Source organism: Syzygium oleosum, unplaced genomic scaffold (assembly GCF_021117445.2).
Source record: "Syzygium oleosum isolate NSW1041296 unplaced genomic scaffold, Sole_v2.1 Sole_v2.21, whole genome shotgun sequence".
Lineage (NCBI taxonomy): Eukaryota > Viridiplantae > Streptophyta > Magnoliopsida > Myrtales > Myrtaceae > Syzygium > Syzygium oleosum.
In genome coordinates this window covers 5,454,531-5,588,602 of record NW_026607505.1, presented here as the reverse complement: position 1 = coordinate 5,588,602, position 134,072 = coordinate 5,454,531, and the positions used below count along the sequence as shown (strand labels likewise).

General features: G+C 40.8%; 14 protein-coding genes across 17 annotated transcripts; 5 read left to right on the top strand and 9 right to left on the bottom strand.

The window, feature by feature from the left end:
• Window positions 1–1,369: 1,369 nt before the first annotated feature.
• On the bottom strand, window positions 1,370–3,049 carry LOC115671153 (anthocyanidin 3-O-glucosyltransferase 7-like). The gene has a single exon (XM_030592623.2). It carries the CDS (start codon window positions 2,962–2,964, stop codon window positions 1,570–1,572), a length of 1,395 nt encoding a protein of 464 aa, XP_030448483.1. The 5' UTR covers window positions 2,965–3,049; the 3' UTR covers window positions 1,370–1,569.
• An 11,345-nt stretch (window positions 3,050–14,394) lies between these two features.
• On the bottom strand, window positions 14,395–17,124 carry LOC115671157 (40S ribosomal protein S3-2-like). The gene is made up of 6 exons (XM_030592626.2): window positions 16,964–17,124; window positions 16,709–16,856; window positions 16,410–16,581; window positions 15,207–15,261; window positions 14,979–15,110; window positions 14,395–14,770 (listed from the first exon to the last, which is right to left on the bottom strand). Exons 1-6 carry the CDS (start codon window positions 16,997–16,999, stop codon window positions 14,597–14,599), a joined length of 717 nt encoding a protein of 238 aa, XP_030448486.1. The 5' UTR covers window positions 17,000–17,124; the 3' UTR covers window positions 14,395–14,596.
• Window positions 17,125–22,940: 5,816 nt separating this feature from the next.
• Window positions 22,941–25,199, bottom strand: LOC115671160 (protein ELF4-LIKE 3-like). The gene is made up of 2 exons (XM_030592630.2): window positions 25,058–25,199; window positions 22,941–23,733 (listed from the first exon to the last, which is right to left on the bottom strand). The coding sequence occupies exon 2, from the start codon at window positions 23,653–23,655 to the stop codon at window positions 23,299–23,301; it is 357 nt and encodes a 118-aa protein (XP_030448490.1). The 5' UTR covers window positions 23,656–23,733; window positions 25,058–25,199; the 3' UTR covers window positions 22,941–23,298.
• Window positions 25,200–32,985: 7,786 nt separating this feature from the next.
• Window positions 32,986–33,837, top strand: LOC115671216 (acyl-CoA-binding protein-like). The gene is made up of 4 exons (XM_030592716.2): window positions 32,986–33,161; window positions 33,259–33,376; window positions 33,463–33,525; window positions 33,637–33,837. The coding sequence occupies exons 1-4, from the start codon at window positions 33,150–33,152 to the stop codon at window positions 33,708–33,710; spliced, it is 267 nt and encodes an 88-aa protein (XP_030448576.1). The 5' UTR covers window positions 32,986–33,149; the 3' UTR covers window positions 33,711–33,837.
• On the bottom strand, window positions 33,794–35,468 carry LOC115671215 (uncharacterized). Its single transcript, XM_030592714.2, has 3 exons — window positions 35,318–35,468; window positions 34,876–35,037; window positions 33,794–34,263 (listed from the first exon to the last, which is right to left on the bottom strand). Exons 2-3 carry the CDS (start codon window positions 34,986–34,988, stop codon window positions 34,041–34,043), a joined length of 336 nt encoding a protein of 111 aa, XP_030448574.1. The 5' UTR covers window positions 34,989–35,037; window positions 35,318–35,468; the 3' UTR covers window positions 33,794–34,040.
• An 18,735-nt stretch (window positions 35,469–54,203) lies between these two features.
• LOC115671214 (transcription factor MYB123-like) lies at window positions 54,204–55,699 on the top strand. Its single transcript, XM_030592709.2, has 3 exons — window positions 54,204–54,394; window positions 54,563–54,692; window positions 54,802–55,699. The coding sequence occupies exons 1-3, from the start codon at window positions 54,262–54,264 to the stop codon at window positions 55,511–55,513; spliced, it is 975 nt and encodes a 324-aa protein (XP_030448569.1). The 5' UTR covers window positions 54,204–54,261; the 3' UTR covers window positions 55,514–55,699.
• Window positions 55,700–64,771: 9,072 nt separating this feature from the next.
• Window positions 64,772–68,239, bottom strand: LOC115671046 (mediator of RNA polymerase II transcription subunit 20a-like). Its single transcript, XM_030592498.2, has 5 exons — window positions 68,103–68,239; window positions 67,850–67,992; window positions 67,535–67,713; window positions 67,262–67,351; window positions 64,772–65,152 (listed from the first exon to the last, which is right to left on the bottom strand). Exons 1-5 carry the CDS (start codon window positions 68,114–68,116, stop codon window positions 64,910–64,912), a joined length of 669 nt encoding a protein of 222 aa, XP_030448358.1. The 5' UTR covers window positions 68,117–68,239; the 3' UTR covers window positions 64,772–64,909.
• A 2,426-nt stretch (window positions 68,240–70,665) lies between these two features.
• Window positions 70,666–82,234, top strand: LOC115671045 (protein CTR9 homolog). 2 transcript variants are annotated; one of them, XM_056320872.1, is made up of 24 exons: window positions 70,666–71,057; window positions 71,267–71,333; window positions 71,515–71,709; window positions 71,922–72,022; window positions 72,223–72,276; window positions 72,461–72,581; window positions 72,687–72,746; window positions 72,857–73,071; window positions 73,256–73,340; window positions 73,679–73,779; window positions 73,887–73,979; window positions 75,030–75,098; window positions 76,043–76,135; window positions 76,338–76,604; window positions 77,051–77,131; window positions 77,227–77,385; window positions 78,049–78,144; window positions 79,277–79,378; window positions 79,454–79,561; window positions 79,676–79,900; window positions 80,331–80,597; window positions 80,715–80,786; window positions 81,195–81,503; window positions 81,734–82,234. In XM_056320872.1, exons 1-24 carry the CDS (start codon window positions 70,917–70,919, stop codon window positions 81,917–81,919), a joined length of 3,267 nt encoding a protein of 1,088 aa, XP_056176847.1. In that variant the 5' UTR covers window positions 70,666–70,916; the 3' UTR covers window positions 81,920–82,234. The 2 variants fall into 2 exon arrangements, with proteins under 2 accessions (XP_056176847.1, XP_030448357.1); XM_030592497.2 differs by having other exon boundaries at window positions 70,667–71,057; window positions 72,461–72,577; window positions 72,683–72,746.
• Window positions 82,235–84,025: 1,791 nt separating this feature from the next.
• LOC115671010 (growth-regulating factor 1-like) lies at window positions 84,026–86,335 on the bottom strand. The gene is made up of 4 exons (XM_030592441.2): window positions 85,842–86,335; window positions 85,178–85,646; window positions 84,596–85,068; window positions 84,026–84,374 (listed from the first exon to the last, which is right to left on the bottom strand). Exons 1-4 carry the CDS (start codon window positions 86,041–86,043, stop codon window positions 84,367–84,369), a joined length of 1,152 nt encoding a protein of 383 aa, XP_030448301.1. The 5' UTR covers window positions 86,044–86,335; the 3' UTR covers window positions 84,026–84,366.
• Window positions 86,336–91,166: 4,831 nt separating this feature from the next.
• LOC115671009 (uncharacterized) lies at window positions 91,167–102,064 on the bottom strand. Of its 3 annotated transcripts, none has more exons than XM_056320844.1 (20): window positions 101,762–101,844; window positions 101,367–101,421; window positions 100,374–100,693; window positions 99,908–100,093; window positions 99,728–99,811; window positions 99,070–99,129; window positions 98,658–98,702; window positions 97,330–97,526; window positions 96,363–96,836; window positions 95,900–96,026; window positions 95,606–95,803; window positions 95,363–95,452; window positions 94,521–94,583; window positions 94,098–94,172; window positions 93,950–94,000; window positions 93,531–93,608; window positions 92,846–92,980; window positions 92,059–92,166; window positions 91,714–91,779; window positions 91,167–91,535 (listed from the first exon to the last, which is right to left on the bottom strand). In XM_056320844.1, the coding sequence occupies exons 3-20, from the start codon at window positions 100,677–100,679 to the stop codon at window positions 91,467–91,469; spliced, it is 2,412 nt and encodes an 803-aa protein (XP_056176819.1). In that variant the 5' UTR covers window positions 100,680–100,693; window positions 101,367–101,421; window positions 101,762–101,844; the 3' UTR covers window positions 91,167–91,466. The 3 variants fall into 3 exon arrangements, with proteins under 3 accessions (XP_056176819.1, XP_056176820.1, XP_030448297.1); XM_056320845.1 differs by having other exon boundaries at window positions 100,374–100,657; window positions 101,762–101,779; XM_030592437.2 differs by lacking the exon at window positions 101,367–101,421 and having other exon boundaries at window positions 101,762–102,064.
• A 9,618-nt stretch (window positions 102,065–111,682) lies between these two features.
• On the top strand, window positions 111,683–115,550 carry LOC115670927 (12-oxophytodienoate reductase 3). Its single transcript, XM_030592333.2, has 5 exons — window positions 111,683–111,842; window positions 111,971–112,111; window positions 113,646–113,776; window positions 114,063–114,245; window positions 114,842–115,550. Exons 1-5 carry the CDS (start codon window positions 111,784–111,786, stop codon window positions 115,495–115,497), a joined length of 1,170 nt encoding a protein of 389 aa, XP_030448193.1. The 5' UTR covers window positions 111,683–111,783; the 3' UTR covers window positions 115,498–115,550.
• Window positions 115,551–115,938: 388 nt separating this feature from the next.
• LOC115670928 (glucan endo-1,3-beta-glucosidase-like) lies at window positions 115,939–116,958 on the bottom strand. Its single transcript, XM_030592334.2, has one exon. The coding sequence runs from the start codon at window positions 116,956–116,958 to the stop codon at window positions 115,939–115,941; it is 1,020 nt and encodes a 339-aa protein (XP_030448194.2).
• Window positions 116,959–120,467: 3,509 nt separating this feature from the next.
• On the top strand, window positions 120,468–123,359 carry LOC115670930 (MOB kinase activator-like 1A). The gene is made up of 7 exons (XM_030592335.2): window positions 120,468–120,583; window positions 121,568–121,616; window positions 121,722–121,830; window positions 121,973–122,066; window positions 122,392–122,525; window positions 122,657–122,820; window positions 123,089–123,359. Exons 1-7 carry the CDS (start codon window positions 120,558–120,560, stop codon window positions 123,158–123,160), a joined length of 648 nt encoding a protein of 215 aa, XP_030448195.1. The 5' UTR covers window positions 120,468–120,557; the 3' UTR covers window positions 123,161–123,359.
• Window positions 123,360–124,034: 675 nt separating this feature from the next.
• On the bottom strand, window positions 124,035–129,230 carry LOC115670926 (O-fucosyltransferase 35). Its single transcript, XM_030592332.2, has 9 exons — window positions 128,508–129,230; window positions 127,484–127,630; window positions 127,243–127,315; window positions 127,070–127,140; window positions 126,896–126,984; window positions 126,252–126,384; window positions 125,730–125,962; window positions 124,806–125,282; window positions 124,035–124,666 (listed from the first exon to the last, which is right to left on the bottom strand). Exons 1-9 carry the CDS (start codon window positions 129,009–129,011, stop codon window positions 124,462–124,464), a joined length of 1,932 nt encoding a protein of 643 aa, XP_030448192.1. The 5' UTR covers window positions 129,012–129,230; the 3' UTR covers window positions 124,035–124,461.
• Between the last annotated feature and the right edge of the window lie 4,842 nt (window positions 129,231–134,072).

Sequence of the window (134,072 nt, the reverse complement as noted above, 5' to 3'; positions counted from 1 at the left end):
GGGAACAAAAGAGAAGGTACGGACGGAAAAACGGATTTACAGCAGAACGCTACGAGTGTACCACACCGAAGCTATCCAGCCAACTGGAGGGAGTTCAAGCAGACGCTTTTCTTCACCCGAAACAGCAGCGTATAGGCTTAGTCTAAGTAAAATCGAATAAGAGGACTTGCGTGATCAATGGTTTTGATTTATGTCGGTTTGCATAGACCGAGCCTACAAAAAAAACCAGATATGTCCATGGAAGAAGAGGATCTTGACAATCATCCAATCAAGAACCCGACCTTAGAGGAGCTGAGGATATAGATGGCAGCCAATGATGTTTCTGTCTACAATCACAATCTCAATCGAAAGGGTGAAGATCGTTTCGTACTGACATGAACTATGGATCCTCGTACCAGTTGCCCAGAAGAAAGTATTTGCTGAAGGCACAAGAAACCCATCTCCCTAAGTTATCCAGCTGTTAAGGCTGCGCATGATAACGATTCTGTGCCCGGGAACAGATTCTGTTCAGAAATGATTTTTTTTTATTCTGTGCCCGGAATTGATTCTGAGCATTTTAAGGTGTTTGTTAACGGCCCAAAATTCCGTCCCTGGAATAGAAAAGAACAGAAATGCGTTTGGTAACGCAACAAAATTTCTTTTTATTAATAATATTTTTAAATATTTTAATATTTCTTTCTTTTTTATTTTCCTTCCTTCTTGGCCATGGCACTTTTCAGCCATGGCCTAAAATATTTTTGTATTAATAATATTTTTATAAAAAGTATTTTTTCTTTTTTTTGGCCATGGCCTGGTCGTCGGCTATGACCGGTAAAATATTTTTTTTATTAATAATATTTTTATTAAAAATATACATTTTTATTTTTTTTGCTATGGCTGGTAAAATAGTTTTTTATTAAAAACATTTTTTATTAAAATATTTTTATTAAAAATATATATTTTTTCTTTTTTTGCCATGGCCTGGTCACCGGCCATGGCATGTAAAATAATTTTTTTATTAATAATTTTTTATTAAAAATATATTTTTTCTTTTTTTTTGCCATGACCAATAAAATATTTTATTTTAATAATATTTTTTATTAAAATATTTATTCTCGTCAGATCCGGCGAGGGCGGTCCTCGGGCCGGACATTAGAAGTTACATTAAAAATCAAGAAAAGGAAGAAGAAAAAAAAATTGAGTCTCAAAATTGTTCCCAGAATCAAGAAGCTACTTTTTTTTTTATTCTTGAAAACTGATTCTGGGAACAATTTTTGATAAAATTGTGCCTAGAATCAAAAAATTAAACAAACGCATTTCTGTTCCCAAACTGATTCTGGGAACAAAAGAACAGAATCAAATACTGTTTGGCAAGTTGTCATGCGCAGCCTAAAAGGAACTTCAAAAGACGTCAACTTGCCTATCTTATCATACAACCAAAGATCAATGATATAAATCTTCCGCAAAACATGATTAGGCATTCTGTAACCCGTTCGGTGTCTCCAGCAAAAGATCTCATCTCCACATGGCATCCAAAGCCAAACTAGACATGAAACATATCAACAAGCTTTGACAGAAAAACAGAACATATCAAGAAGCAGAAATCAAGTCCACAAGGGCCTTGAAATCAGCTTCAACACTCCCGCCAGGCCCAGCAGCCTCCGCCAACCTCGCTCTGAGCTCGCCGACCTTCTTCCTCATCTCCTTCCCTTCCTCGCCCCTCAGCACCACCTCCAATGCCTTCACCATCCCACTCTTCGTGATCATATCTCCCTCCACTCCCACCCCGATCCCCCACCCTTCCTTCACCATTCTCGCGTTCATCATGTTGTCTGTCCAGAACGGCTTGCATATCATCGGCACGCCCCCCGCCACGCTCTCGAACACTGAGTTGTACCCGCAGTGCGTCACGTACACCCCGCACGCCGGGTGGCTCAGCACCCGGCTCTGTGGGGCCCAAGGCACGATCTTTCCCCCCGCCCCCGTCCGCTCCAGGAACCCTTCGGGCAAGTGGACCATCATGTGCTCCTTTAGCGACCACAGGAACGGGGTCATGGTGGATTCCAGGGCCTCGGCAAGAGCCAAGACCTCAGCGGGTGACGGCATTGCCATCGTGCCGAAGCATATGTACGCGACAGTCCGAGGGTCTCTGGCATCTAGCCACATCAAGCAACCAGTATGATCTGAGGCGCAGCTCGGCGGCAGTGAGGGTGGAGGGAATTGCATGGTGAGGCAACCCATGTGGAGCAGAATCTTGAACTTGGACTTCAAGTCCGCCACAAGGGGCGCGGGGTTGGCTTCCTCAAACGAGTTCATGACGACGGCCGTGGCGCGCGGCAGCACGTGCCCCATCTGGGGGACCAGGTTCGGCACCATCCTCGTGTTCTGGTCTTGTAGTATTTCGTCTGGGAAATCGGACATGCGAAAGAATGATAGCCCTGGAACCATATCCAGGGCCTTGTCATCGGCCTCTGCCACCGCCGTGCCGCCGCGGGAGGTTCCATGGCGGAGCTGACCGAGGACCTCGACGTGGACGCAAGCGGACAAAAAGCACGGAGACGGGACCCAGAACGTCACCCAAGGGACGCGCATTTGCTCTGCGATCTCGCAAGCCAGCACCAAGACAGCATCACTCAGCAGACAACTCACCTTCTTCCTCGCATCCCGCTCCGCAGCATCGATGGCGGCTCGGAAACTCTCCGGAGCTTGCTTGAGGAACATATCCCGTAGCTCTCGCGAGTACAGATTCGCTGCCCCGTGACGACCGGCCGGCAGGCCGTCGTCGATGTCATAGATGCCGACGTTGGGCAGCAACTCGGTCCTCGACGAAGGCGGGAAGAGGTCGCCGTTGGACTTGGCCGTGCTCAAGAAAGAGAAGCGGACGTCCGGGGCGGCTCCGGCCAGCTTGCGGAGGAGGTTGGCGAGCGGCGGGGGGTGGCCGGTGAATGGGAACGCGAGGACGGCCACGTGCTTCTCCGAGGTCATTGTGATCCCGACCCGATGAAAAGAACCAGGTGGAGCTCAAAGGTGGACGGTGATCCTTTAATAAAATAGGGAGCGAGATCGAAGAAGGAAGACGAGCGTTCGTTCGGGGGATTATGGTCCAGGAGAAAATAAAGTGGCGCACAATTAAAGTCAAGTCAAGTGCCAGCCACTAGATGTCTTAGCGTCCCCGCAACATTCAATATCGTGATCTGATTGATTTAAATCTGATCTTCTCATCTTCAGGGTCCCTATCGTCCTAAGGGCAGTTGGCTGATAAATTTCATTTATAAGTGTGCTAAATGATTGAGCCCAACATCTCGGCCTCCACAGCCATATAGCTCGAGCTCGCGGTTGCGAGCATGTTCGAGCTTCAAGCTCGTGGCCTTGGCCCCGTCCCCGACCTCTTGGGATGTTTTCGCTTTGGCATTTTTTTCTGTTCAACGGACGAAAATCCGCGGACAATCGGATTCGAGGCAGCCCGGGAGGGCGTCGACCGGAGTCAGATTTCGCCGACCCAGATGCGGAACCGGAGCTCGACGGTTATGGCCATGGCCGTCGAGCCTCCGCTTGACCAGTCGAGATCGAGCCTCGCCCAGATCTGGCGAGGCCATGGCCGACCGCGCCCACGACGGCAAGGGCTTGTCCTCGCCAGCGGCCGGCGGCACCGAGCTTGAGGTTATGGCAGTTAAACCCAGAGTCTCGTGGCCACGGAAGCTTGATTTGAAAACTTGCAGCGGCCATGGACGTGGAGCTCGAACTTGAGCTATCGCCACAGCCGAGAAGAAACCGCAGTGAAGAGAGAGAGGAGAGAGAAGGAGAGAGAGAGGGGAGAGAAAGCAGAGTGAGATTTTTCTGACAGGTGGGCCCAAGAGACACGTGGCGCACAATAAATGGACTGATTTTTTTGCTAACTTGGCACCACAAGTGGTACCCAACATTTTCTCCCAATCCACAAGGGTCGGTTTGAATGTTGAGTAAATGCATGGAGTAGTGGTGGCCACGGGCCGGTTTCGGCCCGGAACCGGCCCGGAACCGGATCGGTCAAATCCAGGCCCAAACCGTTGATCGGGCCCGCGGTTTGGAACCGGAACCGGCCCGTGCCCTACGGGCCCGGTTCCAGTTCCAGAAATTATGGAACCGGCGGTTCTGGGCCCGGTTCCGAAAAAAAAAAAAAAAAATAAAAACTAAAAACTGCTGCTGCACTGCAGAGTCAGCAGAGTCGCAGACTGCACTCTGCAGTGCAGTGACCCGTTGGCCCAACGGCCCCAACGGGCAAAGTTTTTTTTTTAAAAAAAAAACCCCCCCGGGCCCCCCCCCCACTCCCCCAGGCGCCCGCAGCAGGGCCTGCACTGCAGGCCCTGCTGCGGGCAAAATAAAAAAAAAAATAAAAATCCCCGCAGCAGGGCCTGCACGTCTGCAGGCCCTGCTGCGGGCTTGCGGCCCGTTGCCAACGCCCGTTGGCAACGGGCAAAAAACTATTAAAAAAAAAAAAAAGATAACCGTTGCAAAATTGCAACGGTTATCTTTTCTTTTTTTTTTAATTATAAATTTTCTTCTCATTTTTTTCTTATAAATTCTCTCAAATTCTCTCAATACTCACAATTCTCTCAATAGTCGAAATTCTCTCAAATTCTCTTAAATTCTCTCAATTTTCTCAATACACGCAATTCTTTCTTAATTCTCCCAATTAATTCGCTCAATTCTCTCAATCCACTCGAAAAATGGCAAGTGGAAGTCGAGTGCCAACTAGCAAAGGTAAGAATATCGCGACGGAATCCCATCATTCTTTTGATCCTCGTAAATATGCAGATTTTCAAGATAATGAAATCAACATTTTTCCCAATGTAGAGCGCGTCCCTACGCAAGAAAGTTTTCATCCTCCTGCCGAAATATCTACAACAAAGGAAGTAGAACGGGAATTTACATCTGACATTTGGAATCATTTCACGAAAATGGAAAGGTTTGATATTGGTCAAAAAAGGTATGATATAATTTGTAAATATTGTGGGAAAATATATAAATATACAGGTGGACAAGGATATGGAACATTTAAACGACATCTTACGAGCAAACATCCAACCGAAACGGGAATCGATATCGGGCAACAACAAATTTCCGAGTACGTCAATCCTAACACTTCCTCTTTATTTTCGTTTTAATGAAAAAACTTATAAGGAAGAATTAAGCAAATTTATTTCCGTTGAACATTTAGCATTTAATTTTGGAGAAAGATTTGGTTTTAATGAATTTGTACAAAAAGCATGTGCTCCACAAGCAAAACGTGTTCCTAGAAATTCAATTAAACGAGTAATTAAAGATCTTTACAAAAATGGAAGAAAAGATTTACAAAACTTTTTTATGCAATTTAATGGATGCGTGCATATAGATAGTGATATTTGGAGTGATCATTGGCAAAATCATTCTTACATGGGCATAACATGTCATTGGATAGATGACGAGTGGAGTATTCAAAAAAGAGTTATTGCATTTAGAGTTTTCGATGATAAGCATACGGCAAATAATATTTATAGAATAATTAGGCAAATTTTAGAAGAATATTATTTGCTTAACAAAATTTTTTCAATTGGTTTTGATAATGCTGCGGCAAATACCGCTTCAATTGCCGATTTAGAAAATATTTGTAAACCCGCTTTTGGCGGAAAATTTTTTCACATTAGATGTGCTTGTCATGTTTTAAATTTATGTGTACAAGATGGTTTGAAAACTCTTGATATTTTTCTTCAACCAATAAAAACGGCGATTCAATTTTTATGGAAACATCGCCAGAAAATGAAAGAATGGGGTAGATTTTGTAGAGAAAATGGCAAAAGGCCAAAAAGATTTCCAAAAGATGTTCCAACTCGTTGGAATTCTACTTTTCACTTGCTTAATGAATCTTTAGCATATAAAGATTTATTATGTGTATTTATTTCTAATAATATACCTGAGATTAATTTATACCCACAAGAGTGGGATATTTGCCAAAAAATTTTAGATGTTTTAAAGGTTTTTAATGATGCAACTTATACTTTGTCCGGTGTTTATTATCCTACTACACATTTATTTTTAGTAGAGTGTACTAATATTGTCGAAATTTTTTATGAATATGAAAATGATGTTGAATTGCAACATACTATAGTTGCAATGAAAATGAAGTGGCTACATTATTATAGGGAAATTCCCATTATTTATTTAGTTGCTTGTGTTTTTTATCCGCGTTGCAAATTGAATGGCTTAAATGATTTTTTGCGTACGTATTATCAATGTTTACATTATGATGCGATAAATGTTACAACCATAATACGTGAGATTAAAAATGTAGTAATAGAATTATATAATGAATTTTACGCTAAATATAATTTAGGTGATATTGGATCTTCTCGATCTACGGAGATACAAAATGACAGTACAGGTAAAATTAGTAGAGGGTACCAACTTTTATTACATAGACAAAAAAAAATAAAATGGAGTAATAGGAAATATTTCTGAATTAGAGATTTATCTAACCGTTTCATTTGAGTTTACTGAATCCGAAGATGGTACAGATTTTTTAATTTTGGATTGGTGGAAGAGGCACGCAAGCTAATATCCAATCCTTTCTCTTATTGCAAAACAGATTTTTTCAACCCCTTGTTCCACAGTTGCAGTCGAACAAGCATTCAGTGCCGGAGGTAATATTTTGGACGAACATCGTTCAAGATTATCTCCAAAATCAGTGGAGATTCAAGCTTGTGTTGCTGATTGGACGAAGGCTCAATACCGGCAACAAGAGATAGATCGGAATAATGAATCCGAATTCTTTAACGACGGAGATACTACCGATACCTGTCTTGGAGCGGGTAGTGACGATTGAGGAGTAAAAGAACTATTGGAGTTGGCAAATATTTCGGGAACCCTTGTTTCTCATACTGGGTACGCCCACGTGAGCTTAGGGAAACCGAAATATAATCCGACGACATGTGACCTTTGGTCCCCTGCGCATGGAATGCTTATGTTTTGGGGTCATTTTAGGGCATATATATTGTGCTCCTTTTTTTTATAAATCGTTGTAACGAATTATAATGTGCTAAATGATAATTTATTAAGTTCAAGCCCTCTCTTTCTCTCTTGTCTTTTTGTCCCCAAATTTGATTACAATTTACATTTTAATTACAGTTTATATTGAATAATGTTCCGTCACCGGAACATTAACTTTTTAATTTTTTTTATTATTTTCTTTTCCTTTTTTTATTTTCCTTTTCCTTTTCTTTTTTTTTTTTTTTCTTTTCTTCCTCCGCCGGCCATAGCCGGGCCGGCGGAGGTCGCCGACCTCGGCGAGGCCGCCCTCGCCGGCGTCGGGCGAGGCCGGCCTCGCCCGGATCGAGCGAGGGCTCGACCTCGCCGGCGTCGGGCGAGGCCGGCCTCGCCGATCGAGCGAGGGCTCGACCTCGCCGGCGTCGGGCGAGGCCGACCTTGCCTCGCAACGGCGAGGCCGGCTCGGCCGCGAGCCTCGCCGAGATCTGCGAGGCTCGAGCTCGCGCGGCAGGGGCGAGGCCGAGCTCGCCCTGCAACCGGGCGAGGCCGGCCTCGGCCGGCGCCGGCGAGGTCGAGCCTCGCCCGATCTCCGGCGAGGCCGGCCTCGCCCGGCCCGGTGCGAGGGCGGCCTCGCCCGACGCCGGCGAGGCCGGCCTCGCCCGAGGCCGCAACCTCACGCCGCCCCGGCTATGGCCGGCGGAGGAAGAAAAGAAAAAAAAAAAAGAACCGGCCCGGAACCTGTTCCGAACCGACCAGTTCCGAACCTGAACCGGAACCAAAACCGGCCCGGAACCGGACGGTTCCGGTTCATGCTTGGCCACGAACCGGAACCGGTCGGTTCCGAACCGTGGCCATGACTAGCATGGAGGATGGGGAATTGTATAACCCAAAACATAATATAATAGCAAACCTTTGTAGGTCCCACGTTTTTGGCATCCTTAGGTTACTTGATCAAATGTGGGTGCCCACCTTTTATTTGGTTTTTTTCTTTCTTTGAGGATCCTAGTACTTAGGGTAAGCATGGTTCGGATTGGGCTAGTCCAACACCTAACCCAATAATCAATCTACATAGTATTAGTTCCAAATTTTTGAGACCGAGGACCAACCCTATTGTGTCTGGGACCGAGGATCGGACCGAACCGACCCTATAAGGTCAACCCGGGATCAATCGATTATTTTTTTTATTTTATTTTTTATATTCCTTGAAAAGATAAACATATTATTTCAAAGGGTTAATACCACGAAAAACCCTAAACTGGTACACTTGTGACACATTTACCCCAAATTATTTTTTTGACCATAAAAAACCCCAAACTGGTACACCTGTGACAATTTTACCCCGAACATACCACAAAAAACCCCAAACTGGTACACATGTGACAATTTTACCCCGAACTAATTTTTAATATTATTTTTTTTTATTTTTTTATTTTTTCTTTTCTTTTCTTTTCCTTCACCTTCAACCTCTGGCCAGTCGCCGGTCCAGGTTGAAAATGAAAAAAAAAAAAAGAAAAGAAAAAAGAAAAAAATATTAAAATTTTAATTCAGGGTAAAATTATCACATATGTACCAGTTTGGGGTTTTTTGTGATAAGTTGAGGGTAAAATTGTCACAGGTGTACCAGTTTGAGGTTTTTGGTGGTCAAAAAAATAGTTCAGGATAAAATTGTCACAGGTGTACCAGTTTGGGGTTTTTTATGGTAAAAAAAATAGTTTGGGGTAAATGTGTCACAAGTGTACCAGTTTAGGATTTTTCGTGGTATTAACCCTATTTCAAATTACATATCCATCAACAATATGACATTAAGCAACCAAACTATAAACACCAATACAAAGTAAGGTAACAACATAAAATTGACACCCGCTAAAAGCAACAAATCAAGAAAACGAACATGTGAAATACAATTAAACTATACAAAGTTCAAAATACGTAATATAAACCATGAATTATACACTTCATATCTTGTTCATTCTTAAATGATTGCTTCAAATTCTGAACACTTAAAAATAAAATAAACAATACACATAATTGATACTTAACAAAGTATATTTGTTCGGCCGAGCTTTGCTCGTGAGGCGAGCAAGGTGAGTGGCGAGGTGAGTCAACTGATGCAGAATCTATTAGTGATGCGTTTTTTGACTGGTTGAATAGGCAGAAGTCCAAACGAAAGGCGAAACAGTGATGCGACTAAAACTGGCGGAGCCGGTTGACGACATCGAATCGGGCTCAAATTCAGTCGTTTGAAGCGAAACGGCGTTCTGAACAAAACTTACTGCCTTTGGCCGTGACTAACGATGGATTTTAGCGATTCGAGATCGTTTACATGGGTTTTTCTATTATTTTAATATTTTTTATGGGTTTTAATTTTAAGGGCAGTTTTGTAATTTTGATATTTTATGTTTTATAATCCTAATAGGGTTTGGTTTAGGGATATATAAGCTTGTTTTAGGGTTCTTTTTAAAGAATAGAACATTATCATCAATATTGAATTTCAAGATTTCTTTTTCTAAGCAAGGTTTTGCTTGAATTATTCGTTGAACGCTGCGTCATCAATAGAGGTGAGCGGCAAGGCGAGTGGCAAGGCGAGCAAGGCAAGCAAAGAGAGGCGAGCGAACATAGGCAAGCCAGCTGAGGCGAGAGGCCGAGGCGAGCGAGCGAGGCAAAGTCGACCAAAGAGGGTTTTTATTTTTTTTTTTGGTTGAAGTAGGGCTGGGTTTATTTATATTTTCTATTCACACGGCAAACTGAACTTCATAAGAAAAAAGAGAATAGAGGAGGAGGCGCTAGGATTTAGAGTAAACAAAATCATATAATAATAATATAGTTGGTTTGGGTTAGACCAACTCTAAATTCCTAGGACCGAAGACCAGTCCGTTCCGGGGATCCCAAAATCAAGGATCGACCTAGACCCCTAGGGAACCAGACCAGGACCGACTGGATTGGGCTGATCCAGGGTTGGTCTGATGCTCATCCCTAGAGGATCCCGCTCATCCCTAGAGGATCCCACTCCTCAATAATTATGGTTAAAAGAAAATTTCCACTTCCTCCTTTAATCCTGCCCCTCTCACTATAATTGGACAGAGAAAATGTTGCACTTATGTATTGAACACCAATCACAAATTGACACGTGTCAATGACGTAAAAATAAATAAATAAAATCTAAAATCTTGGATTTAGATTCACATTTAGGAACACAATAATCATATGCAGGAAAAGTTTAAATTCAAGGTCAAATAAGTTCATAAATTATATTAAATAAATTAAAAGTTCGAAGACGACATCATTAATTATTTTTGTCATTTTTTCGTGGCATAAAAAATAGAGAAGTGAGACCGAAGAAGAACGGAGAAAGAGAAGGAAAAGAGTAGTTTGTCGTGGAGGTGACTTCATGCGAGAAGTAGGTGACTCTCTATGCCCGAAGTTTCTCGATATTAACCGATGGACTAAAAAAAGAAGTTGATAACCTACGGATTCATTTAAAATTGTTAAAATATATTATTAACCTTCATAACCCTACTGGGCCTACAACGATGGAAGCAGCAGTTACGGGCAAAGTAAATCCTCTGGAACGTTTGTGAACAGCTCTGATGATGATTCCGGGGTACAAAAGGATGATAGTGGTGCTGCTACAGAAGATGGCAACAATGATGGGAGCAGCAGTTATGGTCAAAGTAAATCCTCTGGAACGCATGTGAGCAGCTCTGATGATGATTCCAGGGCACAAAAAAGATGAGAGCGGTGCTGCTATGGGAGATGGCCACAACGATGGAAGCAGCAGTTACAGGCAAAGTAAATCCTCTGGAACGCATGTGAGCAGCTCTGATGATGATTCCGGGGACAGAGTGTGCTTTCGAATGTGTTAGCTTGTAAAATCTACTTATAGGTCCACTGATTGCAATTGCTTGAGGGCTAGAGAAGCTGGAGATATTGGACAAGAACATCGTTCTTCCAGTTGAAAAGTATAAGGGAGATTCATAACTAGGCCAATCAAATCGAGGAACCACGGACGGTCTTTCTGGTGGCTACTACTTTCCCCTTTTTTTTTTTCTTTTGAACAATCTACTTGGAGATTGTGCTATATCATTGCTTCCAGGTAGAGCATATCATTGCTCACAAATTAAGCGAACAAGCATTCATAGTGATACGACCAGTGAATTGTTTCAACTGATGTTGCTAGATTTAGGATAGTTAAAAGCCTTGAAATCTCGCTCTGTCCCAAACATGCTTTTTTTGAGAACGTGTTAGTGCAAGGTCTCTATTGAAGGTTGCCTCCTCTAAGGTTTTGCTATTGTCTCCATTAAAATTTTTCAGCCGCGGGTAGTTGTTTTAACAGGATGAGACCCATCAGAATGCTCTACTCACCCTGTACACATTCGGTCAAATACTACAACAGACGAAATCCCTAGGCACATTCTAATATGCACACCACGCCGGATAACATATTTAACAGCCACACAGATTCCCAAAGGAACGGTCATTGAATGTTAAGAGAGTCAACTGGTCGTTTAAATGGCCAAACAACACCTTCACTACTGCTCATCTTCTCTCCTTCACTACCCATTTGATATTTTAGTGCTGCAACTGGGAGCTCTCCATATCTGCAACTGCAATTTTGTGCTTATTAGTCTACTTTACTTCCTCATCCGCCACTTCACCTGAGCATGCCTTCCTCTTCCGCGTCTCTTCGTCTAAAAATCCGCTTGAAGATTGTGATTAACATACGTTGTCGCTTGCAAATTTCCAGAGGTAAATGCCAGTGCAGCTGGGCAAATGATGCATCTATTGACTCTGTTACACTTACTTCTTCTGTATGTAGCCTTCACCGAATATCATGAAGCTAGAACATTCCCAGCTGGAGTAAATTGGTAGGTAAAAGGACATAGTTACACAGGTCACATCTGCTTTAGGAATAAAAAGAGAGGGCTACACGCTGGTGTGTTCACATGTAAAATGAGGGTCTACCTAGTAGTAATAATGACTATATAGGACTAAGTTCATTATCATTTCCTTCTAGCTATGGACCTCCCTAAAGTCAACTAAAACTCTATGATGTGAAATATAGAGCGTGCAAGCGGATTTAGAGTCGTACCTTAGAATGTTAAATCTTTTCTTGCTTTGGAAATTATTAGCTGAAAAGTTCCGTACGGGATAAGTAGCTAGCTAGAGCCCATTCCGGGATAAGTTTATGCTAAATATGATGTCATAGCTTGAGTTAACCCCGACCTTAAGCTGGTGGTGCATATGCATGTTAGTAAAACAGAGTCTTGTATTCGATAAAATCGATCTAGTATAGAGCAATCAATATATCTACTTAGCTAATAACTCGGGCTTAATACGTTAACGAGATTAGCTTTGAACTTTCTATGGGTGATCTCCTATAGATGTTGTATTGGAGTTCTCTTGCGCTTATTTGCAATCGTATAGATTTATATAATTGGAATCTATGTATTTAGTATAGTATGAAGAAGTTTACATCTTTAGTTGACACACAATTCAATAGCTAAAACTCATAATTAGGTGCTCAAACTTTTGGGAACATTTATTGAACTCAGCAAAACGAATGAACCCACATTTTACGAGCACTATATTGGCCTCTCTAATGGGCAAAAAGACGCCAACTTACTCATAATTTTCATGTGGTTCTCACTTTAACGTCATAACTTTTAAAGCAATCACTTAAGTACCATAACTTTTAAAGAACATTCACTTGAGTGACGTTTACTTGAGAATTCTACGCGGCATTGATTTAATATAAAATCGTCCGACATGACTAGCCAGGAATATAATGTCATTAAAAGTACTGGCCTAGTTAACTGATAAGAAAATTTTCAGTATTATTATGTTTTAAAAATGATATTTGAAGTGTTATGATAAGGTCGTAAACACAGGAACAAACCAAATAAAAGAAATAGTAAGTTATAAAATTGGATGAACAAACAATCATCGATAATTTTAAGGAAAAATACCAACAAAAATTTTAAATTATGCCACTTGTGACACATTTATCCTGAACTTTTTTTTATGACGCGAAAAACCCCAAACTATGCCACTTGTGACAAATTTACCCTGAACTTTTGTTTATGACACGAAAAACCCCAAACTATGTTACTTGTGACACATTTACCCCATAATACTTTAACCCATGGGCATTTTCGTCTTTTTCCTTTTTCTTTTTTTTCCTTTCTTCTCCGGCGGAGGGAAGCCGGCGAGGGCGGCCCTCGCCCGACGCCGGTGAGGGTCGCCCTCGCCAGCCCAAGCGTGGGCAACCCTCGCCTGAGTCTGGTGAGGGCGACCCTCGACGAGGGCAGCCCTCGCCCAACCCACCGCCGGCGAGGACTGCCCTCGCCGGCTTCCCTCCACTAGAGAAGAAAGGAAAAAAAAGAAAAAAGACGAAAATGCTCATGGGTCAAAGTATTGTGAGGTAAATGTGTCATAAGTGACATAGTTTGGGGTTTTTCGTGTCATAAAAAAAAGTTTAGGGTAAATTTATCACAAGTGGCATAGTTTGGAATTTTTCGTGTCACAAAAAAAAGTTCAGGATAAATGTGTCACAAGTGACATAGTTTGGGATTTTTGATGGCATTTTCCCTAATTTTAATAACAGAAAAGAGGAGGCAATGTTGTGTGCGCCAGCAGCACACGTTCTTCTCGTCTTTAGGAAATGAAGCGTTCAAGAGTGGAGAAAGGGACTTCGAATTTTATTCTCTGATTGAACAATTTCATGTGCATATCATTGCCATAACCGTGGCAAAGCCATGGACTAACAAGCGTGTCCATCTTTCGCATTTAAAATTTAGGTTCGAGTCGCTATGCCCTAAAATTTAGGGCAAATCTCCCGCATTAATTCGGTGAGTGCTATGGCGGACCGTCATTGTCACACCAACCCCCACGGGTGACGAAAGGCTCGGCATCCAGTTTTTGCTAGCATCATGAAGACCATGCTAATTCCACACCTATGATGCTGAAAACACAGCTTATTTTCTTCACGGAAAAAATATATAGATGAACACGTATGAACCATGAACTCAAATTCTCAATGACAGAAACCTTTCTCTGTGAGAATCTCCGCAGGAACTGAAAACTTGAATAGCAATTGTAGAATTGAAACTCCCTCAATTCAAGCTTCGATCTAACTATGCGTTACCGTTATATCCATTACCAGTCTGTCTGCCCTTCCTTTAGGAGCATTACATTGTCCATTAACTTGTGCTTTTCAAAAACCCCAAGACAAATGAAAGGGAGAAAATGATCCCGTACGATACACCATAAGAGAATAGTCCTAATGCTGCATAATTGCAGATTCTTGATTCAACTTCTTTGATGGCAACCTACCATCAGTGCAAAAACCTAATTGCACGCATCTTTTGATGGTATAAACCCTAAAAAAAACAGCATTTAGACAACAGGAGAGCAAAATGCACGATGAACTCAAAATTTTTGAATTAAAGTCTTGCGGAATCAAGATATCTGTGACAAGATTCTGACAGAAGGAAAAAAACCGAAAACTATCAAAAGATCATAGCAAGTCCTTCATGTTCTAAAAACTGCTCTTCAAGCTCTTAAAGAGAATCATGGTGAATTTCATAATTATGACCAATCCCTGAAAATAGGCGGAGCATTAAGCAACTGGAACAGCTAGGTCAATATCAGTAGTCATCACTGCAGCTGGCCTGTACTCCTCTTCTTCCTTGGGAGGATGGATGGTAACAAGATCAGGCAGTGGTGTTGTAGGCCCTTGTTTGCCCTTGGGGTCCCAGTCGAGCATAATCTTGACCTTGATTCCAAGCACACCCTAGACAGTGAATAAACATATGTTAGGCGAGAAATTTCAAAGCAGAAAGAGCGGCGTGATAAGATAAAATGAAGGTGCATAAATAGCTTAAATTCTTAGTCTGTTGCATCTTAACAAGCAATAGAAGGTATTTGAGGATGCAGCGATTTGGGTAGGGCATTTTTGTCTAGTGTGAAAAAAGATAAGGTATTTGAGAAGGGGAAGCAACCTGTCTCAAAAGAACATGTCTCACAGCCGAGTCAATATACTCATTAACTGGCTGACCGGAAGAAATCATGTAACCATCCTTGAACTTCATAGACTTGGCACGTTGAGCCCTGAGTTTCCCACTAACAATAACCTGTAAAATGTTGATGACATTCACTATTAAATTTGCTGCACATGTCAAGAATGCAAACCCAATAAGACAGTAGATAAAAGGTTTGATGAGACAAACCTCACAACCCTTTGCTCCACTTTCCATGACAAACCTCAAGACACCATAACAAGCCCTGACATCAAGACCGACGTCAGCAAAAATTCAGCATCTAACGTCCATCGAGTCCAAACAAATATATAGAATCAAGATCCAAGAAACGCCAAAGAAAAGGACAGCGTAAAGTAGACACAAGATCCAGAGAGATATGGCAAAAAAACTTTGAAATGATGGCAGGAAAACAGTAACATAGTGTGGCATTATTAGCACAATGTTTGACCTTGACATACAATAGGTAATGACATGAACATAACGATAAAGAACAACTCTCGGTATTAAAGTATGCACACAAACAGCAAACAAGTTCATACTAGAACTAGCCAATTATATGGCTATGTATCCTCTTCCAGGTTACTGCACGAAAATAAAGAGATTTCATGAGGAAGATGGCATGGAGGATAGAGTGTATATGATTTAGTCATCTTCCGACACAAAATGGTAAAGGGAACAACCACTCTGCTTTGTAGATAACAAAGGGACAGAGTACATCGGCCAAAGAACAGACAACCACGATCAGAGATCAGACATGCCATTGGTAAGTACGTGACATAACGATCATATAGAAAGGATAAAGAAAAACCTCAGCGTTGCAGTATGCACACAAACAGCAAAAGAGGTCATCATACAAGAACTAGCTAATTCTAAAGTTATGTATCCTCCTCCAGGTTACTGCATGAAAATCTAGGTATTTCACAAGGATGATGGCATCGAGGACAAATGCATTCAATGTAGTCATCTTCCGACACAAAAATGGTAAAGGGTACAACCACTTTGCTTTGTAGATGACGCAGGAACAGGGTACAACGACCAAAGAATTGAGAAAAGACGCCTAATCTGATCAAAAAATAAGTAAAAACACATCATAGATGCCCATAAAGAAAGTGGAGCCATTTCACTTATGGTTTTCTATCGACTAGAAATTCTAATTCAACTGCACAGCCATTCAGATTAAAACCGAAAGGACGAATTATCACATATCCCATATCCATATTCTTTAACTTGTTCCAGCATGCACTATTTCTATAAATGGCCAACTCTCAGTTACCAAGTGTCGCTAATGAACAGCCAGCTTCAGCAGGACAACCGAACAATGGACCATAAAATGAAAGCAGGCTCACAAAGACACAACATTTGAAAGAACTGAGGATTGCACAAAGTCTCCACCTGCGTACGGCGAGGCCGCCGAGAAGCTTGTAGCGGAGCGACTCGGCCTGCGCGATGGCGCAGAGCCCTCTGTTGTTGACCTTCTCCGCATACAGCTCCACGCCGTTCTCCGGAAACTTAAACCTCTTCTGCACAACAGAGGTCAGCTCTCTGATCCTCCTCCCTTTCTCCCCTACACCACGCAGAATCCCCCCCCCCCCCAAAAAAAGAAGAATCAATACAATTCACAACGCCTACAAACCTCGATATCGCGACGAAAGAAGGAAAAATCAAGGGAAAACGAAAATCTGCCACCAGACCGAGAACGTTTTGAGTGCGGGTGGCCCGGATGATGATCTCGGTGCGCATGGGCGTAACCCTAACCTCGACGCCGGAGTATCCATCCTCGGCGAGCTCCCTGGTCAGCACCTCGTTGAGCTCGGCGAAGAAGACGCCGTCGGCCACGAACTGCACAACAACCACCAAGCAAAGCCAGAAAACCAAAGATCAGCGAAACCGACGTCTCATCGCCACGCGAAAACGTTCATCTGCCGGAAGGCCGCCAGGGCACCGACCTTTCGCTTCTTGCTGATCTGAGTAGTCGCCGCCATGTTTCGCTATCACGCTGAAGCTGGGCGGAGCCGCCGGGGAAGGGGACGCGATCTGAGCTGAACGAAGACGGCGGAAGCTGCTGCTGCTGCTGCTGCTCTGCAAACCCTAGCGCTCACACTTTGGGGGGCTTTTGGGGAGGTTCGAGGGGCGGCTTATATACGTGAGGCGGAGATGGCGGGTTCAGATGAATCGGACGGTGCGGGTGAGAGCTAGGGTTTTTGGTTCGACGTGGGACGCGATTGGGGAAGTTGGGCCCAAAGAGGGCCGGGCCCACTAGGCCCATTTAGGACAATGAAACTTGGGCCCTTGTTGTGGATGTTGAAGCATTGGATTACACAGAATTTGGGCCTACGTTGATGGCCGAGGCCCACTTTAATCTATCTACCGTCGTAAATCGAACAAGCAAAAGTCAAGACCGGGTTGATTTCAGAAATTGACTTCAGAGTAGTGAACTCTGGGCCCAAAAAACTCCTTATTAATCACACGAGATGGCTAATGCGACCGGACGACCGCGCAAGTTCGGGCACGGACGGCCGGCCGGCCCCGAAATGAGAATGCTTGCGGCCCACCAAGCCTGCGGCCGTGCATGGGGCGACCGACTTCAAAGCCTACCTCCCTTACGCGGAACCTAGAGTCCAAGGAGAGCCCCGAGTTTTCAAACATTCGAACTGGTTTCCATGGTATGCTTACCTATTGGAACGGTCATGCACGCTCCCGAAATCTCCAAGCCGGCAGTAGTATCCGGAAAAAAAGCGTGCTTGAAAATGGGTACGATCCTGGCGATGACCTTGGGTTATATGGACAAGGGTTCCGGGAGCGTATTGAAGCCCAAGGATGCTCAAAGAGAGGACGATTGGGTTATCATAGAGGTCGTGGAGGCCGAGGGCAGCCGCCGAGGACGTTTTGGTAGAGGAAGGGGTTCTGAAAGCTTATTCATTCCCTCCTTAATCATGTGCGTGCGTACCTATCCTATCCACACGCATCTGCTCTTTAATCATCAAAGCATCTTTTGCCCGCTTCGACAAGGCGAGTCGTAAAAACCGATCCGAAGTACGCCTCCTCCGTCCATATCTAGACAGGATCAAACATCTCTTTTAGGTACTCATAAAAAAAAATTGGACGTGAATAGGTTAGATATATTAAACAACGTGTACCTCAAAATGTCGTGTTGAAATCGGTTGAGGCTTTGCCAAGTTGATCTCCTTAGGACAAAGTACATTTCATCCGGAACGGCTACGACATTCGCGGCTTGCTTTGATTTCGATAGAGATACCTATTTTATGAATGCAACGGGGCAAGAGGATTGATATCGATGCTTCGAAAAAAGGAAGATTATGTATACTTTGTAGGGCTTGACGCCTCAACTCCATTCATCGAAATGAATCTACGCAATAATTTCAATCTCTCACACATTATTTCTCCACGTGGAATGCTTGACGGTACTCGTCACTCTCTTCGCACTTGTGATTATCATTCCAATAATATCACGAACACGACATAAGAAATGGGTTGATTATCCAAAAAATCCCCAACCCATTCCACAGCGACCAATTCGATTTTAAATTTTCAATTTTCTCAATTTAGTTTTAAAAACTCTGACGATTTATCGATATAGTCTCTCCGATCAATTTTGGCCAAAAATCGCTGACGTGACAGTCCAATCAGCGCCGGCCATCTTATATGGCTAGGCCGATGCTGAAGCGAACGATTATTGCAATTTATTTTAAGTTTTATGTGTTTGTTCTTATTTTCCTCTATTCTTTTTCTTTTCCTTCCTGGCCAACGGGATTCCCGACCGTACAATAAGTTGGACTTTTTAAAACAATTTTTCGCCATAAAATATAGCCGCACACTTGTAAACTAACGACAACAACCCGCCTAATTGTTCGCATGTACTTTGTTTCGTCTTCACTGCTGCATTTCTATCCATAGGCATCACAATATCCAACAAAAAAAACGAAAGAGAGAAGAGAATTGGATAATGAGGTTGGTTATGCTCATGCATCAAACACCCCGTGGTTCACCTAACCCCGAGAGAGAAAGTCAACAGTCAATCGGGCAAAAGGCCTAACAACACAAGAAGAGCTAGTGGATCTTTGCTGAACCCAATAGCAAATTGCTGTCAAAATTAGGGTCATTAAGAAAGTGATTAAGGGGAGATAAACCGTGGGCAGAGGCATAAATTAATGAGACGCCTGCTTAAATTAGCTGGGCCAACTAATGATGGTGGAGATGCCCATAAGACCCAGAATTAATTTTTTAATTTTTTTTAATAATCTGTTGGCTAAAGTTGCAAGAGGCCAAGACATGGGGGGGTAGGTCCCTTTCCAACCAATTTTTGCTCCTAATTCCAGGAACAAAAGTGAATGGAAGACTAAAGTTTCGAGATCAAATTAAATAGAATAGATAGAAATGAATAGATTAATAAAGTTAGATTCCCACTTCACATGTGGTGGTGCTTGCAACATGCTTGGTTTTGTCTTGGCTTGGCATGGGGCCAACCCCATCTATCTCGTCCTTCTTCTGCTATGCTCCTGTTCATTTCCTTAAAAGAATTTAAAAAAAAAAAAAGGAATCTTTACGGATAAGGCTCCGTTTGTTTCACGGAAAATATATGGTTTTGAAAATATTTTTTCTAAAATTATCATTTGTATCACTTGAAATGATTAGTCGATGAAAAATGTTTTCATTGGCAACAACAATTTATACTGCAAATTTATCACAAGTGTACCGGTTTAGCCTTTTTTGTGATCAGAAAATTAGCTTGGAGTAACTTTGTCGCAAGTGTACCAGTTTAAGGTTTTTTGTGGTATCAACCCTATTTCTCTTAAATCATTTAAACAAAATCAGTCTTGTTAACCTCAAGAGCAAAAAATTCCTCGAAGCAAGGAACTTCTCATAGAAATAAAGTATTAATGGCATTAAAGAGGTCCACTGATGTAGATTTATTAGTTTGGATAATTATTGAATGTTGAGGAAAACATATTAAATACAACTCAAAAAACTATGATGTGGCATTCTTTCCTTTCCATAGTTGGCATAATTTCGATTGGCTTCTCTCTAGTTACCTTGCTTTATATATATATATATATATAAATAGACGAAGCGGTCGAAATCCTTTTAATTTAGGATAAATAGCAACAACAATCAATTTCCGTTCTTTCTAATTTTATCCTTATCTTTTTAGGTTATCAGAATAAATCATCGCCTTTGGACTTTATATAAAATCTTTCTCGACACTATACTTCCTACCAAAACCATATTTTAATTATCCATTTGCCCCGAAAAGGTCGCGATTTATTTTGTCGATTAGCCTTCATTTAATCGGTTGAATGACGATATGGTAGACATTATCAATTGTTTAGACACCATAGGCAGATTCACATGAGTATAAGTCATCCCATTAATAGAAAAATTATTGGGTTTAGGAAAAATGTATCGGTTACAAAATAAAAATAAAAATAATTAGGTGCATAGAACGATTGAAAGTTAAGTTTAGTGATTTTATTATAAAACACACTAAAATTCAGTGACCAACAGTGAAGTTTAGCCCATCATGTACATGAATATAAATTTATCACATCATATATATGAATCCAACTTAAGGCATGCGTGTGGTAGCTCTAGAGCAAATGACCCTCAAGAAAATATGCTCCCACATGCATCAGAAACACAATATTAATTTGACACTTCCAATTTTTTGGTTGCTGGTGTCATTGATGACCCAGAAAGAAGAAAAAACAACATCGACATCTCCCTATTCAAGTGAAGAGCAGCTAACTTAGTGCTGCCTTCAATGACTATATCTGCTATGGTACTACTACTCTCTACTCTGTACTCTCTATTATAATTGCAACTGCTAAATTTGAAATTGATGGATCACGCACCCCAGAAGAAGACCTGCGCCAATCAAGATCTCACAGCAGGACACCCCCGAGACATGCCCTGAGGTCAGAGACTATGACATCACACTTCACGGTGAAAATGAAGCACATGGAGTAGATCCAGTTCAAATGAGTGCATTAAAAAGCAAATAAATAAATAGATTTTTGAATGCGTGCATATGGACATTACTGTACATGGAGTGACAGCAATCTCCCCCCACCAATGTTCTTTTCTCTTATAGAGAATAAAAAAAATCTAGTGCAGGACAAAAGACACTTCCAGGAATCACTCATGTGGTGGGTCTTTCTTTCTCTTCCTCCTAAGATCAGAAAACTGGGTTGCTCTGCATTTATGGGTCCACCATCAGGAACACCTGCTCGATGCCACAAGAAGAAGACACGAAATGGTGGAGAAAAGTTGGAATAGGACGAGTCTTGGGGCTATCTGTCTTTGCATCGATCGGAAACGCAATGAAAAATTAACACGACTTTTTGCTCCACAAACCCGACACCGACATCGGAGTAAATGAAAGAAGGTCCATTGCGATTTTGCATGAAATACAATCAAAGAAAACAGGAGGGGAAAGAGAGAGAGAAGAAAGCATGCTCAAAAGGGGGAGAACAAAACCTTGGTGATAGGGAAGAGATAAGCATGTGTTGGAACCCTAGTTCCATCCCAAAAAAGAATGTGAACTGTTGGGTCCCTTGTCATGTCATTCGGGGTCAGGTCACGGTTCATACCCCATCCATCTATCTGTCCAGTTCCTGGGACTGTAGTGCTTTCAGTTTTTCTAATCACCAATTATTTATTCATATTTTTTTCTCCTCTCTTTCGATACTTCCTAGTGAATTCTTTATGAATTTCTCTCTCTCCTGTCATCACCATCCAATAGATTGTCTTGGGTGAGCCGTAGGAACAAAAGAAATATATATATAAAAAACAAAGGGGGTCAAAAGAGCTCATCATCTCTTATCTGAGATTCTGATCTTGTGGTGGTGGAGTGTGATGGGAGCCAAAAAGATCATCAAAAAGCTGCTTTCTCACTCAACCTGTTTCAGAGCATCTCAGAAACACTTCGCTCAGAATTTTTGTTTGAATTCCCATAATCGTGCTCAGTTCTCCACAAAGGAGCACAAAAGGTTGAAAGGATCATGAGAACAGCGAGAATAGCTGTTTTATAAGCAACCAAAAAGGGGCGGAAGACAGACCATCTATGATCTCATGGGGAGTTCAGAAGAACTTATAAAGGGACCGATCATCCGGCAAACATCAAGCCCTCGCTCTTTAGAATCGATCATCGACTCATCATCATCTCATGGACCGGCGAGACTCTAAAGTAGGGAAAAAGAAAAATAAGAATCTACGTTATAAGAAATTAAGGTTACGAGGACGAAATTTTCTGACCATGAAAATCATATTTTAATTCCCAATTATATCCTTGAGGTGTGTTTTGATTGAGTGAAAGAATTCGCGATTTAGTTTTCCGAACTTTTGTGCTTTTGGTATATTAAAAATAATCAGTCAATGAACATTCATTTATAGTCAAAGAAAATATGCATATTTAAAATAAGGAAAATGAAATCCTTTACCTGAAAATGAAAAATGTTTTCCAAATGATTTTCCAAAAAAAAAAATTTCCTTTATCTTTGAAGAACACCCTAGAGTTCTGTTTGTTTAACGGAAATGAATGATTTGAAAAATATATTTTTTAAAATAATCGTTTATAATTCTTACAAAAATAAACGAACGAAAAATATTTTCATTGATCAATATTTTCATTGATCACGAAACTGTTTAAATAATGAAAATAAATTTTATAAAAAAATATTATAAAAATTATTTCAAATGATATAAATGATAAAAAAAATTTTAAAAAAATTTAAATTATTTGTTTTTCGCGAAATTAGTGGAGCTTTAATCTGCTTTTATGGTTCTTTATGACCTTTTCACACTGTCAAGTGTCATTCAATTTGCTGCGGAACACAGAAAACTGAGAACTTTCTTTGTCAAGAGAACTGGAAACACATGCTAAATGACAAAGTACGGACACACACATACACCAGACCGAACAAAGCGTGATTGATTCCCAATTAGATCCACAGTTACAATGGAGTTACAGACACAGAGAGGGGAATTTTCACTCTTTGGAACAATTATTCTCCTCCTAGTGAAGAAGTACGGATGAACCAGGGGGTGAAGAAAGAACCACAAGAGACGCAGTTCAGAGCCACACTTCAGTGACTTCCCTGAGTCATGATGGACGAAGCACTTAAAAATCAGATTCTACCACCACCCACCAAGAACCCCCACTTTCTTCTTCTTCTTTCTTCATCTCACTTCATCCCATCAAAGCTACAGAGAGAACAAGCAAAAGGGTACAATTTGTTTTGCTTTCTTGATCCCGGAATCGTTACTATGCAGGCCTATTTCTCTTGAGCCCGGCCTTGGCGTCTGATCTCAGGGCGCCGCCGCTCGAGTCGCCCTCGGAAGAAGCTTCCATGGACTTGGTGAAGTTGCTCGACAGATCGGCGTAGAGATTGACCACCGTCCGGATGTTGTTGTTGAGCTCGCGGATCAGCCCCACGTTCCGGCTCAGGCTATCGGGGACTCTGGACTCTTGGTTCTGGTTTATCTCGTTGATCAGGAGCCGGTTCTGGTCCAGTATGTTCTGCACCTGCACGAAGCTCTTTTGGAAGGTCTGCAATATCTTGGTGTCTATCTGGTGGTGGTGAGCCCCACTGCCGAACCCCGAGAACGCATCGCCCTCCATTTACACTTCGTCGAGTCCCTTTTGACCGCCCCGAGAGAGATGGAAAAATCCTATCTTTGTTCAGAATCTGAATCTGCCCTGTTCAAGAGGAAGAAGGAGAATAAAGGACAGCAAGTGAAATACTGTTCTTATTGATAGGCCCATAACAAGAAAAGATGAGGCGTGAATTTCCAGCAGCAGCAGCAGTACTACACACACACTCTCTCTCTCTCTCTCTCTCTTTGTGTTTTGTGTGCTTTGACATTTCACGTCAGCCCCACTACGGAACAAGTAGATCAAATGGTATAGTTTATTATTCTTTTCGGGCTTAAAAAATTTTAAGCTGTTGGAGATGTGATATTACATTAATATAACAAGCACCCATAATCCAAATATTCATTCTTTAAACAGTGGATGCCTACCCCAAACAGAACCCCAAAAGGAGAGTTTAAAAAGGAAGGAAACGCAATGTTGGGATTTGTTTAAGGCATTCGGCATAAAAGACAGGGTCTGATGGGTGAAATCATGACCTCAAAGGGTACTTTGTTTTCTCACGGAGAGAGAGGGATCGGATTACAAAAAAAAAATTTCGATGATGATGATGATGATTATCGATATTAATATTATGAGTCTATTATTGCTGCTATCGATGTTCACAAGATGTGGAAAAAAGCAGATCCCGTTTCTATAAAAAGGAACCCCTTTTCATTGTACTGAGAAAAATGCCCACCTAAAAGCTCAGTGTCCCAAAAGAAGAATCTCATGGAAAAGAAAAGGTCAAAATGATGCAGGGCAAAAGATCAGGGGCCATAACACGAAGCGGGTACCACTGTTGGAAACAGCATTTGTACACATTGTTTTGATCCTTGATAGGCGCAGACAGCAACAGCAGGAAATTCAAACCACCGTAGGACAGCAAATTCAACAAAACTCCGAAGAGAATCAACGAGGGGGAACAGTAGTGTCAGTGGACAGGATGAAAATATCAGAGCTTTCGATTTGGCGGAGCATGTAAAGCTCCGGAAATGCCGAGACAACCGAAGCAACAGCTCGAAAACAAATCTGGGTATTGACCAAAATCTGATTTCGAAAAAACCCGTAGGCACGCAGAGGAGGAGATTCACATGTTCGCATGCAAAGATTCGCGATTCATCACAAAACCGGACAATTTTCGAAACTGCGAAAAGCCCCCCCCAGATGAAAAAAAAACAGAAGAAGAGAAGAAGCTGAGGAAAAATCAGACACTCGGTGGTGCCGAGAGAATTCAACGATCTAGATAGTACAGACACTCCACTTTTCTCCCCACCGTTTACGAGACCAAGAATCACCAAAGAAAAGACGGGCGTTCTTCTTGTCCCATGACACGGAATCTTCACTTTCAGGCAGGGGTACAGAAAACGACGGAACAAATCGAACCACGTACCTCGGAAACCCGGAACATCGTGAGAATTCGCGAAAAGAAGGGGGGGGGGAGAGTTCGAAGCAGTCGCGACAATCCCTTCGAAGACGAAGCAGGAGGAGGTGAGGGAGAAGAGGAGAGGACGAGGGCGCCCTTTCTTTTTCTCCTATGAATTCAGAGCTGATTTTCTAGAGAGAGAGAGAAAGAGAGAGAGAGAATGAGTAGATTTTGAGAGTCACGCTTGGTCCCCCTCTCGGTGTCTCAATCTTATAGCTCTATCTATCTAAGTCTGTATAATATCCAGCTATAATAATTGTTTTTCCTTTTTCTCTCCTTCTCCCTCTTTAGACCCGCGGTGCCACGTGGCTTCCTGCCCGGTGATTACCCCAGAAATTGATCCAAGGTTTTGCGAGAGATCCAAATAGGAGAGTGTGATCGGTTGCCGGGCGGTCCGATTCCAACCCAAGAATCGGGGGAATCGGACCAATTGGTCTTGCTTCCGGATAGGCCGATGGAGCCGATAGAATAGTCAAATTTTTTTTTTATTTGTCGTTAGAATATATTCTTGATAATCAAGACGTTTCTACAATCGGTGAGTTTCGTGTAACATTATAGGCTTCACGGAGATTTTCTCAATTTGTGGAAAAATTCGGTTGGAATGAACCACTATTTGTTGTTTTTTGATTTGTTCTCGTCATCTTACTTACGTGCATGAGTAAATCTGTCCGATCCGGGTGGGCAGTTTCGCACCTGGGACTGGTGTGGAACTGCGAACCGAACCGAAATTCACTGGTCCCAACCCAATTTTATTGAACCGGGAGCCAGACCGGTGCCTCCGGGAATCATCCAGAACTAGCCTATCCGGTCTAGGCAGTTCATTTTGCTCACTCTTGTTCATTTTGCTCACCTTAGATCCAAATGCATAAATTTACAATCGATTTCAACATTTTGATGGTTTGTCGACTGAATTTTGGTTTGGTTAATTAGGCCCTTACGGTCAAATCTTAGACTCATTATCGACGTTGGAAACCCTACACGTTTCCGACCTAACCCTTTTTTAAGGCAATATGCCCATAGTAGAGAGATTCACGAGAATTTTTTTATGTCTCGGAAATCTATTAACGGCAAACTAAGGGCATGACTGATTGCGTGTGTTTTAAAACGTAAAGAGTTTTGACTAGAGTAAAATGTTAAGAATTCAATTGACCAACGGTTAAAACGTTACGAACAGATTTGAACTCTATTTATTTCATGCCAATCCTATTCAATTGAGTGCATAATCATTTTATCTCCTCCAAAATCTTAAAGTTGTCGAGGGACGGTGCATGATTTACTACGCATCTCTAACACTTCCTCTCACTCGAAAGCCAATTAGACAATGAGGACTTGAGGTGCGCCGATTCAATGTGCGTTAGTATGACTAGTATAATAATAAGTTTGTTTCACCGAAAAGTTCGCGATAAAGGAAAGTATTTTCCATGGACGGAAAAATGTTAATTTAATTTGTATGGTGGTTTAGGAAATGTGCTTTCCTTCTTATCAGAATGGAAAGTTGTTTTATCTCAATCTAAGCTTGTTGTTTTGAGTTTATGGAATTAGTTTTTTTGTCAATTAATTAGTTTTCCGTCATCCAAACACGGAAAGCCGGAAAATAATTTTCTTTTAAACAAACGGACATTGAGCTTGATTAGCTTCGAATTAATATATAGGAACGGGGGAGAAAGAAAAACAAGGACAAAAAATAATCTTGGATTTTTTTCTTTTTTTGAAGAACACCAAAAAAAAAAGGGAAAAAAGAATTATGACGCAATGGCATGGTGAGCTGTCCACCAGCTAGCGGATCTTCGTTTTGGCCGAACGGAGGCTGGACTTTAATATACAAATAAAAAAAATAAACACCATTTTTTTTTTGGTCGAATAAATAATCACCATTAAAAAATGTGTCTTTTCAAATACAATCTTGCACCAATAAATACACGACACGTGCTTACTATTTTAGTCCCTCGTCTTCAATGCGCAACATATTTTCAGTGTGTCGAATTTTAAAAAAAAATTTACCAAATTTGGAGTTCCAAATTTGATAAAATAAAATCAAAACGCGACAATTCGCAGAATTTAAATTAAGAAAAAAAAACAAACAAACATGTTTACCATGGTTTGTACCATGCATAAGTTTGATGATTGCAATTAGGGATTAGCGCTGCTACAGTCCAACCCAATAACCCCGATTCCTAAAATTTGAAACAAATGATAATCGGTCATATTCCCGGTTCTATGGTGCAAACTGAATTGCCCGGACCGAACTTGACAGATATATTTTTTACTTTTTAACAATTCCCCAAAGATGATTGGGGATAAATGTGTTTATTGAGCACCCAGACAAAACCAATGTTCATTCGGATATCCATGAGTTTTATAGGAAATGAACTCGAGACCCTGCTATGCTTGCGCAACTAATTCCCTTTTTAAGGCTTACTTCCATCATATGGTATGTTTTAACAATCGTTTTGCCGAAATTTACTTCCAAACAAGTGTGAAACATGATGATTGCATAGACATGATAACTACTCCGAGGATGACAACTTGCATAGAGCAAGATACGCTTGCAGCCTTAAAATATTATATGTCGGTTCTTGTACCCACCGCAGGACCTAGTGGGCCGGTTTCTGATTTCACAAACTTGGAACCAACCATCCTAGTATGGTTTCAGGTTCTAGAGTCAGAACCAGCCTATCCCGAAATCGATTATCCCTAATTGAGCCAAGTGGGCCGGTTCCCGACTTCACAAATTTGGAACTAACCTTGCTGGTCTAGTTTTAGATTCTAGGGTCAGAACCGATCCATTCTGAAATCGATTATCCCTAATTGAGCTAAGTGGGTCTGTTCTCGATTTCACAAACTTAGAACCAATACTACTGGTCTGGTTTCAGGTTCCAGGGTTGGAACCGACCCATTCCGAAATCCATTATCCCTAATTGGGCCAAGTGGGCAGGTTCCCGATTGGGTCAAAACCTATCCATTTTGAAATCGATGATCCCTAATTCGGCCAAGTGGGCCGGTTCCCGATTTCACCATCTTGGAACCAACCTTGTTGGTTGGTTTCAGGTTCCAGGGTCGGAACCTACCCATTCTAAAATCGATTATCCTTAATTGGACCAACTGGGCCGGTTCCCGATTTCACGAATCAAGAATAAATCCTACCTAATATGATTTCAGGTTTCAGCGTGAAAACCGACCTATCTTGAAATCGATCATCCTTAACTGCAATGACCTTGAGCGCCCATACTTCACAAACGTAAGTAATTGCATGAGTTTTCTCTTTGAGCCCGACTTTATAGTACTAAAATTTTCGGGACATTTTCATGAGTTTCCTTGTCGGTTCGTGGAGTGACCTCCCTCGTTGCGACGACGATGTTCCTCTCATAGCAAAGCGGCCTTACCACGAGGGTCGGAGACAATGTATACGAGAAAACTGACTTGGATTTTCCTCAAGGAAGAAGACGAAATGGAGGGTCTGGTCTAGATTCTACGCTAGCCAAAAATAAAAAATATATAAAAAAACCTTTTCTTTCGTTGTTAATAGAAGAAGAGTCGCCGAAAAATGCGGTGCTGGGTAATATTTTCGTTCATGGTTAGAAAGTCCGATCACGTGCATATAAGAGCATATAGATTAAAAATGATGTGGAATTTGATGAACCGGGTGAACGCACACGCGAAATAAACTAGGGTAGGATTTGGGTCCGATACCAAGGTAGAAAGCACGGCACAAAAGTTTAAACAGATAAATGAGGGGAAATTACGTGTATATAAAAGAGCAGATAAATCCCATAGCCAGGTGATATGGGATATTTAGACACTTTTCATGTTCTTTTTGGTATAAGAAAAATTGGCAGATCTGACTAAGATATGCTCGAGTTTCGAATTGATGGTTTGCCACACAATTAGCGCATATCTTCAATTAGATGTTGCATTATGGGTTTCAACATGTTAACCTAGCAAATATGCGCACGCATTGCGCGCACATTAGAAAGCGACATTTGAAGGATCAAGCAAAACTGCCCTATTAAGAATACGCGACCAAAAGATAACGACGGAAACACGCTTTGCAAAGAAATCGATGAAAGTACAAAGCACACAAAAAAAAAATATTTTACACGTATATACATTGAAATAGAAAATTATTTCAAGATTTGAGCTATTTGTACGATGGACTAGATTTAAGATTTTAAAATTAAAGTAGGCAAGAGATAGTGAAAAACTATACATTTTTCCATGGATATTACCATCTGTCAAATAATAATGGGGACCATGTATGGAGCACGTAATATATTGAAATCCCATGAAATTAAGGGTGCGAATGAAAACTATTTTTTTCCTCAACCCAATTTTTGACAAGAAATAGGGTTTTCTATTTCTATTTCCTGGACGAGTTTCATAGCAGGAAATAGCGTTTGATAATGACACAAAATTTCTGTTCCCGGAATAAAAATTCGTTTAATAAGTTATTCTTAAATTTCTGTTCCCGGCAGGCGGTGGTCGGTGGCCGCGGAAAATGCGGGGACGAGTGATAAGAAGAGTTGTTATCTCTGTTTCCGTTCCAGAAATAGAATAGTAAAAAAAATATCTACTTCTCATTTCTATTCTAAAGTTATTTTCAGGCTAAAAAATTTATCTCGGAAATAAAAAGAAATGAAGTTGTATTGCCAAACGGATTTCTGTTCCAAATATATTCCTGAGAACAGGAAATAGAAAAATAAAGAAATAATATAGTTATTATTCGCGCCCTAAGAGTTTTTTTTTTTTTTTTGCTTTATATGGCAGTGTGGACTTATAATTTTATGACGCAATTAACTAAGAAATTTATCAGAAACACCGGAATAGTATCCAATCAAACGCAGCCATTTGGCTTTCTAGAACCGCTTCGAAGTTCAAACCCTCCAGGTAGCTCGGCCAACGTACACGCACGTGCATGTCACGCGCGGTATGGCGAGTCCCATGATTTTCGGAGATACCGTAGACGGCGAAATTATTCTAGACATTCATCCGTTCGTAAGAGGAGAAAAGAGGGTTTGAAAAGTCAAAGAGATTCGCCTCTTGTCCCATCGTTTTTCGTCGATCGGATCCACCCAAGTGTTCGATTTCTATGGTACAAAACATTGCCATAGAAAACTACGGGTGCAGGAACTTTGATTTATCGTGTAATATCGTTCTTAAATTTTTAATATGTTCAGTATGGCCTTCGAACTATTAGTGAATGTTTGATTTAGTCCTTAAAGTGTATTTGTTTTGGTGAAAGTATTTTCCGGACTTTCATCCATTTGGTGTCTCTGAAAATGATTTGGTCAACGGAAAAAACTTTCCGATCGACACAAATATCATGTTTAATTTTAAGAAAGTGAATTCCCTAATCTAAGAAGGTGAAAATACTTTCGGGAATTGCTCATCTTGAATTTGTTGATATATTTTCTTTTCTTTTCTTTTTCTTTTCTTTCTAAGAAGGAAAACATTCATGCATTTTCTTTTCTTAATAAAAATAATTTAAAAAAATACAAAATTTTTTGATAATTTTCACCATCAGATTTTTCTCATCAAATAACTGAAAAACTTTCCAAATCTTTTTTAGGTTTTAGCCAAACACCGAAAAATGAACTCATTTTCCTAGAAAATGATTTCCTGGAAAGTATTTTCTAGAAATTGTACATTTTCCGCAAAACAAACGCAACCTTAGACTATATGAAAATGTCTAATATCGTGATATAATAATCCATGTCATCAAATAGTAATGATAGACATTTCTCAAGTAGATGGATAAAAATGGACATATCGACTCATCATTTTTAATAAGAATATAGCTTAGACATATAATATGGTCCACGTCGTCAAATAAAAGTTTAGGGACGACATTGTGCACAGTACCAAAGTGAGAGACTGATTAGGAATGATGCGTGAAATCTGATGAACGGGGTGGTGCAACACGTGCCAAATAAACCGGGCAGAATCCACATCTGATTACATAATAGAAAGTCAAGTCCTACCCACAAAAAAACTTAAACTGATAAGCGGAAAGAGATCACATATATATAAAACGATGTAAAATATTTCAACACATGAGTCCTAAACCTTTTCACGTTTTGTCAATTGAGCCCATTCGGAATTCGCTAACGTGGAAGTCGACCGTCCTACATGGCGCGATCAGACGGCCGGCGTTGATGTGGGCAATTTTTAAATTGGAAAAACGTAAAAAAATTTAGGGCTAAATTAGTAAAATCGAAAAGTTGAAGCTTGAATTACTTAAAATGCAATAAATTTAAAGCTTTTTGAATAATTTTCTCGTTATTCTGCTCTTCGAGGTAATTAAGAGCGCAGATATTTGTAGCGTTAATTTTTATTGGCGAAGTAGTCATGAGGGGTCACGTCGATGTGGGACATTCGAGTGCACTAAGGTAACGTATTCCTCGTGGACATCGAACACGTCCAGACAAATCTCGCGACTCGTGGAAAGTAGGTGGACGGCGATTGATGGCCACCTGGTTTTGCCATTTCCTCCTCTCTCTTTTTTTGGGCTTTTGATTAACGTTGGAAATCCACGGGACTGATAAGGACGAGTCATTAAGCTTAATCTAGTTCTCTCGCAATAATTAAGGAGCAATTAAGTCGTCGTTATTGACACCGGACGATGCTTAGGGCCAATGGGACAGCCCGAGATCTTGCCCTTAATCAAAGAGAGTCAGTGGGAAAAGGTGTTATCCAACTAGTATTCCAAATTTGACAAATTGGGGAGGGGTGTTTGGGGAGGAGTTTGATTAGTTCAATGTCGTTATGATTACATCTGCCTCGCCGCTCTGTTTCCAGATCTAGGATCAGCTCATGATGCACTATGGTTGCACTGTCGATCCCGAGATCGAATTTGGAATCGTCATATGCCGAAAACATATTTTCATATAACCACCCAGTCCGACGAGGATGGAAAATAATTTATGGGGCTAGAGGGTTTGAATAAGGAGCGGCTCCCGATAGACTTATATGACGGCAAAAGGAGCAAGAACGAACCGAACTGTACACCGAACACCCGATAGACTTCTATGACGGCAAAAGGAGCAAGAACGAACCGAACTGTACACCGAACATGAGAGATCGATTCTGGAATGTATATGTGAAAATTTAAATTAACTTAAAGAGGCACCTTTTGACGTAACGACAATGCTCTTGGGGTGGATGACCTCTTGAGAAGGTGCTTACCTATGTGCCAAAGGATAAAACAGTGAGGCTCGGCATGTGACGGGCCAAAACGGACAACACTTCGAGTGAATTAATCAAGAGATGTCACATTTGATGTTATCTACACCGGTTGGTTTGATGCTTAAACCCTGCGCGCTCGCGTGCATATGCATAAATGAGTAAAGATTAGGCACGTAATAGCACGGTTTCGGTTTCCTATCTCTTCGAATGCAACCGATCCAATTTTTCGACACCCATCGGGACTTGGGCGTGCCAAGATCTGTACGAGCCATTTGGTTTGCGGCCGATGGCAACTATCATGGCGGGATGGATGGCCGGTCGGATTGCTCGAGTCGCGGCGCGACGTGCCCGCTTGATAACGAGCGAGAACACCGAGTCGTGGGCTCGTGAGATCCAAGTCTCGTGGGAAGGAGAGAATGCCAAGGGGATCCGAAGGACATCCACCCTTGAAGGTCGTTGCGCTAGTACTCCTTTTGAGGCCCGAGCCTCCGTGAGCTTCGGGTCGAGTCCCGGCACACGTTGTGGTCCATTTCTTGACAGATCAAATAAAAGGTACGTCTAAAATGGTGTTGGATGAATTTAAGGTAACCGATCACGGCATATTCTCCTCGCCAAGCAAACCCTCCGTCGCACGTTTGAAACAAGAGGAAGAACATTCCACCAAAAGAGAAAAAAAAAGGGGGGCAAAAGAAGGTAGAAAAGCTACAAAGTAGGCCGAAGTTGGCTCAACTATCGGACGTACTACACAAGAAAGATCTCTCTTGTTCACATCGCCATGAGAGGCCAATGCGAGCTCGCTTTTTAAACAAGAGGAGAGAGATCCATTGCATCTTTCGCCACTTACAAGCCTGCTTCGTAGGCCCAGCCTGCTGAAAAGATGGCTTTGGAGGTTCTCGCATTGCCCTTATCTTCTATGCTTGTGTTCTTGCATTGCGTTCTTGTTTTTTTGCACTTTTCCCTTCTCCTGATTTCATGTTTCGTGGCAGGATGAGTTCAAGGAACATGCAGAAAAGGCCAAGTCGTTGCCTGCGAGTACAAAAGATGCGGACAAGCTGGTGCTCTATGGGCTGTACAAGCAATCCACCATAGGAGCTGTCAATACCGGTAAAAAAAGAGAAATTTTGAGACCGATGTTTTCTCTGAAGTTATTCACAGTCGGTGCACCGATCAACCTCTCTTTGTAATGCTAGGTCGACCCGGGTTCTTCAGCCCCACGGAGAGGGCGAAATGGGATGCTTGGAAAGCAGTTGAAGGTCTGAGCTACAATCAAACCAAGCCATTCATCTGAAGCTTACAAGTTTGTGGAGTTTCTTTTAACCTGAAAAGTAATCGCCCGGTTTCGTCTTTCATGGGTTATATTTCAGGGAAGAGCAAGGAAGAAGCAATGGCTGATTATATCACCAAGGTGAAGCAGCTGCAGGAAGTGCCCTCCAGATGAACTGAATTCCAATCCTTTTCTATTTGGACTTTAGCGACTTTGAAACTTAGTCGAGCTGTGTTCTATTCACAATATGCAACAAGTCCGTGAATTTGATTCTGTCTTCCATTAACAATTGTTTCTGCAAGTGTTCATCTCTATTAGTACAAGGCAGAGAAACTGTCCAGCCCCTACAGGAGGATCCATCTTTTGGGTCTTTATGCTATGACAAATCCAAACAAATACCGGTCTATGTTACAAATAAGGGGAGGTGTGCGAGCCAAACGATCAATTTGCGCGGCCCCTAAACAATTTTGTCCTCTTAAAGGTGAAGGAAAAGCCGGACTTCAATTACCGTGATTTTGAGCAATTCGGGCAACGAAAATGACCTTTAGCTCGACACTTCGTGCATGGTGTGGTTTTCACACCCGGTTCGTCGCCACCAAGCAATTGATATAAATCGTCCACGAAACTGAATCTGATAAGCCCGCCTTCCTTGACCGAACCAACTCCACGACATGTTGAGCAAGCTATTATCTTCAGATCGCCGCATTTCCTGCACATACCGAGCGAGCTGCACACAAAAAGACATAGGCAGGTTTTTATCAGAATGCTTAGATGAAGCATCCTTGCGTAAGAAAAGGGATTGTGCTCTAGAAACAGAATTGACGTGCCATTGTAATTCCATCATTTCTGGTCCAAACTTCAGTCTTTATAGGTGAGTGTTTGCAAGGGATTTCTCTACACCTAATCAGCAGATTGCAGCTGAACTGACTAAAGTTCAACCCATAACAGAGAGAGAGAGAGAGAGAGAGAGAGAGAGAGAGAGAGAGAGAGAGAGAGATGTCTTCATTAGAACGAAAACTCAGCGTTTCAAACATCTCTAATCCTGGTGAGTGACAAATAATTTTAGGAATGAACCTTTGCCGATTACGGTCAGATCATCCAAACATCAAGAACATGAAGAAAGCCGACAAAAATAATTCATGAGAAAACCCAAATCCCATACTATGCAAAAAGAAACTCTACATGCTCGACAAATTCCTCTTTGAACAAGAAACTCTTTCTAGTTACTCTCTAACAATCTAGTCCAAAACCCGTGAAACCAATTCATAACAGAAGCATAACGATACAACAAATGAAAGCATCTCAAGGAAACTAAGAAAGGGCAAGGACAAGCTGAGACCTCCTCTGGGAAGCAGAAATGAAAGAGTCAACTCTTGGAGCAGCAATTGTGGCACACAGAAGCAGAGTGCCTACCCCAAAACCTGCAATCTCACTTGCTGTTATGTTTTCCATCTCTCTCTCTCTCTCTCTCGCCCAATTCACTACACCACCAGTCTGCAGTCTGCACCATCAGCCACAGATGTATGAATTAATCACGACAGTGAAGAAAACTACTTATAAATTGAGTTAAAAATTGAATCTTTCAAAGCAAGTATAGAGCAGCATATGCTCTGCATATTTGTATCGTCCTCAGAGACAAGCTAATTAGCAGAACCATCTGAGGTGAAAGAGATAACAGCAAGATATGTTAACTGTAAATGCACACCATTCTCACTGGGTTAATGTAGTAGAAAAATTATATCGGAAACGTTAATGCTGATCAAGCAGGAGAGAGAACTGACCTTTCAAGATTTCTGAAGAGACCGAAGAGACAAGCTTGCGGATGCAGAGAGTCGTGGACAGCAAGAGGATATAGCTGAAGATTATCCTTTTCTTTCTCAACTTCTTTTTGGGGTGATTGGGCCTTTCTTGTGTGGATTTTGACACTTTGGGCCTTGAGAGGCCACGTTTGAGCAAGATTTTGAGTTCATAAGAAGCCTATTTCATGAGGCCAATCCCAAATCTCAGCCACCCAACTATAGCTTTGAGATCGTATAAATTGAGTGCATGCCGGGTTACTCAAAAAATTCAGATTATTAAGCTATGAATATGTGTTGGAAGCGCGCAACAGAAGTGCCATACCTTCACCCGGGAATCGCCAAGCTAAAATCCGAGTCCGTCAATATAGTTGGACCCACATTCACTTAAAAACTTAAACCAATGAATTATGAACCAACTTCGCTATGTTAACTGCTTCACATCATATCAATTCTTCGATATTAGACTTTCAAACACAACTTACATGTGCATCATAACAATCTTCCTCTCACGTGTGATCTCAGTGTTAGGTCTGCTCCCCCTTAATCCAAGTATCCTTCTGCATCATGATATTTTATCTTGAATCTCCATTAACACGCAACTTCATCCTTGATCTCTTTTTCTAGACTGAACCATGAAGTATGTCGTCGAGCCCGCATTGCTACACCAAACACTAGAATAGATTAGGGTGGAGCACCAATCAACCATCGACTCTAATACCACATGTTGGGAGTGTATAACAGAAGCCCGATACCTTCACTCGAGAAGATCACCAAAAGGGAATCCAAGTCCAAGCCCATCAACATATTCAGTTGAACCCACATTTACTCAAAAGCTTAAGTTAATGATTTACAGGCTAACTTGGATATATTAATTATTTAACACTAAATCAATTCTTCGATTTGGGATTTTCTAACACAATTCACAAATGCATTTTAACAATATGTACTCATAAAAAAAAATATCTTCCTCTTCCTATGTTGACTTAGTCGTTAAGGAGCGAACATACATGGAGACATCAGTCATAACACCCGTGTTCCATTCTCCACGTCGTCGAAAGAGAGTTTCCTTGTCATAAAAGTTTGATAGTTTATCATTTATTCGACGCAAAACGTAATCTTTACAAGACTTACCCAAAAAAAAAAAAAAACGTATTCTTTACAAATGGCATAATCGATACGAATTCATATTCCTGCCGGCCGTCGCTTTGGACAATCGATGCTTGGACTTTATCCGACTTGCACATCAATGCTGTCAAATCCTAAGAGAAGAAACATTCAACCTCGAAGACATTTCACCTCTTGAAACATACAAATTCAAATCGATCACTCTAGCTATTTCAACTGAGATTGAGCCCCAAGCTAAGTACACCGCGGTTGAAATTTGGGGCACAAAACAAGCTATGCTACGTGGAAGGCAAGTCAATCATTCAATAAAATTGAAGTTGTGTCCATTATTGCCTCCTAAAGGTCAAAAGCTCAACTAAGTCCTCACTACAGCCCTTTCGCACTAGACAGTTTCTTGGTAAGTTCCTAATCGATTTACCTACCTACCCACATAGAAATTGAGTTGCAACACATGCACAATAGTTTCAAGATCATCTCTGTTAGGGTCAAACGTGTGGACCTACAGCTTGTGGAATTTGAGGTCTTGGGACTTGATCATAACAAAGAAAATGGCACAAATGATCCATCAACTTTGATCCCGTATGTAACGTGGTCTCTAAACTTTTAATTGGTTCATACATTCTTCTGAACAATTGGTAAATGATCAATTTAGTTCCCATACTTTATGAATATAGTCAATGCCGTCCTTACGGTGGTTCGAGTCCACGAAATCTGCTGATGTGACTTCTGATCCGTTAAGTTTGAATGTTGGACAAAAAAAGTTAAACGTGGATTATCAAATCAGGACATGATAATCCTTGTCACCAAATAACGATGGACACGTTAAAATAAATATTTATGTCACAATGTCTATAGTTTAGGATTTTTTGTAGTATTAATCTGTAATAATTTTTGTTAGGCGTTTCAAATTATTATTGTTTGACGTGTACCATAGGCAATGGAGGGTCCAAGCTGGACCATGCCTCGATTGATACGTGATTGGATAGCTTAGAGTAGTCAATTGCAATTTTCCATTGGAGACCTTCCTTTCTTATCTCTTCCCTTTCTATTTAAGCACGGCAAGCACAGTTGTAAAGTCCATCTATACCATATGACCTCATTCCATTTCTACCCGCTCCACTCTAATACTTTGCCGACACCAAATTATTTCCGATGAACAAAATACTTTTTTGGTAATTGAGGCCTTTTTATTAGAATTAATTACAAAAACTAATGCTCTAGTATACATTTATAATTACGATTGTCTTTTTTTAACTATATATTTCAAATAACTTGAAGATGACCAATATCCTATCGTTGCGGATATAGTTTTTGATATTAGCGGTGTGAGTGAATATGTAATGCAATTATCGTCGACCGTCTCTTGTATGGTTTTGTGTTTTCGGTTACCGGTGTCGCGCCCGGCTTTTGCAAGGGTATATTAGATACACCTTTTCACTCCAAATAGGACTCGTGATCCATGAAGGATTGAAAATATGCGCCTCGTATATGTGAGCCCAGCACATGCGAACCGCACGATCATGCGGGCCCCGCACGGGGCGCCGCTGAATCTAGCGGCTCACATGTGTTGGGTTCACATGAATCGGGAGCTTACGCGGATGTTTCCGAAGGAATTGGTTTCTCACGTGCTATGTCACGTTTCGATGCTGACCGGCCGGCGGGGCCGGCCACAATTCGTTGTCACGTCCCTCCCTCGCGTGCACACACAAAGTGGAGGGCCAGCCACGAACGCTTCACATGTCTTTGGCAAAAGCATGTCGGCGGGCTGCATAATGAAACACTCTACTTCCTTTGGGCAACTCTTTCTGATAATTAACTGATCAACTTGTACGCGGAGATCTAAATACCTACCCACGATCGATAAAAGCAAACGAATCTGTTAGGCACCCAAAATTGTCTCGGTCCTTGACCGTTGGCTCGGACCGGATAAGACCGAACAAGACATGGTTCCTTTTTGTTGAAAATACGTCTCGAGTTTAAGCACGTGAACGAAACCCGACCCGTGATGAATTAGTATTTGCGGACGTCCAAATATAAGCCATGGAAATCCAGAGTTTTCTTTTCGGTGTAAAAGTTTCGCTGGATAAGGATTCCAAACAAAACAAGAAAGGAAAGTCTAGGTGAGAAGAGGAAATAAAATAAAACAAGAAGGGCACACAAATTATATGTTCCTGTTAGTGTAATCGGCCAAAGGGAAAGATAAAATAGGAAAGTCCAAAATTTGGTTTTGGTTGACCGTGTATTACTTGGACTTTGTTTCCTATTTGATGTGGCAATCTTCACGATGGAAATTTTCACTTCCCTCTGGCGTTGGGTTTAATATAAATATTTCTCAAGATTTCTTTATAGAGGTCAGAGAGAAAGACAAGAAGCGTCGTTCCAACCGGACGCTTGTAGTGGGTCTTTCTTGGCTGAGTTATAACCATGAAGTCTTGAAGCGCCGCTTGCTTGTGAGTGCTTGGCATTGGGTTCGAGCTTTTGTTCGTGGAATTACACCAAAAGTTCAAGTGTTCGTAGCGATTAAATCTTGTGTTAAGATTTGTGTATAATTCCTTTATGAGATTGAGAGATTATTTCGTGAGGAATTGTGGGCTTTAAACATTGCGTGAGTTATTGGGTGTAATTGGGGGGCTTGGAAACACTTAGAGTGTTTGAGTGACTCGAGTGTGGTTGTAATCTCCGTTGTATCGCTTGATCTATAGTGGAATTTCGTGCTGCTCTCCCCGTGGACGTAGGTCACTATGACCGAACCACGTAAATCTGGTGTCCGATTTATCTTCTTGTTCTGTCAATTTTATTGTTCGATCGCTTGGCTTCCGCAACACTTTTAGTTGATAACTATAGGTAATCGACGAAGGCAACGAGGAGTTGCCGACGTGCGATAAAAGAAAAAAAAATACCTGAGTGCCAAGCAACGAGTGTCGGTGAATGAGATTTGGCTCAGCCAATAAGAGAACCGAAGCCGAAGGGAAGATCTACGGATCAAGAACAAGATAAGCATTCGAGTCACGAAGCCAACAATTTTGGCTGCAATCATAACAACCCATTCGATCGTAAAGCCAGCGCGATCCCCAATTTGTGGAGCCATAAATCCCGAAAGCCGCAAATGATAATGGCCAAGAAGCGTGGGCTATTATGATCGCCAGGAGAAAGGATTGCAAATTGCAGAAGAAAGCGGCGATGTGGGGCAAGTGATGTGGCCATGATCGTCTAGTAGTGGATTTTTGAATAACCATTTGTAAATACATGTTGCTAAGTTCAAAAAGTCACGTATGGTGTGATTTGCTTTCTTTATAACTGTCTTCGTCCCGTTAATATTCTCGTCAATCTGCGTTTCCCGTCCAAGAATTGACAAAGGACCCCTCATATTCTTCGTCGATTTCCATATCCATTAACATTTTTAAAGGTGTTTTGTCGATACTTTCTGACGGAACGGAACATATCCAATATTTAAAGCGTCTTGCGTTAACTCAAAGTCCATAAGGCCTTGCCAAACTTACCTTTTGGACTAGAGAAAACTTTCAATGTTTAATACAAAAGTTATGGCACTCGATGATGAAACCCTAGTTAACATATTTCTGGTCATTACCTCCTCGGAATCTATACTACCAAGTGCTCCAACAGCTCCGGGAGCCTTGTAAACAAAAGTGAAGAAGGACAAAAATCACATGGGAGTTGGCACGGTTAGGCTTCATCGACCAGCTGTTCGTCGTCAGGTTTCCCATGTCTAGGAGGCTGGAAATCGTCCGTACGTTATGGTCCTAGGGTTTCGATTTTGGCAGTGGACCCAACCATTCAAGTATCGTTTACCTCTGGATTTCGTGGCGTTGTAAGGTACACACCGACGCAGTCGTGTCAATTGTCAATACACCACACAGAGCTTTGGACGGCGTGTACCATTTCTTCATCTTATAAGTAGGGAAAATTATCTAAAAAGTCCTAAATTTATTGCACTTTTACCAATTCAATTCTAAACCTTTTAAGTTTGTCAATTTAATCCTAAACATTTTCACTTCTTGCCAATTTAATCATAAATCTTTTCACTTCTTGCCAATTAAGTCCATCCGGCCAACGCTGACGTGGCAAATTTTAAATATTTTTTTTAAATTTTTAATCTTTTTTTTCTGCCCTTCTTTCTTCTGGTCGGTCCGGCGACTGGTGAGGTCGACCTCTGGTGAAGCTCGCCCCCTCTGGCCACTGGCGAGGGCGAGCCTCGCCGACTGCTGCTAGGACGACCTCGCCGTTGCTGGGTTTCACCTCGCCCAGCGACGGCGAGGCCGGCCAATGCCATCGTAGGTCAGCCTCGCCTAGGCTGGGTGAGGTTGGCTTGGCGGCAGTGGGCGAGGCTCGCCCTCGCCAGTGGCCGGTAGGGGCGAGCTTTGCTAGAGGCCGATCCAGCAACCGGCGATTGACTAGAGGCACCTCGCCAGCCCGTGCCTCTGGTCAGTTGCCGGTTGCCGAACCGGTCAGAGGGAAGAAGGCAGAAAAAAAAATTAAAAATTTTGAAAAAAAATTTCAAAATGCCATATCAGCGTTGGCCAGCACCGGCCGATGGCCACGTTAGCGCCGGTCGGCCAAAATTGGCCGGATGGACTTAATTGGAAAGAAGTAAAAAGGTTTAGGACTAAATTGGCAAACTTAAAAGGTTTATGACTAAATTGGCAAAAGAGTAATAGGTTTAGGATTTTTTGGACAATTTTGCCCTTATAAGTACATACAGATCCACTTGCCGAGCCAAAAAAGACAACGAAAACGTGAGTGGATACGGAAAGAAATTATCAAGTCGATAGAGCGTAGCATATGTAGTAAATTGAATTTGGACCGTCGTGAATGGCGAGTCCCGCCATCGCCAAGTCTAATAGTCCGTATTTGTTCTGTCCCGGGTACAAGGTTCATCAAATGCGAGGCATGACCATTCACTAAATACGACACATGACCACTTTCATCTTATGCATGCACAGGAGCCGAGCCAAAAAAAAAAAAGGTTTGAGAGAAGGAGAACGGTGAGAACCACATGCTTATGCACGGAAGAGGTTGGTCCTGAAATTTGAGACCATCATCAACTTATCTATTACGAGTTCAAAGCTTCCACAGAAAGGGATAGTTTAATCCTTAGGCTGATGTTCTTAATGGTCGGTTCATAAGGCAGAAAGCCATAGTGGAATAGCACGAATCATGTTAAAGACAATATGCTTTTTTATTATATATATTCAGGGGCACAGACGGACGAGAAGACCTTGCTACTCGGAGGCCATGAAATATTCTGCAAATTCTGTGATCCGGTAAGACCGGGGGCCTTTGACCTATTCAAGTTGCCCTAATTTAGAACAATTTGTACATACTTAGTAGATTTGAACAAGTGACCTTTTGCTCCTTAATTGAAAATCCACCGAGGCATCAATCCCTGTTCACTTCCTCCCATTACCAACTTGAGGTAGGAAAAAATGAAGTCAAACTCGTATCCATGCATAACAACCAATTTAAGGAGCCGGCCGCCGTAAAATAGATTTAAAGACGAAGAACCATAAAATTCGTGTTCTTTAATGAATGAAATCATGAGAATATGAGTTTCCTCACCTCTAGAATAACACCCCAACACAAGAATCCACAAGCAAGATACAAAATTCCCAAGTCTCAAACCGCCAAACATGCGGAACCATTCTTGCAAAGACAGAAATACAAACTTTTATTGAAGCCGACACATCTCTGTCGAGCCGATCTTATAACTTAAGCGTTCTATATATATTTTGGTAACCGAGGCGTGTCTCAACTACATGCGCGCACCTCAACTATTCCTCTGTAGACTAAGACAAAGAACTCCACCGCTATGACCCCCACTTAAATCACAAGTGCTCAGCTGAGGAATTGAATCTGAGACCAGTGCGCCTAACCACACAATTCCAAGTAGACATGGCCACGGTTTAGGAACCGGCGATTCCGGTCCGGTTCCGGTTCCGGTTCCGGCCAGTTCCTGTTCGAGGGGGGAGGAGGAGAAAAGGGGAGGAGGCGCAGGGTAGCGAGGGGGGAGGAGGAGGGGGCGTCGGCGTCGGTGGCTCACGGCCATGGGCGGGGGCGACGGCGGCGAGGGTCAGATCTGGGAAGAAGGGAGGCGGGCGGAGGAGAAAAGGGGAGGACCGGAGGAGGCGCAGGGGAGAGGGGGGAAGGAGGGATTTGGAGGACGAGGACTGGAGGAGGTGGTCGTGGGTGGGGGTGGGAACGCTCCCCGGCCTGGAAGGAGAGGCGCTGGTGGTTCATGGCCTGGGTGTAGAGCTGGGAGAGGGAGTTGGCAGCGCTGCAGAAGGAGGAGTAGAGGCTCCGGTCCACCTCGTCGAGGCTGGACGTGACGGACTTCCTCTTCTTCGCCATGGGCGGATCACCGGAGGGGGGAAAAGGGGGGAAGGTAGGGTTTTCCTCTCCGATCGAATTCGAACCGCGAAGAGAGAGAGAGAGAGAGAAGACGAGAGAGAAGATGGCGGAGGGGGGAAGCTTGTAGGGAAAAAGGCAAAAAAGTTTGGGGGGATGCTGCAGCCTGCAATAACAATTTTTTTTTTTTTGGAACCGGGCCCAGAACCGCCGGTTCCGGGCCGGTTCCAAAATTATTGGAACCGGAACTGGACCCGTAGGCCACGGGCCGGTTCCGGTTCCGAACCGCGGGCCCGATCAACGGGCCAGTTCCGGGCCAAAATCGGCCCGTGGCCATGTCTAATCCCAAGTACGCCCTAACCGCTTAAGCGTTCTATATTTGGTTAATGATTATATCAAAAACAGTTTTATGGGTATGCATGTATATGTATGAACATAAGTACGTATGTCTCTTAATAGAAAAATGAAAAACCTACTGAGGGTTTCAATTAGTAGAGACGGCGATTGTGACAAACAAGCTCCTTCAAACCCTCCAAGATAAGCTCTAGAAAATGGAATTAAGAGCTTTGCTTAGTAGGGAATTTACCAATAAAGTCCTAAACTTATTCACTTGTGCCAATTCAATTTTAAATCTTTTAATTTGACCAATCGAGCCTTAAACATTTTGATGATTTGTCAATGCAGTCCATTTGATCAATTTTGGCCGGAAATCGCCAACACGGACATCGGCCGTCCTATGTAACATGGCTAGTGTTGATGTGAATAGTTTTTTTAATAATTTTTTTCTTTTTCCTTTCTTTTTTTTCCCTTTTTCTTTTCACCAGTGGCCGGTCATTGGCCGCCGACCACAAGCGATGGCCGATGAGGGGTGACGAGGCCCCCCTCGCCAGATCTGGAGAGGTCGACCTCGCCCAGGCCAGGGTGGTATTGCCGAGCTTCGCCCTCGCCGGGCATCGCCTATGGTTGGCGACCGGTCACTAGCAAAAAAGAAAAGGAAAGTTAAAAACGAAAGGAAAAAAAATAAATTTTTTTTAGAAAAGTTTAAAAATTTTCCAAAATTATCCGCATCAAGTCGAGTCTTGTAGGACAGCCGGCGTTCACGTCAGCGATGTTCAGTCAATGAACTGCATTGGTTAATCGTCAAAAGATTCAAAACTAAATTGGTCAAATTAAAAAGTTTCTGACTAAATTGGCACAAGTACAATATGTTTAGAAATTTCTCGATAATTTCCCCCTTTTATCTTGATGACCAAACCGCTGAAATCGAGAAGCTCAATAAACAAATGAGTTTTACTAACTTAATAGTTTTTTGGTCAATGTGAGAGTAATATATTGAGAGCCACAAATTTTTAAGGAGTAGACTCCATAATAATTTATGATTATTTATCATTTCATTTTTGTGGCCCAAAACATAATGTTGTTTTTCACAATGAATTAAGAACAGTCGCCTAAGCATTTCCCTAAGTCTGTTCAAGAGAGAGGCAGCTTCCCCGAATCTCTTCCTTTGATTCACCATTTGTGCTCCCTCTTCAAGTCTGTAGCACTTGGAATATCTCGTCACAATTATTAGTTGAACGAGATTCTCTGTACTCGATACTCATTAAAAAACTCCAGATATCCTTCAATCAGAGAATAAAAAATACACACAACGTGCATGTTACCAATTCATCTCTATCTAAAGAGCAATTTGGCCATTGAAAATCTGGCATGCGTCGCCTCAACATGACCAGTAAGACGTACCCTTTTGCTTAAATTATGCAACCTTTTCATTGTAAGAACGTATTCAAGGGGGAAGACTCCAAGATCCAGCTGACTATATGACGCACTCTGACGGCACGAAATCTCGCGACCATTGGACAATATTATCGTGGCAATGTCAGACTTATTTCACTACAACATGCATGGTGGTAGCCAATTAGAAACATTAAGCCTAAGTAGAGATTAATTAGTTAACTAAGTTGATCGTTCTTTGTGGTCCAGCTATCCGCCGGCGCTGCCAGACTATTTCAATATGATATAGATAAAAAAGTATAGTGATAATAATTCGCATCTTCATTTTCTTGTTAAATTATTGCATCCGATCACAATTATGAGTTTTTTTTTTTTTTGGTCTAACAATTATGAGTTTAGTATCGCGTATATAATATTGTGCGAGCTGTCTAGTTTTCAGGGCCAGAGGTAGTCTAAGCACCGTTTAGGATAATTAATTGGTTTAGGATATGTTTTTCTAAGCGGTCTTGATTTTGTTTTAGGTGAAAAGTTAAGAGAAGGGTCATGCGTCTGCCTAACAAAAGTCCAAAAATGCAACCGGTCCCGGACTTCCCTTTAGGGCGGCGGTGTTATTATTTGGTTTCAAGATTCTTGTGCATAATTTGATTATGGATTAATAAAACAAGATCACATAAGCGATTAAATTAATCGGAAGAAAAGTTCCGTCTCTATTTGTTCGTATCGTACACGTCGTAGCTTAATTAGTTTAATCTAACGAAATCCGTTTTGCAGATCTCATAGATCGACTCAGTAAAATCGGTTTTAGACTATTCGGAGTTATTCTTCCGTGGATAATATAGATTTACAATGATATGTACTGAAAAAGAGTATAACACTTCTGATAGGATGTTATGTCGTAAGCACGAGGTAACACTGATATCGAAGTAAGATGATATTAATTATGATGTGACCAACCAAAAATCATGGTTGTGCCAGTATTTCATGTTGTCTCTTCACGATCTTTAATGAACTTATTTAGTTTGATAAGTGTGTACATTGAAGGATCTTGTAGTAAACAATTTTTCGGATGTGAAAGTAAATGTATTTGAGTAAACCATGAGTCTCCCTATCGTGCACGTCAACTTAGGGTGCAGGAGATCCACGAGTACGTCCTTGATATAGCATCATTCGCATAAAAGACAATAACCTTTGGAGGTCAGTCTAATATTATATTTGTGCTCAAATCACACCAATTAAAAGTCCTACTTTAATGTAAAATTGCTCCCGTACGAGGGAGGGTCACGACATTGACATATACCTACCCACTAAAAGTTGAAATGGATTTAGAGTCGGTCGTGTGTCTATTTAGACTCGACTACTGATGTGATAATGAGAATATAACGCATTTCTTTTTCGCACCATTCAAATACTGCCTAGAGATAACCTCTAGAGATAACCTCAAAATAAAGACTGCCATGTGCATTTATTTATATTTAATTCATCGAGAGATTAGGAAATTTTTCGCAACCAAATGCTAATTAATTGATTATAGCATGACGTGAACTAGGGATTCATGTGTTGTACGTCCCGAAATAATGTTCGACATGACCGTCAATATTTTCTAAATTAAGCGTGGGTCTATAAAGCTTATATCATGCTCCACATGACTGTCCAAATTAGGGGTGGGTCTATAGAGCTTACGTCATGCCATATAAATGTTCATTAGGAATCATTTATGCACGGTTTTTTCTTATAAGTAAATCCATTTCATTGGACAACAAAAGGTGAGGGAGAAGAACTCCCTTTACATTTACAAGCTCGAGTCAAGGAAGAACGCTAATACTGTACTGCGAATCTGTACAATGAATGGAAAAGAATCGTCCCTTGTACAAGAATAGTAAAATGATTCACGTTAGAAACAGCTACTGAATGTCGCCACCAGAGACAACATCGACCCTGCATCTCCTACATGTCTCCCTCAACTCATGTGAAGTTTGTCGTCTGCGCAGGCTGAAGGAAGCAAAGATCGCAGGACGAGAAACACAGCAGCTGCAATAACTGCGTCAACTTCGGGAGACGTATTCTAATGTAATCACCCAATTGGTCTTCTAACTCTCAAGTCTTCATAGCCTGCAAAGCCCAACTCAAACTCTCCATCCCATTCGCCGATGAACCCGTCGGAGTTCGACAGACCCGGACTCGGAGAAGGAGCATAGCACTCAATGATCACTGGATCCCTCGTGGTGTTTACAGGGGACTCATGGGCTCTCAATATCACACCATTTTCTCATTCTACTAAACGTTCTGTAGTCTATCGAGAATAGCTAACCACACTGTAAAGCGAAATAAGTTGAACCAGGAGACTGTAGCACCGGGATCTCTGACTAGCTTCTGTTCGAAACAAATGCGGAAAAACAAATACAGAACACAAGGATTTACGTGGTTCGATCATAAGGTGATCTACGTCTACGGGTGAGGCAAAACAAGATTCCACTATAATCAAAGAGAGTATAGTTTTCAGAAGTCGAAAAAATGACTTAACAAAACCTCACGGCTCAAAAATCTCTCCCAAAACGAAAATGTTTCTTAATCAATGAAAAAACCTAGCCGCGGTATAAATAGGGCTCTCCAAAAATTTCCTCGCCCCAAATCACTCGAGACATTTGTTCGTTTGCTTCCACTGCAGGCGGACACATAGATTTGTTCGTTGCTCCGGGTTGGGCCTATCGGCCCAATCCTCCGCGTCACGAACTAAATCTCAATTTTTTCTCCACTTTTGGGTCGCACAAAAAATATGTCGGGTCGGGTGATGAATCATCAGACCGAGTACATAAAATTCAAGACATATTTAACAGCTTCCATGCCTCCTTACTAGAAAAAGTTGCACCTGTAGGGTCAGTATATACAACCTTGTCAGCTGAAGCATTAGGATACGAGGAGTCGCAAACTGCTACTTGTATATCCATGGAGTCTTCCGACCTGGCAGGCGGCCATTCCCACTCGTAGAATGACAGTCGGCAGAGTTGAAGGAAAGATGTTGGAAAGAAGTGGAAACAATCCGAGCTGCCTTTGGTTTCTTGAACCCTATTTTCAAGCAAGCAAAAGCATTGAACGTCATGCTTTCTACTGTCTTCAAAACTTGTTTATCCTTTAGGATCTTATAAAATCCCCTAACATTCCAAGAAATGATCTTCGTGACTGCAAGATCGAGCTACTCGACTTACGGGATAGCTCATTCAGATCATTCAACATATACTGCTACTTGAACAATGTGCTTCAACGTCTCACCAGCTGTTGTTGCAGCAGCAGTTCGAGGCTTCCGGGGAGAAACAACACGGTTTAATCGGTTTACAAGGAATCTATGTATTTCCATCTTTCTTTCTTAAAAATCCGAGTATCGTATTACATCTTTCGAATTTCCAGGACTATATAAAAGATGAAAACAAAGCCTTTCGAGATAACACAAATGAGTTCAACTGTGTGATTCTTTCGTTGCAATCACCATTCACTGCAACCACTCGATCATCTCAGTCTTTATCGAACTTGGCCGCATCAAGATGCCCATCCTATAGATGCACGGCCACGTCAAGACAAATATTCGAAAAAGCTTTTCTTTTCCTCCGGCGACGGTCTTAACAATGGCTCCGCCACGTGCGGGTTCCTTCCTCCAGTCGGAGGGGCCGACGCGTAATTTCCTACATTCGACACGTGATGTGAATGCGACCACCATAATTCTGCCCCGCGAAACTACAATCGCCCGGGCGTTGCTCACCGAAACAATAATGTCGCACAGCTTGAGAGCACGATTTGCGCACTCCATGTCAAATGTGCACAGAGCATATCTTGGCAAGTTGCTCCTCCTCCCCCCTCCCTTTTTGATGATTTCGAAACTTTTCTTCATACGTTGTCACGATCACGCCTGCGATGGTGCGTCTCCTTTAATGGTCAAATGTCTGGAGGGGACGGTTGATCGCCACGCTATCTATACCAAAGCGAATATCCTCTGCACCATTTGATTTATGAGCAATTTTTTTTACTGGCCGTTTTTTATATAATATACATAGATCTTTGTCTCACAGCCAAATAAATTTTCGATTTTTACCGCTCGAATCTCAATAATCATCACATTGTATCACCTGTCCACTGGCAATATATCGTCTCACCGTTCTTTTTTGTTTGTTTAGTATTCGGCTGTCACTATTTCAGAACAGTTAATAACGAGTGATCTGTTAAAATGCTGCTTGAGTTACTCGGTCGATTAGATCCCCTAATCGAAAAAGTAATTAAGAGTTGGCCCTGTGATTTAAACATTCAATTGACCTATTGTTGGGAGCGCATAGTAGAAGTCTGATACTTTTCGCCTGAGGAAATTGCCAAGAGGAAGCTCAAGTCCAATCCTGTTAACATATCTAGTTGGACCACATTCACTCAAAAAGTTAAACCAATGAGTTATGGCCAACTAGGATATACTTTAATTGATCTACACTACATCAATTCTCCGATCCGTAATTTTCCTAACACAATTCACATATGCATCCTAACAATACGCCCCTCACGTGTGAGCTTAGTTGTTAGGTCTGCTCCCCCTTAATCCAAGTATTCTTCTGCATCAAGATATGAAGTCTACTACCGGGCCTACATTGTTACACCACAATGCCCACCGGCCGGAAATCACGCTCAACTTCATCTACCATCAGCTCTGATAACAATTTGTTGGAAGCGCGCAGCAGAAATCCGATACCTATCTCCTAGGAAAATCACCAAGAGGAAATCCAAATTTGAGCCTGTTTACATATCTTATTGGACCTATTTTTACTCAAAACGCTTAAGCCAATGAGTTATGGACCAACTAAGATATATTAAGTGCTCTACACCACGCCAATTCTCCGACGTGAAATTTCTCTAATACGACTCACACGTGCATGCTAACACCTTTTTTTTTTAGATTTCTTTTTTGGCCCCCTGTGGGTACATTACTTCCTAAATCATAATATTTATATGGAGGAGAGGAGAGGAGAGGAGAGAGAGAGAGAGAGAGAGAGAGAGAGAGAGAGAGAGTCGTGAGGAGATGAATTTTATCATTAAGGGGAATAACTTCTATGAATTGAATAAACCCTTAAATGCTATTCTGATGTGACATCAAGGGTCTTCAACAAAAGATCTAGAGGGGTTTCGAGGGGATGGACCGTAGATTTTCCACACCCCTATATCAAATTTTCTCAAGAGTAGCCATGAAAATACCAATTTTGTCAAAAGTGAAAAGGATTGTGCTATTGTGGAGTTGACAATGGGGGAAATTATGGGCATTTTAGGAGGGAAAGTGTAGATTGTAAAATTAGGTTATTGGAAAGCAAAAGAAGACTACGGTTCCTTACCAAAAAAAAAAAAGAAGAAGACTACGGCTTTCCGATGAGCCGAATGAAAGCAGTGATTTTGGCCAAAAAAAAGTATTTATAAGACTAGGGCTTTGGATTTGGTAGCTTTCCAACTAATAAATTTATTGCTTCAATTGTCCAATGCCAGCATGAGTAGATAGAAAACACACATCGTAGCTTTCTTTCTTGTCTCACTTGAAAATTTGGAAATACTAGGCGTTTAATCTTGTGCAAGAAGCACCGATATAGCTCAATTTTCAGACATGCAATTTCGAGACTCGATTTCACCCTAGAGTTCAAATTTCAAATTTGGTTGCTTGTTACATGTGTAGTAAAGGAGGGGACAATCTTCGATAACATCGTACTACTCCATTCACAAAAGCCACCATGCTACTCTTTAGATAAAGATATGCATCGAAATTTATTGCACACCAGAAAATTGAAACGAAATTATGGACTTGCTTCATGCCGAATGGATCCTCATCAACGTAATTTAGTAGGTTGCCTCATGTGGGACTCAGATGATCAGAGGCTAATGAGTGCTTTAGATGCGCTCCATCCCAAAGTGTATGATATATATCCTCCAAATCGCAAGATTATTAGTATTACCAATATAATTGATGAGTTAAGAAAACAAAAACAGAGAAGAAGTAGAGATCTCAATCCCATGGTAAGAACCCTTTTTTCTTTGTATTTTATTAACTTGAATGTCTAAATTGTTTCATACAGGTTATATTATTATATTGGCATAAGGTGAGGGCGTCATAGTACGAAATTTCTAGAAGAATGTTGTGGAAAAGGGGTCATTGCGTATTACTATGTGATAACAAGATAGTCAAATATATATATGGATCCTAGGATAGGATGTACGTGGGACTTGTGTAGCCTTCTTTGGAAAAATTGTCCAAAAAGTACTAACCCTATGCACTTTGCTAATTTGGTTCTAAACATTTCAATTTTACCAATTGAGTTATAAACCTTCACATTTTTACTAATTGAGTCTGTCCGGCTAATTTTGGTCAAAATTCGCTGATGTGGATGCTGGCCGTCTTATGTGGCACAGCTAGTGCCGACGTGGACAAATTTTTATAATTTTTTAATAATTTTTTCAAAAATTTATTATTTATATTATTATTTTACTTTTTTTCTTTGCTTTTTTTCTAGGTTTTTTCTCTACCGGTGAGGATCGCCGGCCGCGGGCAAGGGCCTTTGCACCCTCACCAAGGCCTCTGCGGCCGCGACAGCCGCAACCAAGGCTGCACAGCCGACGAGGGTAACTGGTGACCCTCACCAGCTGAGAAAAAAAGTAAAGAAAAAAAGAAAATAAAAAAATTCAAAAAATATTATTTAAAATTGTCAACGTCAGCGATTTCCGGTCAAAATTGGCCGCATAGACTCAATTGGCAAAATTTAAAAGTGTATGATTCAATTGGCAAAAGTATAATAGATTTTGAACTTTTTGGATAATTTTCCCTGCCTTATCAACTTTCTTTGACTCTTAAAAGAAGTAATTGATGGAGGAAATCTTTCTGACAATTATTGAACTTTAGACTTCATAATTTACTTAATTTGATTCGACTTAGGGATATTATTTATCCACGAAACCAAAAATAAATGCATTGAAGCATGTACCCAAAATCCTAGTCAGTTGCGAGATGAAATTGGGGGGTGTATACAGCAGAAAAATATTACAATATAAAGCCTCATATATTCTATAGACTAATGAGATAACTTCAATAAGATAATTCGTTGAGATAATTATCAAAAGAGTCCTAAACTTATTTCATCTGTGCCACTTCAATCGTAAACCTTTCAATTTGATCAATTTAGTCCTGAACTCTTTAATAATTTTTCAAGGTAGTCTATCCAGCCTATTTTGACCGGAAATCACTGATGTTGACATTAGCCATCCTATTTTTAATATTTTTTTCCAAAATCTGTATTTATTTCTTTTCTTTTCTTCTCTTTTCCTTTTTTTTTTTTTTGTTTTTTTCACAATGGCTGGCGAGGTTCGCCGGAGCTCGCGGGCCACTGGGTGAGGGCTGCGACCACAATGAAAAAAGAAAAGAAAAGAAAAGAAAAAGAAAAAAATCAATAAAAAAATCTGAAAATATATTTAAAAATTAAAAAAAATTATCCACGTCAGGACCGGTTGTACAACGTAGGATGGTCTGCGTCCACGTCAGCTTCCGGTCAAAATTGGAAAGATTGAGGACTAAATTGATCAAATTAACCACCGCCCTCAGCGGCTGCGCTGGCTTCGGGCTCCCCTCCCCCCACGAAGGGTAGGAGTTCGAATCCCAGCGCTGGCGTTAGGGATTCTTAAGCGTGACGTCGTGGTGATGGGTCCTGCGCTAGCGTCACCTGGGTTTACCTCCTCGGCTGTTGGCCGTGCGGGGGGTTCCCGGGTTACCAAAAAAAAAAAAAAAATTGATCAAATTAAAAGGTTAGAATTAAATTGACACAAGCACAATAAGGGTGTGTTTGTTTTGATGAAAGTTTTTTCTCGAAAAGTGTTTTTCGGACTTTTATCCGTTTGGTTCTCCAAAAATGATTTGGTCAACGGAAAATACTTTCCGATCAACGCAAATATCATGTTTACTTTTAGGAAAGTGAATTTCCTTATCTAAAAAGGTGAAAATTCTTTTCAAAATTGCTCATCTTGAATTTGTTAATATTTTTTCTTTTATTTTCTTTCTTTCCCTTTCTTATCCTTTCTTTTCTTTCTAAGAAGGAAAACATTCATGTATTTTCTTTTCTTAATAAAAATAATTTTAAAATAACAAATAATTTTAAAAATACAAAAAATTTTGATAATTTTCACCATCAAATTTTCCTCACCAAACAACTCAAAATACTTTCTTAGTTTTTTTTAGGTTTTAGCCAAATATCGAAAAATGAATTCATTTTCCTGGAAAGTATTTTTAAGGAATTGTACATTTTTCGCAAAATAAATACACCCTAAGTTTAAGAGTTTTTGAGGAACTTCGCTCCCAACAATTGCCTCTTCCCTACCAACAAACAGATGATGGAGACATGGACGGTCCAAAACGAGATCGGGCCATGAAACTGCGATGCCATATGTTGTCAGTGACAATATTACTTTTATGGCCTTGCTGGTGCGACGTACCTCTCACCCCACCCCCCTCTTGACTCTCTCTCTGTATTCTTTTGTAGAGAGAGAGAGAGAGAGAGAGAGAGGCGGCCGAGTCCAACCAACTTTCAAGACAGAGCGCGAGAAAGTTAGCTCGCGACGAGGACGTGAAACTGGAGAGCGATAATTGGGAGAGATAAGAAAAAAGAAGAAGAAGAAGAACAGATTCAAAAGTTTTACAGACCTACAGCGCTGCCAGACAATGATCACGTTGCTGGTCTACAGCACTGAAGACCATAGTAAATAATGGCACTCCACGTATGAGCTGCCTGTCAGACCCTTTTTTTTTTCTTTATGTTTTTCTCTCATGGAACGTGCATGCCCACAAATTGTGTTCCTTCTTGTTTTCTAAGTATCGTCTGAAATTCTTTGGCTCAATGGAATCTCCTGTATACGTGCTTTTTAACACCTAGGGTTTAGCTGCTCTGTAGAATATTTTCGTTCGCAGTCGTATGTACGAGGAACAGTGTGTACATGTATCGATAATGCATTTGTTTATTTAAATAACGTACGCTCGTTCTTATATCATTGGATCGTGCACGTTTGTTTAAGATATCATGTAGACCAATATGTCATCTGTGCTGAATTTTTCTTTTCTTTTTTGTTGTGCTGTCATTTGATGCATGTGTGAAGTCTGAGACTTCGGGAGAGTCTTGATATGTGTTTTCTCTTTACAAGGCATCTCGAAACTCCAAGCTAACACGGAAACATCGATCTTGAACTTAGAGTTTTCTTGATTTTGGGTTCATAGTTCTGATGGTAACGGTATTAATTCGAAAAGATCCACGCATATTCACCGTATGTATGTATGTATGTATAGGAAACGTTTCGAAATAGTGAATGAAAACGCTAGTCCCCCGAAAGGGCACATGCAACCAAAAGTCTCGAAATATTTATTGAGAAATATTCGGAAAAAGCATCAGTGATGAGAGGGGGAATAATATTTTGTAATTCAGTCACGTTGGTTTTATAATTTCCGAAGGGACCGCGTATGTTGCTTCTCTTCCTCACGGAAAATGAAATAGACAAACGGACAAATGAGCGGAGGGATGTGCGTATATGCATGTGGTGATACGACAAAACGACGGTCGCTATATAAGCACCCTAGTCTCCTAGACCAGAGGAAAGGTATTGCAGAACACCCAGAAAGTAAACTGAGAAGAACCACAGCCAGAGAGAGAGAGAGAGAAGTTGCAGAGATGGGTAGAAGCCCTTGCTGCTCCAAGGAGGGCTTGAACAGAGGTGCGTGGACGGCTCAAGAAGACAAGATCCTCACTGACTACATCACAGCTCACGGTGAGGGCAGATGGAGGAACCTCCCCAAGAAAGCAGGTCCTTAATTTTGCCAGTAATTCTTCTTTTCTATTTGCTTTAAGTGAGCTTGTGAAGATAGTGGGAGAGATCAAGATTCATCTGGGTCAGTCTGATTCTCGAGAGATAGTTACCATTATTCACTAGGAAATGAGGTTTCGTCTGAAAAAAGATGGAAAAAATTTGCAGGGTTGAAGAGATGCGGCAAGAGTTGCAGGCTGAGATGGTTGAATTACCTGAGGCCTGACATCAAAAGAGGCAACATATCACCTGACGAGGAAGAGCTCATCGTCAGGCTTCACAAGCTTTTGGGGAACAGGTAAACCTTTTTATTCTTTATTTTTTCGTCTCATCTCACTCTATGTAAGTACTGGTTTGGTAAGTCATCTAACTGTGTATAAATGAACTCGCCGGAACTTTTTGTTTAGATGGTCTCTCATAGCCGGGAGAATTCCAGGGCGAACAGACAATGAAATAAAGAACTACTGGAACACCAACTTAGGCAGGAAGGTCCAGAGCAATAATCAAACCAACTCCCAATCTCGTGATGGTCATGTCGATCAATTATCCCCAAATCATCATGACGATGACGATCCACCCAATAAAATAAAGACCCTGAAATATTCCGAGACATCGAAAATGTCTACTGATGATAATAGCGCATCCAAGTCACCATCAAGTAAGCCCAATCCTCGTTTGGTCAAGACCAAGGCATTCAAGTGCTCCAAGATCCTCATCAACCCACCACCAGAACAAGAACTTCACCAAAATGAAGATCCTATCAACACAGACTTGGCGGCGGTGGCGGTGGACCTGGCTCCCACTGGGGTCTTGCCGCCATTCACAGGGGATATTCCGGCGGATCTTTTGATGGATGACTTTGAGATTGGGGAGATCTGCTTGTCAGAGCTCCTGAATTTCGACTTATCAGGCATCAATAATCAAGATCAATTCAACAACAACAATAGCAACACGAGCAGTGACGATCTGTTCGCTGATCAGAGCCAAGTGCAAGGTCTGGGTTGGGCAGCGATGAGTAGTGACTGTGTTCATAATAATCATCAAGCAAATGCTGGCTCCAACTTCCATCAGGCTTTTGCTTCCCTTCTTGACTATAATGGTGGAGATCAGTGGCTATGACTATGACATGAGCATTATATGTCACCGTCGCCGAGCCATTGTTCATAGAAGAAGTTGCATATAGTGACACACTAGGCTGCTCTGCTGTTCATGATTCCTTTTTTTCTTTTTGGGTTTTTGCCAATCACTCTGTTTATTCACTCGTGGATTAATTGTACGGGTCTCTAACTAAAAATCATTGCATAAGATGATGTTGGCCCAACCTGTCAGATAAATAATCCCAAGATTAGCTGTACAGCCTGTACTTAGCTCCGAGGGAGAGAGGAAGAGAGAGAGAGAGAGAGTGCGAGAGGGGCTCTGTAAAGGATGTCTTTTTCAAATTCCTGCTTTAACTTTCTTGGTTCTGTGCAAGTCACTTGCTTTTTTCACTCGGTCCCTATTCAGGGCGTACGATGGATCGATCATCCCTGAGATTCCGAGATTGTTGCAAGCCAAAGCGAATTTGTCGTGTAAGTTTCGTCGTTTGAAAATTTGTTTTCTTCTTGGCAGCATATATAAAATAGTTTTTCCATCTTTAGATGGTTCGCGACGAGGTTGTCTAGCTAATTCCACGCAGACGTTTTTGCGCTCTGGTCACTGCAGCAGCAAATGACATCGGCATTATTCTTATCAAACAATCAGTCAGGATAATCGCCGGATACCCATATGCAAAGTCATCTCATACAAGGAAGCACGACCATATAAAGCTTCTTGGCTTTATACGTAAAAATCAGTCTCAATATGCAAAAGTTCAATCTACATGGGGCATATCGACGTTGACCTCAAGGACCCGGGCATGGCTTTTTCTCTGCAACATCCTGTGAAAGAATAAAATAACAAGATGGCTTAAACTCCGCAACAATGTGTATCATCTTCTGAGTTCAAGCTCTCTCTTTTGGCCCCCTTTTGGCTGCCATGATAGTTTCTTGTTCAAATAACAAGAAAAATGGGATCCTGATAGCGATGGTAACAGCAAATCTCCAATGTAGAAAACTTCAGCTATAATTGATTTCCTTTATAAGAGAGACAATCAAGAGAATCAGTTTCACAAGAAACGCGCGTCGACAGATATATGGTTTTTGGTTTTGTGGCCCCAGCCTCATTAATTACTTTATGGACATCACAAATATATAGTTTTTGGTTTTGTGGCCCCAGCCTCATTAATTACTTGATCTAAATAAAATCTTCGGTGTAATATCATGATAGAGGGAAATATCTGTCAATTCTTAGTAAGATCAACTAGAGAGAGTTCTAAATTTATGATAAACAGTGAACTGCTCCTGCTCATGTTAAATAGGAGGGCAAAACAGTTGCTGTGATGAAAGCTCAAGATCTTAGGGTTTAATGCCCCCTCTCCTCATAGACGGTTAGTAAAATAACAAAATCATTGACCACTGCTAATGTTAAGTCCCCCTTTTCGTTCCCTATATCGCCGACGTCTCTACACAGAGAGGAGAGTGTTAAAAAAATAATGATTGCAGTACACTGACATGAAAAAGAGGCGATGCATGACCATGCAATCGACTTGGTTCGTGGAGGCATACGTGATTATATTAACTAGGAGGAGAGTCATCCACGACATAGACGACAGCAATGTTTCACATTTGTCGACTTGTAATTTGCCGATGGTTCATTTTCGACTAGTTACTGTCAATTGCTGTCTGACTTGACCTTCAAAGGCATGTGATGCACAAGCACTAAACCGTGATTTGTAATTTGGTGATTAAATGTAAGAGCCGTGTTTTTTTTCTCATTAATTTTACGATGCACGTGGAGTTCAGCAATTTTTCTTCTCATATAATGCTTAGTTACTATGTGTTTTCATCTTCTGCATCTTGTTTGGCATCGACTTATCGATGTGGCCAGCATGTCAAACAATCTATTTGAATATTTGCAATAGTCGTTAGACAACGAGAGATAAATCATCTACCGTGGGCTTTTTTTTTTTTTTTTTTTTTTTGCAACTGAGGATCCGCCACCATTCTCCGGGGACGAGCCCGTACAGGTAATCGGGGTGCCTATACCTCGGGGGAGACTAGCCCAGTAACCCACCGCCAGGGCCCCCCATTTAAATTACGGAACCGAGCGGGGATTCGAACCCAGAACCTCTTTAAGGGAAGGAAAGCGCCAACAAACTCGGCCATGCGCAGGTGGGTTACCGTGGCCATTTTCACGACTCTTCCACCCTAAAAAATTTATTACCTTCTGTTTTCCTGTAAAATTTTACTACAAACATGCAGTTGAGACCAAATAACTAATCTTCTCAATTTAAATATAACACCACTTCTCAATTTGCAGATAAACAACATCCAAGACATGCAAATTTCTACCTAGAACTCCTTCAGTTTGATTGCAGTTGATCAGTGTACAATGGCATCATCATTCAATGAATTCATGATAGCATAAAGTGGAATTAGTTTACCTAACCTTCTCAATCTGAGGTAATTAAGACATTTGCGGAGCCTAATAAATCAAGAAATGATCTTACTGGTTTCCCTTTTCTTGGGTCTACGAATTGACATTTTGTCTTCCCTCAGACAGTGAAGTTTGTGAACGAGGCTTAAACTATACAAAAAACTTCGATGAATGGCCTCGTCACGATGCATCGACGACGACAAAACGGCATGGTAATTGTTTAGGGTTTCGTTGTCATTATAGTATTGCACGCGCCCTAACTGAACTAGTGAGGTCCTCACGTTAGCATCGTTCTTAGTCTTCCCTCCAGACAGGACGATATTTCTTGTATCCTTCAACTTCTTTCAACCATCGACTGAGCAAGAAGGACTTCTTCCCACAACCTGTAGCAGTCGAGAAACTGCAAACAGAAAAAATATGGAGACAAATCGGGTTCTTGACGATAATTACTGCACAAAATCCTCTCGACAGATCTTCCAAGGCTTCATTTTCAGCAGAATTCAGATGTTAATTACATGACAAAGGTCATAGATACCGAAGGATCGGATCTATCCGACAGCTTAAACTTGTAAAATAAGTCGGTAAATGTTTGGTAAATATTTCTAACCGCTAATAGAGCATAAAGGTTTTGGGTTCAACCATATTCCTAGGCACTCACTTGGGGATAATTGCCAAAAAAGTTCTAAACCTATTGTACGGAAGCCAATTCAGTCATTAACCTTTCAATCATATCAATTTAGTGCTAAACCTTTTGACGATTTGCCAATTTAGTCCTAAACCTTTCAATTGTGTCAATTTAGTTATAATTTTTTTCAAAATTTGCCGATTTAGTCCTAAACCTATTATTTGAAGATTTGACCTGAGTGGCTATATTGGCAAATTCTCAAAATGTTTAGGATTAAATCGGCAAATCGTCTAGAGATTTATGACTAAATTGGTACAATTGAAAGATTTAAGACAAAATCGGCCTCTGTGACAATAGGTTTAGGACTTGCGGGACAATTTTAACCTTTACCTCTCCATCTCAATCTTAGTCTTAAGCTAAAGGTTAATTTATGCTTTGGAGGCGACTCCAACTACCGAAGTAAATTTATTCACTTGTCATCTCCTCTCTCTTTTTTCAATCTCGATTTGAAACCGGGTGATGTTTTTGCGAGAGCTTACGTGTTCTTTTGATTTTGATAAATGAGCGGAGTCAAATTGCATGGTCCTGATGTCTCGTTGGAGTTAGCTGACATCACATGATTTTATGCATTTCCTAACTTTGTAATAAAAAACAATTTCGACCGTGGACCTACAGAAGATTGTTATTTGGAGAAAATGATTTTTTGGGACCCTAAATGACATCCCGTTCGGGGTTTGCGTTTACTAGTCTCTGGAAAATGATTTAAAATAGAGTGATCACGAGATTCATTATTTAAATTTTTTTTAGGAAACTCTAGAAGGGGCAATCGCTTTTCCACTTGTTACATGGCTTGAATTCTCCCACGGCAAGTTATGAGAGGGACCGAGAAAACATAAATATTTGTCATCGTCCATGATTGACTACACGAAAGGTATTTTCTCCTCGATTGACATTTTCCAATTTCCATAGGGCCGCGCTTTTTCCGCTCCTCATATGATTTAGACACTCCCATTTTTTGTGTTTTGACCAGATTATCCTTTATGGGGCCCATCATTTCTAGTACAACTCCACAAAAGTGATCTTTTTTTATTATTTGGATATCATTTCTTCTTTTTTTCCTTTGCGAGTCTCACTTTCCTTCTTCTTCTTTTTTTCATGCCTTTGACGTCTTAATTCTTCACTCTTGCGAATCGCCTTTGGCCTCCATTGTTGTCAAAGAAAATAGATTACCTCAATTCTCCTAAGATCAAACAACCATATTAAACATATCATGTATCATTATTTCCAACAAGTCAATTAATGAGAAGCAGCAACAGCACCACAAAACTGATGATGAAAAACTTATGGAAACGATAGTGAGAAATTGAACCCAGAGGAAGAAAAAGTTTATAAGACGTAAGTATGCTACAGACTACAAAGAAATTGTGCAACTGATTCACAAACACTGTTTTGATGCACACTATACTCTAAACGTAGAATTGAATCACAAAATCAAGAATTTCTATGACCCAAAAGTCAAATTCACTTTTATGAAAAGATATCAAGAAATACTCAATAGAGATCGGGAAGAGCATGATTCGAGAACAAGAAAACTAAAAAGAAAAAAAAAACTTTTGCCAAAACCATTCCTCCGATAGCAAATGAGGAGTGTGCCGATTGCTAAAGTAAGCAATGTTTGGGGGATTGCAAATGTTTGATAGATTTACTGGAGAAGAAGGAGGAGTGCGAGGCCTAAGAGAATGACTTGTCAGAGAGAAAATATAGAGACGATTTGCAAAAGCGAAGAATTGAGATGTCAGAGACATGGAAAGAAAGAAAAAAAAGGAAAGTGGGACCCGCAAAGAAAAAGAAGAAGGATCGAATAATTAAAAAAAAATCACTCTTCTAGACATATACCAGAAATGGTGGGCTCCACAAGGGATGATATGGTCAAAATACAAAGAAAAGGAGTGTCTAAGCTAAAGGAGGAGTGGAAAAAGCACAACCCTTTCCATATTATGTACTATTTCTTAATTATAATTCGGAGGGTCAAAAAGCACCGACTCTCAACACCCAGCATGCGTAAACACGTGCACGCTTCTTTTAAGGAAAATTGCAAAAAAGTAAAGTTGGGCTCTTACTCTTTTTCTCGACATTTGAACTTGGCGAAATCCTTTTTCGGGCCAGATTATAAAGTGATATGATCAAAAGTGGTTTTTATTTTATGGTTCATGGAAAAGGAGAACTTTGTGAGGGGGAGTAAAATAGGGAAAATGAAAAAGAAAAAGGTGGAAAAAATTTAAAAATAAAAAATAAAAAGAGAGGAAAAGAGTTAATCATAAATCAAAAGTCAAAATTGGGGTCCAGTACCATAGGATTTGCACCCTCGCTGCGCATGAAATCGACATATACCATCAGAGGGGACTCACGTGCAATGTCTCCGATTTAGGGCTCTTGTTCCAACTTGAAGGGTGGGCCTCCCAGTCCCAATGAAGGGGCATGACATGACACCACTCACTCCCATCCAATCGGAGCAACCAAAAACAGGGGCAAATTATCTCCCCGTCCGCACGGGTCCCGAAAAAACATTATCGCGACATAACGTGACGCTGCATGCCACCGACACAGATCGGAGCTCCGACGACATCGAACGTCACGGGTCGTCTAGCTGATCCGACGATTCACCGGTCCGAACGCCTCCTCGCCGTTCGGAGGAAAGTGCGAGGGGTATGCAGATGCGGATGCGGGGTAGTTGTTGTAATGTGGACATCATGTAATTAAGACAGGCCATTGAAATGTAAATATCACCGGCAACTCGGTATCTTGACCTAAATCTTTGGGTGATGTGGCCAGGAGGGAGCCATCTGCTTCTGCGCCGTGAGTTCACTTACTTGATGGCGACATTTCGCTCTAAAGTAGTCTCAAAATGGATTAGGTGAATAATCAGAGGCTACGCTAGGAACCCCACTCAAAATCAGGAAGTTCGAAGAGTCTAGAGGGGGGTTCGCATAGCTCGTTCCCAAGTTCTAGCTTAGTAGCTTTTGCTTCTTTCCTTTTCTTCACCTGGAGCTCGTAGCTGGCCGCACGCGATTCAAAACGAGCCTCGAAAGGCGGCCTCTAAACGAGAGTGAAAGGTGTCAGTTTCGTAGAAGTAGTTGGAGATGTATGGAAATACGTGGCCTAGTCTCGTGCAGTCGGCGACAGCTCTGAAGAAAACCTGGTCTTCCATGTGCTTTAACCTTCTTGTATCAGCCAAGCTGTTCACATCCAAAGTACATGACTTGTCTAAGAAGATACAGAGAGCGAGAGAGACCCTAAAAGCGGAAAAAGTGCAAAGATTTGATTTACTGCTCTCGGTGAGAAATCTACTTTTCTCACTTCACATGCCTAGAAAAGCAATTTATACAAAACACTGATGGTTCAGCACTCCTGTGCATTAAGTAACATTAACGACTAAAAGCCAGAACCTCAGTCCACATCCCTGGAAGAGAAAGGAAGGAAAAAGCAAAGGTTGAATATGTGAGGCTTTAGTCGAAAGTTAGGCGAAGAATGGTCGCCAACTCTGTGCTCGAATTTACAAAAACAGCCTCTTGCATGAGACTGTCATCACATTAGGACAAAGGTGCACAACATCTTGTTCTTTCCGTTTTTGAGAAACTGCGATTCCGTGGCTTGTTTCTCTTTTCTAGTGTCTCTGTTTACATCTTCTAGAATGGTTGAGAAACTGAATGACAAAGAAGAAAAAAGATACCCAGAGAGCTACATTGGTGTCTTCTTAGGCAGACTAAAATTGGGTAGACAATATAAAAAACGTGTCGACCCGAGTGAAGTTGAAATACGACGGGCTCGGTGTCATCTTCTGCCTACTAAAAGCATGCGTTGATACAAGTTAGATGCCCTCTGACAGTGACTTCAAGAAGAAATCTTTCAGTGCAGTTAAATGTCCCCATCACAACAACTTACAAGCTTTTTTATGAGGTTCATCAAGACCAACTAAAATTTTGAATGACATGTAGTGTAGCCAGTTGGATCAAACTCTGTTATTTGTTTTTCGAATTTAGATTAGTTATCTGAAAAATCAGGTTTACTCAATTTCTCAGCATGACGTAGTTTGTCACACATTTCAGCTCCAAGTAACGGAAGAACGGGATAACTACCGATCATTATGCTTCAGCTCCCAAAAGCTGATGCACATCGTTATACGCAGGATAACTACAAGTTATACTAGAATAATTCAATCACAAGACAATAACTAGGCAATAATCTGCATGTTGATCTGAGATTTGTTTCCCAACATGAACTATTACCACATACATCACTTCAACAGGAAGTACTCACAAGCAGAGGCGTCACTTTACTTCAACAGTGTCCTTCCTCTATTCTGCCACAAAATTATATCTTTTTTTCTTAAGGTATTAGTTCCATATTTACGTGAATCATATTTACCACCAGTACTAGACCCAAATTAGATTACACACACGATGGTCAACTTGTCCTAGTTATCTTGATATGGATCGTATGTATACTTGATGCTGTGACTGCAGAGAATCAAATCTATGGAATTTACAATTCCATTGATGCATATGCCAAAGCTAACCATGTACACAGCCCATTAATGGATTTGACCTGCATTACGCTTTTAATGAACAACAATAAGTCATGCCTAAACTAACATTTGTTGTCTTATTAAAGTATCTCATTGTATGGAAATTTAAACTATGACATTTAGTAGATAGTAATCTACCGATTCTACTTACATATCTCGGAAGAGAAGTGTATGCAAATGCAATAGCATCATTGTTTCTGTAACATTCATGTCCATCAATCGGCTGATAAACTAAGCCCAAGTTCCTATGACTTCAAGGAGGACATATACTAAGTCCACCCATACAATCAAAAGCATGCTCAATTTCACTTGGATGGGCAGCGGGCTACTAATTCATGATCATTCACAATGTGTATCCAACTTGACCGAACTAACGTCAACAGGAAAAAACACAAGAAGAAACACAAAAAAGTAAAATTCAATAAAATGGCAGTCATTCAGCAAGGTACATACTCTAAAGCCAATATTAGCGAATGCGTCTGTCTGGTCGAGAAATTTATTGAGATCAAAATAGCATAGAGCTAAAAGTCTTGAACTTAGCTCATGTCTCCTTTGATAATAATGGTTAGTAGAATCATTGATTGCAAACAACTATATTAATCTAAAAGTCATGCAACTAAGTGGCTGAGCATGGGGAGACTGTCCGAAAATTATAACTGAAATAAAAGGAGAGGCAAATCTACCAAAATCCGCCAGAGAAGCTTTTTATGATAGCAGATGGTAATAGGACAGGACTTCTTTTAAAATCGTATCAATGAATCGCCAAAGTAAAGGCATTGTATCACTTTTCAGGTTGCATCTAGATAGGAAATGATGTTTTTAAAGCCTAGATTTGGAAGTGAGCAAGTAAGAGGACCTGTTTGAGGGCTTTGTTGAACAGTGGTTTTCTCTAACGCAACGATCAGAAATGCCAGAGTTTATGCTAAATTCAAACATACTATGACACGGAAAGATTGAATATGTTCAAACTCTAATTTTGAGGAGTAAGATGTCAATCATCTTCAATAAACAGTCATAAGTTTACAAAATCCTAAGGATGCTCCTGGTAAGAGTATACAACCTTTCCCAAAGATAAATGACTGACAGTAGACTTTTGTCCTCGGAAGCACGCATAACAGGAAATAATTTCAAAAGTTTTCTACGAATCATACATCCATAAATGTTCATCTGGACTCTCCTAAATATTAAATCACAAAAGATAGTTTGGTAAAAGTAACTTTTGACTGCAATGTTTCAACACAAAATGAAATTCAAGAAAATGGCACCAGAACAGTGCCACCATGGACCAATTTCAAGACTCCAACAGAGAAGTCTCTTCCACTGCATGAAACATATTAGTTTACTATCAGCAGACCAAGACAAAACGTGGAAGTGCTCCTTCGCTTTGAGTGTGAGGAAATCTATATTGCCCAAAATCAGGCCAACTGAACACTGAACAGATTTAGGTGTTGAAAAATCTGGGATCATATGATCCTTGGCTAACTTCCAAGGATCAGCCATTAACATAAATAAAGTAAATCCCCCATATTAGATGTCTTACATTCACTACACAGCTATTTTTTCTAATTTGTGGTAACATAGGGAAAGAGTCCTATCTTTTCACAAACCAATCAACTTACTTAAGTTTGCCTGTGATGTTGTACTTCTTTGGATATACAGCAAGGACATTAGTGAACCAAAAACAATAATTATAAAGTGAAAGCTAGAAAATACAGCAAAAATCCACTAATAATAAATCAACCCACTCATAAGAGTAATATGCTAACATGAATGATTAACGACACTGCGGGTCTTAGTTCCTCACAGCTGACACAGCTTGTGCAGAGGCAATCAATTGAGCCATTACAGTAGCATACTGAACAGCAGTGTGTTGTGAAGTATAGTGGTCTGAGAGGCCAAATTCTGAAAAGTTCGGTCCTACATGAATAAAATGACCTGGCAATGATCTTTTTGACAATGCTTCTTGCCATATATCAATGAAGTCTTCCATGATTTGTCTGGACTTTTCCAATGAAGAAATTGGCAAATACTCCACCTGCAAGACATAAGCCAAGTGCCTCTTGAATTAGTTACCACTGGACCTAACTCTCCAGTCGGCATGCAGCTAACACTGAAATGAGGGGAGGGGGGATGATATTATACATTTTTCCAATTTATCCAAAATGGGTGGAATTTGTCAAGTGTGAGAAGTAAAGGTTCCAGAGATGCTAAGAAAATACATCTCATATCCAACCACTGGTATGCAAGAGCCCAGACCACATAACATCCTTGTTTCCTCTTTGGACAATATCACCCCCTCACCATATAATATCGAGTTAGCTGAAAATCTTCATGTAAACATCATATAACTTCGAGGAAACAAGAGAAGGAACAGCCCTCCTGCTGCCATTCTTCTTTATTAAGGCCCTAGAACCTCAATTTAAAGGCAGGAGAAAGTAAAGTGTCCTTTGGTATGAGAAAACTATTCAAAATTTTGTTTTCCATTTTCAAAATCTACTGGAAATGTGTTTGGCGAGATTTTTCCAGATATTGTTTTCAACAAAAATACAGGAAAGAGTTTTCTCATTTTTCTTAGCCTAACTTCTAAAAACATTTGAAGTTGTTTTCAAACGTAGACACACATGCAAAAGCCTCAACACGGTTATGGTCTTTCGTTTCTGAGCAGGATCCTTATTGTTCTCCTAAGCTTTGAAGAAGCTTTTCTGAAGCTTTTCTGGTCTAAATGAAAGCTTGGGCAGCTTCCTTGTCAACAAAAACTACTTGAGAATATTTCTTGTTCAAAATTTCTGTAAACTTCATAACAGTTATATTTCTTGTCTTTCCCTTTTGGCAAGAGTCTGACCAAAGCTTAGAGAAGTTTCCTTAAGCATCTTCACTTATAAATGAAAATGAAGAAGGAAAGAAAACATGATTTTGCACTGAATTGACATCAATTTCATGTAATTATGTAGCAGGGACTTCCTAAACGGATTCATATATAGGCAAATTCAGAAGATATCAATTTGCCAGATATGGAGCAATTATTAGAATACAAATCTAGTAAATGATCACATCACAGAGGATGATAAATCTAGAACTAGAAAATATTTAGTAAGATAGTTGAACAAGATGAGACATAAGATTAAACACGATGTGATCAACTAAAGGACATAATGGACTATAAAAGTAAGAAGATATCAAGCATGTTCTCAGCATTTCGTTTTGTACGAGGATTCTCATTTTACCAACGCAACACATTTAGTCATAAAAATAGAAGAATGACAATAAAAAATATATGACAACGAAAACTAAAAGTACTTTTGTAAAACCAAACAGGCCTCGAAGTCACAAACACAAATATTCAGCAGATTCCCTGTTAATTATCTTCATTACCGTCAATATCTATTCCTACGCAATCTTCGAAGATGTTAGAAAAATTGTATATGATGTGGGCAAAAGTCCCACATCGGGCAACTGAGGAGATATACCGAGGCTTATATGAGTTGGGTTCCCTCTCCTACAAAGCTAGCTTTTCAGGATGAGTTCTTCCACCCCTCGTGACACATCAAGTTGGTATTAGAGTCACTCCTTGAACGACCACCTTCTGGCACTTTATTCTTGGGGCTGCGGTCCCTTGGCAGTGGTCTAAGGCTGCATCCTCAAGGCCATTCTGCGAGGTCGCAGAATCATGAAGAAGGGGAGAATGATGCAGGCAAAAGACCCACATTGGGTGACTAAGGAGATATTCTGGGATTCATAATGGATTGGATTATCTCTCTTGGCAAGCTAGTTTTTCGAGATAATCTTCCACCCCTTGTAACGCATCAGTATACTAACTGGAAAGCTTAACTACCGACATATCGAGAGCTTAAGCAATCCAGATACCGCATATGCTGGCAAGGCAGTGTTGCCATGCACGATTCTTTAAGGGCACATTGCAACAAATGCATAGAATTGACTGAAATACTGCTAAGTTTGAAGTGATGTGAGAAAAACAAATTCAAGACCTGATTACACATTAAATAGCATTTGAGTACCGTTAAAAAACAGATACTGGAAAGTCTCAGCATAATTTGCAGAAGCTCGTCACTGAGTAACTCTTGTTCCCAAAGAATTTCGAGGCACACAAAGGCACAGAACAGGAAATGCAATATAAGCTCATTACCTCCATAACAATCCCTCTCAAATTCTCCGAATGACTCGGAACAACTTTCCCCACTCTCAACTGAAAGTCACCGAGTTGATACTGAAACCCCTAGGAACACAACAAGGAGGCAAAAAGCTAATTACTCTTCTCGTAATTGCAAACCAGATAAAAAACATATTGAACTCAGATTCACAGAAACTCGAGCAATCACTGCTCGTAACACGCACATCATACACGAAAGCACGCCGCAAAGAAACTAAGCAGAACAATAACGCGCATCCGACGTCCTACCTCGAATATAAGCGCGACTCTCGATTTGTAAGACTGCAGCTTCTCCATTATGTTTTGAACCGAGACGTCGGATTCGATGACTAGCCGGTGAGTCCGGAGCGTGAAGTAGTACTTACTCGGCTGCTCCGGCAGCGACATGCCGATGAAATCCCGCGGCATTTCCGGCGACATTGCCTGGTCTATACATCCATCGACGTTTCAGATCAACAAAAGCTAAGTCGAAACGCTCACGAAAGATCAAAAAAAAAAAACAAGAAACTCAAAGCACGCTCGCTCGCGCGCGCGCGCAAACGTAAACGAATCGTCGCGATTCACCTCGGAGTATAGGTTTGTAGTAGGTGAGGGTGGCCTTCCACCGGCCTTCCTTGACGCCATTGATGCTCTCGACGCACTGAGAGACCTCCGCGAGGATCTGGCTGTTCACCGTCGTCCCCGGATTCGGCTGCCACTGCAGAACCCTAGCACGGCGACATCGGAAAAACGCGGGTCAGCGCGCGAGAATTCACGGGGAAAGTGCGGCGGAGATTCCGTGAGATCGGCGGCGATTGGTACGAGATCGGAGGATTACCACTTGAGAGGCATTGGGCTTCGGCGAGGAAACGAGGGGAGAAACTGAAATCCCCCCGACGGACGAACGAGCGACCGAGACGCGGTGAGACTGACCCGCTTCCGCGAGAAAATGCTGCGCCCGAGAATCTAACCGGGCGGGCCGGGCCGGGCCGGGCTTAAAAAATAGCCCGATTTGGAAAAAGTAATCTTGCCTTAAATATTTTTGTAAAAAGATTGGATTTATTTTTTTTTTGGTGGAAAATATTTGAGAGGTAATGATTTGATTTTATATCTTATTTATTTATTTTTTGGTCATGAGGCTAAGGATTTTCGTAAAAAAATTAGATTTATTCTTTTTGGTGGAAAAAATTCAAGAGCTCATGATTTGATTTTCATTATACATAGGTAGGGGGACCTAAGCATGTTTTTACGAGGTTTCATCTCGATTCTTGTCCTAACAAATGTAAAACTTCTAAAAGGTATGTCCTTTCCTTAAAGAAAATAAAGATGTAAGGGGAATTGGGGTACGAGTTGTGCAAGCACCGACATGCCCCATAATATGGGGACTGGCTGGAGAAAATCTCGTATGAGTGAAAGTTCCATTTTTTTTTTTTTAGGTTTTCTCTTGACCGAACGCCAAGGACCTAAGGAAATGATTTGATTTTCATTATAAATCGGCAAGGAAAAAATATAGTTTTAACATAATAGGCAAATACCATAAAAAATCAAAACTATACTCATTATGACACAAATATCCAAAAATATTTTTCATGTCGCTAAAAATCTTAAACTTGCCAATTGCGACACAAAAACCTTGAACTTTTTTGTTTCATAAAAAAACCCTGAACTCATGCTGGGGTGACAGTTAAAAATCCCAAACTATTCCCATTGTAACATAAATACCTCTAACTTTTTTTTGTCACAAAAAACCTTAAAATTGCTTACTATGACACAAATGCCTAACCTTTTAACCCAAACTGTACCCTCTATTACAATTCCATCGACGGTAGATTTGTCACACCGGTAGGGTTTTTTATGAAACAAAAAAATTTAGGGTTTTTGTGTCGTAATGGGCAAGTTTAGGATTTTTAGCAACACAAAAAACATTTTTGGATATTTGCGTCGTAGCGAATATAGTTTTGATTTTTTTGTAATATTAAACCTGACCGTTCTTTTTTCTTTTCCTTATACATTATTAGATTTTGATCATATTTTTTGTCCTCAATTTATCAACTTGAATTCACTTTAGGAGTTGATTACTCGATAATAACATTCTTCTTGTAGGGTCAAGCGAGGATTTTAGTGAATTATTTTTGTCTACATCAAAGTAAGTGCCTATTTTGATTTGGACGAATCCACAGAACATTAACTTCGTTATAAACATGAAATCATCCCTTTAAAGCAAGTCTCGATGGTTAAGAACCTTGCTTAAAAATGATTGACAATTCTAAGATTCTGATAAGAGAAAGGCTTTTTTTTTTTCATTTTGAAACTTAGGTGTATGTATTTATGATATTCACATTCATAACTCAAATTAAATTAGAAGCAATGTGAATATTTATCGGGTTACTATTTCGAGAATATTATCTGTTCGGTGTACGAGTTTTATATATTTTTTACTATCTATTTAACATTGATCGACTTCATCGCTAATTTCAAGTAAAACCATGCGAATCCCATACCGAAAACTCTAGAACCCAAAGCTGGAAAAGGATTAACATTTTTCGCACACTTAATTTTAGAAAAGCAACTATGTTGATCAATTCCATACTTTTTTCGGTTGGTTTTTCTAGTTCGGTCCCTAGGGCATTATTCTTGTCCTGTTTGATATGTACTAACTTCGATCCCTTTAAGCTTATGATAGAGTTTCTAGAGAATAGATCATCTATATCAAAAAGTTTTAAAACTTTGGGTCAGTTGGGCATTCAAGCATCTTAATCTCAGGTCTTAAGAATGAGTAAGACGGATCGACCGAACTGGGAACCGCTTAGATCGGACCGAATTGACCGATTCTAAGCAGTTTTAGGAGGTGCCGGTCGAGTCCCGTTCCTATTTTTGGAACCAGTGACCGGGCGGTTCAGTTGCTGGTTTTAGAGCAGAAATTGGACCGGACCAATTATATATATAGTAAAAAAGTTGTTAGGCCCACATTTTTTTAGCATACATATTTTTTGCGCATACTTCTATAGGGAGTTTTCGGCATGGGATTCGCATAAACTAGGAACCAGTCCTCCTGGTCCGGTCCTCGATTCTTGGGTGGGACTAGATCGAACCGGGCCCAAGAATCGGTCCCCACCTATGTAGAGTGGCAAACTATACTAGAACGAAAGGACCGAAAGCCCGACCCATACCAGACCGGGTCTCCCGTCACGATTTCATTCGGGTCGGGTGGCAACAAAAAACCCTTACCCCGTGGTGTCCGGGTCGAGTCAGGCAACCGGACCGCTCGCACCGTTTTGGAGATCGGGGACGGGGCCCCGCTGGGCCGATTCGGGCTTCCGGTTCTCAGACACGCCACCGAGCGCATCCAACTCCGAAATCTCACCAGAAAACAGTCGAAAAGCTAAAGCTCAGTTCAGAGTCCTCGGCCATTCACTATCTTCTTCTCCGCGGATCATCTCTGCTCTGCTGTAGAGAGAGAGAGAGGGAGAGATCATCGGCCAGACGGAGGAGCCTTCGCCGGAGCATACGGTGGAGCTAGGGTTCCTGCGCGCGCGCGCGCCCCCGCCCGCCGCTTCTCTTCCCTTCTCGGCTCCCTTGCTCGCGTGAATCGCGGTTTCGCGCGCTGCGGAGACTCGATCGTGTCGTGGAGAGCTCGGAGGGCAGAGGGCCAATGGCGTGCGTGTACATACCGGTGCAGAACTCGGAGGAGGAGGTCCGGGTGGCCCTCGACCAGCTCCCTCGGGACGCTTCCGACATCCTCGACATCCTCAAGGCCGAGCAAGCGCCGCTCGATCTCTGGCTAGTCATCGCGGTAAGCTCGCCTTTGGCTTTCCAGTTGGGGTTCCGCTTCGTCCTGCATTGGTTTGTTGTTGCCGGTTCGGGCAGTTCGGTTCCCGCGGCACGTTTTCTTTGGGATTTGCTGTTTTCTTCTTTCGGATTTTCGCGGCGTTCCGCGTTTTGTCTAGTTCAGTTTGCACTTTCAGTTACGTTAGCTTGGTTGCTGACTTTGTTTTGACGCAGAGAGAGTACTTTAAGCAAGGGAAGATCGACCAGTTTCGACAAATTCTGGAAGAAGGCTCAAGTCCCGGTATGTTTTGCACTCCTTGTTTTTCATACTAGTGGCGCCTAGCCTTTTCTCTGTGTTTTCCTCCCTCATTGAATATCCATCCCTTTCCTTCATAGGGAAAGGAACTTCTCCTTGTCATGGCAATTGCTATTTAAATTACGACAATCTTTCTTGCTAATGTCTTTATCGATATTATTTACAGAAATTGATGAGTACTATGCTGATGTGAGGTATGAGAGGATAGCGATTCTCAATGCTTTGGGGGCTTATTACAGCTACCTCGGGAAAATTGAGACCAAACAGAGAGAAAAGGAGGAACATTTTATTTTGGCAACCCAGTACTATAATAAGGCATCGAGAATCGATATGCATGAGCCTTCAACTTGGGTTGGAAAAGGTAAGATAGTCCCCACTTTGGTCTTGTAATATATGCTGGGGAAAATCTATAGTAGGCCTCACAAGAGTTAGGTGTTGAAATGTTTGTTCAGTTGTTGAGTTGAAATTGTTGAAATTCTGTAGTTGCTTGATATATTGCATCTGGCTCAGTGTGCCATATCTTTAGTCTTCATTGATGGAATCCTAATATCATCACATTTCTCCTGCTTACAGGTCAACTTTTACTTGCCAAAGGCGAAGTAGAACAGGCATTTGCTGCATTTAAGATTGTGCTAGATGGAGATCGGGATAACGTTCCTGCTCTTCTTGGTCAGGTTATGTTTGCTGACATCCTGCGTTGTGATCGTACTGGCTGGATACCACTGATTTCGTCTTCTGCTTTAGATATTCAGTGTCTAGGATACTTGGACGCATTTAACCGTTGTAGAAACTGAATTACTCTTTGATCTTTTATTGCCTAAATTTCCCATACTAGTCTTTTTTTGTTCTAAAACTTGGACTTTCATGTCTTTAGGCATGTGTCGAGTTCAATCGCGGACGGTATTCCGATTCCTTGGAGTTGTATAAGGTTTGTGATATCATCATTTTTTCCTAGTTTGGGACAATCATGATGATTTTAGATTCGTTACTGCATCATGATACTTAAGTTCAGTAAGTAGTGTCATGTCGAGGAATTTCAGTTGAAGTGTTCAGGAATGCCGTCAATCTGAATAGACTATTGATGTTGCCCTTTACTCATTGTCTTCATTTAGAGGGCCTTGCTAGTCCACCCTGATTGTCCTGGAGCTGTAAGACTTGGCATAGGTCTCTGTCGCTATAAGTTGGGTCAATCTGAAAAAGCTAGGCAAGCATTTCAACGGGTTCTACAGGCAAGTTATATGGTCATATCGCCTTGATTATGAAGAGATATTTGGCCTTGCTTCACAGTTTGTATTAACTCCGTCATTTATAGGGTTTTCAATTTCATTTAACAGTTAGACCCGGAAAATGTCGAGGCCCTTGTTGCACTTGCAATTATGGATATGGGTACAAACAAAGGTTATTTACTCTCATTGTTTGCTTTCTTATATTGGATAATAGGGACGTTTGTTGGATTTAAGATATATCACTGCTGATAGATCGCTCTGTTTTCTTACAAACATGTTCAGCGGGCGGAATTAGGACAGGAGTGGAAAAGATGCACAGGGCGTTCGAGATATACCCATACTGTGCAATGGCATTGAATTATCTAGCAAATCACTTCTTCTTCACTGGGCAACACTTTTTGGTTGAGCAATTGACAGAAACTGCCCTTGCAGTGACCACTCATGGGCCAACAAAGTCACATTCTTACTATAACTTAGCAAGATCTTACCACAGCAAGGTTTGCTCATTGTCTTGCTTCTCACATCTTAAAGATGTTTCTTTAACAAAAACAATAATGTAGTAATGCAGATGAATCAATTGTGATGAGTGTTACCATGTAAAATGGAAAGTCTCTCTCACTCTCTCTCCTCGGTCGCTCCTATGCCTTTGCCTAATGGGGGCTTGCTTCTTGTCAACTTTAGGGGGACTACGAAAAAGCAGGTCTCTACTATATGGCTTCTGTCAAGGAAATCAACAAGCCACATGCATTTATTTTTCCTTATTATGGTCAGTTCCTTCCCCTTCTTCAATATTTGCTCATTGGAAAGAGGAAACACAAACAGATGATACTTGGGATGGAGAAATATCAAATTTAGAAAGATGGAATCGAAAGTGGATTTTATAATTAATTGCATGACGTGGAAAGTGGATTTTACAAGTGATATCATCCTGAAGATGTGTTGACTCAGTAATATTATTCAATTGTCTGTTTTGTATGAAATTGGAAAATCTTTCTCGCTGCCGGTATTTACCTTCTCTGATTAGACTTTAATGAGATATATTTCTTGGTGTCATTTACATTTCTTTCCGATAATTTCTGGTGTGCGTTGATTACTATGCGTTAGGTCTCGGTCAAGTACAACTCAAGTTGGGAGATTTCAGAAGTTCTTTGTCAAATTTTGAAAAGGTTTTGGAGGTATATCCTGATAATTGCGAGACATTAAGAGTAAGTTGGTAACAGATGCCCGTGTCGTTTTGTGATTTACTTGTTGGACTTATTTATTGACTCACTTTTCTGAGAATTACACTCTCTCTCTCTCCCAACTTGAATAGGTTCTTGGGCACATATATGTGCAACTCGGGCAGATAGAAAAGGGACAGGAGTTTATGAGGAAGGCTACAAAGGTTGATCCACGTGATGCCCAGGTGACCAACTTTGTTGTTTTTTCTATCTGAAATATTCTCTTTAATCATGATGGCTGTGGCCTTGATGCATACCTTTGTTCTTTGTATTCATGTAACATGCAGGATATGAAGTTTACCATATGTTTACATTCTTGACCCTCTTCTTGTCCTAAGCACGCGTTTTGTTAATTGGAATTAAAATTTGTGAAGCATCATTGCATGCAAGTCGAAGATGGTATTGCATTCTTTCTAGGGTAGACAGACTTTGTGCATTCTCAGGAATGCAACATAGCATGCCATCCCTGCAAAAGTCCAGAGATATATAGTATGGCAACACTTGAATGTAAATACTTTGCGTGACAATGTAGCAACACATTGATAATTGGTTTAATGTTTCACTGGTGGTATGGTGGAGATTACTCTTGGATGCAAATGCTTTGATGGATACAATAGATTCATTGTCTTGCGAACGACTTCTCTTTTGGCTTTGAGCTCCGTCTGTAAATGCATGGGGTGCCTTATAGTGAATTTCTCTTTACCTGCAAGAATATAGATGGGCCTTCAAAGCTTGTGAATCACTGCCCACCTCAATGTGACAATTGAAGAATGACATTTTAATTGACTGAATATTTCAGGAAGAAAATTAGCTTGTTTGACTGAATATTCTGTTAGCTCTTGGATTTAAATGCTTTGATCGTAGTATTGCTGCACCTGTTGAAAATTTGTTCAAACTTTTACACTGTTGTTATAGTGGGATAACGCCTTGTATGATAATGCTTTGATTGATATTGTGGATTCCCATGTCTTGCTAATGATCTCTCTTTCGGCTTTGAGATCTTTATAAAGTGGGCTACTACACCCCTTGGTTGTCTCATGGTGAATTTTTCTTTACTTATCATTGAAGGATATATGCCATCCTAAGCTAGTGAACGGTTAGCCACCTCAATATGAAAATTGAAGAACGACCTTTTGCTAGAATATTAAATTAACTTAATTTTTTTGTTAGCTCCATGGTGCATGGTACAATTACTGTTCAAATATAAAGTATGGGTTTGTGGAAACTTGATTCAGGCATTTCTTGATCTGGGAGAATTGTTGATATCATCGGACACTGGCGCTGCTTTAGATGCCTTCAACACAGTAAGTGCTTTTTTTATAATCTTTTGGACTTATATAATTGGGTGATGTTAATGTGGAGAGGAAAGTAAAAGGTTGTTTATATTAAGTTATTTTTGTTCATATTAATTAGAAAGTTTTCCAATGCTGGATATGGTGGTAGTAATCAGGTTATAATATTATGGACAGCTGGATACATATGTATTGTCCTTAGATGGTGTAATCTCACTGTCTTCATCCAATACATCGAGATCAAGAGAACAGACAATTGGCTAACTTAATAATTTTAAAGATCAAAACCGGTTTCTGTCATGGATGGTGTTGCGAATCTTTAAGGATTCAGAGCCAAAGAGGTCATGAATCTCATGTCTCTGATTAATCGATCGATGGAGAATTGTAATAGTCCTGTATTACCTGTTCATCCTTGAGACAAATAAGAAGAAATTTTACCCAGTAACGTAGGATAATACATGCACGTGGTTGATTGATACCTTCAAATAAATTATTGAGACCATCAAGAAGGCATGTCAGTCTTCTCATAGCAAATGGGGGAAGAAAAGTTTGATCTCTTCAGATAGCAGGTGATCTAATATTCTGGATCCAACTTGTTTCTCCTCTCTTCTTTTGAAACATAGTCAGTTGATCCAAACTTGCCTTCAACTTGTCTCGAGCACTGAAGACCCCACACCTCACTCAATCTCACATAACCTCTTTGAATTAAACTTTCTGCTACATATCAGCCAAAGATATTTTTTGCTACATTGTTATTGGCATGATGAATAGATATATTTATCAATAAACCCCCTTTTCATAATTGACATTTTGCCCAACAAAATGCCGATACACCTTAGCGCAGTCCTTTACCCTCTTTGTGAAGGCAATTTTTATTGCCACTGCAGTAGAGTTTCATTGGAATTTACCTTGCATTGTGGCTTGTTAATTTTGTTATCATTCTTACATCCTAACAGGCTTGTGGTCTGCTGAAAAGGGGTGGCCAAGAAGTGCCGGTAGAGTTGCTCAATAATATTGGAGTTATCTACTTTGAAAGGGGAGAGCTTGAGGTTAGTATTCAATATTCTAAGTTAGTGCAACTTCCAGTATAGGTGTATACATCTATGATTTACTTGGACTTCAAACCACACTTCCTGTGGGCTAAAGTAGTGCCTTTTGATCCTGGTACTGGTTTTTTATAGCAGATATGATCATAATAAATTTGATGTCATTCTGCTGTTGAAGTACATTTGATGTTTTTCTGTTTTCCAGCTTGCTGAGCAAAGTCTCAAGGAGGCTGTTGGTGATGGCATATGGCGTTCTTTCATTGAGGGAAAAGTGAATGTCGGCGCTGCTGATGCTACTGCATGTACTCATCTTTATAAAGATATGCAAATATTTGCACAACTTGAAGCTGATAATGTAAACCTGGAATTACCGTGGAATAAAGTGACCGCACTTTTCAATCTGGCAAGATTGCTGGAGCAGCTGCACAGAATGGAAATTGCAAGTATATTATATAGATTGATAATATACAAGGTATGTCCTCATATTTAGATGTTTTATCAACAATCAAATAACAGTAAAAAATTAGCATTAAAAGACCTTGCTTATTTTATGTTCTGACTATAAAAGAAAAATTTTGATGCTTATCCTTGTGTAAATTAAATTGTGGTTTTTAAAAAAAATTCTGATTTGGATATGTTCTATAGGCTAGTATCTCTGTGTCCTTTAGAGTGAGGAGACAGGAACCCAAGTCACAGCACATTTGTGAATAGCTTACAGTACGCACAGAATTATGTACTCTGGAAATCCCAATTTATGAATGTTCTGGTCTCATAATTCTACCTTTTGATGTAACGATAGCATAATCTAGTTCTTCTGGCTTATGTTTCTAATTTCTAGACATAGAGCTATCACTTTTCTTGAAATATTCGGGGTCATACCACTTGAGATTTTCCTTAACTTGTCCTTTTCTTTTGCAGTATCCTGACTACATAGATGCATATCTGAGGCTTGCTGCCATCTCAAAAGCTCGGAATAACATTCAATTAAGCATTGAACTGGTGGTTATTCACCCTGTATCATATCATCCTTGGTTGTACTTTTTCTGTCCTCCTGTTTTCTCTGACTTATTTGCCCTTTCTCCTGTGTTGTTCAGGTGAATGATGCCTTGAAAGTGAATGAGAAGTGTCCAAATGCATTGTCCATGCTTGGAGAACTAGAGCTTAAAAATGATGACTGGGTCAAGGCGAAAGAAACATTTCGAGCTGCTAGTGAAGCAGCTGACGGGAAGGATTCTTACTCCACACTCTCTCTGGTGAGTGTTTTTGAAATATCAAATTTTCACATTGTTGGAATCTTCGCCCCTGAGGGAGTATACACGTGAATCGGTGAACAACGATCTACACGGAAAAATCTTTATTAGTTTATCCATTTGCAGTGTTGGATGCTGAATGTTATACCATTGACATTCAAAATCTTTTTTTAATGTTCAGGAAAAGCTTGCCCTATTAGTCTGTTTTCATAAGGAGCCTCGTCTTTGAATTATATCGCAAGAAGGCCTCACCTTTTGAATTTGATTCTATAAACCTAGTCATGATATTGCTGTTTCATTTCGTCACTAAAGGTTGAGATGTCATTCTACATGTCACTCGAAGTGCCATCTTTTCAGAAGAAATGACGCCGTTTTGAGCTTAAATTCCAGAATGGGGTCGTTTCATCTGCTGAGGTGGCTATCCAGGTGACAGGTAGGATAACAGATCAGTGTTTGACGGAGAAAAGAAATGGCGGCTTAACGAATGGCAATTACGAAACCAATCTAAAAAGTGCAGTCTTCCTGGGATAAATGGTGGGGCTATTTCTGAAAATTGATCTAAAATTAAATGGTGAGGCTTTCTTTAAATATTAGAAAATATTAGAACAAATATCCATTCCATTTCCCCACCACTTAGTGATTTACGTGTGTGGTGGCATTGTTAAGGGGAACTGGAACTATTTTGCTGCAATGCGCAATGAGAAGAGGGCACCCAAGCTAGAAGCCACTCATTTGGAGAAAGCAAAGGAGCTTTATACCAAAGTATGTGCCTCCCATCGTTGTTGCATTTGCTTTCTTGATATATTCTCGTTGTTAATTTCTTAATCTATTTCAATGTAGTTATGTACTGTCTTGTGCTCTAACTACGGTCTACATGCTTTTAGCATGAGCGTATTTGTGAGTTAGAGTTTGGGAGAAATGTTGATGGCTGGTAGCCTTATAGTTATAGTGCCAGGAAGCAGAATAGAGGACATTAAGCAGGACAAGTATACATATAGAATCTGTGGATGGAGGGTTGGATAATATATATACTCATTGCTAGTTACTGGTTAATCTAGTATAACTCAATTGTACATATATGAACAAAAAATATACATCTATACGCACACACACACACACACATGAATGAATGCAAATTTAAAAGCCTAAGTTTATGACATGCATGATAAAATTCAATACATGCAATATCAGTGTTACGTATTATGACCTATTAACGAAAGAAATTTATACTTAAACATTTCAATATGTTGTCTAATTTTTCATACTGTCCTAATAGTTTCAAGTTTTTTTCTCAAGAAGTTTTTGTTATTAGTGTAAAATTACCCGGAATGTTTGATACACTCGAATACGAGAATTAGTTATCCGACAGTCTTCTGACTAGTCCTTTTATTTGTGTAAGAAATTGAACTCACTCAAACCTTGATGGAGTTTTGTTTATTTCAACTCCAAAAGATGGTGTTATTCTGCAAGTGCAATCTTCGACAATAGACGGGACAATTATTAGCTCAAATGAAAAAATTAGAAGCGACCAAATTAATTAAGGCATTACTTACTAGCTGACAAGCTGAACGATCAGAGTGATCGATGCAGAAATCCAATTAAGGCATGTACTACTGGATAGTTGACCGTATGTGTAAGATAGTTTCTAATGGTCATTCTGGCATCGACAGATTTTGGCTGATTCTTTGCCAGACTTAAAAGGGGCATTGCAAAAGTTGATTTTTCTTCTCTTCTTAATATCATTTAATACTGGTGAGAGAACATCAATATCCGCATCTTTTTCAGTTCCTCTCTTATATGTCTGTTTATAATCTTTGTTGTTTTTATTTTAGTGGTATTTGACACACTCGACATAAAAAAACCCTAATTTTGCAAATTATTGCATATTTTGTAGGTTCTAGTTCAGCATAATTCCAACTTATATGCTGCCAATGGTGCTGGAGTGGTCTTGGCTGAGAAGGGGCAGTTCGATGTTTCAAAAGACATCTTCTCGCAGGTAAGCTTGTACTCATACTGCGATTGTGTCATGAGAACGTCTTTTGTTAATGCCATACTCGTTGCTGACTAACAGGTTCAAGAAGCTGCAAGTGGAAGTATATTTATTCAGTTGCCTGACGTGTGGATCAATATAGCACATGTTTATTTTGCTCAAGGAAACTTCGCATTGGCCGTGAAAATGGTAAGCTGGCGCTCTCTCTCTCTCTCTCTCTCTCTCTCTCTCTCTCTCTCTCTCTCTCTCTCTCAGACTTGTCCAAGGACATCCATGTGCTTACTTCACTTGATTGTTATGCAGTATCAAAATTGCTTGCGGAAGTTTTATCACAACACAGACTCTCATATTCTTCTTTATTTGGCGCGCACTCATTATGAAGCTGAACAGTGGCAAGACTGCAAGAAAACTTTGTTAAGGGCCATCCACTTGTCACCTGCAAATTACGTATTAAGGTTTGATGCTGGTGTTGCAATGCAGAAATTCTCAGCATCGACACTGCAAAAAGCAAAGAGAACGGCAGATGAGGTTGTTTGAAGATTCAATGCTTGGTTTTATCATTCCTCTTTGTTTTCTCGCTTGTTTCTATGTTCTTTTTCTGCTTGATTAAGGATTAAGTCAACACCGGTGATCAGTTATGCACTTGCATATTGGTAGAGAAAAAAATAAATAATGGATAAACAAGCATGACAGAGAACTTCACAAGTAATAAATTTTGTTGCACATGTTGAGTTCTGAATTTTGCCTTGTATCATTGTTTTCAATCCTTTTGGACTCTAGTTTCACACTTGTGGCAATTGAGCTCCTGTAATTGGACGATATCTTCAAATGCCTTGAGAAAATAAAGCCTATATAATTTTGTGTTTGGCTCTGTGCTGACTGAATGACTATTCTGACTGATGGGATTTCTTCTCCTTCAAAGTAGCAATATTGAGTCTTTATACTTCGGATGTTATAGGTGCGCTCAGCAGTTGCTGAGCTTCAGAATGCTGTACGCGTGTTTAGTCAAATGGCTGCTGGTGCCAATCTTCATTATCATGGGTTTGATGAGAAGAAAATTGATACTCATGTTGGATATTGTAAGCACTTACTTGAGGCTGCAAAAGTTCACTGTGAGGCAGCTCAGCGTGAGGAAGAGCAGGCACGGCAAAGACAAGAACTTGCGCGTCAGCTTGCACTGGCTGAGGAAGCCCGCCGGAAGGCTGAAGAACAGAGGAAGAAGCAGGTGTGCTATTGTGAATTTGCTCTGACATCAACAGATTAATTGAGCTCTTCTCTATTTGCTTTTGTTGTAAAGATATGACCTCATTCCTCACCTTTTCTCATTATTCACTCAAAACAGTTGGAAAAGAGAAAACTGGAGGATGAGCAGAAGCGGGTTCAGCAACAAGAGGAGCACTTCCGGCGCGTAAAGGTGAGGGCCTGGAAATTGTGCTCTGTTGCAATTTTTCTCGTAGTTTATATGAAAATTGATCTCCACACATCTTGTAATGAAAAGAGAAAATGAGGAAAAAAAAGGAATTTGTTTGAAGTTTTGATTTCCAAAGAATTTGTTTCACATGGCAGAGGTTCTTGTTGGCTGCAAATGGTCTCTTCTATTAGTAGCATGTCACCTGGAGTTTAGGTCGTGACAATCTACTTGGTCTGGCATTTGCTTTGAGAAGTCAAAACTATTTTTACTTGTGATGCAGCTTATGTAGGAAATTGGACCTGTTTACTGTACGAAAATTATGCACCATTGATGGGATGATGTGAACTCCCAAAAGTATGCACTTGATCTACATTTTGAATTTACACACATTTGGATGTACATGATCTCTAGGAACAATGGAAGAGTAGCACACCTGCTTCTAAGCGGAGGGAAAGGTCTGATGCTGATGATGAAGAGGGTGGCCATAGCGAGAAGAGGAGGAGAAAAGGTGGTAAGAGAAGAAGGAAGGAGAGAAGTTCAAAGTCCCAATATGAGATGGAGGAAGCTGAAGCAGAAATTGATGATCAGGAATATGAAGATGCCAGCTTAAATTACGGGGAGCCTGTGGATCAAATGCATGATCAAGATGACGAGGCCGAAGAAAATGCCCAGGATGTACTTGCAGCAGCCGGGCTTGAAGATTCTGATGCTGAAGATGAGGTAATGAGAACTGCTTGTAACTCTTTCTTTTGATTACTAGCGTTGTCTTTATGAGTGGCAATTGTCTCCTTTCAAAGTTCATCGTTATTAACAAGTTACAGCAGTTTTAGGTGCCAAAATCTGATGGTAAACCATGAAGCATGCTTATCAAATACTCATGGACGGGATCTACTATGATGCAGTTATTCAATTCTCTCTTGTTCTGATATGTTTTGCTATTTCCTGTAAAGGCTGTGCCTCCCCCGAATGCAAGTAGACGGAGGAAGGCATGGTCAGAATCAGACGAGGAGGAGGAGCAACAGCCAGAAAGCGGCCTGGTCAGAGAGAATTCTGCAGAGCTTCAAGAGAGCGATGGGGAATTTAGGGCAGAGAAAGAGAAGCCGAATCGAGACGAAGCAGTCGAGGATGAAGATTAGAACACATTTCAACCCAATCGCTGGGATGGGACATAATCGAAGAGATCCTCTCTTTCGGTCTTTTAGTAGGGAGTCCTTTGCAACCGGGAATCGCTGTGCTGTCTATAGAACATCATCCATCTATTTTGGCGATCCCCAGTCTATTTTTTACCTAGCAACACTTTTTCCGTAGATGAATTGATGATCCCCATCCATCAACACAACAACATTTGTCACAGCTTGGTAACTCATGTATGAAACTGAACTGCAAGTAGCTGTTGGGGAGGCAAAACAAATAGAGGTGTTAAAGAAAAAAATGGAATCTCCTTCTCTCTCTCTCTCTCTCTCTCTCTCTCTCTCCTCTTTTTGGGCTTAAAACGACAGTACTTTGACTGAGTGAAAGTTGGTGCAGAAATAATAGCAGAAGGCATGAAGGGTGTCAGAAGAGGAGTGGAGGGGGGGGGGGGGGGGGAGGGGGGTGGGTTAGTTAGGTGGGCAGATGACAAAGAGGCTCAGGTGGTTTTCTGGCTTTGGGGTGGTGGGGGTGGTGGTCAGACTGACTCTGAATGAATGGGGGAGGGGTGGGTGGTCGGGTTGATGAGTCCCCTCCATTTGCCCTCCGAATAATGTCACAGTCCAGTCCTCGTCCAGAGTCTCTCTGTTCTTGCCTTCTTTTGTTTTCTCTTTTGGCTGAGCATAAGTCACTTTCTATGCATCTACAATATCACCCCAGAATCTGAACTTGGACACCCACCCGCCCCCACCCCCCGCCCCCCCTCCCCTCCACACTCTCTCTCTCTCTCTCTCTGGCCTTTTGTTTAAAATTTTTTTAAGTGTTTTGAAGTGATGCGACCAGACCAGACCCACTACCCACCAGAAGGTTCAGAAACGGACAGAGAGAGAGAGCCACAGTGTCAGAGTCAGAGTTTCGTCAGACAGTGGGGGTGCTCTTTTTTAATGCCAAAGCTTCTCCTGTTCCTTTTTTCGCCGGTGAAAAACAGACGCTTTCATCACGTGGACCAGTGAATAAGTAGAGTCACATTTCCTATTCTGAGACCCTGGTTGCGTCACCATTGTCGCCATCTCTGTTTTTATCGGGCTGTGAAGTGCATATATGCAATGCCCAAGCTGTCATTCGCAAATTGACATTTGGGTAAAATCCTCGTGAATCTCCATAGCTTTGTTTCGACATTTTGTGACTTGAGTGCCGAGATTTTTATGATAACACAAGTAGAGAGGATGGCTGGCTGGCTGGCTGATCATCCCCACTAAAAAAAGCGAAGTAGAATGCCTCAGCACTCAGCAGGTGAGGCTTCACTTTTGGCGCGAAATCTCACTGGAAAAGTCGTATATAATTGGTAACCCAAGAGTTTTACCTCGTTTTCGTTTTGTCTTCTTCCTTCCAAATCTGAATTTTGTGACAGACAGAAGGGTCATCGATTCCCTGTGTTCGTTTTGCATTTCCTTCTAATTGGAAATGTGGCCAGCAATCTATCATTACCAGAAAAAGCCCCTTCTTATCGAGTGTTTGATTCCACTTAGCATGAAAGAGCGGGATCTAATGAGGGAGATTGAGGGCTTTTTCTTTTGGAACCGGGGCTTTTGTTCTCAAGCACAAAAGACCCAACAGACAAAAACTCGTTTGTCTTTCTCATGTAAAAATTTTACCCAACTAATGAGAAAAATTCAAGCTACCCATGAAAGGAAACTCAAAATACCAATCAAATTCGAAAGCTCAGAAGCGCAAAAAATTACTTTATTATTCTTGTTTTCGTGTATAAATTGTGAGGCGGTACTGTCAAGCTGTCATGGGTTTGCTTCATATTCAGGAGCACACTCGAACATGGACCACCCCCCCACCGTATAAAAGAGAGGACTTCGATGCTGGTTTCCTAAATGCAATTGCCTTGGGTTGATGACAACAAAAGACGGGCCCACTCTGCGCTCTGCACCAACCAGACTGGGCTGAATCATAAGAACTCAGAAACGACACGACCGAGTGATGGGCCCATATGGGCCCGCCAACCATCATTACAAGTTGGGTCTCTTGTTCCCCTCCGAAAGCAACCGAAACCCATGAAAAATGAGGGGAAACCCAGAACAAAAGGAAACACATGATCTCCCATGTCACCTTGCCAAGAAACAATCTTGCATTCAAAAACAAAACCCACCTAAAAAGATCTCATCTGTCATAAAAGGGAATGCGGAGAAAGGACAATGAAAAAGATTTGATAACTAAAGCACTCTTCTTGGTCTATCAAGCAAGAAATGACATAACTTTAGAATCAAACTCCAACTCATCTCTAGCAACACCCACCACCCAAAAAAATAACAAAGCAAAAAAAAAAAAAAAGAAATCCCCCGACGTACAAGAAGAAAATGGAAGTCCAGAACGCTCTCAGGACACACACACACACACACAGTAGTCACAGCTTTCAGATCCCCAGAGATAGTCCTTCTTTCAGGGGTCAACCATCTGCAATCAAAGATTGAGCTCACTTAGCAGAAAAAGCCAGAGAGAGAGAGAGAGAGAGAGAGAGAGAGAGAGAGAGAGAGAGAGTTCTTTTTTGTTTTGTCGAGTGCTTGAGATACTATCAAACAAGGCTGTGACTTTTAGCTTCTTGTTTTGAATTAAGCATTGAAAGCAAGAGCCTGCTTTTAAGGGCGTGAAAATAAAGGTGGTGGAATGTGGCTAACCATAATTTCTTCTGGAATTGAATGCTGGGAAGTCGTTTGAGGAAGAGGGCATGGAAATGGACAGCTTGGTCGTCGACATGGATGAGCTATTCGATGACTTGTTGTCTTCCACATCAACCCAAGAACTGTTGTCTCTGCTCTTCATCGGCCCTTCATCGAAGAACCTGTGGATCGTCTTCTGGGGCTCCTCCTCATCTCTCTCCATCTTCATGGGCATCATCAGCTCACCCTTCACGTCTTGCTTGTAGTGCTTCGAGACATCACTCAGGCTCTGAAGCTGCAAGTAGGAGTAGTCGCTCTCTAAGGCCGAGCAACTCCTCTGCTTCGAGGAAGAGCTCATGGTGAGTGGTGTGAGCTGCCAAGAGTCATCCATGGATGAACCAGAGAAGCTCCTCATGCTCCCACTTGGCTCTGCAAAGAAGGCATGCTCATCCACGTGGTTCTCCTTCAGCCCGTAAAGGTACCTGTTTTTCCTTCCCACAAAAGCAAGAGACATACCTTGCCCACATCAGCAAAGGATCTTTGAGCAACCAACTTTCAACATAAAAAAAATCAAAAATTTAGTTTCACAAGAAAAGTAACCTGTAATCTTGGCTGCTTTGGGAATATGAGCCAGAGTCGAGCAGGAAGTTGGTGGTGGTGCTGTCTTGCGCAGACAAAGCGATGTTCCCAGGTGGCCTTGAAGAGAAGTAATAAGAATGGTGAGGATGGTTTGGGTGGTTGTGGTGGGAATGGTCATTGCTGGAGAGAGAGGAGAGGGACTGAGGGTTTGTGGCTGGACTATGAGAGTAGTAGGGGCTTTTGTTGGAGGGGGTGATTGATGCATTTGGTGTTGGGGTTGGTGAAGCAGATGAGATTGATGACAAAACTTCCACAGGCTTTCTTGAACGGTTCTTGCCTCTGTGCATGTGCCTCTCGCAGTACTTGGAATCTGGGTAGGCCTCTTTAGAGCACCTCCACTTCTTCCCATCTGTTCTTCTGCACCTCCCTGGCTCTGGGTCTATCTTCTTCCCCAGACCCATTTGGAAACAGTTCCATCCCACTGCACCCACTAACAGAACACGACCATACCAACAAAAGAAAGAGAACCATCAATTCTTAGCCAAAAAGGGACCACAAACAGCAAAAGCCCAAAAGAAAAATAAAACCCAGAAAAAAGAAGACCAAAAGTTCAAAAGAAAAGATAAAACCCAGGACAAGATAAACAAAAGAAAAGGATTGTTGGTGTTGGAGAGAGAGAGAATACCATGTTGGGGTTGGTGAGACAGGAACTTGGGAGAGAAAGGGGAGGAGTCAAAGCAGGAGGGGCTTCTCTTGAGGGAGAAGAGGAGGTCAGGAGGGATTGGGATGCCAGAGATGAGGTACTTGTAGATGAGGGCTTGGTGCTCCAGCTCTTGCCACTGTGAGGCTGTGAAGGGGAATCTGCTGCTCATTCCACCACTCATCATATGCACATACACGATATGTTCAAGCCCACAGCTGAAGGAAGCAAGCAAAAGTTGAGGAAATACAGAGCAAGAACAAAAAAATATGAGAGAGAGAGAGAGATCAGTATTTGGGCTTTGGAGGGAGGGAGTAGAGTAGGTATATTTATTTCAGGGACCATTGGGCTGCAGAATCTTCTGTACATGGATAAAACTCATGGTTCTGATTGCAGTGCTGCAACATCTCTCTCTCTCTTCCCTGTGCAAGTGACTTATTAGTGTGTGTGTGAGAGAGAGAGAGTCTGTGCACATATTATGACTGCAACGTCTCTGCAGCTTCTGGTCCTGCAGCTAAGCTGCCTCTGTGGCAGCTCTTGTCTCTGACATCTCTCTACGGAAATCCATAAACTAAACACTGAGAGAGAGAGAGAGAGAGAGAGAGCTTAAGCCAAAAAACAAAACAAAAAACAAGATAGCTATATTGAGATTTTCTTTGTACTAGAGATATGCATGTTAATATAATTATGTAAGATTGTGTATTAATTTTTTTAAGAAATTGTATGGTATTTACAAGTGTTCTTAAAATACTTACTAAATTTGCTTAATATTCAGAAATTATACTTCTTTCCATTTAGCTACTAAACAAGTAGTCAGAAGGCAATCTTTAACAGAACTTATATATAATTATATATTCTAAATGACATATACTTCGAGTAATGAAACATATTCAATTCTTAATTAAGAGTCTGTTGAATCGTTTTATATAGTGATTTGGGCATGTTAATCTTAAGACACCGAATCTTGTACATAAAAGAAGGAAAAGAAAGAAAGTCTAAGCCAAAAACAAAAGAAAGGCTGTGGGGGAGTGAATATTATATGAGTTGGTGCCTGAAGCAAATGCCCAGACTGAGAAAAGATTGTACGGGCTTGTGACAGCTTTTACTGCTACTAACTCTTTTACTTTTCTTCCTTCTTTCCTCTTTATGTCTTTAATTTTATTTTCTCTTTGGGCCTGTTCATTTTTTACTTCACACACAGACACAAGTGGCCAACAAAAACCCCACTTACATTTTGACCTTTTTCAATTTGGGAAACTTAGAAAAGGATATATGCAGTGTCTGGCTTTTCTTTTGCTTCTGAAAAGAATCATGAAACTTAGGAAGGGGAAGGGAAATGGGTTTTGTGTTTTGATGATGTTCCTGCTTCATCACCATTTTGGACAGGCTAGTGGAGTCATCATTGTGTAGCAGGTTTTAGGGAAGCAAGATCAAATCGAGGAATCGGGTTTGGAGGATTTCTCAGGGTTGTGTGACCAAAACCCTTGTGAAGGTTGGTTTTTGTGGACTAATGGTTCTTTCTAACTTTATCAACGCAATACAAGGCACAAAAATTTCTTCCTATCTGTCTAAACGAATCAATTGCTTCTCGTGTAAATCTCACCTCTTCGTACCACTTGAGAGGAACGCAGTTTGCAATCTTCCATCTATTACAAAAGCACCAAACAAAGTGACTATGATAATAAATACCGTTTATTAATGTGCTCGTGTAGGAAATGTTAGGTAGAAGACGAGTGATGTAACGTAGAACAGTCAACATATTCAATATCATGATTGATGGTGAGTTGATAGGTGGAGATCCTCGTCTTAATTCGCCTCAAAAGATTAAAAAAAAAGGTGGATAAAGGTGCGCGTTGCTGTGTAACAATCCATTACAAATTGGATTTGCCATTACACTCAACTCACTCTTGGCCATTGCATAGTCACCATCTTTTTCTGCAGATCATGTATTTTCAATATGACTCTATTTCCTAACTGAGTTTTCAAAAGACTTAGATAAATTAGCTATTTTTTTCTGAAATGCTACAGTGTTTCACAGAAGAATTAGTGACACCCAACATTTCAGGTGGTGATTCATGTGCAAGTTCAAAAGCTTTAAATTCTCTATTTGCATGGGATTCATTGATGGGGGAATCAAAGTAAAGTCATTTCATGGCTTTATGGTAGTCCATTCCCCCCTAAGCATTTAACCTAAAGATTCTTGCTTAAATGATGGGCATGTACTATCTAGTTGAGTTTTGAGACATTCAAAAGCTTTGAGAGCCAAAAAAAAAAAAAGATGAAGTGAGAAAGAGGGCTTGAATTGAATTTTCTTTTCCTTATTTTTTGGGAGTGGGTTTGAATGCATTCGATGGCCCTTTGGAGGCAATGCTTAGAATGTAAGGTTGGGATAAGTACAAAGAGAGAAGAGAGAACAAATAGGGCACTGGGTCTCCTCTCATGGCAGGCTCGAACACATGCAATTTCACCTTTTCATGGTACAAAGTCCCCACTTTGACTCACCATCCCCCCACAGCTCCATTCTTGAGTAAAAGAGCAGGCCTTTCCTTTAAACACCCAAAAAAGCAAACCCCAGAGAAAATCCTCCAATGCAGTGAAATCATCATTGGACAGAGACATTATTCAAGTGCACTCTCATAATAGTGTGGGCAATTTGTGTCTCAAATGCCTTGTGCTGTATCTGTGCTTCTGTAATTCTTGTATAGTATGTGTGACAAGACATTAGAACCGATATCGGGTTGTTTCCCGACGACACTTTTTTGATTCGCAATGGACTAAGACCGAAGTCATTCAACCAAAGTTCCCAGAATGACCATTTCAAGCAAAAATTGCACAACTCTCCATTTATTTTGCGAAAAATATAATATTTCTAAAAAATGTTTTCCAAGAAAATAACAATATTTTTCAATATTTGACTGAAACTTATAAAGTGAAAAATATTTTCCGCCATTTGATGTGGAAAATCCGATTTGATTTTACTAAATAGATATACACTATTCGAGCGCTAGTAACTTGCCCATGGTTAGCTGGAGAACCGGGTATGGGCAACAAAGTCTCAGGTTTGATCTCGATGGACCTTGACCTAGGCGATGAGGATTAGGGCATAGGGACCTAAGTCCCGGGCCTGGCCTCCATGGACCTGAGTTGAGTGCGAGCGCCGAGTACCGGGCCTGGCCTCGATGAACCTGAGTGAGAGTGTCGAGGTACCTGGCCAAGCCTCGATGGACTCAAGCTTAGGCACCGTGGATCAGTGCAGGGGCACCTGGATCCCAAGCTCAGCCTCGATGAGCCCTAGCATGAGCACCAGGTACTAGACCCGGCCTCGATGCACCCTGGCATGGGCATCAAGGTCTCGAGCCTTGGCCTCGATAGACCTTAGCTTAGGCACCAAGGGGTCGAGCTCGAGTGTCGAGGACTTAGCATGGTCTTTGGGACTTGCCGGGCCTGAGTGCTAGGGACTAGAGCTCAAGCGTCGGGGACACCAGCACAGCTTTTGTGGACCTAGGCTTGGGTGTTGGGGATCCAAGCTCGAGTACTAAGATCCTACACTCAGTCTTTGTGGACTCAAGCTGGGCCTTAATGGTCTCTGACACAGGTATTGGGGGCTTGGGCCCAAGTATCGCAGTCTCGGACTCAAGCGTCGAGGACCTGGGCACGGGCACCGGGGTCATGGGCTTGGTCTCAATGGACCCAGGCTCAGGCGCCGGAGACTTGGTCTTGAACATTAGGGTCCCAGGAACCACCGCTAGGGTTTTATTACGCCCAAGTGTAGAATTTCATGTCCAAACACTAATGCCTAGTCATATTTTGATAGATGATTACCGATTTTTTTAAAAAGGAAATCATTTTCCTGAATTTAAGCATAGATTTTCTATTACTCATGAAAACATTTTCGGTTAATTTATTTTCCTAAGCAAACCAAACGTCAGAAAATAAAGATATTTTTCACGAAGCAAAGGGAGCCTTAGGTGACTTGAGAGACCGTGTGGAGCTACATAATTCTGATCCTGGGGAGCCAAACCCTACATTTACAGCGCAATTCACCGGAGCATCACTTCCGTAAATTTCTCCGGTAGGATTTGTTACTTGAAGAGTTATGTACTCTTCATAATCGTTCTCGTTTAATGGTGCTATTTCATGCAAATGTGAAAAAGGTTAGTGGTGCCACTTCACAAAAAGGTTAAAAAGATTAATGCATGACCCAAGGCTATATTTGAACAAAATGTTAGTGGCTATTAGGAAAATAATATTTCTAAGAGAGACTTCAAATTATACCGGACCAATTCTGCGGGACCAAATTCATCATAATCATCTCGAATAGTGACTATCGACTCATCTCACTTGATTTCCTACGTTGCAAGAATTTTCAACATTTCTTTTTGGGATAAATGCACTAAAAGTTTTAAAACTTGTTACGAAAGTGCAATTGAGTCCCAAAATTTTCAAAAAAGTGCAATCAAATCCTAAAACTTACCGTGAAAATATAATTGAGTCATAAAACTTTCCAAAGGTACAATTAATTAAAGGCCTTGATTGAATCAATTTAACAAATTTTTAGACTGAAATGCACTTTTTGAAAGTCTTAAAACTCAATTGCACTTTCGTGACAGATTTTTGGACTTAATTACACCTTCATGATAAATTCAAAACTTCCAACGCACTTATCCCTTTCTTTTGTTTATGAAAAACGAAAACTCTCTTTTGCTTCACGATCCACTGTTCTTTAGCTTTAAAAAAATTAATCAGCAACCCTGAAAACAGTAGATCAATCTCATTCATAATATTGTCGAGGTGGTACACCATAAAAAAAAAAAAGGAAAATGACATTGCTCTTCAATCAAACAAAGTGGATCAATGTCAGTCACAAATATTTAATGGCATTTAATTCCAAATGAATTGGGAAAGCAGAGAGAAGAACCCAGTAAAGATTCTGAAATGAAAGTGCCCAAAATTAGAAAGTCTCGCTGATCAACTCAGTCAACATCTAACTTCAGGATACACAACAAATTCAGAAGGCCCTTATGATTAACTCTGCAGAATTCTCAAGACAGCAATTAATACAAACTTAAATTTTAAAAAAAAAAACAAAACAAAAGTTCTTGAAGATGGCAGATTCTTTGCCACACATCCTAAAGTATACATGACCAATTCGTCCATTTTTTATTTTTCCCCAGAAAAAGCATATCGCCGTTCTCGACTTCCGTTGCTCGAACATTTGAAGCATCTATGCACAAAAGTTCTTTTAGTTTGGAAGTCCAAATTCACACGCTTGGAAAAATCTAGAGAAAGGATTTACTTGGTACCTCCGGATCATCAAAGATTAATGTGGATATTAACGAACGTCGACGACTCATTCATGCCGGATAGCTACAAACTTATCACTGGACATGGAATAATGTGATCTGACGCTAGTACAAGCTCGAACATATTTATATATTTCTTTACAGCCCGTGAGGCCGAACATCTCAAAGGAAGAAGAAAATAATGAGAGCATAGAGAAAGCTAAACTCTGATAAACAACAAGCTAGCACAACAACAAACTTCTCAACTTGCTCTCAAGGTTGCGCTAGGCATTTTACATTTAATGGCCCAGCGACATGCATGGAAGCACTACTCCTTCTGGAAGAAAGAAAGAACGAGATCTGTATGTACAGAGAAGAGCTGTGTGTCCACGAAAAGCTGTAAATGGCACCAAAAAGGATGAAAGCCGAACATCAGATGTTTCGTGCATGAAACATATAAGAGGGTGAGGATAGAGTCAGCCATTTACATCGTAATTGCTCCAAATATCACACGACTGGAAAACCGCTTAATTATCCCAATTAGCGTAAACAAGTCAAGAAACTCAGACACGTACCTTCATAAAGGGTCGATCGCGATAAGGGAATGAGTCGATAAAGCTTTCCTTTAGAAGCAAGGATACCTACAAAATTAAGGAGAAATTCGAGGTCAATATCAACCCACACCCCTTACTTTTCAAGGTTTTCTTTGAATTTCCTCCTGTCAGACAAGAAGGTCAACCCCTCTTCTAAGAAGGTCGACCACTATCATGTTAAGAGTGCAAAATTGTATGGTCGATCCCCCACTTCTGACAGTATTTATGCAATGAAATAGCATGCGAATTATCATTCTCAACAAACTGGTAAAGAAAAAGCACCAATGAGATTTTCTGAAATTTCAAAGCTGGAAACAAGACACAAACCTTGTCGTCGTTGGACTGCACATTTGTAATTGTGTGCGAGCGCAAATTAGAGCAAAGTGAATCCAGATAAGATCGTAACTCTGCCAAGAAACCTTTTGCTGCTTCAATCTACAAGTGACATGTATACACATGAAAACAAACAATTACTATAACATGTAAAAGTATTCTGTGGACAAATAAGATGGTTGCAAGATACGCAATTGCTGAGATTTTCAAGCCATGACACAAAATCATATGCTGAAGACTTCATGGGAATATCAAGGACCACAAGACTTGACGAACCGTCAAAAACTTATGAGGTCGTAATAACTGGAAAGCAAAATGATAGCTTAACAGCAATAGCCATGTAAAAGAGACAAGACCATCACATGTAGTTATAGACTCGAAGTGGTGGATCGGGTGTTAAAACAACATAAGGACCCACTAGACCATAATATGTTTTCGATGATGAATGAATAGCAAAAAAATTCCCAACTTAAGATAGCTAAATCCAAAAGCTATATTCGCTCTACCACATTAGAATTAGCCCAATGACACTGCTTTATATTTCACTATATCCTCTACTTACTGTGAAAATTGAAACTAGCATATATTTCATAGGAGACGACATTCTGATGTATTTTAAAAGATAATCACATGCAGAAAGCTTTTTTATGATCGTGCAATAATAGCAAAGATGACACATGTGATCTTGCAAAGATTTACAAGCTGTATGTATAGAACTGATGCAAATTTCCTCACTCATGCATGCCCGCTAATGGAGGTGAAAAATTCAAGGAGAGCACACCTGCACATCTGTGCATTCGTACATTGGCCTCTTCCTCCCCAAAAAACTCTCTCCGACTAGCTTTGCATGATATGGACTTAAGGATGAAAATAACTCCTTGTGCTTGGGTAGTTGTGGAATTGAAGGTGACTTCACCTGATAAATAAATTGAACAACTAAAATCTGTGAAATGATCCAGCCTCACAAAATGAAACCACAAAACCAAAATATTGGATCAAAAGAACAGAAGCAAGTTGCGTGCAGAGATGCTATAAGAGCAGTTATGTGATAGAAAATGTACAAATGAAAAACCCATGCAGCAATTCTCTCAGCCCTTTCAAATTCAATGAGTTCTCACATCCTCAAGGAGTAAAAGAAGCTGTTAAAGCCCCACTTAGTACCTACTGTAGATAGAAAAAAAAACCGCAAAAATAGAAACCTCACCCCAAAAGAAGGCTCTACCTTATTAAAACAAAACACAAAACTACTAGTCCTTTTGGAGCCAATCGAAGTATAACGAGCAAGTCCTAATGCACACATCAGCAATTATTCACATCCATACCTACTAGTATTCTATTGAACTTGTGAACTCTGCTGAAGGTAATTCCGCAACCATAAGCTATTTCTCCATAAAGTATCAATTTCAACAGGATCACATGCAATTATTCTGTTAGCAACAAATCCAATTGCGTGGGAAAATCTCTACCTGATTCTTGTTAGCATCAACTAGAATGACATTTGCAATTTTCGACTGTACTTCAGATGTTTTGTTCTTTATGCCAACCTACAAACGGCAGTCCCAGTATCAGATCAGAAATCAGGAAGACCACAATATAGAAAGCATCACAATGATCAAAGACTGACATCTTCCTGTATGGAGTTAATGTATGTACAAATCAAGACTGAATTTTGCTCAAGTAATATCTGCAATAGAACTTTTTTCCTGTTTCTATCTTGTTTCCCTTCGGTGCAATTCAGTTCATCGGTATAAGAATTAGACACCAGAGAGTCGCAGACAATGTATCCATTGCAAACAACAATATACAAAGCATCACCAAGACCACGTTCATAGATTACTCCTCTGAAGGTAATGGTTACTCCACATAACAGACTAAAAATACTTACTATGTAAGGGACAGGAGCATCCAAAAATTCCAACATGTCGTTTGGTAAAACCTGGAGTTTTCTCATCCAATTAGAAGATTAAGGGAAGAAAAAAGATGCTGACGATTTAAAAAAAAAGACGATAAAAAAATTTACGAGGGCTCCATACCGGCATTAACAGGCTCTGCCACTGGTAGGGACGAATGAGAGGAATCACCGACAAGACCAATGCAGATAAAATCCCCTGCATATTGCATAAATGAAGCTATAAAAAGAACTCACAATTATCACCTAATATCAAGCAAATAAAATTATTGTCTTACAAAAATAGTTACCCTGACAGTTTGGCAATTAATTATCCTGTCACTGTTATAGGTAAACTAGTTTATAGGTTCATATAGATACCGATTTGCAATCTATCTACTACAAGATAAGGGCCTTGCAAGTATGAACATCATCCGGCCCATCCAAAAATGAAGGAAAAAATACTGGGACGAACAATATTCACGTAGGTGGAAAAGCTAGCCTGACGGAGATCTTCGAAATAAGAACTATGAGAACGAGAACCATTCACACATGGCCTTGAACATACCAAATTAGAGCAAACAACCACAATCTGCTTCTCCAGAAGTGCTCCAGCAAACAAAGTTAGCACCTGCGGAATAAGCAAATAATCAGTTATCAGACTTCCTACTTTGAGATCATAATGGACAAGTGGTTCGACCAATCAACACCTGCCAATGAAGAATATGACTTCAACACCTAATATTTTGACCATATACCACAGGATCAAGAGTAGATGGATATAAGAATATTATTCCCACTGATGCACATTGGACCGTTTCATTCTCATTGTCATAATGAAAAGAAACTTGTATGGTAGTTTCTTACTTGTACTATGACTATATCAGCTAGGAGAACGGTGCAACAAGAAGCAAAACAGGTAAAGAAAGGCTCAAAAATTGCTATTTAGCCACTCTTTAGCATTGCGTGCATTATGGTCTCCGAGACTCACTCATTCAGCATAGACACATGGCTATGGGATAATATGAAGAGCAAGTACAAGTGGAGTGTGTTTAGTCTCTCTTTGACAATCGGCAACTCGCTGGATAATACTACAAAAATATTCAGCCAGAGCTTTTTCTTCAGCACGAATTTGTGTGCGTGAATTCTCAAATTAACATGGAGTCATGGTGAGTTGGATGCAGTAACAAGTGTACATACACACATACATAAATGTGCATGTACATGCACGCATGTAAATCTTTGGTTAGATGGATACACCGAACGTGCATACATAAATGTAGATATTAACTCTCGTGTGTACGACAGCATGTGTTATCTATCATGTAAACGTGTAAATGCATGTGCAGTGAACATCTGTATGTGTGCGCTGGAAAAAGCTATGCAATAATAAAAGAGAGAAATATTTACATTCTCAAGTCGCAGTGAGCCACATATGCAAGCAACAGTCCATATTGACAATGCGGTCGCTTCCTCCTCCACCAAGAGGGCATTATGTGCCTGATCTAGGCCAATAGTTTAGATGTAAATGGCCTACTATGTCGGAAATAGCAAAAAAATCGGCTTAACAAGCTAGGAACCACATCCCACAAGTTACAGTAGTATTACAATGAATTCAAACAAAATCAGAAAATTTCTACAAAAACAATATACCTCTGCTCGTTCCAGACTTGTATTACACGATCTCAAATCAATAGTTGAACCAGCTATCCTCAGTACCGTTTCATTTGGCCGATGGTACTCTACGGGATGCAGGTGTTCCAATGGGTGAAACCTAACTGTTGAACCCCTTGCTGGGTAACGTAACTTGTAGTACTCACAAACAATCTGTAATAATCCGTAACTGTTTGCCTGCAAAAATTGGGAAGTAGAGTCAAATAGCAACACATGTTGTTGGAATAGAACATTGGCATTGGACACATAGCAAGGACATGGAGTGATTCAAACCTTAGCCCATTCAAGAATATCAGTGTGGTCACTTGTATCTTCCTGGCCAGATATGGATGCCTCTTCTGTCTCTGTATCATCAATATCACTCCTAAAGTTCCTATCATCAATTGGAGAGCCCTGGAAGCTGTAGTGAATCATTTAGATCACATTGCGGAAGTAGCACATAATGTCATTCTAATTATAAATGTTCCACAAGAATAAATAAGTAGAAGAATAAATATGATTGAAGGACAAGAAGCTGAAGGCGGAAACAATGGTAAAAGAAATTGTAAAATCCCAGAAAGGTCAGATCAAGGGAATTAACACCAAGGCAACAGGAGACGACACCCCTGTGCAAGTGCACAACACACTCAGAAATAACTTTGGATATTTGACTAGGTCAAGACCAGGCAGAATAAATTATCCAATCTTCACCAAAATAAATTATAGCATCAAAGTCTAAAAGAGATCATGGGACTACCTAGAAGAAGATTCCGAGCTTTCGTAATGATAATATCGCAGAAGTGGCAGCACAGAATTTGGTAAACGCTTCTCAGGTGTTTGCTTGTTAGTCACAAAATCGTCAGCATATGCATCACAACTTTCAGCAGTAATTGCAGTAGCTTCCTTTCTGGTCATAGATTCCTCGGCTTCATTGTCTGTTGTAGTCACCTTATCATCACTTCCTTTACTTGGCAAGCTAGATTCTGCTTCATGAATCTGACACTCAATGTGGTTAACATCACCACTCACTATTTGAGGTTCAGAATTTCCAAAACCCAATTCAGAAACCCCAGAACTTTCATTGATCACATCCTCTGCATCTCCATGCTTAAGCGACATGCCATCTAACTTTTCCTCTGGAAATTTTTCTTCTATGTTACCTTCTGAATATTCCATAGTAAAGTCGACAATACCTTTTGTCAACCGCTCCAACCTTTCTTCAGTGAAGATGCTACAGAAATATTAAGAATGACATGATAAGCACCCATAAGCCACATAGCATAGACAATCAAGTATCATAGATTGATCAGACCAGCAATCAAGTTAAAGATTTTCTATGAAGTTTGCATTCATTAGTGGTTTATGAGGCAAAAAAGCATCTGTTATTCGGTTTGATATTATGCTCACAATAGATCGAAAGCTCATGCTTGAATAAATTTAAGCAGTTGCAGTTTTGAATCAACCCAGTTATCACCATCATGCTATTGCTTCAGCAATACTAATACCCCAAATCTTCAATACAACAATCATTTGACTTTGATTTGAAGATCCTGATATCTTTCGTTGATCCTTTCAGTAATTTGTGAAGGCATATTTACAATTAAGCCTATCAGGCATATAATCTCCGTTAAGAGCAAGTTCGACATAATATTCCTACTGTTTGTACATTGTCCACATGATATCCATCTACTGAATGGCCAATGACGTGAAACATATTCAAGTACCTATTTAAAACACGAAAATGCAACTCAAAAAATGGAAGTCTTGAGATAATGCAATAACATCTGCGCGTGGTTAATATATGACGGCTCAAGGAAGGGCGTAATTGTTTATCCGATATCATTGAAATCAATCCAGATGGTCGCTGCAACAACTCGTCGACCAGCACACAGCAACCATACAAAGTTGAATCATCAGCTACCTAGAGGACAAAATCATGTGTGAGTGCGGCATTTACTAGACAGAAATCAAAGTGGAACTACATGAGTGGAAACACAGCAAACCACTGATAACATTGGTAATGGAAGCCAAAATCAATCAAATAGACAACCTCACCCATAAGCTTTATCATGGGAAATATCTACATCCTTCTTGATATCAGAAACCATCTGGTTAAACCTCTCCATTTGCCTCACTTTCATTAATTTGGTATTGAACAGGGGCTACCTTAAAACTGCTTTCGTCTCCCACAGTCATGTTGTTTAGCTCGACTCCAACTCCTCACAGTGATTTTCTCTCACAAGAGCAGTGCAATAACGAATGGCAAGAGATTGATGCTATCTAAGACAATTGTGAATGGAAACAGTCGGACCTAATCTCCGAGCAATTGCAATGTTGAAAATCGTATTGTAGGCTATATGAAGGTTGAAGTCCCGACATATCAAACTCTAACAAATGGTGACTAAATAAACAAATAAAGCACAAAATAGAAGATAGAACCCCAAAGTAAAGCTTGAGTTTTCCTCAATCCCAGGATTAAGCCGGTCGAAGATTCAGGATCTCAGCCAAAAAACAATTAATATCATACAATTAACCAAAGCCTCCCCCAGCAGAAAATTGCACAATAACCCAGCAAGTAGAAGGCATCCTAGACTAAAATTGCCCATCATATTCTGCTACCAAAAAAGCTTGCCTGTTCTTTTCACATTATACAAGGGATCACTTCCGCAACAAGTGAAGGTAATTATAAATTCCAGGATGCGACATACTTCAAAGCAAATTATCGACTTAATACCGTGCCTTACGGATGCACTAACAGAATGGCTACACAAGTAGAAATCATGGAAAGGATTTAAGCACCAACACCAACCTGCTGAGAAAGATAAACAGCTTCTGCAGCTAAAGATTTCATGATGAGCTAATGATAGTGGCCATACGATTCTCACTAAATGAACTATGAATATTCTGTATGTTAAGTAGAATATTCATGATACAAATTGAGTAACAATGACTTCAAAATGGGCAAAGTAAACACAGAATTCATAACTTATTTCATCCTCAGTGATGGCCGAGAAGATATATGCAATGCTCCATTTGGAGAAAAAAAGTTTACCTGTAAGCGGAACACAAAGGACAGATCACTTTGTTTCAAGTGTTCCTGCATGAAAAATCACTGCTGGTCAGGTGAGAAACTGAAAGGACAAATTGGCATGTAATACACAGAAAGATATAATCATGATCACCATGCAGTAAAATTTTCCTAAGAAATGAATTAACAACTGTAGCCCAGAGGCTATTATGATATAGAGATAAAAGTCGCCCAGCAAATATGCAATTCATCAAGGGCTCTAAGTTATACGACCAGATAAGAATTACGACCAAGGAATACATCATCAGTCTCTTCAGCTGAGCAAAGGGCTCCCAATATGATTATTTTAAACATTATGGAAGAACATGAGCATGACTTTGTCCATGCAAAGCACTCCTAAATGATAACATGAAAGTGAGGGATGCAGCAGTAGTACCTGTCCAAGCAGTATTTCATTCAATTCACTCATGCTAGGAGTTCTCTCGACAGCATTAACCTACATCATATCGAAGAAGTATTACAAGCTCGTCCGTTCTGTGTCTGTCCTTAGTATAGGCAAATAACAGTCTTAAAGAAATACCAAGGCCCAAAGAGCATATGCAAGTATTCCACACTGTAATATTGAAATAAAGGGAAAGTTGCAATATCTTCCTTCAACTTTCGAGCAGTCAGGAACTTTGAAAGTTCAGATTTTCACAAACTAAGAGGGAGTTGTCTATGAATTTTGCAGCTTCAGATTTCCACAGACAGGTTCAAAGATTAGCTACTTTTTCTAATACTAATTAGGATTACATTACCCCTGAAAGTGGCAGACTTTGCCCATTTCTTTCCATTTGATAAACCCGTACCATGATCAGTTCACACTGGTTTGGTCCAATTATTGGTTGGTTGAAGACTATCCTCGTTATGGTAGTCAATAAGTGAGAAAGTTGATAGAAATCAACATAAGCCACATGTCCAAAACGAACACTTGATAATCAACAAGAAGAAATGAGAATAGAAAGTCCATGTCACACTGATTAAGGCAAAAAAAAAGGAAGAAAGGAAAGGAACTTTCCAATATCAGCAAAAGAAACATCAGGCATAAATCCTACCTCTACACCTCCAGGGAAGCAAAAGGAAAGAAGATCCTTGTATTTGAGTGGTAGCGGCTTTTCTGGAGGGTAGACAAATAAAACCTAAAAGCAAAAGATAATTATGTCAAATGCTGAAAACATTGTTGCATGTTTTTAGTAAAAGCATTAGAGAATCAAGTTGAGGGGGGAAAAATGTACCTGAGGTTCAATATTTGGTTCTACACGAGACTGATGACCACTTAAACTATTTCGTAGTTTCCCAGAACCTTCAAATTTTCTGGCAACATATCTCTTTTGGAGAGCCTGAGTGTCACAGTTAGGATGAAGACCAACAACCACCATGCTCTCAAAGAGCCTCGATGGCTCTTTTATGGACCTATGATCCTGCACGGTTAACAGCATGAACACCACGGCACACAATGAAAAAGCTACTTGTAGTTTCTGTGCTACTTGAACACATTCGGATCAAAAACTAAAATTCGAAGCCAAATATCAGCCTTAGCTGCATCTGATATACTAATGCCATTCGGCAAGCACATTGACATAGAACACATGACTGAAGGCGAAGGAACGACACTCATCACATCACAGAGAGAGAGAGAGAGAGAGAGAGAGAGAGAGAGAGAGAGAGAGAGAGAGGAATCTGCTGCCCAGAAGAGCATACCAAGTACTGCAACTGACAGCTTGCCCATTGACGCTTTTGGCTTGTTAGAACTTCTGGGTTGTAAGTTGCATATTTCACCTCAGGAGGAGTTGAAAATCCTTTTAAAACCCGTGAAACATGGCGTTGTAGTTTCTGAATTTGGCTGCTGCTATCATCTTTGGATGAATAGACAACAGATGGCCGTGGGGAATGAGCTGCGGTGGCAGCAGCAGCTGCCGCTGCAACAGCTCTAGCGATGTCTTCTGTGGTTTGCATGAAAAACGAAGCACTCCACCCTGGACTACCTGAATCTTCATCTCTTGCCATCGTCAGAATTTCTCCTAAGAGAATAGTCAATATTGACAGATAGAGAGGTCAAGATGAATAAGACCACTACAGACTCCAACTTTCTGAATTTACCAAAAGGAAATAATTCTTGAACGATAATCAGTGTGTATAAGTAACTCAATGATTATCGGGAAGATCAACAGGTTATGGTTGTCGAGAAATGCTGCCAAAGAATGGTGGAATTAAGGGCACATATGGCGTACAAAAGGCATCTATCATACATAGAAAGTAACATCAAAACTTCTTGAAATCCTTTTAGTACCAACTGATTATCAATGTGCATCAAATTTGAAAAGCGCTTCTAATAGACAAGTTTACTCCTTTAAAAAGTAGAGGAAAGTAAAATTTAATCAAAAAAGAAAAACAACGAAAGAAACAATTTTTTCAACACCTGGATCAGTACACTGAGAAAGAAGTTGCCTCTCCTCTCCAAATTTTCTAGATATTGCATTCATTTCACGAGAAGTTGTACTCTATAGTAAACAAACATCGAGGAATAACAGGACCAGAAGACTTAATTCTCGCACTGTCTTTCAGCTTCCTATCTTGTTCAAGCTTCAGGGATTATCCTATTATTCTGTTCACAGCCCACCCATTTACATGTCATATTTCTATTAAACGAATTGAATGATGCTCAACAGATAGTAGAGAAAGAAACAAAAGCACCCAACAAATGGGCGTTTCAAAGGATCGGCCACCCCCAAACAGCACAGTCAAGATCCTAATTCACGGAACGAAAGAAACAAGTCCTCAAAGATAAGCATACATGAGGAAGAAAACCGCCCACACGATCAAACACGAGCTCTCGAAATCAGCTCGCTTAGAAAAGCAATCGAGCTTTCAAGAAAAAAAGACAAAAAGCTCAGAAACTCCATCCCCCCCCCCCCCCTCGTGAGGAATTCACAAACGAACTCGCAAGAGCAACAATCTAACCCAGGAAGAGAAACACCCGGACAAAAAGCAGCTGACCCATGCAAAGAACGGAGGAACACGAATTGGACACGAATGTCATCGGATCTCCGGAAGCCGACCCGAAATCAACCGCGGGCACGGGAATTTACCTTCGGAGGAAGCGGCGATGATGGAGAGAGGCCGAAAAAGGGTAGTGAGAAAGACACGGAGGGAGCGCTTAGGCGGCCATAACAAGGAAGAAGAAGACGAAGGGGGCACTCAGCTTCGGCAAGAGAGCGAGCGAGAGGGGCGAGGCGAGCGAGATATTATAAACGTATTCCAATCGACTAAAAAATGCGATCTTTCCAATAAATGCTAATGCGGGAGTACTTTAATGGAGGTCTCCCAGCACCGGAGACGAACGAGGAGAGAGAAAGGAAGGAGACAGTGGGGGAGAGAGAGAGAGAGAGAGAGAGAGAGAGAGAGAGACTTCGAGGGCGTCGACTGATGGACATGGGACATGGACGTGTGGGTCAAAGGTTAGAAGCGTGGGAGGAGGCCGGCCGGTCTGGTTCGTCCGCTTGCGGCGGAGCCAACTTGTGGCAGAAGGGGAGGGGAGATTGGAGGATTATCCCTTGGGTCTTAATCTTGTCCATTAGCAGGAATTGATTAGCGCTTTAGTCATCTAATTAGTTGAATAATTAATGCACATGAGGTTCTAGATGGATTTTTTTTTGGGCAAAGGGTTCTACATGGATACAACTGGTTGATTTTTCTTGGTTTTTGAGGGGGGGGGTCCTTGTGTTTGGTTAGGCAGACAAGTATCCACGCCAAGTTTCCTTTTTCTGTAATTTTTTTTTGCTTCGCTCTGTTTTTTTTTTTTGGGTTCTGTTGGGAAGTGATTAAGGATTGTGTTCTTTATTTTCCAGCCGAAATGGTGATTCTTTGATCCTCATGCGGAGTCATTTGGATGGAAAATTCAAAGGTGAAATGGGTTGAATGTTTGGAGGGTTAAAGCTAACTTTTCCATCTCCTAAATCTTGTAATTTCGTCGCGTTTGGATCCTCGATTGCACTTTTGCTGATGAAGTTCTCGGCTTGCTTGGGTGTTTTCGGTTCAGCCATACCGGTTGGTATCGTTAGCACTTCGCCAATCTGTTGGTATGGCGATCCTGACGTGATGAAAATTTACAATTCGATTTTGCTACGACGAATCAAATTAAAAAAAAAAAGAGATCTTTCGAAAAAAAAAGGATTAAAAGAATATGGAACAAAGCAAGAGGTCCACTGCTAGGAATAACTTGGAACTCTTATTGGATGAGGTACACCAACCCCTCGCCGATCATTGATGAGAGCCGTCGTCTAGGAAAGGCCGAGAGCTCGAGGGTGGTCAGGATCCATCGACCGGCCAGCTTGACGCCATGACAACAATTTCATGTAGCAAAACTAATGAAGTTGCTAATAGCATGCGACGGAAGGATTCAATGACATAAGTCAAATAAATGGTAGGACTTGACTACATAGATAAGATAAATTAAGGGATTTAATTATGAAAAAAGGAAAATAATAGGACCCAATTGCACAAAACACAAAGAAAAATGCAGTACGAAAAAAAAAAAGTGAACTTAACTCAAGGTTTAATCCGACATTTAAATTCAATAAACTCTCGTAGGATATGGACCATGCTAAAATTTCTTTCTTGTCTTTTTCGTCATAACGAATTTATGGTAGATTTTGTTCGTTAAACCAGAAGAGATATTAAAAAAAACACAAAAATGATCTCTTTCTTTCTTATCTTTTATACGTTTCCAATGTATAATGTAAACTTCATTTTAATCTTAGCCCCCGGATTTGTCTTGAATAATATTCCTTTTTTTTTCCTTTAATTTTTATCTTCGAGAAAAAATGAAAATCAAAAGGCCCTTTTTCTTTTTTCGAGCGTAAAGGAGGAAGAAAGGCCTCTTTTTAACTGGCAAAGGACAGACAATAACCGAAGATTAAGGATAAAAACAATAGTTAAGGTTAAAAAGAAAAATGAGAAACAAACGATTCATGATTAAGCTAACATGGCGCAGCATGGTTGCTACTCAATGGCCATGGCGCCACGTGTTCGGCCAGGATTCGAAGGGCAACAAAAATTGATCATACCCTTTCGTAATAAATTAATTTAATCCCGAGAAATTAAATCGACCCCCGCCCTACCTTGCTCGAGAAGCGAATAACTCGTGTAGTTTATGCGCAAAAAGTACATTTTGGTCATCACGTGCACAACAACCATAATACATATTTCGATTAATCCCTGATCGATAAAGTCTAGCCAAATTTATAAGTGAGGCGGTAAACTTTCGTTATTATTTTCTTTTCTGTAACCGACGTACCTTGTTGATAGCTGACCATATTGTTGTGGCAGGCACGCGGCGCTGGCGAGGTACCCAGAAAATTGGTCAGTAGCGCCCACATCAGCAGTTCGCCGGAGAAGGATAGCCTTCTGGTCAACCAATTACAGAAGGCGCCGAAAGTTTAGTAAAATTTCGGTAATCCGATCATAAATTCCCTTCGATACGGGCGACCATACTGTTAAGCCTTCTTTCTATTCACTGGGCATGGTCTCTTGGTGCTGATGAACTATGATGACGAGACACGTTATGCATGTTCACTTTCTTCTACTCATGGATATGATAGGGACCATTCATCATAAGGATAAGCTAAAAATGAAAAGAAAAGAAGAAGGATAGGGACCATTGGGCCCTCTCTAAAGGTGGGTGATCATCATAATTGGAGGCTAAAGTATTGATTAAGATTCTTTTAAGCTATGGGACAAAAGATTGATAAAAGAGCCATGGTCCTGCATAGTTGCGTGTGGGGTTTGCACTGGAGTCTTGTCCGTTATCTTCGTTGAAAAACCGTGAGCGCCGCCGCCACCCATCATCGCCATCAACCACCATCGCCCGTCGCCGCCGCCGCCACGGCCGGCCACCAACCGCCTCTGTTTTCTCTCTCGGTCGACCTCCGATGGCGGTCACGGCCTGTGAGTCTAGGTCGCACGGTCGCCGCGCGAGGGCTTCCGAATCTAACCCCGTGGAGGTCGTGCGGCCACAGTCTTCATTTGAGGTTGGCTGCTTTGCTGAATAAGCAAGCCACGTCGGCATTTTAATTGAGTAAATGAGCCGTATCAACATTAAAGACACGATGTGGCGATATTTTGAACGGAGGCACTGCATCTAGTCGCATTTTGAAAGTTGAGGTGCTCAATTGAACAAAAAAAAAATAGAGATAAGTGCATTAAAAGTCCTAAAACTTGTCATCAAAGTATCATTGAGTCCTAAAATTTTTGAAAAGTGTAATTAAGTCCTAAAACTTATTACGAAAGTGCAATTGAGTCCTAAAACTTTCAAAAAGTGCAAGCAAGTCCTAAAATTTGTCAAATTTATCCAATTAAGTCCTTATTTTGATTGCACTTTTTAAAAGTTTTAAGACTCAGTTGTACTTTCGCAATAAGTTTTAGAACTCGATTACACTTTTTGAAAGTTTTAGGACTTGATTGCACTTTCGTAACAAGTTTTAGGACTTGATTGTACTTTTTAAAAGTTTTAGGACTTAATTGAATTTTCGTGATAAGTTTTAGGACTTCTAGTGCGCTTATCCAAAAAAAATATTCAAGTACTTGATTACGAAACGAATAAAAGTCCAGGTACTTACGGTGTTACACGAGCTATCGCCTCATCTTCACTCGCTATACGCTTCCGTCACTTCTTTCTTGATGATCCTACCAGGTGCATGGATTTTAGGTGCTAACAAACATGCCTAACTATACATGTTGACTGTTGAGTTAGTGCTTAGGGCAGGTAGGTAAATGCAAGTAATATTCACTTTTCATATGCAATATATGTTTGAATTTTTTCTTTTAGCATATGATATTGAAGGCCTATTTCCCAAGAATAAGACTCCGTTCGTTTCACTGAAAATAACTTCTAGGAAAATATTTTTCGGGTTTTCCAGTATTCGTTTCACGGAAAATAAATTAGTCACGAAAAACAGTTTCTCTCAATGGACAAAACACCTTCAAAAGTGAGGAAAATGTTTTCCATTTTTTGAAAAGAGGAAAACATTTTCCCTCATCCTTCTTTCATCATTCATTATAATTATTTTTATATTCTTTTTTTAAAATTCTAAATTTTTATTATTTTTAATTTTTCTTTTTTTTCTTTTTTCTTTTTTCTTTTTCCTTCTTCCTCGGCCAGTCGCCCGCCATGGCAGCGGCTAGCGATCGGCCACAGGCAAGGCTCGCCTGATCGGGAGAGGCCAAGCTCGCCTGAGGCCGACAAACTCGGGCCTCGCCAGATCTGGCGAGCTTGAGCCTCATCAGCCTGTGGCGAGGCTCGAGCTCGCCTGTGTCCGGTCAAGGAAGAAGAAGAAGGAAAAAAAAAGAGAAAAAATGTATTTTTTTAAAAAAATAAAAAATTATTAAAAGTCAAGAAGGAAAAAATTTTCCATACCAAACAACAGAAAATATTTTCTGAAAATTTTTCAGATTTTAGCCAAACATAGGAAAATTGCGCCATTTTCCTGGAAAATGGCTTCCTGGAAAACATTTTTTAGAAACATAACATTTTCTGCGAAATGAATGAAGTCTAAGTTCCAAAATTTTTTTATTGACTTTAGAGGAAAATATCCCAAAAAATCCTAAACATATTGTATGTCATTTAATTCAGTCCTAAGTTCTTCAAATTGACTAATTGGGTCCTAAACCTTTTGATGATTTGCCAATACAGTCCTCCCGACCAATTTTGACCAGTAAATGCTTACATAGATACCTAGTTAGAGCCGGCCGTTTCACGTGACACAAGCGACACTGACAACCGATGCTGACGTGGCCTTTAAATTTTTCTTTTCCTTTATCAGATTTCAAGCCAACGAGGTCGCGAACTTTGCTTGGATCTTGGCGAGGGTGTCGGCCCTTGCTCCGAAAATCAGATGAAGAAAAAAGAAAAAAAAAACAGAAAATAAAAGAAAAGAAAGAAAGAAAGAAACGATAAAAAAAAAGAAAAATTCAGAAAATATTACTAAAAAAGCAAAAACTATCCACGCTGGCGGTGCCGACTCTACCACATGGGACGGCGGATGCTGACTAGATTTCCCGACAAACATTGGCCGTAATGACTATATTGATAAATCATCAAAATATTTATAATTGAATTAGCAAAATTGAAAAGTTTAACACTGAGTTAGCCGCCATTCAATAACTTTACTATTTTTAAATAATGATCTCTTGACTTTGAGATTGTTTGAAAATTGTCGTCCCTTCCATTTGTCAAGTCATCGTCCTAATCAGAAGTGCAAGCGAAAGTGCAGGCCACCGCAATAGTGGTTTCAATTGGATCCGAGTAAGCCAATCCTCCTCAGGGAGTCAGGCTTGACCCGCCCGAGCCCAAACTTCAATCGCGGGCGACGGCGCGTTGTTCGGCAACGATTTTTAGGTCCGAGATGACCGGACCTACTCGGTCTAGGCCTCATGTCTAATCACAATATGTATGCCCACAAAGTCTTGAGCGTTTGCAAAATGCGAAATTGCGGAAAAGATTAGTGGGGAGAATTGACATTTGAAAGCACGGCTAAGTCGCTCTAGATCGTGGCGGGGGTATGAAAAGCTTGATGTGGTGGATTTCCACCTAATCCGATCAGTTCGCTCGAGGGGGTGGAAGGGGAGATGAAAAGGGTCAGGGCTGGCAGGCGCAAAGATATGACCGAGTCGTCGACCGACGAAGCTGTCAGCACCAAGATTTTCTCCATGCCTTAGCTCGTTTTTTTCTTCATCGCGACTCTGTTTTCTTCTTAACGTTTATTGTCACGCGAAAATGTCAATGGGGTTGTAGAATTTTGAAGACCCACTCGGATCGTCAAAGTCTTGTCCAAGAAGAGCAAAAAAGATAAGTGCGATGTACACCGTGGAAAGAATCATCTTCATCTTCATGGCTCGCGATTAGGGTTGGCGATTTGTGTCTCCGCATCGTGGTTTTGTAGCTTCAGATTCGAGTCTGATGCGAGCACGCAATATGACATGCTTAGCACGTTTGAGATATGAACTTCCGTTTGTAATTGTTATGCTTGGATCCAAATCGCGTGATCAACCCAAAGAACGAGACTCGAGATGTACAGGAGAAGAGAAACGGAAACTAGAGAAGAACACGACGGGATATTATGTGGTTTGATGCCGATTGATACCTACGTTCATAAGGATAGCAATTGTAAGAGTTAATATGCACTCAGTCGTGCTCCATTATTTGAGTTTTTCTTAGTCCTGTATACTAGCTATAGAGCTTTCAACATAGTGTTTATGTTTTCTCCAGTATTAGGCTTTTGATGAGTGTACTAGTAGTAAAATGTGTCTTGTCGACAGTTGACATCAATGACATGTTAACCCGTACAATAAACATGTCTAAGTATGTCACAAATGGGTTAAAAAGGTCAACTTGCACGAGATATATTTATCGATCAAATAGACCCGCTTAGGACATAAATCTATCTAAGCTTGACACAAACATGCTTAACTACTGTACCTGTATATGTTGTTTGGACTAGTCGTGTTAAAAATTGCCAGTCTTACCCATGACTAACTCCATCATATACACTTTATTTGGTGTACCTAGCGATTATTGATAAGAAGTACATGATACTTCTTTACATCTGCCAACAAAATCGGAGGACTCAATGAACTCGCGCTAGCGGGCAAGTTGGGGTGAGCGCAATTGTATATGGGCACTTCTAAGTATCCCGAGGATCCAACGGGTCATTGACCGTTGGATTATAAAACAATAGGCCTCGATCATTTATTGAAAACCTTTAAGATGTTTGTGAGGTACGACATTTTGTATAGAAGGTATGATACAATGCATTTCGGTACGATAGATTTATGATCATGGCTCGGTCTCTCGAAGGATCACAGAACGTAGTACATATATACGTTGAACGAAGAGGGAGGTACGTCAAGCATATGACTTTATTATTCAACAACAAACGGAGCAGATCGAGTCAGCAGCAAGAAATACCATCAGCACATACATGTATATAAAAGCTTCTCATGTATTGTTGTGTCATCTGTTCAACTACGTCAGTTTCTAGACCTTTGACATTTCACCATAACAAGCTATCTATTGAGTTCTTGCACTATGGAGCTGGTGAGTTTTAGTAAGACTGACTTAAACTTTATACTTCAACCAAAAATTGTTCGAGTTTAGGTTCTATTCTAAACTTTGATTAACAATATTAGCCAAAACCATTGAGTAAAGAAATTGGTCTTGCCCAAACCTTTTCGATTCTAACATTACGTTCGCTCAACTCTCATAGGACCAACAATTCAGGTTCTCACGGAGCGCATCAATCACCTGCGCTGATCGTGGATCGAATCAACTCCCGTAGGTACTCGACGCGTTTTCTCTCGTTCAACTTCGAACACCATCCAAGCTCGGGTTTTCAAAACAAAGGGCGGATATTATGCTTGAATAAATATGGTTGGTCGCACGATTTCTTCTACACATGGTACGAAAAAAGACATCGGATTGATCGGATTAACCGTGGTAACTCGATGCTAAGCAGGAAAAAAAAAGGGTAATTTAACCGAGTTAAACCAAACTTTTTCCTCTAATTCGGCCTGACAATAGGTTCAATCCAAGTCGGGTCGATCATCGGGACTTCGAATCGAGCCGTTTTGTTCGAAGTTTTCAACATGGGTCGGAGCCGAACCCGACCCACCATCATCAATCACGAGGCTTTGGTGGGCGCGAAGAAAGAAAGCAAGCACGCGAAAAACGACGTGGCCTGGCTGGCCCACCCACGGTGTCAGCACATCATCGCAAAGTTTTACAACGACAAAAAAAAAAAAAACAAAACCCATGCAACGCACGTGCGAAAATCCAATGAGGAGAAACCCGAGAAAGGCTGCCCACGCTGGGTGGGGGTGGGGCCCACGCGTCTCGGATACGGACCAATCGGTCCACGACCACGAGCCCCACCCGCCCACTCCCTCGTACAGTGCACCTTACACGTTTCACGTGCCCCCAATCTTTTAATTTTTTTTTGCTAACTTGTTTCCATTAAATTACTCGTTTGATACTCTCGAAGAAAAAGTATTATAATTTAATTCATATCACATGCGGTTTAAACCTCGTTTGCGTGGGCCGGTCAAACGGGGTGTATCGGATTGGATAAAAAATGATCCGACCCGTCAAGACCCATTTAACCCATTTCCAAGCAATGCAAATATAATGACCCACCCATATCCGATTTGACCCATATTTCTAAAACACTTTTATATTTAATTTAATCTAGGAAAACTCATACCCAAACTGAAAACGCGGAGCGAGTGAGCATGAGATTGAATGAAGACGAGAGAATTGAGTTGAATTTAAATAAGTTGTAAATCCATTTATAATCCATTTAACACCCATATTATGTTTATATCAATTTATAACTTATTTACTGAATTTAACTAACTCATTTATGACCCATTTACTTATATATGGGTTAAGAAATGGGTTTATGACCCATTTTGACAGGTCTAGGTTTGTGTTAATTATCCTTTCTTACCACTTCTTTTCTTGGGAAATTGACACAAATGATACTTGCAATGTGGTTCTCAAACTTTTAATTTGTTTAATGTGATCCCTAAATTTCAGCTAATGTGCAATGTCGTTTATAAACTTTTAATTTGTTCGACGTGGTCCTTGAACTTTCAATTTGTTCAATCTAGTCCCTAAACTATATGAAAATATTTAATATTGTCCCTGAATGTGAATTAATGGAAGGATGAACATTTTCACATGGTTCAAAGATTAACTTGAACATGTACAAAAAGTCCATAGATCATATTGAATAAATTAACAGTTTAAGGATCACACTACACACTGGATTAAAGTTCATGGTCTATTTTGGCCATTATCCATCTTTTCTTTTATATGTCGAATTTCTTTTCTTTACTTCTTGGTCCTACTCATCGTGTTCTCTTCGAGATTTTGAAAACGAGGAAAAATTAAAAATAATTTCACCAATTAATACTTGAACATATTAGGAAGTTTTATCTCCTAGATGTTTCGCGCTAGCGTGAGCATTGCAGAAACAACAAAGAGTAAAGAAAATAAAAATATATAGAAGTTGCTCCAAAATGTCTTAATCGAGAATTTAAGTCAAGAAGATAGCCAAAATATATAAGATGAAGGAGAACTTTAAAAAAAATTTCTAACAAACAGAAACTATCATAAAAAAAAAGAAGATCCAGCTGAATTTCAGCTAGAAATGCAATGGTCGGTGGGCAACGACCACCACCACCCATATCTCATTGCTCGACACCCCGATAGCATCTATTAATCATACTCAATAACACAAGGAATGCAAATTTGAATATATGCACAAAAAAATTGATCATCTCTATTGATTCGATTTTAACCAATAATAAGAAGGTCAATATCTCAAAAAACTCAAAACTAGTACACTCCGTGATAAATTTACACCAAACTAATTTTTTGACCACTAAAAATCCCAAATTGGTACATCTGTGACAATTTCACACTCCGTTAGTTTCCGTTAAATTTTACCGTCAAATTTCTGAATTGGATGATACGTGGCAGTTGACGGGTATACTAGTTTAGGGTGTGTACCAGTTTGAGATTATTCATGATATTAATCTAATTTAACACAAGTTAAATTTATCGTCGCAAATGTATCGGTTTGAAATTTTTTATTGTCAAAATATTAGTTTAAGGTAAATTATTATAGGTATACTAGTTTGAAGTTTTTTATAATAAAAAAATTAGTTCGATGTAAATTTATCATAAATATACCAGTTTAGAGTTTTTTGTGATATTAATTAATTCAATTTCGGTCGCGTCGGTTCATCCGTGCGCGTCACGATGGCAAAACCAGTACATCCTAATGACTTTTTTTAACCCGGTCCCATTTTTATTAAGCCTCAGATCACATCTCGACCGTCCAAAAGCATCTCAATCATTGAAGTCCCGGAAAAAAGAAAGAAAGAAAAACCTCGTCTCTCTCTCTCTTCTCTAGTAGCTCCGATGCATCTATAAAACCCCCGCCTCGGATTCGCATTGGGCTCGCCGATCAACTCCGACCACCGCCACCGCCACAGCCACCGCCACCACCAGCGCCGTCGCCACCGTCGCCTCCACAGTGAGCAGAGACACATGGCGGGCTCGGACCTCTTCACTCCGTACAGGATGAGCAAGTTCGACCTCTCCCACAGGTCAGTCATCTCTCTCCGATCTTCTTCGTACTTTCGCCCTGAGAAATCCCGAGCTCGGAAGTTGCTACGCCTTCGTCTCACCGGAGCGCGGCCCTTTTTCCGGGGGGGGGGGGGGTGTGTTTTCGCAGGATCGTGCTGGCGCCGATGACGAGGTGCAGGGCGCTGGGCGGGATCCCGCGGCCGGCGTTGGCGGAGTACTACGCGCAGAGGTCGACGGCCGGCGGGTTCCTCATCTCCGAGGGGACCATGATCTCCGACACGGCGGCTGGGTCAGTTCCGTAAATTTCTCTCCCCGCTGTGGTCCTCGCGCTTTTGCCTTTTTTGTTAAAGAGGTTAAAGAAAGGAAACATTGCATGGGTGGGCAGGGTCGTCGGTGATTGGCCGGCGGCCCAGCCCCACCCCAACCCACCCCCGAAATTATATTCTCCCTGGCACCCCGACTTTTGCTTTTGAGTCCTTTACTCTTTTTTATTTTTTGCTGTTTAGTCCCTGTCGATCCCATCTACCGGAGAAATTTCCCGACCCGGGACCGGGACCGGGACCCACGTGCCCGCTGATCGGGCGGAGCCCGCATGATCAACGGCCGTGATGAACTAAACCCGTGGGTCCAGGTCCCGGCGAGAAACTGGGGATGAATCACGCGAGAGTGATCGTTGCGGTGGTGCCCTTTTGGTGTGCTGGTGATTTTTTTTTTATATGGATTACTAAATTTAGGTTAGTGGCTTCCGTTATTGGATCAATAGCTTTACGAAACGTAAGCTTAGTCGTGCAGCCAAATCTCAATTCGGGGAATTGGTAAGGCCACTAGAGTCATGTGGCAAAGTACGCATTTGGATCGATTTTTTTACAATTTTTCTTTTTGCTTCTCTAAATCTTGCGGCGCAGCATCCACTTTGATTTTATCTTAGCCCGAAGCACCCGAAAAAATTTCGCGGGGATATAAACGTTAGCGCACGAGTCTGCATACGACTTTTTTTTTTTCATAATTTTTGGAATAAGTGTACTTTTCACTTTGGTTAGAGCATAGGGAACGATTAAGAATAAGCAAAAAGTATTCTGTTGCTTAAAATATTATTTATGTTTCAGAAAACTATGGAGCAATCGAGGGTGAGAATTTATATATCATCATTGTGAAAGTTTCGAGAGCTTTGAATTCTGAAAATAAGAGTCTAGATGCACGGGTGGTCGCAAAATGTAGATTAATGATCCGTTGGTTTGATGGAAAACTTCGAAAGTCGGGAAACTAATCGATGCGCGGACAAAAACGACTTCCTCTTCTGGTAAGAAGGAAATCACTCTCCTTAAATCATCAAACAAATGAAAACGGAAAATGACTTCCACGGTAAATATGTTTGTCTATAATGAATTTTTCAGTGAAACAAATGCACCGGTTCCTTTTAACTTGGTCGCAAGTAGCATGAATGGTTTGATTTGCCCGGTTCCTTTCAACGTACAGATGGTTCTTTGCATGTCCTTCTTTGGATAGAGGAGTGTTTAACAGTAGGAATTGGCATGAAAATAATAAGCTGCTGCTTTCTACCTGAAATAACTCGGGCGCAAGTAGCATGGATGGTTTGATTTGCTCGGTTCCTTTTAACGTACATATGGCTCTTTGCATGTCCCTCTTTGCAGAGAGGAGTGTTTAGCAGTAGAAATTGGCTTGAAAAAGTAGGTTATTATATTCGCGTCGACGACTGAATGAGCAATGTTTTAGTGCCAAGTAAGTGGGATTGATGTAATGAATGGAGGAAATGAGTTATGAGCGTGTGGATTATAAGATTCGGAAGGGATTTCCAAGCGCAGGTTCCCACATGTCCCGGGGATCTACAGTGAAGAGCAGGTGAGAGCATGGAAGAAGGTGGTGGACTCTGTTCATGCCAAGGGCAGCGTTATCTTCTGTCAACTTTGGCACGTTGGCCGTGCATCCCATCAAGGTACACGTTCTATTTTGGCCAATGACAAGCACACGAGATCCTCAGTGATGGTGGATTCTCTGGTGTCCGTTTCTTTCCGTGCTTTGGCAGCCTTATCTTTTCCAGCTTTTCTGCATACTGGGTCTCATAGAAAATACAAATTTTGATATGATCATTGCGCTGCGATTGATGACCACCGCCACTTTTCAGTGTCGCAAAAGTCTGCATAGCATTTCCTTTCCGCGAATGTATGTTGTCTTTGCGATGTGCTGACCGGATCCTGTTTTGAACCCGTTGAATCGATCAGTTTATCAGCCCGGGGGAGCTGCACCGTTGTCGTCGACGAACGGGCCAATAAGTCAGAGGTGGAGGATCCTGATGCCAGATGGGTCTCATGCCATTTATCCCGAACCCAGAGCTCTGAAGCACTCTGAGATACAGGACATGGTTGAGCATTATCGCCGGGCTGCCGTAAATGCCATTCAAGCCGGTTAGTTCATGGATCACCTTATCTTCATTAGTTCCAGCAGAAGAGTTTCCATGTGTTTTCTGCCTTCGAAGGTGTGGTATTTGCATTGCTTTCCGATAAAGAAATTGCAGCTCCGATTGAATTTAGTTTATACTTCCCAACCCCATGCTCAGGTAAAACTTAAACCAGCATAATTGGAAAAGAAAATGTTCAATCTATTGGCAGGGGTGGGACCTCATAGAGAATGCTTTCGTGAGACATGGTGGATATTTTACAATTGCTTCGTTGTCAAATGCTTTTGCTTTTTTGTCTTGTTTTGTGGTGGAAAAAGCATCATCCACAAGAGGACATATTGAGTGACAAGGAGTGTGTCCTCTATCAGTAGGCATGGCATTATTTTCAGTTGAAAAGTGGTGCCGTCACTGAACTCACTTTTGCCATAGTGCATGCTTTATCCTTTCTGCCACTACTTCGTGAAGGTTTCTCAATGTTAAAGTGTCCACATTTTATATACTTTTTGCTGAGAAACTAAAACATGATGAATATTTAATGTTCATTAAATCAAAAACTCGGTCCTCGCGAGGTCTGAAAGTAGATGTATTCTTGACATGAATCAGGATTCGATGGAATTGAGCTACATGGAGCACATGGCTACCTCATCGATCAATTCTTGAAGGATGGGATAAATGACCGGACAGATGAATATGGCGGATCCATTGGAAACAGATGCAAATTCATAATACAGGTTGTCAAAGCTGTGGCAATGGCCATCGGGCCAGATCGAGTCGGAGTCAGAATATCACCGGCAATCGATCACCTCGATGCCATGGACTCCGACCCCCCTAAGCTGGGCCTAGCCGTCATCGAGAGGCTCAACAAGCTTCAGCTAGATCTTGGCTCAAGGCTGGCTTATCTCCACGTGACTCAGCCACGGTACGTGGCTTATGGCCAAACGGAATCTGGCCGACTTGGGAGCGAGGAAGAGGAGGCCCAACTGATGAGGACTTGGAGAAGGACTTATCAGGGCACTTTTATTTGCAGTGGAGGGTTCACACAAGAGCTTGGTATGAAAGCCATAGCCGATGGCGATGCAGATCTGGTATCGTATGGTCGTCTGTTCATTGCCAACCCTGATTTGGTCTTGAGATTTAAGATTAATGCACCTTTGACCAAGTATGTTAGGAAGACTTTCTATACCCAAGATCCTGTAGTTGGGTACACAGACTACCCTTTCCTCGAAAGCGGGAAGCGGAAATTACTGTCGCGCCTATGAGTCCATGACTAGGTTTTTTGTTCAGATTAATAAGATGCTGTGTTTTGCTTTTACTTGGTGGGATTGAATTTGCTATAACCAGAAGATAGAGCCAGGCGGTTCTTTCGCAAAACCTTTACCTAGTAGTGCTTCGGCCTAACAAATATAACGTGAACGACGGAGATGTACGAGGGAAGGAAAAGGATTTATTTCTCTGTGTTGATGACTTGACTTTGATATATCCAGAATCAGAATCCCCATATTCATTGCATCACCGCTGCAAATATAAGATTTTCTGGAAATGCAGATGCAGATGACAGGTGATCCAGTTTACCGGTTATTGAATTGTTTATTGATACTCATTGTAGCCTCCAACTTACACACATAATAAGATCTTATCTCCGGAACAGTCCGCAGCATACGGCGAAATAAAGTGCCGGAGATGAGTTCTGACTATCGGAGCTACGAAAAAATGGGGTAAACTGGAGTTCCATCTGGATAGAAGAGACCAAAATTTTGTTCCTCGCCGGCAGATTTCAGATCCTCGTTGAACATTGCGAATATGTTACCATCCAAGTGGCTATCTGGTCTCTTTGGTGTCCCCGTCCCCGCTACAATTTTCTTCATGAAATTTCGATTGTAAGTCAGCGCGAGCTGTGGAGTTGTGAAATTCCCATTTCCAGCAGAAGGCCACCCGGACTCGGAGATCACCACGCCCACATTAGGGAAATTCTCTCTCTCCATCGCCGCGTAATAAGCATCCACCATCGCGTCGAGCAAGTTCCAATAGCTTAAATCCCCATCGCGAACCACTGGTCCCGGGGCGGTGAACAGTGCATAGTCCAATCTTATGTTGGAGGGGTCCGCAGCATAGGCAAAGTAAGGGTACACATTGATCAACAGAGGGGCATGAGTGTTGGACAGAAACTGCAGGATGCCGGACAAAGCGCGCTTCGCATCGCCGGTGAAAGCGCCACTTGAGGGCGGGTAAGAAGCTCCAAGGACGGTCCCCGAGACCGCGGTGGTCATCGCCACAGATGAGAAACTGGAGCCGCTGATGGCGCTTTGTAGATTCTGCATTGCAGGCAACACGCACTGAGCCGATTCTCCGGGGATGACCTCGTCGCCTACGGCTATATACTTGATGTTGACACCTTGGTAGGGCAAAACATGAGCGTCAATCCACGACTTGGCAGCTTCCACACTTGATGCCAAGTTGGGTAGGTCTTCATTTTTTGTGCCTAAGATCACGCTGATGCCGGAGTTCCCTAGAGCTTGGAGTGCTTCGGGGTTGGGATCGTAGAGCTGCATTGTCCCAATGTTGTGATTCTTGTAGAGCTGTATCGCCGCAGCCGGAGTAGGCAGGTTGTCTCCTAGCATTCCATAGCAAACGCCAAAGGCGGGCTGTGCAGTTGCAGTGAGAACTTGGCTGAGGACAGATGCCAAAATCGACGTTGCGAAGACTCTGCGAAGTGACGCCATTTCTCGGACTCCCGATCCTGTTTCGACATTCATGTAGAGTGAAACATCAGGAGGACATTTATATTTTAACAGATGGTAATCAAAGTTTGTTCAACCCGTAATTACAGCAGGAGAAGGTTTTAATGAAAATGAAACCCATGGTTTGGAAGAAATCAGAGCTGAAAGCTACTTATCAGTACGTATCTCAACATTTCGTCCCTTAGAAATGCGAAATTATTCATATATGCACCGGAAAGACTAATCCATGCGAGGCTACAACTATGATCAATGTGTGGCTGGTTATGAATTTACGCGTAAGCTAACAAGATCAATCTACGATTATCTCTCGCTGAATTGAATACTTCATCACACAATATAAGGAGAAAATGTCAGGACTTGTGAGCAAGATATTTCATTGCAATGACTTGCTGATACAAGTTACTAACAGAACAGATATGCCGAAAGAAGCTCGTCTCTCATTGGAGAGAGAGAGAGAGAAGAGTTTCCAAAAATTTAAAACCTTTCAAGCTTCTGCCACGAAAAATCATGCGTAATGCGACAGCTGAGAAGGACGAGTAAAACATTCACGTGACTCGGAAGGCGACCGTACAGCCTCTTTTCGGCTCATGAATCGCAAGACGACCGTGCAGAAAGTTACAAGGCAGCCTACCACAGTGACCAAACAAAACTTCTGTGAAGAAAAATGAAGCGGGACTTCGTTTTAAAACGGCAGATCATTAAACACAAAGTCATTTTCACTAGGAGTATTTATGATTTATGAGTTGGTATGTAACCGTTTCCCTTCTTCAGCCCTTTCTCACTTTCCCACTGTTCTACACATGGAAACATATTCTCAGGTCAAATCTCATTTAATGACACCTTGAAAATGGAAAATCCCCATATGCTCTCTATCCGTCGGGAAAGAAACAAGTTGGGTAAGAAAAAAATCCTACTCATTTTTTAACTTGGGAAATTTCCAAAGCGGTCAATTCAAAAGGTCAACCTTACTTTCTGCAGCCCCATATCCTTCTGGTGTTGAACTGGTGCTCACTGCTCAACAATTACATTCTTACTTAGCCCATGATAATAATAAGGGAAAAAAGCCAAAAAAAAACCCCAAGTTATGCGTGACACATTTATTCTGAGCCTCTTTTTTTGACATAAAAAATCCAAAACTATGTTCACTTTGACACATTTACCCTAAACTTTTTCTAAAACCTCAAACTTGTATTTATGTGAGACATACTCTCCGTCAAGATTCCGTTAGATGACTTTTCAATCAAACAACGTCTTTTTTTTATTTTACTTAAGCCACGTGGGTGCCATGTCACACTGTTTGCTTTTCGGCGTCCGTGTAGGCAAATTTTCATCGGGTTTTCATTAATAGAACTATGATGGAGGGCAAATGTATCGTACAGGTATAAGTTTTGGATTTAGGATGTCAAAAAAAAAAAGTTTAGGATAAATATGTCACGGTGAGTATATTTTAGGATTTTTAGCGGCTTTTGTCCTTATTATTATTAGAACAACTGTATTAGCTCACCAGAACCACAAGAGGGAACTCTATCTCGGTGGGGCCAGGTGAATGACCAGCTCAGCCTTGATTTGGATCAACTTGAATGATTTTCTTGTTTTGCATCTCAGTACGCATACACCTGCTGAGTCCCGCGCATACATATCATGTTGAATGTATGTGCGTATACAGCTGGTTGCCTTAATGCATTGCCACATCCCGGACCCACCCCCCAAAATTGACCATTTTCTGTCGTACCATGACCAACCTTATTTATTACAAATAAAAATAAAAATTAAATGTCAGGAAGAAAATTCTGAACAAAAGGATGGTTGATGAATAAGTCAGGATTTGACCAAATTTTATCTAGGTGACGTACATCTTGAAAGCCACAAAAAAATTTGTGCAAAATAAAAACTTATTCATGGGGGGCGATAAAATTAAAATACTTGGGATGTTTTTTTTTTTTTTTTGATGACCCAGGGAATCCCGCACTACCGACAGTGGGAGGTAAACCCCAGGAAAGAACACGTCTTACCCACCACACACGCTGCACCTAAGTTAAGTTCACCATGCGGCACAAAAATACTTGGGATGTTATTTCTCACATAAAAGGAAAAAAAAAAAACAGAGAGAGCAAGCCAAAAAAAAAAAAGGGGGAAATCGAAAAGCTAGTTGGAATTGGAGGAATATTGTAAAGATTAGGAAGCAGACATTATCCTAACTCCCACTTTCCCAAAACCAGGATTGATCTGTCCCTTTGTACCTAATCCCCCCCAATCATTGAAATCATTCCCATCATGGTTTTGGTGTGCATTGCCACCTTTGCTTCTCCCCAAATCCTCGTACTCCCTTGCCCATCCCAACCAATCGGCTGGCGCCACCTGTCTTGATCCTCTCTCCGCTCTGTCTCTCTCTCCATCTTGAGAGGACATCACAGCCATCGATCTCGTGGAATCCCATATCAGTATTCGACGGCTGCGATGGATCTGGAGCATGCAAGACTTACCTCTCTATTCTAAATTAGCTCGAGGTCCGAATAACAAAATTTGCCGCACAGAAAACCACGGCACGCTCGACCGATACAAAGTCCTCAAAGGAGAGTCTGAGACGTTGGCAAACTCCACATGTCAAGCGCAAGACAATTCCATATGCCTAAATCGGTTTCTCTGAGCTTAAACTCGATCGCGTCTTAATTAAACCGGGAGATTAATGGGATATTTTTAAGGTTCTGACCTTCTTAACTACCTAAAATTGAGGTTATCCAATGTAAGTAATTAACAAAAAGTGGTTAATATCACGAAAATCCTTAAACTAGTACAATTGCGATAAATTTACTCCAAACTAATTTTTTGACCATAAAAAACCCTAAATTGGTATACCCGCGACAAATTTACCATATGTTAAATTGAATTAATACCACGAAAAACCACAAATTAGTAAAACATGTGCCAAATGGAGGGGCAAAACCCCAAACCGGTATACCCATCAACTGCCACGTGTCATCTAACTTAGCAATTTGACCGTAAAATTTAACGGAAATTAATAGAGGGTAAATTTGTCACGGGTGTATCAGTTTAGGGGTTCTTTAGTTTTGGGTAAATTTGTTATAGATGTATCAATTTAGGGTTTTTCGTGGTATTATAAAAGAAAAAACAAGAAGAAGAAGAAGAAGAAGGGAAGCGATGGAGACGGTCCAAAGATTTGATTGAAGGGGAATGAAAAGAAAGGAAAATACAGGAGGACGAGGGAAAGAGCCAGCCAGACCAGCAAGCAGATTGGAAGACAAAATGGAAAACATGGAAAGACTCTTGCTGGCCAAGAAGACAGACGGAGACTCTCTCTCTCTCTCTCTCTCATGACAGCCTGTCATCTCCCCCTCTCTCTCTCTCTCTCTCTCTCTCTCTCTCTCTCTCTCTCTCTCTCTCTCTCTACCTATAAAAACGACCATGTTCAATTCCAGCTCTCAAATTCTTTTTCCTTCTTTCTTCCCGTCTTCACCGTCGTGTCTTTTTCCTTCGATATCCTTTGGCGCTCTGTTCCTTCGCTTCTTGAAGGAGGGAGGAGGAAGGAGGGAGGGAGGAAAGGGAGGCACCGCTTCATCACCATGAGTCTCTTTGGCCTCGGCAGCAGGTTCTTGCTCTCTCTTTTCGTATTAATTCTTGATGACGTGGTTCTCAACGTGAATTCTTGCTGTTTCTTTCTTTTTCTTTTTTCTGTGGGGGAGGGGGGATGTTCTTTTGATGCTGCTGTTGTCGCTGCATGTTTTTCTTTGCGTAACGATCGTGCGTTTTGGATGTGTGTCTCGGAGCCTGATTTGGGTAACAATCGGTTTTCGTTCTTGACCTGTCTGTGTGCTGGATATGGTAATGAGATGGAGCGGCGATGTTCTTGTAATATAGAGGGCTCGAAATGATCGCTGAAAAACGTCGGCTTTTTTCGTTTTTTTATTTTCTTTCGTTTCCAGAGATTCATCGTGGGTCCGCTGCAGATGATGTCGGCGCGTAGTTTGTGATGATAATTCGGACCGTCGGGAGTGTTTTTAGTTCTCTCTTCCAATTTTCGGAACATTCAACAGCAGTTAATGCCGATACCGGGCCTGCTTCTGGAACCGGAAACTCTCTGGCTGAACACTGATCTGATCTTAAACCGTACAGAGTAGGCAATTAGTTAGGAAATGAACACAGTTTGGTGATCTTTGAATTGTTTATTGTTTGCCGTGATGGTGGATTCTTTTTCCCTGGTTTGCGGCTGAACATTGATCTGATGTTAGACCATACGGAGAGTGCAATTAGATTGAAGAATGGACCCATTTGGGTGAACTTTGGACTGTTTATTATTTGCTGGGACAGTCGATTTTTTCTCCCCAGTTTTAAGTTCTATAGCCTTTAAAGAAGCTGTTACAGTGAGCCGGTTTAAGTCGCTCGCGTCATCCGGTAGTCGCAGAATGTCCTTGCGGATGATGATCATTGTCATTGAAAGAAGAAGAGAAACAGGACATGGGAACTAATTAAATTCTGTTCTCATTGCTCTTTGAAGTACTCATCTCCGGCATGCCACCTCTTTTCGCTTGTAATGATCTCATGTTGTTGTTGTACCCAATCACGACTTGTGCAGAAATCAGAAGACTTTTAGGCCTAAAAAGAGCGCTCCATCTGGAAGTAAGGTTGGTGTCTCGTGTTAAGATTATTTACTCTTCAACGATCGACTTTGGATGAACTAAGCAATTTATTTACGCATGTTTTCCTCTTTCCCTGTATTCGAATTTTAGGGTGCTCAACTACAAAGACATATCGACGCTACACTGGGAAGTGGAAATTTGAGAGAAGCAGTGCGGCTTCCCCCTGGAGAAGACATCAACGAGTGGCTGGCAGTGAACAGTGAGTACTTCTGCATTATTAATTTGCTAACGAGAATATATGAATAGTCGAACAATCAAATGCACATGAGCGTTCGCACGCTTAGCCCAATCAATTTTTTTCCTTTGATTAATTCTCTGTCTGGGTTCTTTGCTTTATACAGCCGTGGACTTTTTCAATCAAGTGAACATTCTATACGGTACACTCACTGAATTCTGCACGCCATCTAACTGCCCGACAATGTCCGCAGGCCCAAAGTAAGAAGCTGCTTGACAAAATTTCTGTTTACTTTATCAGTTTGATGCCTATTTGCAGGTTCGTTCATGTGAAAATCCATTCTTATGTTGCAGTCGTTTAACCTTGAAGTTGCTTATGGATAGTCTGTTTGCACATAGATGGTCAATCCTCAGAATCTTTGTTCCATTTATATTCATAAAGAAGATGGTTATTGTTATTTGTTTTATCTTGATCTCTGTAATGAAGCTCATTTTTCGCTTAGAATCAGTTTTCTTTTTTTCCAATCCCTTTAGCTTCGAACAATGATATCAGAAGGCCTGATCGAGACTACATGAACTCTTGCAGATACGAGTACAGGTGGGCCGATGGAGTGACCATTAAGAAACCCATCGAGGTGTCGGCTCCTAAGTACGTCGAGTATTTGATGGACTGGATTGAGGCTCAGCTTGACGATGAATCAGTTTTCCCACAAAAATTAGGTAAGATAAGTATCTTGATGAAGCTGGAGATCCATGCTAACCTCCTAGTCAAAACATAGAGAAATTTAATACATTTGTCAGTTGCTCCGTACTACATAAGCACTGAGTTATCCCTGCTGACATGTTTACAGGAGCTCCATTTCCGAGCAATTTCAAAGAAGTCGTCAAAACCATTGTCAAGCGCTTGTTCCGTGTCTATGCCCATATCTACCACTCGCATTTTCAGAAGATCGTGAGCTTGAAGGAGGAAGCTCATCTAAATACTTGCTTCAAGCATTTCGTTCTCTTCACATGGGTAAGTAAGCATAGTCGCTAAGCTTTGCAGATATGACTTTTTTTTTTTTGGTCATATTGCAGATATGACTTTACCCATGTGATTCTGTCATACTTTTCAGATTGGCTATGATATATTCTTAGTCTTAAGTTTGGGTCAAGGAAACACCTTCAAATGCTATATAAATGGGTCACAAGCAGCAGTTTAGTTAGGCTATTGGCTTTACAATGAGAGTCTAGTACAAAAAAGACTTCTGATGCAACTCTTGATTGGCTTTAATTTGATGCAGGAATTTCGGTTGATCAACAAAGAGGAGCTTGCGCCGCTTAATGAACTCGTCGAATCTATTCTGCAGTTGTAGTGGTGGGGGGTTTTGTTTATCCTTTTGTTTTCTTGTTTCCCTTTTCCCCCTTGTTTTTGGGTATCTAGATTGAGATTTTTTGGCGAACTTCTTTTTGTCTTTTGGGAATGAGATATCTTGATTCAGTTCATCACTTTGTCTTCAGTGTGTTTATTTGGTGTAAATTCTGTACATCAAACAACAAAACTGTTGGGTCTCCCGATGTCATTCAGTGCAGTTTTTGTGCATACAGAGGATTTTGTGATCCTTCTATGGCAAAAGGGTTCGTCCCTTTGCTCGTCTGTTGATAGAAAATGCTTGAAACAGCATGTCAGTTCGCAATTCTCTGCGGCATAATTAGAATTGGTTCCTACAGAAGTTCAAGTTCCTCCTTTTCTCAGTACCCCGAAACTTAGACAATCTTCCATCTGAATCACTCTCAAACTCTGAATTTGAATGTTCAGAAACATAATCGCGGGTTGGCATTGCATTACGAAAAGTATTTCCCTTCCACAATCTCGTGCTAAGACCAGAATTTACTGATAGTCTCATAAGAAACTACCCCAGCTATTCAAGTTATTTCTCCCGCATCCCGAGGATGGAAAAAAACACTAAATAAATGGCTCAGTGTTTAGACCCTGTAGATTTATGCTAGAAAGTATGCATGGCATTCGCATGCTCCGTGCCGACTTCATATAAACCGAAACCAGATACTGTTGATAAGCATAGAACAGCAACTGATAGTGAAATAACAGCCTTGCATGCGAATATGGGACGATCCTAAACCAGATATGATAAGCATAGAACTGCAATTGATAGTGAAAGAACAGCCTTGCATGCGAATATGGGATGAACCCAAACCAGATTTTGAAGACTCAAAGTTAAATATTCCGGATAAAGATAAAGAACAGAGATCTTTCATTATGAGTAATTTTGAGTATTACAAGGTCTTCTATGCCACAAAATCGAATTCAAAATAATTTTACTTCATGGGATATCTCCAATCCCCTAAACAGAGAAGACTTATACCTTTTTGTTTCTTTTTTTTGGCACCAAGGTCTCATAATCTTTCTTTCGATGGTATTCTGTAAATTTTCTTCTGAATAAATTATTTACCAGAATCCCTTGAGCGGCCTTTTAACTTCAGCAGCTCAGTGACGCCAATGTAATACCGACCCGAGCACTAGGCTAAGGAACTTTCTGATTTACCATTGGCATCTTTAGGCTGAGAAGATGTATTGAACCTTGACAGCATGCTTTCATCTCTTTCTCATGCACCCAGAATTGCATCACAGAAAAAAGGAACACTTCTCTTCTTACCCTTACTTCCTTCTCTTTGTTGATTCACAAATGCACCCAGGAAGCGGATTTGCGTAAAAACTTTCCTCTAGTTTTGGGAATTCCCCGGGCTCCCTCAAATATGGAGCTCCAGTTCGATCTCTGTGAAGTTTCTTCACTTTGGAACTGAATTTCTTCCAAGAAATCTCCCCCTCATCTAGTTCATCAACCAGTTTAACAAAATTCATCCTGCATGGACAAAGGGGAGATGAAGATGAGATGCCTGTTGATGATCCATATCAGGACAGAAACAAAACCAAATATCAAATGGGAAGAAAAATAAAATACATCAGACTAACTGAAAAGAGTAGGAACAGATAATAGTTACTTGTCTGGATTAATTGTCTTCTTGAAATTCTCAAACCGCCTATGGCCTTGAACTGCTTTCGCCATATTCCCATCATAAGTATAAAGAAACACATTGCTCTGAAGGGCGACGATGTAATCTATACCAGCAAGCATGTTTTGATGATTCTTGAAAGGAGCAAGCTCTTCTTCTGTTGCCAGAGTCGAATGTGAAAATATGTTGGGGTATTCGTCCTTCAGATATTGCATACTTCCTTTTCCATAAGCATCACCAGCCACCAAATAAATGCGGGTATTAGACGGGAATCCAAGAGCCTTTAGCAGAAGCGAAGTCTCCCTAGGAGTCAATGGACAGCCGCCAAGTAACCTCCTCTCCTTTCCATTAATCTCTTTCTCCTTCCAATGACTTACTTCATATCTCATCAACCGTAGTTCCTCGTCCTCCTCAGCTGTCAAACTGTGACTGCAGCCAGTAAATGCCAGCATATCTTTCTCATACCTGTGAGGAATCAATAAAACATGAGTTGTGATTCCAACAAAGACTAATTCAACACCACTTCTTCAGCAACACTGAACCTGGTCTAAAACTTGTCGAGAGGAATGTACTTAGACAGACAAAGCACCGACTTGTGTGGTATATAGATCTCAAAGTCCCACATAGCAAACTAAATCCCACAGGGAACTCCTTATTTAGAGAATATTTCACATCGTGCTCCTGAATTGACTATTAACCCATACTAAGGACAACCAACCAGTACTTAGTCCCCATTTTAAGTGTACTGAAGAAGTCAATAAGTCGCTTAATACTCAAAATGCTATTTTTTTATTGGAATTACCATTCCCTCGCCTCATTGACAGAATCCTAAAAGGGAAATTGTAACTATTATCTTACATTACATCTAAACTGAACATCATATTCATAAAGAATGGATTAATCTGAACTTGCCTTAAGTGGAGAGCTAGATAAGGACCTCCATTTTGTTGCATTCTCGAAACCAGGGTTTGCCCAAGCTCTTCAACCGGTGCTGAATATCTCAATGCTTGGTAATTGACACGGCATCTCAACTTCTGTATAGAATTGGGTATGTCGTTGTTGGCAAGCCGAGAATCAGTGTGAGTAAAATACATCACTTTGTGCTCCTTCAGTTGTGGGAGGACTTCTACCTTATAGTAACTGACCTGAAAAGTAAAACATTAGTCCTTGAACTGGTGGAGACACATGGAAAGCCGAAGATACGATAGAATGCGAATTTTTTTGAAACACACATTTTTGTAACAAAGAAAATAAAGGAGGAGGAAAAAAAGAGAAAGATATTGAAGTTTAGGATCTTCTATTTGTTAAAGAGAATTTCTAGTAGCGAACTTTGCATTCATCCCTTCGCTCTCTGAATTTAGTACACTGCCCCAGTTTCAGACCAGTGCATATCTTAATGGCAATTCATAGAACAGGCAGAAATTATTCTTTCACCTTCGACCAAGAAATTGGTGTTTTGTTGAAGGGTTCAATGTCTGCATAGGCTGGAGGTAGACTCTCAACTATGTGGACATCATCCTTTAGTGTGTCAATGAAGTAATGCCAATCAAATAAATCCTTGAAGCCACTGCAAATATGAAGAGAAGAGAAGTGAGATCACAGCAATGGAAATGCATGCCATGGAAGTACTTGTGCTACTTTGAGAGGTATCATCTCGTACATTTCAGAATAGCTTGTTAAAAAAGGCAAGCAGACAAAAGATTATCAAGCCATTTATAATTAGGTATACGTACCCAACTACAAAAGACTTGAACCATAGAATTATTATGCTAACTGAAGCAATAATAGTGCTGATAAGACTTCTGATTTACAAGGAGGTCACAAAGATGGAAAAGAAAACTATTCGGCAATCATGCCCTCTTATTTGAAGAGTGAGTATCAATCTAAAGGGAGGAACTTTTCTAGTACCCTAATAGAACTTGAAAATGAACTAGGGATTCTGCTTTTTACCACAAACATATAATGTTCCTTTTGACGAAACAATAAGCATCAGATTTTGTCCCTCTTGACAAGATAATAAGCGTTAGACGAGTGTTTCCAATGGTAGCTTCCAAATTGAGAAAAGTAAACAAACCAACCTATCATCAGCCCAGTAAGATGTGTGATCAAGTGAAGGAAGGACCAGTGTCGCCTTCATAACCTTGGCAATGGCAACCATATCGCAGATCTGCACTCTAAAACAATTGATGTCATTATAACTCGAATTAATTTTAGAAGATCATTCAAAAAAACCATACAGACAGTGACCAGACCCCAAATCTCATTTGATTCAAGCCACCATTAGCATTAATGAGAATGTAACCATTCGTCTTTGCATCAAGCTCTGCAAAGGAAAGTGAGAGTTGTAAGTTGCGAAAAGCATGGAGAAAACAGAAGAGCACATAACCAGATGTGGAACTTCGTTCAAGCATGACAGCTTCCTTACTTTTATGACTTCTTGGCAGACCAATGCATTGGTTAAAGTTTTCGCTGTTGGGCTTGGACCAGATCTCTGAATACTGAACAAACCAAAGTTTCAAATGGAAAAAGTTAAGTCTCGTGAAAGACCAAAAACCAATGGTCTTAAATGAGAATTCTATAGCATCGAGGCTTTCTGCCACGTCTCATTTTCACAACCAAATCTCAAATGAGTGAAAAGTGAGCATCACACCAGCACCAATACTTACATCTGCCGTGCTTTTGTCACCAACAACACCAGATGTTACCATCATTAAAGTTATATCAACGTCACTTCCTTCTTCCCTACGATCATAATCAGGATAGGTCCTTTGATTGATCAGAATTTGAAGAGCAGCCGACTGATCATAGAGACCCTAATAAGAGAATAGATCTGGTGAGAAGAAACACAATATACGAGCACAAGCACATGTATAAGACCGTTATAACTCAAGCTTGTTGTTGAAGACTATCATAAACCAGAATAAAAAAAGTAGCAAATTAACAATGAAACAACCAGTTTTCATTAATTTCCCATCGAACTGAGCGTGCCGCTACCTACATTGAAAACACATGGCCACACGGCCTAATCATAGGCCACAACAAGTTGAGGTCAATGCACTTTCCCAAGATATGCAGGCCCCTGATTTTTTCAGGCAAAGTACTAGAAAGACAAATATAGACTTGATGATGCTCTTTACTAGTACCTCGTGCCACCCCAGTCTACCAGACTCAACACCTTCAAGCAGAGGGAAGAAAATTCTTAAGCCCTTGGAAAAGCATCAAAATAGACAGAGACACGCAGAGGATAAAGTCCATTCTAAGCACTTCAAATTTAGTTTCTTGGCCAAAAAAAAGCACTTTGAGGTTACAATTAGGTCATGAAATTAGGAATTGATGATAGCAATAAACTTGTGCCACCCATATCTCTCCCTTCGTCCTGATAATAAACAATCCTCAAATTAAATTCCCCTACAGAGGCAAATCCGTATGGGTCAAGTTTCCACTCAGTTTGTTTAACCCAAAAGGACAAAGTAAGAGAACACCACAAATTTAGATAACCCAATAAACTATCCAAAATCGATAGTTTAGCCAACAAATTTTCTTTTTCCATTGATTTAGTCAACCTATTTTAACATAGGGAACACCACTTCTTCTTCTTCTTCACCTAAATCATCCTAAAATTAGCTAAAACCTATAACCAAAAGCTTTTTTATTTCACTCTCAAGTAAGCAGATGAGCCAGCCCACTAACCCCATTCGATTCAGCTCTTTCGATGGCAGATCCGAACCACCCATTTGCGCAAATCTTCAAAACACCCAGAAACAAGCAAACCCCGCAAAAGAGCAGGAACATCAGGTGCCCAAGCTTCTTCCTTTCCTTCGATCCCAGGTCCCCGACAACGTACTCCATCGGCTTCCTCAACAGGCCCACTCTTTCCCTGAGGTTATACCGATGGTGGGTCTGCTTCCTATCGACGGCCAAATCGAAAGCGGCCGCTCCATGGACGTTCCCGTTCTCAGATCTGGGCGAGTTGATCTGGAGATCGATAACCTCGTGAAGCGCGGCCGTGCAGTTGAGGCTGCCGGCGCCGGTCGGGTCCTTGGCCTGAGCGGCGGCGGCGGCGGCGGAGGAGGCGCGCTTGAAGGAGTGGCCGCGGCGGGTCATGGGGCCGCTGAACCGGGGGCTGTTGACGCGCTGCGAGACGACGCCGTCGCCGTCGTCGGAGCCGTGCGGGTGGTGGTGGTGGTGGCCCATCCCTCGTTCCTGAACCCGGCGTCCGCGACTCCCGAGAGTGCGTGCGTGCGTGCGAGAGAAATGGCTTTAGGAGGTGGACACCATCATTGGCGAACGAGAAGCGTGGAGAGAGAGAGAGAGAGAGATCTTGAAATGCGAGACTGGTTGCAGTGAAATTTTCGAGGAGGTCGGAGGTCGGAGAAGATCGATGATGAGGTCGTCTGGCGTTTGCGAGTCAACACAGAATTCTTGTCTCGCCCTCTGTAATAATAATCAATGCGGTTTTTGAGAAAAAAAAAATAATATTACGAAAAACTCTAAATTAATATATGTATGATAAATTTACTCCAAATTAAATCCTGGACTAATACGCCTGTGACAAATTAAGCAAACATATGGAAGACATGAATCTTATTGAAAACATCATGTATGTACGTGTATTTTACGTAAAAAGACGAGTATCCTACTAACAATATGCAATATTTTTTTTATTTCAAGGAAACAAAACATAACTCCATAAAAAAAAGAGTTTTCCTTAAGAACTTTTTAGGCATGAATGACAGTTTTATATGGAGGCCTTTCTATAGATTCAACGGGGATGTAAATTAGCAAAGGCCAATATAGCCTTTAAAGAGAGAATGTCAAATCGCACGACAACTCATGCGCGAGAAAATAAATTTTGTCGATGACTCGACTTTCGTACCGCGCGATCGACATTCTCCGGTCGGATGAGTGCCAAGACTGCAATCCCTGATCTACTACGTCGATTGCGGTTTTTACTTAACTTATTACACAGATCGCCAAAATGACCGGCGATTTGGCTTTCGGCTAGGTCACTGGTGGCTACTAATTACGAAGTCGAAAGGGGCAACAAAGAAACCCGATAAAGAAAAAGATCATGATGAGCTTGCAAAGAGGATTTGGACAAATGGAAGCCACAAGAAGCTACAGCGGATTGAGAATTCAAAGGTTTTTGGAAGCTTGCTCATGCTGCCCTGTGCACAAGACCAAGCGCAACGCGAGTGGTCAAAACATGGTACCAAGCCCAACATTGTGTGTCACATCCGCAGCTGTTCCATTGAGTCGCATTAGGGACTGCCTTTGGTCGTTCCCTTTTCTTTAAAAAAAAAATAATAATAGTTGGCAAAGAAAAAAACGAAAGAGGGAAAATTTGTACAAGCACAAGGACTATTGTCATTTTGCCCTCACCTCCGTTCATCCGGCATGTTTAATAATTCCCTTTTCGAGTTACTCGGGTAATTTAGCGGTAAATCGCTTTTAGCGGTGTGGAGCGGCTAAAAAGTGAATAAAGTCGCCGCGTGTCGAAAAGGGCCGCCGAAAAAAAAATATCGGTCGAGCTGATGAGGCGATTGGAAAACCATACCGACTTTTTATTTTCTTTACTTTGACTCGAGATGGCCTCACGATAAATCAAATAGCAAAATGCTATTCCTCTCACGGTTCCATGGTTAAATGACCTCCCTTTTTTTTTTTTATCACGTCTTAAAGGTGCATCTCATCACGTGCTAAAGTCGATTCAGGATATTATTCATCGGTAAAATTCTTTATTTATAATTAAAAACAAGAAAAATTCTGGCGATTCATGAATGATGGATGAAAAATGTACAGAAAAAAAAAAATCTTCAGCAAGAAGCGAGCAAATTCAATTATTATTTTTTTGAACTTATAAAAGAAATTGTTATCATTGTGACGGTTCGAGGAGAAAAATGAAATGTCAAAAGCGGAAATAACCGGGGAAAAAACGCGGGGTTCGGGACACGGGTCGCCTTTTTGAATCGTTGCCGCCGCCAACATTGACCGTACCCGAAAACCCGAGATTACCCTCCGCCGCGGCTCCGCACGGCGGCTGTCCCGGAGGGCATTTTGGTCCGTCCACCTCGACCTTTCCAAATCCGTCAACACTCTCTGACTTTTTCCCATTACGCGGCGCGTACACACGGTGAGCCGGTTTTTTTAGGAAATTCCAGAGACCGGCGGGGCCATTTTGGGAAATTGCCAATAAGTTAACGCTCTTCTCATATTTTAGGTGCCCTTATAAAAAGAGGAAATTTCGTACACTCTCGGATCACGTGTAATTAATATTTACAAAATGCAAAAATTGCTTAGTGAACGTATTTTATTAGTTTAGTCTCTGCAAACAATGAATAAATTTTTATTTATTTTTCCAAATTCGAAGAAGATAAGAAGGGGGGGACAGAGGGTGTGGAAAATTTGGTCACGACAAGAAGCAGCTGGAAAGCCTTGGTGGATGCAATAATGGGGATGATTTGGGTTCCAACTGTACTCGTATCATATTTGATTGAACATGAGTTGTACCATCATGACCGGCACTTTCCAATTATGAAACGATGAAAAAAAAGTCGTAATTCTATTGTGCGGCGTTCAGTTCAGTCCTAAATTTTTCGATTGTCCGGATTCATTCCTAAACATTTTGATAATCTGTCAATTCGGCCATCGATCTTTCAATCGTGCCAAGTCCTAAACCTTTTTGAGAGTTTGTCAATTGAGTCGTAAACCTTCTTGATGAATTATCAATGCAGTCCTTCCGGTTAATTTTGGTCGGAAATCCCCGGCGTGGCGGTTCAGTCGGCGCCGACCATCCCGCGCGGCACGGTCACTGCTGACATGAACAGTTTTTAAATTTTTTTAAAAAAATTTGTGAGTTTTTTATTCTTTCTTTTTCTCCGTCTTTTCTTCTTCTTTTTTTTTTCTTTTTCTATTCACTAGACCGAGGAGGGCTGTGAAGCCCTCGCTCCGCTTGCCAACCCTGTGAAGAAAAAAAAAGAAAGAAAAAAGAAAAAAACCAATAAAATTAGGAATATTCATTATAAATAATTAAAAAATAGTCCACGTTAGCATCGGATGCACACGTAGGACAGCCGTCACAAACTGGACCGCTACATCAGCTATTTTCAGCCAAAATTAACCGGACTGACTATATTGGCAAAATTAAACGAGACCATCTTGCTCAAGTTCGCAACCGCAGAGCATGGTGCTCGAACTAAACACGATTCTTGTCAATTACTTATACCGAATGGTCAATCTTTTAACGGACTCGACGTATTTAGGCAATTGGAAACTTGTAATCCAATGTAATCGCTCGGTTCATTAACTTATGCATTCTCCTATAGTTATATTCGTATTACATGAATAGCCATTCATATTACATAAATTATAGAGCTGTAAAAAAAGTTCGATCTAGCCCAACCTTGCCCGATCCGACCCCATCCGGCCCCAAAAAGCCTTGAAGATGGAAGTTCTATGGAAATGGAGCATAATGGATAAACCAAGGATTAAAAGAAAAAATGATTTGTGAATTTGGTCGGAAAAAATACGCGAAATCTTTTGCGAGGGAGGATCGACATGACACTCGAAAGTGGGATTGAATCGGCGTGTCCGCACATGCATCAAAATCCAGGGGAAGGGGGGCAAAGTCGAGGGATCCCAGTCGCCCAGTGGTTGCATAAACACACCCATATACGAGAATTTTTTTTTTTGAGTGGTGATGTATTTTTATACTGGGGTAATTGCTCAAACTACCCCTCGACAACGTTGCATAATAGTTCCCGAATTTCGAAACGCTAGAGGTGATCCCCCTTGAACTTTGATTTTTACGGCGGTCGCTAGCTTTTCCGGTTTACATAACCTTCAATTGTTACCTAAGAATGGGCTCACTCGTTTTTCTTGACCAAAATAGCATCTATTAAATTTTCTTAACTCGATCAACAATTTTCTGACTTCATCGACCATACCACGTAGATTGTTACGATCATCCACTTTCTTATAACACTTCACAATTATGTCGATGAAAAGATCAGCTGCACTTGAATTAATGGAGAGACTATATTGAACATTTTCAAATAGTTCAAGGACTAAATCGAACACATATTAAAAGTTCAGGGACCACATTGAACAAATCAAAAGTTTATGGACCAAATTGAACATCAGGTTAAAGTTCAGGGACTACATTGAACAAATTAAAAGTTCAGGGACCAAATTACACATTATGTCAAAGTTCAGGGATTATTTGTGTCATTTTCCCTATGGGTAATGTATAACTTTTCAAAATTCGGGGGCTATTGTACACGGTCCGGAAATTCAAGAATTTGATTCCCCGAATTTACAAATTTCGCGAGCCATTATCGCAATGCCACCAGAGTTGGAGGGATCTTGTACAATTATTCCTACCACGTACGTGATACCATGCCCAAACTCCTTAATCGGTTTTTTTTAATTTAAAAACAAGCGAATATTTTAATTGCACAATAATGGGCGGCAGCTTTGGATGACCACAAGTGTGGAACCTTACCAAAGTTGGTACAGTCATTAAATTTTCTAAAAAAAGGGCAAAAAATTATTGACCTTTGTGCTGAAGAAATAGCCCACAAAGGAGCCAACCAAACTTCATATATATTTTAATATATAAAGTTACCATCCACACGTAACTTTAAAAAGGCAGTTTATAAAGCAAACACTCATCGCCGAAAAAAGAAAAGCCGTGGAAAGTAAAAAAGAAGAAGAGAGAAACATATGCTTTTACAAATCATATGAATTTTTCAATTATATTTTTTCCTAATAAAGAATAATCGATCGAATAGCTGGTTTTATTTATTTTTTTGTTAACATGGTAACATCACCTCTTTTATGTGGAACTTATTACCTAAGTTGAAACAGCCATTAATTTTTCTAAAAAAAATAAAAAAAATCACCGACCTTTTTATGGAAGAAGCAGGTCATATCTGGGCCAACCCCACAAAAGAGCCAACCAAAACTTTATTTCTCTCTCCTTTTTTTTTATATAAAATTTCCATTCATACTTAGCTTTAAAAGGCAGTTTATAAAGTAAATACTTATCGCCCAAAAAATAAAAGTCGCAGAACGAAAAAAAAGGAAGAGAAGAAGGAGAAACATACGTTTTATGAACCATACGAATTTTCCAATTATTTTCTTCCCAATAAAGAAATACCAATAAATACTTTTGGTTTTTTTGTTGACACGGTAATAATAATGAAATATACTAACCATGGATTTTAGATATTTTAAGCCGCAATTCGGGAATTG

Coding starts and splice junctions, on each gene's coding strand:
- LOC115671045 (XM_056320872.1), top strand. CDS start 70,917: ATGGCGTGCGTGTACATACCGGTGCAGAACTCGGAGGAGGAGGTCCGG. Junction 73,072..73,255: donor CAAGATCTTACCACAGCAAG/GTTTGCTCATTG, acceptor TGTCAACTTTAG/GGGGACTACGAAAAAGCAGG. Junction 73,341..73,678: donor ATTTATTTTTCCTTATTATG/GTCAGTTCCTTC, acceptor ACTATGCGTTAG/GTCTCGGTCAAGTACAACTC.
- LOC115671046 (XM_030592498.2), bottom strand. Junction 67,714..67,849: donor CTACAAACCTATACTCCGAG/GTGAATCGCGAC, acceptor ATGGATGTATAG/ACCAGGCAATGTCGCCGGAA. Junction 67,352..67,534: donor GAGTCGCGCTTATATTCGAG/GTAGGACGTCGG, acceptor TTGTGTTCCTAG/GGGTTTCAGTATCAACTCGG.
- LOC115671157 (XM_030592626.2), bottom strand. CDS start 16,999: ATGGCGGCGACTACTCAGATCAGCAAGAAGCGAAAG. Junction 15,111..15,206: donor GTGGAGCAAAGGGTTGTGAG/GTTTGTCTCATC, acceptor AACATTTTACAG/GTTATTGTTAGTGGGAAACT. Junction 14,771..14,978: donor GACATGTTCTTTTGAGACAG/GTTGCTTCCCCT, acceptor TTCACTGTCTAG/GGTGTGCTTGGAATCAAGGT.
- LOC115671160 (XM_030592630.2), bottom strand. CDS start 23,655: ATGGAGGGCGATGCGTTCTCGGGGTTCGGCAGTGGGGCTCACCACCAC.
- LOC115671214 (XM_030592709.2), top strand. CDS start 54,262: ATGGGTAGAAGCCCTTGCTGCTCCAAGGAGGGCTTGAACAGAGGTGCG. Junction 54,395..54,562: donor GAACCTCCCCAAGAAAGCAG/GTCCTTAATTTT, acceptor AAAAATTTGCAG/GGTTGAAGAGATGCGGCAAG. Junction 54,693..54,801: donor CACAAGCTTTTGGGGAACAG/GTAAACCTTTTT, acceptor CTTTTTGTTTAG/ATGGTCTCTCATAGCCGGGA.
- LOC115671010 (XM_030592441.2), bottom strand. CDS start 86,043: ATGATGAGTGGTGGAATGAGCAGCAGATTCCCCTTCACAGCCTCACAG. Junction 85,647..85,841: donor GTCTCACCAACCCCAACATG/GTATTCTCTCTC, acceptor GTGTTCTGTTAG/TGGGTGCAGTGGGATGGAAC. Junction 85,069..85,177: donor CAAAGCAGCCAAGATTACAG/GTTACTTTTCTT, acceptor TTTTGTGGGAAG/GAAAAACAGGTACCTTTACG.
- LOC115670930 (XM_030592335.2), top strand. CDS start 120,558: ATGAGTCTCTTTGGCCTCGGCAGCAG. Junction 121,831..121,972: donor CGAGTGGCTGGCAGTGAACA/GTGAGTACTTCT, acceptor TGCTTTATACAG/CCGTGGACTTTTTCAATCAA. Junction 122,067..122,391: donor ACAATGTCCGCAGGCCCAAA/GTAAGAAGCTGC, acceptor GAACTCTTGCAG/ATACGAGTACAGGTGGGCCG.
- LOC115671009 (XM_030592437.2), bottom strand. CDS start 100,679: ATGGCAAGAGATGAAGATTCAGGTAGTCCAGGGTGGAGTGCTTCGTTT. Junction 95,804..95,899: donor ATATTCTTGAATGGGCTAAG/GTTTGAATCACT, acceptor CAATTTTTGCAG/GCAAACAGTTACGGATTATT. Junction 91,536..91,713: donor GCGATCGACCCTTTATGAAG/GTACGTGTCTGA, acceptor TGCCATTTACAG/CTTTTCGTGGACACACAGCT.
- LOC115671153 (XM_030592623.2), bottom strand. CDS start 2,964: ATGACCTCGGAGAAGCACGTGGCCGTCCTCGCGTTCCCATTCACCGGC.
- LOC115670927 (XM_030592333.2), top strand. CDS start 111,784: ATGGCGGGCTCGGACCTCTTCACTCCGTACAGGATGAGCAAGTTCGAC. Junction 111,843..111,970: donor AAGTTCGACCTCTCCCACAG/GTCAGTCATCTC, acceptor GTGTTTTCGCAG/GATCGTGCTGGCGCCGATGA. Junction 113,777..114,062: donor TGGCCGTGCATCCCATCAAG/GTACACGTTCTA, acceptor TGAATCGATCAG/TTTATCAGCCCGGGGGAGCT.
- LOC115671215 (XM_030592714.2), bottom strand. CDS start 34,988: ATGGAAAACATAACAGCAAGTGAGATTGCAGGTTTTGGGGTAGGCACT. Junction 34,264..34,875: donor ATTTCTGCTTCCCAGAGGAG/GTCTCAGCTTGT, acceptor TTTTGTGTGCAG/CTCGCTCGGTATGTGCAGGA.
- LOC115671216 (XM_030592716.2), top strand. Junction 33,377..33,462: donor CATAGGAGCTGTCAATACCG/GTAAAAAAAGAG, acceptor TTGTAATGCTAG/GTCGACCCGGGTTCTTCAGC. Junction 33,526..33,636: donor TGCTTGGAAAGCAGTTGAAG/GTCTGAGCTACA, acceptor GTTATATTTCAG/GGAAGAGCAAGGAAGAAGCA.
- LOC115670928 (XM_030592334.2), bottom strand. CDS start 116,958: ATGGCGTCACTTCGCAGAGTCTTCGCAACGTCGATTTTGGCATCTGTC.
- LOC115670926 (XM_030592332.2), bottom strand. CDS start 129,011: ATGGGCCACCACCACCACCACCCGCACGGCTCCGACGACGGCGACGGC. Junction 127,316..127,483: donor GTGACAAAAGCACGGCAGAT/GTAAGTATTGGT, acceptor TGGTTTGTTCAG/TATTCAGAGATCTGGTCCAA. Junction 125,283..125,729: donor TATCTAGCTCTCCACTTAAG/GCAAGTTCAGAT, acceptor GATTCCTCACAG/GTATGAGAAAGATATGCTGG.